Source organism: Cetorhinus maximus, chromosome 2 (assembly GCF_964194155.1).
Source record: "Cetorhinus maximus chromosome 2, sCetMax3.hap1.1, whole genome shotgun sequence".
Lineage (NCBI taxonomy): Eukaryota > Metazoa > Chordata > Chondrichthyes > Lamniformes > Cetorhinidae > Cetorhinus > Cetorhinus maximus.
In genome coordinates this window covers 137,081,924-137,226,102 of record NC_135880.1, presented here as the reverse complement: position 1 = coordinate 137,226,102, position 144,179 = coordinate 137,081,924, and the positions used below count along the sequence as shown (strand labels likewise).

Genomic DNA, 144,179 nt, shown 5'->3' with positions numbered 1-144,179 from the left:
CTGGCTAGGGGTCTTTCTCGATAAAAGAGAAGGTTGGGGGTTGACCTGAAAGAGGTATTTTTTAAAATTATAAAGAGGCTTGATAGGATAGACATGGAACAGATGTTTCCACTTGTGGCAGAATCCAAACTAGGGGCCACAAATGAAGTCACTAGTAAATTCAATAAAGAATTCAAAACTAGTCAGAATGTGGAACTTGCTACCACGGAGTAGTTGAAGTGAATAGTATTGATGTATTTAAGGGGAAGCTAAATAGGTACATGAGGGAGAAAGGAATAGAAGGAAATGCAGTTAGATGAAGTGGGGTAGGAGACAACTAGTATGGAGCATGAACCAGTGTAGAGCAGTTGGGCTGAATATCCTGTATCTGTGCTGCAAATTCTACGTTAAAAAAAATGCATATGCCACCATCTAGTGACAAAGCTCAGCAACTGCTGGATATTGCTATTCACCACACAGAACAATGGGTAGGGGCAATAGTAATGTTGTTTCAACTTTTGTGAACTATTTATACTGTAAGAGTTTTTTTTGATTTTGACTAGAACCTTTTTTAAAAAAAAGTAATGGAATGAAATGGCTTCCAAAAGTCACTTTGACCTTATAGGTTAGCACCATGGTTCTGTCAGAAACTGGCTTGTGACTGATGATCAGTCTTCAGTATTCAGCAAAGTAGTGAATGCTACAAGTATATCGGCGCATTGTTAATGGAGCTTTCTAATTTAACTAACAGAAATATCTGCACTGTTACCATCTAGACACTGTTCCATAAAGTGATGCATTACATATTTGAGACCTCAGTTTTTGAATACAACTTAATCATCATAAATCTTGAACAGAACAGCAAGTCTGTAAAATTTACTGAGCAAATTCATGCCTGGTCCATATTGCTCCCAAATCCAGTAACTCATGCTGCGTATGTCTCATGTTGTGGGAGAAAGGAAGTCAGTGAAAATTAGGAAAAGCCTGTTAAAGCCACGCCTTACATTTTGTAGCCTGTTGCTGTTCATCTTGTAGGACAGCTTTGAGAGCCACAGAAGAGCATGTCCGATGAATGCTCACAGCCAGCCAGAATGGCCATTCTTCACAACTGCTGACAGGCTATTCAGAAGTGAACAGACCTTCACAATTTCATGTGCACATTTTTCAGTCATTTCCACCAAAGACAATCAGAAGTAGGAACAGTGCCATATTCCCCACCCCTTTGCTTCCCCAACTCAATAGACCTCACTGTAGTGTTTTCCTCTCAGATTAGCTAAGCAGAGAAAAGGACTTTTCACTGTGCAGCTCAGTATCACACCAAGTACAGCATTTACTGAGTCATCAGCAAACTCTGGGATAGTTTTTAAATAATAAAACTTACTAAATGTCAGAATTGACGCAAACCTATCACATAATAACCTGTAGTTTGATAAAAATAGAGTGAATAATGCATCAGGTAAGAGAAATATTGACAAGCCAAGAATCTCACAAGTGTGCGAATCACAAGTGTAAAGAGACATTATTCTATTGTGTTAAGTCAGCTTTGTTAGAGCAATTAAAGAATCTCATTGACCCATGCCCTTCCTGTGGCTACTTGTTTAGAATGCTTATTCTTCATTTATATATGCAATGGTTTCTGTCTCAACTACGATCCTCAACTTCTCCAATGACTAAGCAATTTTAGTGCTCTTTTCTTTTGCTACAATGTCATGTCACTTGTGAAATATCTTGGTAGATAGAGATCTTAGAAGACTGCGAGCTGATCATGATGTACTCATCTGTTCCAGGAAGTAAACTGTGTTTCCTGCTAAAAATGGGAGCACAGACAAGTAATCACAACCAAATGAAATCTAATTGCATTGGACAGTATTGGTTAGTACAGCATTTGGGAGGTCGTCTTTCAAGGCTAAGAAAAACTCGGCACCTGATCTGACCCCAGGCATAAATACGCTAGCAGACTCACTTCACAGGTTTTCAAACTGGGGTCTGCAAGTTAAGCAATTCCTATCAAATAAGGTTAGCCATATAGCACGTCATGAGTATAGCATCTCAGAAGCTCTATAATCTTATCCCATACTTACTGACTTTACAAGAATAGTATTTCTACTGCTTATTCCAATAAAAATTGCAATGCTTTTCTTTTCCTAGGAGTGCATCAATTTTTGTAGAAAACTACTGACGCCTATCCTGTTTTAAGGAAACAACAGATAAGTCCAACTTATACACAATAAACCTGCATCTGAATATAGCTCCTCCAAGCAAGAATAGGTTAGCAAGGTATGGCCATAGAATCATAGAAATTTACAGCATAGAAAGAGGCCATTTGGCCTATAGCAGGTGTTGGCCAAAATAGCTGCCCAGCCAAATTCCACTTTCTAGGTGTTCCAAGTTTGAAGATTCCTGAGCCATTGCATACGCTCTGTTAAATCTGGAGACAGACAAAACCCAGCCACCTACTGGGGCACCATATACCAGCTCAGTGCTGGCAGAAGGGTACAGATCAGATAGAGATGGTGTGTTGAATCTAGCTGGGGACTGGAGATGACATTGACCCAACAAAGGCCCATCTCAAGCAGCTTTCAATGAAGTATCACAGCCAAAACACACAGAATTGGCAGCAAAGTACTTACCATTACAAGCATGAATTTGGCACACCAAAAATAAAGTTTAATAGCCAAGGGTAGGCAATAAGTTATGACAAATCTGCAAACTTCTGTTTACTGATTTTTGCCTACCTTTCAGGAAGGTTAAGTTATACAGGCAAATAAAAAGTGGAACACAGAATCCAAATGTCCCAACGGGGTCACTGGTGAGAAAGTGAACTGCGTAACTCCACAGCTGACAGCTTTCTCATTTAAATACAAACAAGCAAAAATGATGGGATGCACATACAAACTGCCATCCTCTTACAAGAGATTAGGTGGTATAGCTGCTATTTCCCTATAGACTTTCATATAAAAAACAGTTTGGCTTCTGTGCATTCCTCCTCCAGCATGACCTGCAAAGAACTAAAACTAATCAGCAAAGCTGATAAATTTGAGAGAAATTCCATTATTTCCTGGTGGTTTATTTTTGGGTCATTAAGGTCAGAGGTGGTCAGTGCCAGACAGGCAGCCTATCCCCATTAGGGGGCTATTTATGTGTATTTCAATTGGGCTTTTGCACACAGATGTTCTACAAAATAGCAGCTGACCCAAAAGATTAGACTGCCACAGAACAGGTGTGAAAACTAGAGCAGCATTACTGAGTGGTATTTTGCAGATGATCATAATCCCAAGCAATATCTTGATCCATGGGCATTGTAAGGAATGCTACAACATACACACAAAATTAATGGACAGGTGTCTGTGACACTCCATGCAGAACAAACACAATGTCAATCGCACCATCTGAAGAGGCCATATGTGGAATCAGTGACTTTTTGGAGAAATTGCCCTATTGTTTGCTGTGCATGGAACAGCTGTCATGTTTGACTATAACACACACTTCAGAACAGCATATCGTATGTGATACTGGGACATTTCTAACATTACAAGTATGCAAACTAAAATTGTAAGCTTTCTTTACGATTCAGTCTGGCAGACATTAGCACTTTTTCTTAAATATCTCTTATGCTCATGGAAGGTTGAAAAGTTTAAAAGATAGGGAGGGGCCAAGCCATAAAGGGATTTAAACAAAAGGATGATCATTTTAAATTTGAGGCATTGGGAGACCTGAAGTTTCTGAAGAAGGGTGGAAGGCACGGCAGAAGAGCATTTAGATAGCCAAGTACAGAGGTGAGAAAGCCATGAACAAGAGATTCAGCAGTTGATGGGCTAAGGGACTCAAAGACCTTATACAAACTATTAAGTTTGCTCCTCTTCAGCTTCTAAAAGACTTCCACCCAGGAACTGTTGTTTTTTTTTTACAGAGCAATAGATCAGTAGTCTATGGAAAAAAATACTTCATGCTGAAAAGCCAAAGTCATTCAGCATAGCTTCCTTAGCTGGCAGATCCATACTGGCTCCTCCTAAATGAGCGCGCCTTTATTAACATAAATGCCACAATTCTCAAAAAGTGATGTACTACATTTGAGGAGGTAATGCCAGTGGCACCAACAAAAAATGCTTCCTGTTGCGAATTTTCAGGAAATCTACATAATGTAAAGTGAATTGGTCAGAAGACAAATAAAAAACTGAAACTTTGCTACAGAGATTAGTCTGTGTCTAAGTTATGTAACTACTGACTTTGTATGCCAGAGGAACTGTGTTCCACTTTTTATTTGCCTGTATAACTTAACCTTCCTGAAAGATAGGCAAAAATCAGTAAACAGAAGTTTGCAGATTTGTCATAACTTAATGCCTACCCTGGGCTATTAAACTTACAGATGGACTGAAAGCAACTTTAAAAAACGCCACCACTTTGGGAGTCTCAGTACAGCTTTGACACTTTTCCTGCTAGCATATAGGCACATAAAATGTTCATAATCTATTTTGTTAAGTGTGCCAATATTACACGCCTCCATAATGAGCGGACTGATCGCACATCCACTTTTGTTTAGCTCAGTGTTCCCAGATGTTTCTGGATTGTGCTTTATTAAAAAAATTGTATGGGTCTGTAGCTCCTGATCAGTTTTTAAAAAGTGTTTCACTACAGCTTTAAAAATATCATTTACCTTACAGACAAGCACAGCCTAAAATGTGATGAATTAGTAGCTATTCATGAAATAATTAACAATTTCAATAATTTGCATTTAGACAGTGCCTTTAATGTACTAAAAACATCCTATGATACTTCACACAGACACACAAGGAAACATTAGGGCAATAAACAAAAGCTTACTCAAAGAGGTTGGTTTTAAGAGTGTCTGAGGGGGAGGGAGAGAGATAGAGAAGTGGAGAAGTTTATGGAGGGAATTCCAGAGCTTAGGCAGCCAAAGACATAAAGCCAATAATGGAACAATTAAAACTGGGGATGGTCAAGAGACCAGAATCGGAGGAAGGCAGAGATCCCGGAAGGTTGCAGAGGCAAAGAGGTACAGAGATAGGGAGGGATGAGGCCTGGGTGGGACATGAAAACAAAGATGATGATTTTAAAACCAAGTCTGGATCAGGAGCCAGTGTAGGCTGGCAAGCACCAAGGCGCAGAAGTTGGTGCAAGTTAGGATACAGACACCCACGTTTTGGATGATCACAAGTTTATGGAGGGTGGGAGACAGGAAATCAGGAAAGCATTGGAATGTCATATCTAGAGTGAATAAAGGCATAGATGAAGGATATAGCAGATGAGCTGAGGTAAGGGTGGAGACAGGTAACGTTACAGAAGCAGAACCAACTGTCCTGGCGAAGCAGCAAATATTGGGTAGTACCTCTTCAGAGGATCAGACAGAATACCAAGGTTATGAGGAGGCTACTGCAGCTCCATAAGGACGAGCAATGGAGCTAATTGTAGGAACCAACGACTTTGGCTTGGCTTTGGTTTTCTGTGTTTAGTTGGAGGAAATTTCTGCTCATCCAGTACTTGATTTCAGTTAAGCAAAGTGATAAATCAGAAGCTGAGCAGGGGTCAAGAGAGGTGGTGGGAAGGTAGAGTTTGGTGGCGTCAGTGTACACATGGAAGCTGACATGTTTTTGGATGATGTAAGTGGAGTACATAGATGAAAAATAGGAGGGGACCAAGGATAGACGCTTGAGCACTCCAGAGCTAATGGTGTGGGAGAAGGAAGCCTTTGCAGGTGCTTCTCTAGATATGACTGGACAGGCAGGAATGGAACCAGACAAAGGCAGTCACTCTCACCTGGACGACAGAGAACAGGCATTGGAGAGGATGGCATGACCAACCATTCAAAGGCTAGACAGGTAGAGAAGAATGAGGGGGAATAGATTACTAGAGTTACATAGAATACAATTTGCGATTTTGATTATAGGTTATTTCAGTGTTGTGGCAGACAGAAACCTGATTGGATGAATTCAAACATTCCATGGAGCATGGGAAAGGTGAGCATGTATTTGGGAGGCAGCAAAACGTGCAAGGAATTTGGAGCACAAAGGAATGTTGGAATTGGGGCAGTAGTTTGCAACAATTGAAAAGGGGTCAAAGATGGGTCCTTTTGATGTGGAATGACGACAGCAGATTTGAGGGAGATGATTGCGGGATTAAAGTGCCAGTTTTTCCAAAATACCCAAAATACAACATTCCTAACTTTACAGCCATCTGAAAGCAGTCCCAGACTACATTTTTAAATAATAGAATTTACAAACATGTAGGTCAAATTTCAAGAAGAGGTTTCCCTGCGTAAGCAATGTATCATTAATGAAAGGGAGGCCAAAGAATTTTCAGCACAACTGAGGAAGACTTTGTGGTACTGCAGAACAATTCTGCATTTCAGTGAATTAATGGAAAACAAAATTGGAATCAGGTTTACAACCAGAGGTTCAAAACATGGCCATTCCAGTTACGTCATCTTAGACTATATACTCAAATAATCTAAAATTAATCCCACTATTCCCCAGCAGAGCTGTATCAACCCCAAATTAATCCCTCTGAACCAATCTCTCCCAATAGGCCTGTATCAACCCCAAATTAATCCCTCTGAACCAATCTCTCCCAATAGGCCTGTATCAACCCCAAATTAATCCCTCTGAACCAATCTCTCCCAATAGGCCTGTATCAACCCCAAATTAATCCGAGTCACTCCCCCCCCCCCACAACAGACCTGTATCAACCCCAAATTAATCCCCCTGAACCAATCTCTCCCAACAGACCTGTATCAACCCCAAATTAATCCCCCTGAACCACTCCCCCCAACAGACCTGTATCAACCCCAAATTAATCCGAGCCACTCCCCCCAACAGACCTGTATCAACCCCAAATTAATCCCTCTGAACCACTCCCCCCAACAGACCTGTATCAACCCCAAATTAATCCCTCTGAACCACTCCCCCCAACAGACCTGTATCAACCCCAAATTAATCCCCCTGAACCACTCCCCCCAACAGACCTGTATCAACCCCAAATTAATCCGAGTCACTCCCCCCCCCACAACAGACCTGTATCAACCCCAAATTAATCCCTCTGAACCACTCTCGCCCCTATCCCTACCTTGTGCCCTTCTCCGCAGGGACTAAAGCCTGTGGGCAATGTGTGACCTGACCCCTCTCCCAGGAGGGTTCCCTGGAATGGCTCTCACCCGCTCGCCAGGCCCTGCCGCTCCACCGCACTGCGCTCTCGGCCAACCACACCCCTAACTGATAAGCCATCCTCTCCCCTGACCCATGAGGGCCTACCGACCATCCCCACTCCCTTCCCAGACTCTATCTCCATTGATTCCGAAGGAACCGCCACTCATTACCTCCGTCTCCTTGAACCACCGTTTCCACCACAACCTCTCCACCCACACGTCCCGCTGTGCCCCGCCCCTGTTTACGGCGATCGGTGACGTCATCGCGTCGACGCCTCGGGAGAGAGAGGCGTCGTGTAGTCACGTGAGCGGCCTTGTCACTCGACCCGGAAGTTGCTCTGTCGAGGGGGAGCAGTGCCAGTGTGTTTAGCGTTGCCAATCGTCCAGGAATTGAAGTTCAGTCTCTAGGACACTGCTGTGTGCAACTCTAGAGAAATTTCATCGGGACATTGAAAAAGATTTTTTGTGCCAGCAGGTCGGGAAACTTCTGATTGGACAACTTTTGGAGGTTTCATCACGTGACCTTATTCTACCTACTTCCTCCATTGTGTGTGGGTGTGTGTCAGTCAGTCAGTCAGTCAGTCCCTTTCCCCTCCAGGGGAGGACTAACACTGCAAGGGAATATATGATGAATGGTAGGACCCTAGGAAGTACAGAGGAACCTTAATGTACATGTCCATAGATCCCTGAAGGCAGCAGTGGAGGTGGTTAAGAAGTCATATTAGCCGAGGCATAGAATATAAGATCAGGGAGGTTATGTTGGAGCTGTATAAAACACTAGTTAGGCCACAGCTGGAGTACTGTGTGCAGTTCTGGTCGCCACATTATAGGAAGGATGTGATTGGAGAGGGTGCAGAGGAGATTCACCAGGATGCTTCCTGGTCTGTAGCGTTTCAGCTATGAAGAGAGACTAGGGTTGTTTTCCTTAGAGCAGAGAAGGCTGAGGGGGGATCTGATAGAGATATACAAAATTATGAGGGGCATAGATAAGGTAGATAGGAAGAAACTTTTCCTCTTAGTGGAAGTGTCAATAACCAAATCGATTCAAGATAAGGGGCAGGAGATTTAGAGGGGACTTGAGGAAAAGTCTTTTTCACCCAGAGGGTGGTTATAATCTGGAACACACTGCCTGAGAGGTTGTTAGAGGCAGGAATCCTCACAACATTTAAGAAGTATTTAGATGAGCACATAAAATGCCATAGTGTACAGGGCTACAGGCCAAGTGCTGGAAAATGGGATTAGAATAGATAGGTGCTTGATGGCCACGATGGGCCAAAGGAACCGTTTCTGTGCTGTATAACAATGACGACTCCTCCCTCCCCAAAAACCTATTCACAAAGCAGGCTGGGAGAGGAGGGAAAACCCCAACTCAGAATGAACAGGTGTGAATGCAAGATTAAGTCTTTGGTGGTTTTCTGATTTGGGTAGAGCGACGTAGCTCTACGACTTGAGATTCTTCCACTGGATCAACTTGACCAGGAACTGCAGCATCAGGGACATCCTTAGACAATGGCAGTTCAAAATTATTTTCTTCAACAGAGACATCAGGTTGGAATCCTGTTGTTAGAATTGAAGTGTCAGTTACATCAGAATTGAAGTCTTACTGTTTTTTGCTGATGCACGAGTATTACTACAACTAGCAGTAAGGTAAGGCATATGGCAACTGCCACAACACCTGTGTAAAGTGCAACATCAGCTGGTACTGCAGAAGCTAAACAATAAAATATATTTAAACCATCAGTAAATGCATATTACCTATCACAAAATAAGGAATGGTTATCTATTGAACAGACACTGTTTCAAAATCAAAGTTAATGTGAATAAATATTACTTAAGATAAAAAAAAAAAATCCCCTGAACCCTCTTGGTAAACAGGCCCTTCATTAGCCATGCATAAAACTACAGATACAAGCAAACTAAAACATAAGCAGAAAGTGCTGCCAATACTTTGTAGGCCTGACAGCATCTGTGCAGATAGAAACAGAGTTAATGGATGGTGTTAGGACTACTGCTGTTCTTGATCTATGTTAATGACCTAGATTTTGATGCACCACGTGCAATTTCAGAATTTGCAGATAATAGAAAATTTGGAAGTATTTGTGAGCTGTGAGGAGGATAGTGTTAAACTGCAAGAGGATACAGGTGGGTGGACATGTGGCAGATGAACCTTCATGCAGAGAAGTGTGAAGTGGTGCATTTTGTGGGAAGAATGAGAGAAGCATTATTAAATAATGAGTACAATTCTAAAGGGGATGTCGGGGCAGAGGGACCTGGCGATGTATGCGTAGAAATTATTGAAGATGGCACCTCAGGTTGAGAAAGGTAAATAAGGTATGCAGGATCCTGGGCTTTATAACTGGAGGCATAGAGTACAAAAGCAAGGAAATTATGATGGACCTTTGTAAAATACTGGTTTGACGTGAACTGGAGTATTGCATCCAATCCTGAGCATCACACTTTAGGAAGAATATGAAGGCATTAGAGAGGGTGCAGGAAACATTTTGAGGATACATCCAGGGATGAGAGACTTCAGTTACGTGGATAGATTGGAGAAGCTGGGCCTGTTTTCCTTAGAAAAGAGAAGGTTGAGAGTCGATTCAGTAGAGGTGTTCAAAGCCATGTAGGGTCGGCACAGAGCAGATAGGGAGAAACTGTTCCTTTTGACAGAAAGGTCAAGAACCAGACACTGATTTAAGGTGAATGGCAAAGGAACCAAAGGCAAGATGAGAAAAACTTTTTACGCAGCATGTGGTTACGATCTGGAATGCACTATCTGAGAGTGTGGTGAAGGCAGATTCATTTGTGGCTTTCACAAGAGAATTGAATAATTATTTGAAAAGAAAAAAAATGCAAGAAAGGGTGGGGGAGTGGGAGTAGTAAAGTGGCTCTTGTAGAGAGTTGGCATAGAAACGATGGACCGACTGCCCTCCCGTGTTGTAACCATTCTATTATACTATGGCCCGGATCTTCTGTGGAGTAGCAATCATCGTCAGATTGCTGCTCCGTTTGAACTTTTCTTCCGCCTTGTTACTCCACGTTTCTTGCCAGATCTCCCAAGCCCGGCTTTACCAGAAATGCGCAGTGCAGCGTCCATCTGAGAACCCTATCGCAGTGCTACAGAGTTGGGGGAAAACAGGACACAACCCCATTTTACAGCATTGGCTGCCATATGGTAAGTTTAGATGTCCAACCATTGTTAGTGAATTGATGAATGAGTGAATGAGGATGGTGGGTGAGGCAGGTGGGTGAGGCAAGTGGGTAGGGTGGGTGGGTTGGAAGGGTTAGTCAGGTTGGGTCAGGAAGATAGAGGCAGTCAGATCAGAGGATGCGGTCAAGGGTAGTTGGATCAGATGGGGGGTGCAGTTGGGTCAGATGGAAAGTCGGGGGTCGTTGGGAGGTTAGTGTGGGTGTTTGAGAAGTCGGTTGTGTAGTTACCTAGGTGTCAGACCAGGTTTTAATTTATGAGACATTTCTTGGGTAGCTATCTAGTTAGGTACCAGTTAGAAACAGGTTAGTTACTACTTAGTTAGGAACAGTCCCAGTCTCTAACTCAGAGTTCGAGACATTCACAGAGGCTTTTGGGCAGCAGGGGAATTGCCCATCAGAATTTGAAAATTCCCAGGCAATTCCCATGAAGGTCAGCATGTCAGGACTTCCGTGGGGTCCTGACATGCATCTTGAGTTGTACGTCCAGCCTTTGAAGATCCAGAGACCAGAGGATTTGGGTGATTGTTTTGAGGTCAATGATCTCTCAACAGAATTGGGAAATATTTGAGCTGTAACAGGTTTTAAGTAAGTGAAAGGGTGGTAGGGTAGAAGGAGGAATGTTTTACTGAACATCAATATCATTACCAGCAGCTACTGTCTGATAAAACTGGAGGAAAATGTTATGATCTGAAATAGTTGAACTCCGTGTTGAGTCCAGAAGGCTGTAAAGTCCCTAATGGAAAGATGAAATGCTGTTCCATGAGCTTCCATTGAGCTTCACTTGATCAGTGCAGGAAGCCAAGGACAGAAAGGCCAGAGTGGAAGTGGGGTGGCAAATTAAAGTGACGGGCGACTGGTAGTTCAGGGTCGTGCTTGTGGACTGAACGTAGATGTTCCTCGTAGCAATCATCCAATCTGCAATTGGTCATCCCAAGGTAGAGGTGAGCGCATTGTAATCAGTGAATACAGTATGCAAAATTGAAAGAGGCATGAGTAAATGACTCTTTCTCTTGGAAGATGTGTTTGTGACCTTGAACAGTAGGAATGGTGGAGGTTAAAAGGCAGGTGTTGCATCTCCTGTGTTTGCAAGGGAAAGTGCTATGGGAAGGGGGTGTTTTGGGGCGATTGAGGAATAGTCCTGGATGTCACAGAGGAAAGGTCTCCTAGGAATGTTGGGAGGGGAGAGGAAGATATCTTTGGTGATGGCATCATGCTGGAGGTGGCTGAATTGGTCAAGGATGATCCATTGAACATGAAGCCTGGTGGGGTAACAATGTCAGCTTCCTTTTTCGTCAACCGAGGATTCCTCTCCACCATAGTTGAGAGGACCCTCGAACAGATCCATTCCAGTTCCTGCACTTCTACTCTCACCACTTCCCCTCCTTCCTAAAACTGCAATAGGTTTCTCCTCATCTTCACTTTCTACACCAAGCAGCAAGTTACCATACACATCAGTGAAATAAATAACCAGATATTCTGCTTTCTTGTGGTGTCGGTTGAGGAATCAAAATTGGCCCTACTCTTCTTCACAAGAGTACCGTGGGGTCTTTTACGCTACTCTAGGAGCACAGGCAGGGCCTCAGTTTAACAACTCATCCAAAAGACAACACCTCTGACAATGTAGCATTTCCTCAGTGCTGTACGAAAGTGTTAAGTTTGGATTTGTTCTGAAGTCCCTGGAGTAAGCTCAAACCCATGACATTCATGACTCAAAGGTGCCCCTATTCATGAGCCACAGCTGTCAGAATGAAAAGTGAGACTTGGCAGTAAGCAAACTGCAACTTATGAGATAAGCCTAAACCAACTTTAAGAAGTTGATTGCAGTTAAAAAAAAAAGGCCGTAGAAAGTAATTGTTAGTGTCCGCACAACCTCGAGTGCTTCCTGATACTTTTGCTCCATTCTTATCTAACCAGCCATAATCAGGGAATCACCTGCAATGCTTTCCCTTCCTGCTTCTACACCATTCCCTCCAGAGTTCACCAAGAGCTTTTCTTTGCCCCCTTCTATCTCTCATTTATGTGCTGCCCTTCGACACTATCATCCAAAGACAAAAGCAAAATACTGCGGATGCTGGAAATCTTGAAACAAAAACGAAAATAGCTGGAGAAACTCAGCAGGTCTGACAGCATCTGTGGAGAGGAAGACAGTTAACGTTTCGAGTCCATATGACTCTTCATCAGAACTAAAGAAAAATAGAAATGAGGTGAAATATAAGCTGGTTTAAGGCGGGGTGGGACAGGTGGAGCTGGATAGGGGGCCAGTGATAGGTGGAGGCAAAGAAGAGATTGCCAAAGATGTCATAGACAAAAGGTCAAAGGGGTGTTGACGGTGGTGATATTAGCTAAAGGATGTGCTAATGGTGACATTAAGGGTAGAAAGCAGGATGAGCAAGTGGCAGATGGCCCTAGTAGGGGTGGGGTAGGGGGAAGGGATCGAAAATAGGCTAAAAGGTGGAGATAAAACAATGGATGGAAATAAATTTTAAAATAGTAATAGAAATAGGCAGGAAAAGAAAAATATATTTTAAAAATATATAAATTATTAGAAAAAAGGGGGATTGGAAAGAGGTTGGGGATGGAGGAGAGATTTCATGATCTGAAGTTGTTGAACTCAATGTTAAGTCCGGAAGGCTGTCAAGTGTCTAATTGGAAGATGAGGTGCTGTTCCTCCAGTTTGCGTTGAGCTTCACTGGAACATTGCAGCAGGCCAAGGACAGACATGTGTGCATGAGAGCAGGGTGGTGTGTTAAAATAGCAAGCAACAGGGAGGTCTGGGTCATGCTTGCGGACAGACCGAAGGTGTTCCGCAAAGCGGTCACCCAGTCTGCGTTTGGTCTCTCCAATGTAGAGGAGACCGCATTGGGAGCAGCGAATGCAGTAGTCTAAATTGAGGGAAGTGCAAGTGAAGTGCTGCTTCACTTGAAAGGAGTGTTTAGGCCCTTGGACGGTGAGGAGGGGGGAAGTAAAGGGGCGGGTGTTGCACCTTCATCTGTCACTTGCTTGTCCTGCTTTCTACCCTTAATGTCACCATTAGCACATCCTTTTAGCTAATATCACCACCGTCTACACCCCTTTGTCCTTTCGTCTATGGCATCTTTGGCAATCTCTTCTTTGCCTCCACCTATCACTGGCCCTCTTTCCAGCTCTACCTGTCCCACCCCCCTCAAACAGCTTATATTTCACCTTATTTCTATTTTTCTTTAGTTCTGATGAAGAGTCCTCTAAAGACATGTCAGTTTCCACATGTACTGTGATAACGCTCAGTTCTACCTCATTACCATCTCTTTTGACTTCCTCTGCTATCTCTGATTTGTCAGCCTGTTCATCCAACATCCAGTACTGGTTGAGCAGGAATTTTCTCCAATTAAATGTTGGGAAGACAGACTCCATTGTCTTCAGTCTCTGCTACAAACCCAGTTCCTGGTCACTGATTCCATCCCTTTCCCTGCCCACTAGCTGAGGCAAAATGTTGGTGACATACTTAACCCTGAGGTAAGCTTCTATCCTACTTCTACCCGCCTAACATTGTTCATCTCTACCCCTGACTTAGCTCACCTGCTGAACCCCTCATTGATACGTTGTTGCCGCTAGACTTACCAATGCATTCCGGGCCATTTTCCTATGTTCCACCTTCCATAAACTTGAGCTCTTTCAAAACTCTGCTGCCTGTATCCTAACTTGCACCAAGTCTCGTTCACCCCTATGCTCACAGGCCCACATTGGCCCCTGATCAGGAAACGCTTTGATTTTCAGATTCTCCTCCTTGTGTTCAAATCCCTCCATGTCCTCACCCTTCCCTATTTCTGTAACCTCTTCCTGACCTATGACCTTCTGAAATCTCTGCATGCCTCCAATTCTGACTTCCCCTGAATACCCCTGATATTAATCGCTTCACTACTGGTGGGCGGCCTTCAGCTACCTAGGCCCTAAGCTCTGAAATTCCCTCCTGAAACATGACCACTTCTCTACTTCTTTCTCCTCCTTTAAGACATTCTTTAAACCTACCTCGGACCAAATTTTTAATCATATGCCCTAATATCTACTTATGGGGCTTGGTGTCAAATTTAGTTTCTTAACTCTCCAGTGAAGTGCCTTGGGATGTTTTACTATGTTACAGGCATGATATAAATGCAATTTGTTGTTTACAGGAAGAATCCTCAGTTGGGCATCATAGTCAACTAGCACTTTTAGCAAGTGATATCCCTTCCTGGTGGTAAAAATGGCAGGTTCTTCAAACAGAGCCTTCAGAAGCACTTGAGTTTCATTGATAGCTCTTGCGCCCTGGGGAACCCAGCATTCCTGTGGAAGCCAGCATTCCTGTGGAAATTGATGAACCTGTCTCCTTACTGCACAGGGCAAATGTCATATGTAATGAAGTCAGATGCCCTGTGGAAGATAACATCAGTAACCTGTTTATTGAAGGTCCTCACATCTTGATTGATGTTAGAGATCTCCAGTCTCTGACTGGCAGGAACCGGTGCTGTAGCAAAGATTCAGACTCGGATCATGATGACTTAAGCAACACACCTGTGTACATAAAATATACAACAAAGAAACAGGCTATTCGGCCCAACCAGCTCATGCCAGTGTTAATACTCCACCCAAGACTCCACACATCCTTCCTCATCATAATCCTCTATTTCCTTCTCCCTCATATTCTTATGTAGCTGCCCCTTAAATACATTGAGACTATTCACCTCAACTAACCCTTGAGGTAGTGAATTCCACACTCTCACCACTCTTTGGGTAAAGAAGTTTGTTTTGAATTCCCTATTGGAATTCTTGGAGACTATCATATTGATTGGCAACTCGCCAAGATTCTTTCGACAGCATCTTCCAAACCTGCAACCTGTAAGGGCAGCAGGCACATGGAAATACCACCATCTGCAAGTCTCCCTCCCAATCACATACCATCCTGACTTAGAAATATATCGCCATTCCTTCACTGCCTCTGAGTCAAAAGCCTGGAACTCCCATTTCTAACAACACTATGGGTCTACCTACACCGCAAAGACTGCAGTGGTTCAAGAAGGCAGCTCACCACCACCCTCTCAATGGCAATTCAGAATGGTAAAGAAATGCTGGCCGTGCCAACAATGCCAACATCCCATGAATAAGTTTTTAAAAATTCTTATATTGGTGGCCTTCAGTTTTGTTCTTCTGGACAAGAGGAAACACATTGTAGGTCACCCCTCAGACGTCTATTTTCAACAGAAAAGAGGCCCAAGCTATTTACCTTTTCCTGATAAGTATAACCTCGCAGTTCTGGTACATTTAAATATTTTTTGCATTCTCTCTGGGACCTCTATATCCCTTTTATAATCTGGCAGCCAACACTGCATACAGTACTCCAAGTGTGGTCTAACCATGGTTCGATAAAAGTTTGGCATAATTTCACTACTTTTCAATTCTATTCCTCTAGCAATAAACCCTAGTGCTTTGTTTGCTTTTTGTTATTGCCTTGTTAAACTGCATGCTACATTTACATTTTGTATATTTGTAGTCCCAGATTTGATCTGCTCCTTTACCCCATTTAGATTCTTATTTTCTCAGTTGTATGTGACCTGCTTATTTTTCTTAGCATAATATATATCTCATTTATATGTGTTGAAATTTATTCGTCAATCATATACTCATTCTGCAAGTTTATTAATGTCTTCTTATAATTGGTTGCAGCCTTCAGCATTGACATGATTTGGAAATTATGCTTTGGATTTCAAAGCAGAAATCATTGATATAAATCGTGAACAACAGTGGTTACAGCACTGAAGCTTGAGCAATCCCACTTCCTATCTTCTGCCACTGTGAATAGCTACCCTTTATCCCTTCTTTCTGCCATGCAGCAATCCATTCTGCTACTTGTCCCCTGACTCCATGTGCTCTGACCTTATTCATTATTCATTAGTCTATTATGCAAAACCTTACCAAAGGCCTTTTGGAAATCTAGATATATTACATCTACTACATTACCCGTGCCTACTGCCTCTCTTACCATCTCAAAGAATTCAGAGAGGTTGATCTGGCAAAAGTTTCCTTTTTGAAATCTGTATTGGCTACTCATTACTATATTTTTGGTTTCTAGATTGTTTTATTTTTGCTTTTAGTAGGGATTCCTTTATTTTTCTCACTATTGATGTTAAGCTGAAGGTCTATAGCTCCCTGGACATGTTCTATCTTCTTAAATATATATAATGTTAGCTATCTGCCAGTGTTCTAGCACTACGCCTTTTCCCAATTAATTATTAAATATGTGTAATAATGATGCCACTATCCCTTCCTTAGATTCTTTTAAAATGCACAGATGTAATCCGTCTGGTCCCAGGGTTTTATTTTCTCTGAATTTGCTTACTTTATTTAATATGCCTCCTTTTATTTTGAAAACCATTATATCATTTCTAATCTCATTATCTAATATCATGTCCATTTGATCTGTATTCCTTGATAAATAGTGAAGCAAAATTATTATTTAATGTTTCTGCCATTTCGCTAACATTGCCTGTGATTTTTATCCTGACTATCCCTTAATGGCTCCATTCTGATCTTGACTTTCCTTTTATATTTATGTGCCTGTAGAATATTTTACTTTTTTATGATTTAATTTCATAGTTTCTCTTTGCTTTGCTAATTGTTTTTGACTTTTCTCTTAATCTCCTGATATTCTTCCTTGTCTTGCTCTCTTCTGCTGTCCATGTACTTAGTGCATGTCCCTTTCCTTACCCTCAATTTTTCCCTTATGTCTTGATTCATCCACGATGTCTCATTAGTGCTTTGTTCATTCTTGTCTTTTATTGACATACATTTCTTCTGGACTCTGTTGAACATCATTTTAAATGTTTCCATTGCTCTTCCACGCCATTGTTTGCCAATATTTTTGTCCATTTATTTTCCTAATTCTCAGCCTCCAAAAAACAGTTTTTCTCCAATCTGTTATCCTGGTATTTGTCATGCTTCTGTCCTCCTCAATTATTATACTGATCTGTAAGATATTATGGTCATTATTGCCTAGAGGTTACCCTACATTTACTTTTCTTAACTGCTCTGCTTCACTTCCCTTTACTGCATCCAGCAGGAAATTCTCCCTTGTCAGCCTTCTTACATACTGGGTTAGAAAGGAATCCTATACACATTGTAGGATCTCCATTTTCTTCTTCTATTTATCAACCTCTTCTGGCCAGTTAATGTTGAGGTAATTAAATTCCCTTATAATTATTATTTTATGTTTTCTACTTATTCCCCAAATGTTTGCATAATTCTTCCTTCACCTCCCTTCCACTATTAGGTGGCCTGTAGACTACCCCTCTCAGTGCAATTGAGCCCTTTTTATCTTTTTATATCTATCCATATCGATGCCACTTCTATCTTACTGAGGGCTGTCACTTTTTTTTCTACTATCATTATGCTACCTATAATAAGTGCAGTTACTCCACTTCCCCTTTCCCTTCCATATTTTCTAAATATGTTATACCCTGCAATGTTTAATTCCCAGTCCTGAGCTTTCTGTAGCCATTTCTCAGTAATCCCTAATATATCTGGTTCATCACAACATATTATTGTCTCTCGTTCCCTATTTAACTATGGATGCTGTGTGAACTTAGCTTGGTCTGTCCTGTTATCTCCTTTCCTGTTTCATTTATATTTAAACCTTTTGCATTTCTTGTAAATCCCTACCCCCCTGCCCACGTCTTACTCGTTCAAAGCCTTTGGCACCTCCCCATTTACCCTTTCCATGAGGACATTAAACCTGTCCCATTGGTACATATCCTTCTTGTCCCAGACTGGTGCCTGTGCCCCATGAAAAGAAACCACTCTTCCCTTGCTAGCCGTTTAGCCACATGTTAACTTGTCTAATCTTTCTGTATATAAGACAGAGATTATCACTCTCAAGGTTCTGCTTTTTAATTTAGAGGGAGAAATTTGTTTGCATCATGTCACTTCTAGCAGTGACTTACATTGATTCCCCGGGGGTGGGTGGAGGGGTGGTGGAGGGAGGCAGTGCCACAGCTGCTGTGGGTTTCTTCAGTGATAAAGGGTGAAGGCCATACAGTGATGCTACCTTCCACCAGGGAAGCAGTGCTACAGAAACAAATTTCTTCCTCTTAGATTCTAACTCCTGATACATCCTCTGTAGGACTTCATCCCTGTTCCTGCCTGTGTCGTTTGTTCCAATATGGAACAAAACTGGATTTATTTCCTCACTTTCCAAATTCCTCTTTAGCTACCTCAAAATATCCCTTACCCTGACGCTTTAGGACTCACACCCTTTAGGACTCTCACAAGTGGCCAAAGAGGACTCTATACCCCTAATTACAGAAATCCCTATCACTACCACATTTCTATTCTCATTTCTCCCCCTTGGACAGCCTCTTGAGCCTTGGTCTGTTTTGTGGCTGTTCTCCTCTCAGTCTTTCTCCTCATCCTCACAGGTAGTGAGAACATCTTTTCTGTTGGACAAGCCTAGTGTCTGCAGAATCTCCTTCTCAACTTCGCCTAAATTTCTTCTACCCGGCTCCCTGATAGTCACACTCCCCTTTCTGAACCTGTGCTTTCCTCTAGGGAGTGACTGTGTTTGGATACAACAATTTAGAAATTCCTCCCTTTCTCTGCTCCTTCTCCAGGTCGCTCACAATAATCAGGAATAGGGGAATACCCAGTGGATAGATCATTTCAATGCTTTCACCTTCCTTACATTGAGCGCTTGATGCGGGTCCGGAAGTAATTGCCTTCAGACAGTAACAGGACTCTGGATGGCAAACCTGGCAAGAATGCACTAGAATACATGAGAGATTTAGGGAAAAATGCTCTTAGAACACTTTACAAATTGTTGGTGGCGAGGCTTCACATGTTTAATGGTCCCTTCATTGACTTCTTTGATCGAGAGTCATGTTGGCTATAAATCACACCATTGCCATATCACCCATGTGATTTCTTCAGCCTAACAATGGCATAAATCCAGCAATTTGGTGACCACCGTTAACTACAATAGGAAATTGAGTGGTTTCTTATCAGCTTTGGTGAGGCTAACAGTGTAGTTTCTTTCAGTGGCCATGATAGTTGTCCACCCAGTCAACTGTATGTTAAACTCATAACCATAATAAGCACAAGCAAAAATGAATATTCCTCCCCCCAAAAAACTCATTAACTTACCCATTCAATTTGCTCTAACAACTTCTCCTCACTCCTCATACTATCCCAAACCTCAGACAATCAAAGGCTGTCTTTACCGAATGAACTCCAGTGTGCTGCTTCTTGCCCGTGACAATGGCAGCAGAGAAAGAAATGAAACAAAAGCTATACAGTCACTGCTAAAGGGATCCCTGGGAGGAGCCTGAGTGTGAAGGAACAAGCATTGAGAAGTATTGTATATTTCAAAGGTCAGGTTATTATTTAACATTGCTTACTAAGCAGTTAAATTTAAAAAGTACAGAGGGCAGTCATGTTACAGACACTGATGTTTCTTGATTGTGTAATATTTTTAAATTGCTGGCTGCATTGAGGCAGAACCTACCAGCAGATAAGAGCATGGAGAAAATATGCTGAGCATTCCAGGAGGTGGTTGAGGCGAGTAGCATAGATGTATTTATGGGGAAGTTAGATAAACACATGAGGGAGAAAGGAATAGAAGGTTATACGGATAAAGCCAGATGAGGACGTGTGGGGGGAGGCTTGTGTGGAACATAATCAGCAACATCAACTAGTTGAGCTGAATCGCCCATTTCTGCACTGTGCATTCTATGAAATTTTATGTAACGTAATCTGCAGACACGGTGTCAGTATCCATTTTAAGCTGATGACAACCAGCTCTAGCTGTCCACCATTTCCCTTCACCCAAAGACAACCCTGGTTCTGTTAGTCAGCCTGTCCATCATGAAGTTATGAATGTCAAAGCTTCTCCAAATATATATCAGGAGACCAAAGCCATCATCTCTAACCCTCACTCTAAACTCCGCTCCCTCATTGCTGACTCCGTTCCCTTCCCCAATCACAGGCTTAGGCTGAACTAGGCCATACAAAAGCTTGATACCTTGAACGTCCCAGGGCTGGCCTTCGACAAGCTCCCCCAAACCGGCAGCCCACCCTATCCATCATGAAGATTACTTACTTTCACCTCTTTAACTCTGCTAGCCTCTATTCCCACCTCACTCTTGCTGCCACTGAGACACTTTCGTCACTTGTAGATTTAATTTCTCCCAAGTCCTCCTTGCCAGATTCCCATCCTCTGTTCCAGCTGCTGCTTGTTCAAAACTCGGCATCCCATCCCCCAGTACCCAAATCCTGACTGTTCATCAGTTCTATTATTGCTGGCCTACATTAGCTCCCTGTCCCACAACATGTTGATTTAGAATCCTATGGAGGTAGAAATTAGCCAATTTTTGTGTCCATAACCAGTGGCTTACCAGAAGTGCACACCCCAAGCAGAGACTTGACATTGGTCATCAGTCCTCATTTACATTAGTTGGACAAACTGCCATCATCTGTCACACTTCCACAAACACTTTCCCCTTTTCTAAAGATGTATGCAAGGCTGCTTGTCTCTCTGACAGTGACCCAAAGATCCTGGGAGAGGGGGAGTGAATTGATGAAGCAGCAATGGGATGGGGGAGCGATTATGAGTGCTGTGAATTTCAGGAAGCAGTCTTCCTCCTGGCACCAGAGCTGTGATTTCTGAACCTTTTCACTGAAAAATAACCTTATCTTCTGCTGTCAGCCACAGGGGTCGCTGAAGAATCCCAAGTGGAGCTGGGCTCAGCTCCTGCTCCACTTGTTGACAGCCAATTTTACCAAGGCTGCCAATGCCTTGCATGCGCGATTGTATGCTGCTGATAGTGTGAGGAACCTGTTTTTGGAAAAATTGAAGGACATTCAATTTTGAACATTCTTCCTCCTGAGTTATTTTTAAAAGTTTGCAATATTAATTTGGGGCTGTGAATGCCATTCTTCAAGAAACCATGGGTCAAGATAGATGTCCAACAGGGAACACCTGAAAAGGGAAGAGATACTTTGGATACCTAAGTTAACAAAGAATTGCTGTTGCCAGGCTAAAAACTCTTGCTGATTGGTTAAAAACACCTGGCCCAAGAGAAGTATTCTTTGAACATCTTAGTCTTTAAAACTCTTAGGCAGAGTGAATGTTGGTGTGCCTTAGAAGCAAGCTATAAGAAAAAGTCTCTCCCTCTCTCTGCCCCACCTTTGTGTTAAACTTTCCTCAGAAACATCTCATCGGAATAACTCATCTGTTTTATTTTGAAAGTTTGCAAAGTTGTGATAAGTAAGAGTCACCAAGGACAGCTTCACCAAAAACTCTGTCTGCAAGAGCTTCCAGATCTATTGTGACCAGAATTCTGTTAGATCAACAGTGTCAAGATCTCTTCGAATTTTATCCTTTTAAAAGAAACATTCCCATCCTCCAGCCTGTGCAGAGGAAGGTTTGTTTCATCCTGTTTTGTATTTGTGTGTAAGTATATGAGGGTTCAAATATCTGTTTTTTAAAAAGGGGAAAATTGTTACACTTCTAAACTACAGCTTGTATGTTAACCAGTTAATTAACTTGTTTTTAAAAAGTAGTTGGTTTTGTAATGATTTTTTTTTGCATTTACTCAAAGAAGCCTGGTTAGAGTCTTTTTTATGCTGGGAATAACAGTATCAAAGATAAACAGTTGGCCAGTTTTGTGGGTGAATTAAACAATTAAACTATTGTTGCAACCTGTGGAGAAGTGGGGCTAGAATTAACTGCACACTCCTCCCATCCTGGTCCATAACAGTAGGCCCAGGTTAACGGCCAATGTGCGATATGAACCCAGCTTATTTACTTTCAAGAACTATGTACCATGCATCAAAATAAAGTGGCTGTCTGTACTTTGCAAAATCATATTTAGTTCTGCACTGTAATTAATTCATTGATCCTTCTTAAACTGAAGAGATTTGAGAACGTGACAGAATATGCAGATGTTCTAAGGCAGGATTCTGCCTCTTTACTAGGCCGCTAGAACTAGTGAGCTCAGTGCAACATTAACAGTTTTCTTTTCTGTCTTGACCGAATCTTTCAGTCCACTGATTATGTAGCAACACATGTTCACAGTGCTTATAAATTGCAAGACATCAGAAAACATTGAACTGAGTTGAAGCATCGGCGTCCAGTAACGATTCTGGATTGTCCCTATCACTCCTTGTAAAATACTGTAACACTTCATCCAAGTGGCAATAAAGTGCTTGTGAGCCAGATATCCGGAGCAACTTGCCAACTAAATGATGTGTGGGATCCGTGGAATACAAAAACTAAGAGCATATTGCAATAACCGAGTTAGTGGGATCCATGGAAATAAAATGAGTTGGCAGTGTGCTGGGTAAACTGATGTGTGCCCCACATAATTAGATTTCTGCATTTGTGCGGACCAGTGCACATGCACAGATGGGTATCAGTGGCCATCTTTCATGGCTATATTGAGTTGGCAGGAGACACAGTGGCCGGAACTTTCCAGCGCCTCATGCCAGTGGGAACGTCCGGTCCCGCCGATGTGGATGGAGATTTCAGTTGCTCGCCAGCCTTGCCACAGGGGAACCCACCACGGGAGGGCTAGAAAATTCCGGCCAGTGTTTCTACCAATGGACCTTAAACAGGTGTAAGGGGTCCAATGACTGTTTTAGGTCTGAAAAACGGCCCTGGTCTATTTAGCAATGGCCCAAGCGCACGCACAGATTGGAAGCAGTCCATTGCTTAATTAGTCATGATTGTGCCCGTTTTAGGCCCAGAAAACAAACTAAGATGTTAAATGTCTTCAAGCTGCTCCATAGAGTCGCTTCACTTTATCCCTGCAACTACCTTAGGATACTTATCTCCTCTCCCATGGTTTCTGATGCTGGCCACAACTCCCTGCCACTTCCTTCATCAAACTGGTGCCAAAGCTTTTAGTGACCTCAGCACCTTTGTCTGAAACACCCTTATTAATCCCTTCTTCCCACTTCTCCACCTTTATAGACCTTCTCAATTAAATCTCATCTGTTTGAGCCCACTCCTCCTAACCTTTCCCACCACAGCAGTTTGCCTGATCCTTTGAAGCCCCTGCAGATGTTTTTGCAAATTAACGGCACTATATTAATGTAACTTATAATGGATCAGACAAATTTGGTGGTGATCTATTGCATTAAATGTTCACACGCTTTGGCCCTCTTCCAGTATTCGAGCCTGGGTTTAGTATTAGCACCAGAAGTCAGTTTGTCTTTATTTTAAAATTAGGACCTCATTTCATCACTTAGATGTCTATGTCATTTCCTGGCAATTAGCGCCAGTATAACACTCAGCTATCTACCTCCCTGCACATAGAACAGGGCACAGATCTACCAGGTTGTGCTGTACATTTACAAACATTCACCTCAACATTTTCTGGCTATATCTGAACTCTCTCTCTTTCATTTCTTTCCTTGTTCTAGAGGCTTTATTGTGTCAAGTGTTCTCTATTGCCATTTTTGTTTGGTACGTTAGTGGTTTTGGGATAATGAATTACCAGCAGGAATTCCCCCTTTACTTAATTTATGGGGGAAGAAGAGGAGGAGTATTGGAAGGGTCCCAGGCAGATTAGACTCTACCTGGGGCAGACTGGGCCCACCTGTTGCCCTCCCACTCAGATTTACAAACAAACCTACCTATCTGGCCATAATCATACTGAGCTGCCTACACAAGCTCCAGGTCAGCAGACAGCTAGAGACAGAGCTGTTCTATTATCAGTGGCAGTAACAGTCAGCTATGCCCTGGAGATCCCTTTCTCTGCCTCCTGCAGGCAGATCACAATTCTGTTCCATGCAGAGGAAACCCTCAAGTGGGAAGCAATGGTCATCCTCCTCACTACTGTCTCATTCTGCTGAGAGGCAACAGAAAGTGGACTGGCAGAGTGGCAGTAGATGGAGCATTAATGCTGTCATCCTGAGAGAGGGCTGCAAGTTGGAGTCAATGCCACTTTCCCAGGGTGGCACCTCAGCAATCCTAGTAATCTGTTGGATCACAGATTGCTAAACTGTTGTGAGTTCCTGCAAGCCCCATTGAGCACTGGTATCCATAGTCATGATGGTAAACATCTGAGTAGCCTGAATGGCAACAAGCATGAATATTGTGACCTCAATCTGAGCTTCCACTGCAGCTCTGAGGTGTTGGTGGCTTCTGCCTCTGCTGCAGTGGAAGCTGAGACATCAGTCATTAGGCATTGCATTATGACTGTACGCAAATGCTGGCATGGAGTTGCTCGGCAACTTAAGCTATAAAGGATGGGCTCCCAAGCTCAACACAAAGCCCTGTGCTCAATGGGAGCTGGACTCCTCCATGCTCCTTGACAATGACAACGAGCTCTATGGCAGGCCCGCCAATGCTCCAAGCATTTCTGCATGCATGGCCATCAACTTTCCCCTCTACACAACCCAACAAAATCCAGTTTATTACAGCAGAACTTGTGTGCAATCTCGCACTCCAGCAGAGTTGGCATGCACACTATCCTTTTCCTCCGGCTTGGCTGCAGCCCACTCGTGCCTGGTGACTCACCATGTGCAGATTCTGTCTCTATGCTACCCTCTAAAGTATGCGCAGTACCAGTATCTGAGTTGGCAGCAGATCAAGTGATTGTGCTTCTTCATCAGATGTCTGCTCTTGCTCGAGCCCTTCATGGTGAGGCTACCGTGCCTGGTCAGATGGTAGGTCTTGGATATGTGAAAGCAAACATACAGTAGGGGAGTGAGGGAAATGGGAGGGGTGGGGTGGAAAGCATGAGATCCATGGTCACAGCATCTGTAGCTTGCTCTTCCTGCCATTCAGCAGGATGTGGGCAAAGTGGGATTTGAGAATGTTCATAACGCAGAAACATGCCATCATCCTGGATATTCTTGGTAACACCTGATGCGATGGCCTCAGTCATTTATGTGGCAATTATGCTGGCACATAAATATGCACCGTCTCCTCCAAGGGGACCAGGAAATGCAGGCGTGCCTGTCCCCCACTGGTTCTTTGCTGCTCCTTCTTGTTATGTACAACTTTGCCCTGCAAGATAAAGGGAAGTATGTCAGTGAGTGTGTTGCATTGTGTTTGGGTGATGTGCCTGTCATAACTGAACAGCTGGAAGTATGTGAAAGCTGTGAAATTTTGGTGTGAGGGAGTATTGATAAGTGTGTGAGGGTGTAGTGGAGCATATTAATGTTTGGTATGAGTCTGATTGGTGGAGTTTGCAGTTGGGTGAGTGATGGGGTGTGTTGCATTGAGTACTGTGTGAGGTTGGTGTAGTGGTTAGGATTTGAAGGTGCGTTCACTGACCTTGACCATCCATGTGAGATCATTGCACATTTTCCAGCACTGCAGCCAAACTTCTTGGGCAGGATTTTCAGTTTGGAGTGCTGGCGCGCAACCGACACACACGAGCATGAAATAGCGCACAATATTGTGATCGGCGGGTGCATGTAAGAGTTGGCAGCGGCCCCGCCAACAATTAAGCAGGCTATTAAGCCCATTAATCAATTAATTAAATATAACTTTTCGCTACCTGTCCAACCTTACAGTTGGCAGGCAGGCAAATAGGCCAGGCGGCCTTTGCAATTTTTGGGAAACTTCATCCATGGGCGGGATGAGGTTTCCAACAATGACTGAAAAATCAATAAAAATTTTTAAAATTAATTTTTCACATGCCCCTGTTCATGTGACAGAGTCACATGTGAGGACGTTTCCTTATTTTTAAAATCTTTATTTTTCATTTTAAAAATCTTCAGCTCCATGAGGTAGCTCCGTGCCTTCAGATGGCTTTCAATGAGCACATCCCCGTGCATGCACACACTTCAGTGCTTGCCCTCCTCCCCCCAATCCCCACCCCGGTAGCGCTGAGGCTCCCAGTGCACTTCACAAAAATTGCAAAGGCTGCCTGGCCTATTCGCCCGCCTGCCAACCGTAAGGTTGGCCAGCCAGCATGAAATCGTGGTCGGGACCCAATCGTGGGCAGCAGGCCATTTTGCGGCTGCTCCCAGGCCCACCTGCGTGACGAGGGGAAAATCCCCCCCTCCTTGAATTGACCTCCATGGCTACCTGTACCCATTCTCTCCTGACCTGCTCTCTGCCTCTCAACTCTCTAACCTAAGGCCTCTAGCATTGCATCAGATAATCTGAAAGCCCTCTCTCTGGCCAACTGCTCCATTGGTAATCTTATTCTTTCTCCAAAAGATTTCTACTACATATAATGTTTTGGATGTTTCCCACCTGGCAACCACCCAAATTCACAGTCTGTTAGTAGGCAGAGAGGGAAAGCCAGCAGCAAGAGACTGTTCTGGGGACTGTTAGAGAGGATCTCCAGTTATCAAGAGGAGGGGGATTGCAGGTTATAGCAGGCAACAGAGAGGGGCCACAATTGGGTTGAAGCCAAATGAAGCACTCCTGCTTCTCAGTGTTAATAAAGACACTGCCTATGTGGAGCTGGCAACTCCCACCTCCCTTTCACTGCCTGATTTCCTGATCCCTGGGAAACCGATGCAGGAGTGAGTTTACATTTGACTCCCAATTAACTTGAGAGGTACTTAAATATGGCAACGAAGGGTCGCCAGCTTTCCACAGCACCAAACACTCAGGAGGCACAAAACCTACTTCCTTATAGGCAATGGGTGGGATAGGGTAGTATTTTTCACATTTGACATTAGCTACCCCCACCCACTTCCATCCTCTCCCCCATTAAGGGAGCCATTAATATTGAGGCTTCTATCTATGAAGGTAATGACAGCACTCAGTTTTGGTGGAACAGGGTAACTTCAGGTAACAACAGACGATTTCCATAACATCAACCAGGCTGCAGCATGGACCTGAATTCATCATTGAACAGCAAAGCTCGAGAATGCCTCACAGCAAAGCACCAGTGGTAAGCCCATGAAAGTTCAGGGCTTGCTGACTTTCATAAAGTCCATGAGTGGCACCCAATATTGAGCTGAAATAGTGAGCTAAGCCTCCCACTTGATAAAGCATTGTTACGACCACGCTTATACTGTCCATAGTTCTTGATCGCCACAGTACAGAAAGGATATTTCGGCTATTGAAAGGATGCAGAAGCGAGGAACCAGAATGGTTGAGATAAAGGGACTGGATTATGAGAAGTGATTATGAAAATTGACCGTGCTATCATCGGAAAAGAGACAGCTGAAACATGATATGATTGCTGTTTATTGGGATTTTAATGGGGCTAGATAATAAAGACCAAAACAAGTTGTTTCACCTTATCCACAAAGGTAGAACCAGAGGACAGAGCCCACACTTAAAGTGGCGGTGGGGGGGGTGGGGGCGCAGAAGCAGGGGATACACTCAAAATGAATGTGCTGAAACAATGGGCTTAATATTAATCCCTGCCCTATGACAAGCGGGAGGCCAGGGGACAGGCATGAAAGAGATAAATACTTGGATAGGATTGCCAACCCTCCGGGAATCGCCTGTAGTCTCCAGGAATTGAAGGTCAATCTCCAGGAGGCTGCTGTGTGCAACCCTGGAAAATCATAGAGCCATTAAAAAAGATTGTTTTTTTAATTTTCTTTGAATATTTCTCTTTACCAGATATAAAAATATTGAAAATAGAGGAAAAAAAAGGCTGTTTGGCTGACAGTCAAGCATCATACAATGAGGTCATTTTTAAAAAAATTGTTCATGGGATTTGGGTGTTGCTGGCTAGGCCAACATTTGTTGCCCATCCCTAAATGCCCTCTGAACAAGGGCAATTAAGAATTAACCACATTGCTGTGGGTCTGGAGTCACATGTAGGCCAGACCAGGTAAGGATGGCCGATTTCCTTCCCGAAAGGACATTAGTGAACCAGATGGGTTTTTACAACAATCAGCAATGGTTTCACGGTCATCATCAGACTTTTAATTCCAGAATTGTTTTATTGTATTCAAATTTCATCACCTGCCATGGTGGGATTCAAACCCGGGTCCCTAGAGCAGTACCCTGGGTCTCTGGAATACTAGTCCAATAACAATATCACTTTGCATATTGTTTTCTAATTGGCATAGGTAGGCAGTGCGTCACAAGGATGGATGTGTTGGTCGACGAATGGCTGAAGTGTGGGGCAATTCATGTGATGAAACCTCCAGGAATATATTTAATTGCATTTGGCAACACTAACAAGGAAACGTGCCCTCTGTCTTTTTTACAGCAGTGGATACTGGGCCATCTGAGTGTCCCACTGCTGGGAGATGGGAAACTTCATTAACATATTTAAACCTCACAGTGTAATTGGGAGCTCGATTTGCTGCATGGGTTCCCCAGGGATTGGGAACTCAGCAGGGAAAGAGAAGTGGGAGCTGTTGGCTCCGCAAGATATGCGCTTTTTCTCAGCACTCTTTGCGGTCCAGGAGTTCAGGATGAGCAGGAGTACTTCCCACCCCATCACCCCAACATGCAGCCCTCAAAAATAGTTTCAGGCCACTTTCTCCAGCCTCAATTCCGGCCTCTTTCTACCCCCTCTCCCCATCCCTAGTCTCTCCGACCTCCCGACTGCTGCTGAGTTGTGGCCTCCTTCCACTGGTGTGCCATTTCACTGAGCAGCCAAACTGTCCAATTGGCAGACTGTTGGGCAGAAAATTGAGTAAAACATGTTAGAAAGGTCCTACCATTAAGATCAGCAGGAATTCCGTGTCCCCAGTCTTTCCAGGTTCTTTGACCTTTTTTGGCCTCACCCACACCCTCCCTACCTCCTTGTAAATATTGGGTGCAATATTTCAGTGAGTGAATGTTCAACCTGTGAAACAGATTTCATTAGGAGATGATGGAATAATAATATTTATTAATTTAAGTGAAAATTAGATAGATTTATTTCAGAAAATGACATTTTAGGATACAGCCGATGACTAATTGAGACATGACATATAATAAGTGGATGATGGTTGGGAGCAGCAGGTAACTTTAAACCTATGCTTTCCAAAGCTCCACCACTGGGGACTTCCTCACCTCATGTCTGGGTCTGTTGTACACTAATTGCTAGAAATTAATTGCCAAGATTCGTCAATAACTCCATTATTTGGATCATTTGACAGCAGGATGGTAATAGACAAACTTAATGGACCTTGATATTTACTCATCTAGCAATTCTTATGTTTCTAAGATCCTACAGCTCAATGCTAGATATGCTGGAATCATAAGTCGGACTTAAGCCCACACATCATCTGACTGACCATCTGTTTTACACTTGCCAGATGTCATTTTCCACTAAAAGCTCATCCAATCCCATCAGTTTTCTGCAGGGCGAGTTATTTTAAATTTAGTGCCATGGATGCTGCAATGCTGGGATTATACGGTCCCTTTGGAGGGATGAACTAGGATGAGCCGAATGTCCTTCCTTATTCATCATTGTCTTGTGGTCTACAAGTAGCTTCTATGATCACTAATCTCCAATTTACCTTCACTCCTTCCTAATAATGTACGATAAACATAATTCATATCCAACTGAAGCACAAGTGCAAAATGTGACTATTTTAATTTATGTTTCACCTTCAGCCTGTGATGTGCAGGATTCATTCATTCATATGGATATCTGACCATCCCACAAGAAGAAGAGTACATGAGCATATAGACATATAAATTAGGAGTGCGAGTGGGCCATTTGGCCCATCAAACCTGCTCCACCATTTGATAAGACCATGGCTGATCTGATTGTGGCCTCAACTTCACTTTCTTGCCTACCTATACCTTTTGACTCCTTTGTTAGTCAAGACTCTATTTACTCCTGCCTTAAAAATATTCAGTGACCCTGCCTCCACCACCCTCTGGGGAAGAAAATTCCGCAGACTCATGACCCTCTGAGAGAAAAAATTTCTCCTCATCTAGTGATACCCGTATATAGCACAGTAGCTTAGCTTTCTATCATGCTGTTCAGGTGAAGAGATGTGTCAGGCACTCAATAGCATTCATGCACACACACATTGCCTTGATTCCCAGTAAGAGAAAATAAAAGTTTATTGAGGTTTTCCGTGCCAAATTGTAGGTTGTCTCAATTCCCTTGGTGCCTCGATTGAATCAATCATTCCACAATAGTTTCAGCAGCTTAAATTTGTACATTTTGAAACAAATCGCTCACGAATTTAAGCAAGACATTCGCATTGCATCAAAATATCATTTCATTGCATCAGGGAAACAGGCAAATACAAATACACCTTATATGTTTTAATTGGATCTAAGCATATAGAGCAATGTTTTACTGTTCATTTTTGCCATACAGCTTAATACAGTAAATGAAGCCTTTGATTATCACATTGCAAATATAAAGCCATAGCAAGTACATTTCCCATTACCAACTCACCATTTCTCAGAGCTTTATACCGGATTATACATCTTGTAGAAAGAGTGACAATGCTGACACTTGGACCAGCTCAATAGGAAAAGGTGAAAAGTGCATTGTACATACATTGGGAAATTCAAGTGTCTAAAAACTTTGCATCACAATTTGCCAGTCCAACAAAAACACTCTCTCATTTCAATGCTATATAAAAGACTTCTGTGGTATAAATTCCACAGCAGCATGGTAGACTGAGTTACTACTGGGAATAAGCGTTTTAAGAACGGCCATGCTTTACTTGTTAGTGAGCATAGGGCCTGATTTTATATTACCTTTTTTAAACCAGTACTTACTTGGTGCCATTGGCATAGTTTTGCACTGATTTTGCATCTTATATGCATTTGTAGAGTCCTTGAATGTGTTGTTACCCCCCAAATTCATGCCCATCTTTCCCAAAACTGCTTGGGGGAGAAGGTTGAGAGGAGATTTGATAAATGTGCTCAAAACCATGAGAGGTTTGGACAGAGTAGATAGGGAGAAACTGATCCTGGTGGGAGGATTGAGAACCAGAGGGTACAGGGTTAAGGTAATTGGCAGAAGAAACAATGGTGACATGAGGAAAAGCTTTTTCACACAGTGAGTCATTGGGATATGGAATGCACTTTCTGATAGTGTGGTGAAGGCAGGGTCATTTGAGGCTTTGAAGAAGGAATTGAATCATTAACTAAAAAGGAAAAAATGTGCTGGGCTATGTGGAAAAGGCAGGGAAATGGCACTAGGTGGATTACTCCTTCAGAGAGTTAGCACAGACATGACAGGCCGAATGGCCTCCTTCTATACTGTAAACATTCTATGATTCTATAACTGCATGTTTGAATCCGCCCTGCCCACAATACCAAAAAAGGCTCGTATCAAAGTCACAAATGACATCCTATGTGATCCCACTACAAACCCTGCTCCCTAGCCCCCACACTCCATCCCTCTCTCTGGCCACTGCCAAGGCTGTGCCAGACTGTCCCAACCTTGATGTCATATTTAATTCCAAGACGAGCTTCCAGCCACACATCCATGCCATCACCAGGACCCGCAGCTAATTCCACCTCCGTAACTTTGCCCAAAACTGCCGCAGCCTCAGCTCATCTGCTTCTGAAACCCTAATTTTTAGCCTCTGTTACCCCCAGACTTGACTATTCTAGCACACTACTGTACTGGACCACCTCCCATATTCTACCCTCTATAAACTTGAAGTTATCCGTGTCTCAACTCTTATCAAATCCCTTTCACTGATCACCACTGTGCCCACTGACCCACCTTAGCTCCTGGTTAAGCAACACCTCGATTTTAAAATTCCCATCCTTGTTTTCAAATTCCACCTTGGTTTCACCCCTCCCTATCCCTGTAATCGCCTCCGGCTCCACAACCTTCCGAAATATCTGCACTCTTCTAATTCCAGCCCATTGACCATCTCTGGTTTTTAGCACTCCACCATTGGTGGCTGTGTCTTTAGCTGGCTGGGCCCTATGCTTTGGAATTCTCTCCCTAAACTTCTCCACCTCTCCACCTTACTTTTCTTCTTTTAGATGCTCTTAAAAACCTACTTCATCTGACTCACACTCTCCTCATGTGGCTCTGTGTCATATTTTGTTTCACAATGCCCCTTTGAAGCACCTTGGGATGTTTTATTACATTATGCAAATACAACTTGTTCTTGTTCCAATGCCTTAACCCCAGCCTTGGAAGATCATTCTGTACTGTACTAGTGGGAATGTTCCCATTTCTCATACTGATCATAGCAACAACAACAACTTACTGTTATGTAGCATCTTTAACATAGTAGAAATGTCCCAAGGTAGTTCACAGGAGTATAATCAGACAAAAGTTGACATTGAACCAAAGAAGGAAAGTTTAGGACAGGTGCAGGTGACCAAAGGCTTGTCAAGGGGATCAGCTTTATGAAGCTTCATAAAGGACAAGAGAGAAGTGGACAGGCAGAGAGGTTTAGGGAGGGAATTACAGACCTTAGGACTTAGACTGCTCAAGGTGCAGTCATCAAGGGCGGAGTAAATGAAGTGGAAAATGCGCAAGAGACCAGAGTTGGGCTGGGGGAGGTTACAGAGATAGGGAGGGTCAAGGCAAGTTGAACATGAAGATGAGAACTAAAATAATATTAATGAATGCTATGTGATATTGTAATTTAGTGTCAGCCTAAGCTGAATATTGTGTAATGTACTTGAACCCGCTATGGACTGCATCTGAATTGGCCGAACTCTTGGGACTACTGGATTTGAATTCTCGCTGACAAAGCTGAGATCCTAGTCCCACTCCTCTGGGCTGGACAAAAGCATAGGCCCCAGAGATGAGAGTACTGTGCCCAACAAGTGCTGATAATTCCAATTTTAAAAAAATATAAGAAAGGATAGGGGTTCTTTCTATTTTACCTATACATTGTTAATTGAGTGCCACAGTGCCATGGCTATGAAAAACTATCATAGACATCCATGGCTCAGCACAAAGAAAAACTTTTGACATGAAGCAATTATTTTGCTGGCCTAGTGTAAAATACTGAGACAATTGGATTAGTAAGGTCCCTGTTCTGTATTGGTTACCGGATCTCAATCAAGTCAGCAAGGGGAGGCTCTTAATTTATAGTTGGCCTTAAACCCCTGAGCTAAGGAATAGAGAATGGCTGGGGTTCCTTGCTAGTCAGTGACCTGTCCCCCAACCGCACAGCCCAAACTGTGCAACATCAGATGTAGAAAATATGATGGAGATGGCCCCATGGCCAGGATAGCCTCCTGCCACTCATTCTCCCCACACGCAAAAACTGCTCATTAGTCAATGGAACTCCGTCTCAATATGAACCAGTACTTTCTGGAGAGGAAAAAATAGCTGAAAAATGGAAAGCAATTCCACAAAAATACATTGTACAAATACAGATTTCTGACATCACAAAAATATAAAATTATTTTCTCATAAAATTTGTGTTTTTTTTCCCCTCTGTCCTTTTTAATTAAAGAAGCAGAAAATACTTTTTCAATCTAGGCTGTTCTGGCTCGCTGGTTGAATCCACCAATTGGCTGCATCAATGTAAAGAGCAAGTCCTTCCTGTAATTTGAATGAACTAATTGTGTGTCCATTGTCATTGCCCAGCTGTATTTTTGCTAACAGTCCCAGTTGTCTGGAAGCCTGTGAATGAGATGATCAAACCTGTTGACTTCATGCTTATCAATAAAGAGAATTAAAAGGATGATTTTATTCCTTACCCTTATAAATATTAAACTGATTATGCTTCACATCTCTTTGTGGAGGTCGGTTAACTGAGTTTGCTAGAGTGTGGTGCAGAATGATACCAGTGGTGTGGGTTCAATCCTTGTACCAGCTATGGTAGTACATGGAGGCCTGCCTCCTTGCCTTGCCCCAGGCTTGATGCAGAGTGGTGCCCCTCAAGCTATATAACCACTTGTCTCTCTCTAATGGAGAGAGATGCTTACGTTCCCTCATGGATTATGGCTAATTACATGCTTTATATCTCTGTTTAATAATTGTAAATAAATGTTCATTTGCTAGTAAATAAATCTTAATTTGAGTTTAAAATTTTGTCGTGAAATTTTTGCCATCACAATTGCCCAAGCCAGCGGAGTGACTTTTTGCAGGTGACTGCTGCAAGATTGGTGGATCCTTGATGAAATAGCAGAAACGGTACTTTCAGTGATTTTCTGGGCTGTTTGTTGTTCCCTGACCACAGATGTGGGCTCTTCCCACCTCCCCAGCTGCACTGCCCATGGAAATTGACCTTCAATGTTCAGTGAGAAAATGACTATGAGCAGAATAATATTAATTCTTGGATTGTGCAACTTTGCAATGGCAGATCACGGAAAGGCTGCAGCTTTCAAGTTGTAGGGGCAAAAATCAATTTATGTGATTGAGAATGTTGAAAGAGAAAATAATTGAACAAAGTACCTGAAATGATCACTTTCTCTCTCTGCACCTACAACAATGTGCTTCTGCAAAAGTATGTACTTATCGATAGAAATATTTATTTCATACTCTGTTAAAAGAATTTATGTTCCTTTTATTTTATCCCAAAACCTCAAGATTGTATGAATATTGAATGAAAAAAGAGAATTCTTTGATGCTGATTAAAAGTAGTCTTGCCATCCATTATACAAAGGTGATTCCCTAATCAGTCCCAGACACTCAAATCATATGGGGAACTACAGAACAATCTAGAATGACTTGTACATGACAAATAATGGCTTCTATCAAGAGGTAAGTGACAGCCTGAGCACTGGTATGTCAGAAGATTGATGAGGTGGTAGCCAAGTTTTTATGTTTTTATAAATCAGTGAGAGAGAAAATGGTCTTTCTTAGCATGGCTCATTTAATCCCTATGCCCTAAACCAAACAAAGTCTTTGGCCTCCTTCTATGGAGATAGAAATTACACAAGTATTAGATCAACTGGCTGGAGAAAGCTTTCAAGTAAACCCAAGCCAATTACTGAAAATGCAGCCTTTATCCAGCCATCATGAGGAAATCCAATGTTTGCCACTTAATGGTACAACATGGAAATAGGAGCAGTGTTTTTTCATATCATGTTTTTCTCCATTGAGATGAACAACATCAAATTCAAAGAATGGAATATTCTACAGCTTAATGCACCTAGTGCTAATATCAAACAGTCCCAAAACAGACAGAGCCTGAGATGGATGCTAAGCAATAATTCCTATATTTTCACTCCTCTGCCTACTTTTACAACAGCCCCAAAACAACACCCTCCCCCTCACCTCAGCACGTGATCATACATACCATCCACATACATACAAACATGCACACATGTGCACACGGCATTTTCATTTATACAGGAGCCATCAGCCTGTCCCTATGAATGAGATGGCTAATTTGGTGTCAACTTATACCAAATGATAAAGAATTTTGTGGCATGACCTTGTTCCCTCTAGGAACTCAATGGAAGACCCCTGAAACATGTTAATCTTACAACCAATGGTGAGAAGAAACATATGGGATGAATTCAAAACTCAGTTCTAGGGTGAAAGTTCAGCTCCATTCTAATGCTCTGACCAGTATCACTATATGATACATATGGAAGTTCTGAATGACCAATCAGCTGCCAAGAATTCTACCTTAACATCCAAGTAAGAAGTTGTCTTACATCGGCTCTGATTGGCTGGCACTGGCCACATTGTCATATTGTACTACACACTTGTTCTACAAGGGGTGAACTCAGTGCACTATAATGTACTTGCTGCACAATTCCATGTCTTTTGAGATTTTACAATTGTATTCTCACATGCTTAACAAACTTTACACTGCTTTCTATGGCGAAAGTGAATCATTTGAATAGCTGGGTCAGACAGAAAACCCCGGCAGTCAGTGCAGTACACTGTTGAGCCAGTACTTTCATGCTTAAATCATCAGACCTTCTGCTGCATGCATCCTCAGAGGCTTGCACAAAGGTTTTATATGTATTAACAACCTCTGTCAAGTTACTGACCACTTCTGCATGACGCTCTGCACAATGCATGCAGGCTGTGAACTGGAGACATGTTGCTGTTAGCTGTATGAGGGTCTGGAAACTTTCTGAAACTCCCAGGAGCATCTCCACAGGAGTCTGACCTACTTTGATGCCCTTCTGGCAGGCGGACATCAGCTTTCTGCTTTCGGTGTAGAGTTTCTGCTTGGTTGATGAAATAAGTATTGCGCATTCTTCCTCTACATGACTTTCTCTGGAGAATTCTTTCAACACACTGAGTAGCTCCATGATATCATTCTGTATCAGCCTGAATCCATTTGGCATGTTGTATCTTTTATCCTTGAATTGTGATAGAATGGGCTCTTCATGCTTTGGTATAGCATCAGTTTTAGGAACATCAAAGTAAGAGCTGGTAAGCATGGTTTCATCACTTTGCCGAGTAAATATGGTGAGGTATTGAGATAAGGGGCTTCCTGAATCAGGTGGAGTGGTCTTTGGTGAAGATTGCTGTGTGGAATTTTTTAGATCTTTGTTTTCATCGTCAACATCAGTGCCCAATGTTCTAAAACAGTTCCCATATACTATCTGGCAGCTACAGGCTTCCTTTCCACCCATTGAGAACTGTTTATCTGTTTCCTTATCCGTGTCAGTTATAACTGCAGCTGAGATGCTGGAATCAACATTCAGATAGAGTTTATCTTTTGTTTGTTGGAGACTGCTCAGTTTGGTAGATGGATGTTCAGTTTGTCGAATTGGAGTTGCAGATTGCTCAGTCACTGTGTTGTCTACTTCATAAAGCAGCTGTGGTGTATTTTCCAGTGACGATACTTCCTGAGGAGGGTTTTTATCTTGTGGGCAAAGTGTCGTTGCACTGAGTTCATTTATATTTGTTTGTGTGGGAGGCACAGGTGGCTCAGCCTGGTTCTGTCCTGTTCTTGATAAATTATCTCTTGAACTGTCTTTCGCAGGTTCCATGTGAAATTCAGAAATGTTAGGGGACCTCACTGAACAAACTTCCATCTTTGGTTCTAAGGTTGGTGATGCCAAATGTTTAACCATGCCAAATGTCGTAAAGGACACTCGGTTTAAATTCAAGAGCAGCCTGGACATGTTGAGAGAGTAAGCATCTTTACTTTCTTTGTCTCCCACAGATGAGTTCCTCCTGCTGGAGACTTCCTCCTCCAGTACTGAGTTTTCTGGGGACATTGCTTGATCCCCACTGGACATCACCGAATATATTTGTGAAGTTATACTGCCATTGTCATCTTGATTACATGATCCTCCTCTGTCACAGTTTTCAACCTCTTCTTCGAAGGTGAATGTATTCTCTTTGGAGTCTATTTGGCATAAGGTTTGTCTGAGTGGAGTTCCATTTTGATGTATGTCCACCCTCTGAGCACACTCATCTCCCTTTTCTAGGACTGTACTGTTTTTGGCAATTGCTTCATCATGCTCTTTGACTTTCGCATTAATGGTGCCCTGTTCATCAGTGCATGACACAGTGGTAACATTGTACATCTTATTTTCTATTAGATTCTGAGAGCAAGCATGTCCAAGCTCCAGAATTACTCCTGAAGGAGTTGGACATGCCTCCATATTGGAACAATCTGTTCCAGACAACTCTGCATTAAGGAGGGGTTGGTTTGTGTTCTCTCCTCCTTCAGAACAGTCTGCTTTAGGGGCACAGCCCTCTATAGTGTCTGAATCACATGGGTAACGTCTAGCTGAAACCGGAGTAATGACTGTCATTGCTTCTGTGACTGATTTAGTTTCCATGGTATCAGGCTCCATCTCCATTAAATCTGATGTGACCTTTTTATGGGCACAAATGGAGATGGGCTTTAATGGACCAATTGGCTTAGTTTCCAACAAAGCAGGTTCACTCTCAGTGCTTGTCAAAGAAGAGAGAGTTAGCGATTGCTGCATTCTTGACACAAGATTTTCCCTTTCATAACAACACATGTGATCTTCACCTTTGCTTGAATAACACTGGGATCGAACAGCTTTTACACCATAAAGGTCCTTGGGTGTGAAATGCTTTTTTTCTGCATTTGTTGCATATTTTACTTCTTCAATTTTACCTTTGATGCTTTCAGCAGATTTGATTTCTATTCCAGTGCCATAAAGACTTAGACTTGTCTGCGCATTCCATTTGTCTTCAATCCCCTTAACATAGGCAGACTCCCAATCTGCCGAGAAAATGAAAAACATTTAAATTGTTGATGTAGTGCTAATGCTTTCGACGAATGTCAAACAACACATTGATTGTTCTTCTAGTTAACATAGAGCAGTTCGATATTTTTCTCCACAACTCTCACTATGCCCTTAGATACACGCAATCATTGGCCCCCATTGCTAATTGATTTTCATGCTATATTTAAAATACACTTTTGAACATACCAATCGAACTGTATAAAGAGGAACTGTCTTATCCTAAGTGAAATTTATCAGAATATTGGATAAGGAGCAAAACATCAAGTTTCTATATTCCTTTATACTTTATAGTGAATGTGATAAATGCCTTTAGTATCTTTGTTCACATTGCTCCTATCAATGAGTTATTACTATGATTCTTTAACACCTTAAGGTGGATTTTATAACTCCCATAGGGCTGGGAGCCATCAACTGCACACTTGTGGCTTTGTGGACACTGCATCTCAATGGGGTGATATACTAAAACCACAAGGGGTACCACACACTTAACACAAAGATAAAAGCAAAATACTGCAGATGCTGGAAATCTAGAACAAAAACAAAAATACCTGGAAAAACTCAGCAGGTCTGACAGCATCCGTGGAGAGGGATACAGTTGACGTTTCGAGTCCGTATGACCCTTCATCAGAACTAAGACATATAGAAATGAGATGAAATATAAGCTGGTAGAAGGGGGTGGGACAGGAGAGCTCGATAGGGGGCCAGTGATAGGTGGAGGAATCTATCACCCCCTTCTACCAGCTTATATTTCATCTCATTTCTATGTGTCTTAGTTCTGATGAAGGGTCATATGGTCTCAAAACATCAACTGTATCCCTCTTTGCAGATGCTGTCAGACCTGCTGAGTTTTTCCAGGTATTTTTGCTTTTGTACCACACCCTTAACATTCAGTTGACGTGCAACCATTCCTGGAACATCATGCTGGGGATTGTCTGCTTTCCAGGCTGTAGTCATGATGCTTTCATCCTGCATCAGTCCACAGTGAGGCACCATGCTGAACTAGGGGTAGCTGCTCAGCAACAAGAGCCATCCACTGTACGCACAGCTAATGACCACTCTCAGTCACCCAACAACACATGGCTTTCTGTTCACAGACCAATCTATCATCCATGTTAATATATTACCCCAACTCCATGAGCCCCTATATTGCATTTTACCTTTTGTGCGGGTCTTGTCGAATGCCTTTTGGAAATACAAATACCTACTGGCTCCCTTTTATCTACCCTATTAGTTACATCTTCAAAAAATTCTAATAATTTTGTCAAATATGATTTCCCTTTTGTAACACTATGTTGATGTTGCCTGATTGTGCTAACTTGTTCTAAGTGCATTGTTAAGACTTCCTTAATAATAGATTCCAACATTTGCCTGACAACTGGTGTCAAGCTAACTGGCCTGTAGTTCCCTGTTTTCTCTCTCCCACCTTTCTTGAAGAACGATGTTACATTTGCTAACTTCTAACTGCTAAGACCATTCTAGAATTTATGGAATTATGGAAAATATTAACCAGTACATCCATTTTCTCTACAGCTAACTCTTTTAGAACCCTAGGATATAAGGCATCAAAGCTTGGGGATTTCTCAAATTTTAGTCCTTAAGTTTTTCTCTAATACTTTTCCTCTGCTGATATTAATTATTTTATATTCCTCACCCTTATCACCCCCTTGGTTATGCTCTAATTCTAATTTGTAATATGTGTATTCTACTGTGAAGATGGACACAAAATATTTGTTCAACTTCTTATTCCTGATGATAATTTCTCCTGTCTCCTCCTCTAAGAGACATTTGCTTTAGCTACTCTCCTCTTTTTTGTATAATGGTAAAACCTCTTATAAATTGTTTTTATACTCTTGGCTAGTTTACTGTCATATTTTATTTTTTCCCTTTCTATCAACTTTTTGGTCACCCTTTGTTGGTTTCTAAAACTTCTAATTCTCAGGCTTACTGCTGTTCTTTGCAACTTTAAAAGCCTCTTCTTTTAATTGAATACAATCCTTAACTTTACTAGTAAGTAATGGATGGATATTTCTTTTGTTTTTCAATATAAAGTATTATTGTTGAACATTTTGAATTGTTACTTTAAATGTTTCCCATTGTTTATTTACCACCACACCCTTCAGTCTGTTCATCCAATTGGCCTTAGAGAGCTATCCTTTCATACCTATATAACTGGTTTTGTTTAAGCTACAAACAGCAAAGGTCCCAGCACTGATCCCTGCGGAACTCCACTAGTCACAGCTCTCCATTCAGGAAAGCACCCTTCCACTGCTACCCTCTGTCTTCTATGACCAAACCAATTCTGTATCCATCTTGCCAGCTCACCTCTGATCCCGTGCGACTTTACCTTCTGTACCAGTCTGCCATGAGGGACCTTGTCAAAGGCCTTACTGAAATCCATGTATATAACATCCACTGCCCTTCCATTGTCGATCATCTTTGTCACTTCCTCGAAAAACTCGATCAAGTTAGTGAGACATGACCTCCCCTTCACAAAACCACGCTGTCTCTCACTAATACGCCCATTTGCTTCCAAATGGTAGTAAATCCTGTCACGAAAAATCTTCTCCAATAATTTCCCTACCACTGACGTAAGGCTCACCGGCCTGTAATTTCCTGGATTATCCCTGCTACCCTTCTCAATACTGTCCTTTACTATCCCTGCTCCTCCTCCTTTTCCATTCTGGCTGTCTTTTTGAAATCTTCTGTATTCTGAAATGCTTATTTCCCAACCCTGGTCACTTGTAACCACGTCCCTGTAATGGCAATTAAATCAAACTCATTTATCTCTATCTGTGCCACCAGTTCATCTACCTCACCATGACTGCTTCATGCATTGTGGTAAAGAGCCTTTGATTTTATTTTCTTGCCAATATTCTCTGCCTGGAACTTATTCACTGATGCTAAGAGTTTCTCCCTATCTGCACTGTCTAGACCCCTCTTGAGTTTGAATACCTCTATCAAATCCTTTCAACCTCTCTTCTCAAAGGAGAACTATCCAAACTTCTCCAATCTATCAATGTAACTTAAATCCCTCATCCCTGGAACCATCCTTGTAATTTTTTTTCTGCACCCTCCACCTTTTGAAAGTCATGATTAAATCTGTCTTCACCACATCCACAGGCAGTACATTCCAGATCGAAGCTGCATCAAAAAGCTTTCCTCCATGTGCCCTTTTGATTCAGTTTTAATCCTCCTCACCGAGCAATAATGATACATGAGAGGGGTGGGCTGGGTTGACTAATTAAGACTTCCTTGCCAATTTCCCGCTCCTGCCTGCTGGACTTAACATAAGTCTTGCCTATTTTGGGAAGCAGATTGTATACATTATTTGCTGAGGCCTGGGAGTTAAAATTTCCTGAGATCCCGATGGGATGTTCCAAACACACTCGAAATAAAAATCAAGGCCAATATGTGGATTCACAGAATCACACAGTGCAGAAGAGGCCCTTCGGCCCATCGAGTCTGCACCGACACGTGAGAAACACCTCACCTACCTACCTAATCCCATTTACCAACACTTGATCCATAACCTTGAATGTTATGACATTCCAAGTGCTCATCCAGGTACTTTTTAAAGGATGTTAGGCAACCCGCCTCCACCACCCTCCCAGGGTAAAATAGTTTTTCCTCACATCCCCCCTAAAGCTCCTGCCCTTCACCTTGAACTTATGTCTCCTTGTGACTGATCCTTCAACTAAGGGGAACAGCTGTTCCCTATCCCCCCCCTGTCCATGCCCCTCATAATCTTGTACACCTCGATCAGGTCACCCCTCAGTCTTCTCTGCTCCAACAAAAACAACCCAAGTCTATCCAACCTCTCTTCATAACTTAAATGTTTCATCCCAGGCAACATCCTGGTGAATCTCCTCTGCACCCCCTCCAATGCAATCACATCCTTCCTATAATGTGACCACCAGAACTGCACACAGTACTCCAGCTGTGGCTTCACCAAGGTTTGATACAACTCCAACATGACCTCCCTACTTTTGTAATCTATGCCTTGATTGATAAAAGCAAGTATCCCATATGCCTTTTTCACCATCCCACTAACATGCCCCTCCACCTTCAGAGATCTATGGACACACATGCCAAGGTCCTTTGTTCCTCAGAACTTCCTGGTGTCATGCCGTTCATTGAATACTTCCTTGTCAAATTACTCCTTCCAAAGCATATCACCTCACACTTGAGGTCCGTTATCCAACATCATGACTTGCAATAGTGGGTTTTGAACTCACAAACCTCTGGGGTGCAAGTCCAGGATCAAAGATTAATCTTGGCTCAGTAGTTGTATCACTGCTGCTGTGTTAGAAGGTTATAGGTTCAAGTCCCACTTCAGAGAATTGAACACATAACTGACTTTATAGGTTCACAATAAACAGTCTTTTAATTTAAAAGATTTCTGTTAGCAGTTAGGAATTTTGATTTTTTTTTTCAATTGAATACAATTTTCTTGTTTTACATTGTCTGTTTATTCCTTTTGCAATTGAACAACTTTACCAGGGACTAATTGTCACTAGATTAGAAGGTTAATAATTCTCAGATAAGATTCAGGTTTTGAGTTTGATTCTTTTTTCAAATGAGCTCAGCAGTGTGAGTAAATTGATTTCACATTCAAAGATGCAATTTTAACTAGGAGGGCTTCAATAATTTCAGTTTTGACCCTTGAATTCAGATCCTTCACATTTCCCAAACTCAGTGCATGTCCCTAAATAGTGTCATCACAAGTCACTACTTAAAGGAGAATTAGTAACCTATAAAGTGAATAAAAATGGACATAAAAATATTCTAGTTAACCATAACTCTTAATTTTTTAAATAAAAGTTTTTAAATATACTTCCTGTTCCAAATCAATTTGCTATGTGGAGTAAGTGAAGGTGAACAGATAACTGATTGACAACATCAGTCAGACCTACCTGTTCCAGTTCCATTGAATTTGACGTCAACTGGACATTCAATCTCAGTAAATTTTTCTGCTGCATCAAAAAATTCATCTTCAGAACTATTGTCCTGAAAGCCAGGGGGTGGGTCTAGAATAAGCATATTTAGAACCTGACTGGATGGATCTCCGTCAGCAGCTGCTTCCTCTGGAAAAGGAATTGGTGGTAACTCGGTGAGCAGGCCATAACTTGTCAAACTCCAAGACATATTCCCTTGTGCATGGCTCCCAGTGACATCTCCGGGACACTGGCTGCAACCCTCTGTGGTATAAAAGTTCTCACTTCGGCTAAAGTCAGGTGAAGAGCAAGTCACCAGTTCATTTATATTACTAGTACAGAATTCAGAGAGGGTCCGGGTGGAGGTCGGAGAGTCTGCTGAACGCTGATGAAAGCTGACATTAAATTCCACCATATCGTGCTTCTTTGTGAGTGACTCACTTTCACTCTCTCCAGTGACAGAATCTTTGTCATCTTCCTCAGAAATCTCACTGTGTGATTGGGGGCACGATGTGCTGCTCGCTGAATTCTCCGTTTGCAGTTCTTCCATTGAGTCGGCAGAACAGCTTCTTTCACAAGTGATCCCTTCCTGACTTATTGTTTCATCGTTCAGGTCAGACACATCCCCTGTGCTACAACTGGTCTCTTCCTGAACATCCTCCCTTAAGCAGTCACTGTCTGTAGCCTCACTTTCCAAGTTCTCAATATCTTCGTCTTCTTCAGTCAGAGGCTGTATTAATCCATTTCTCAGTTTGTGGACCTCTATGGACATGTCCAATGATGAGTCAATGTCTGATGATGACTCAGAATCACTTAATCCTCGGGCCTCATCACCTGCACAGTGAAAAAGTTACATTTAATGTCAGAGGAGGGAACCAGCTAAGTTCTTTAAAGACTGTGTCCTGCCATCTTGAATACTTTATATGTACATTAAAAAAATTGTGATTAACTTTTGAACATTTTTGTTTGTATGAGTGGGAATTTCTTCCGAAGTGGGAGGGGTTAGTCAATAAGGAATTATCCTAGCGTGCAGCCTTTAACTGAGAAACCTTCAATTGTTATGTCATTTCCATTGAGTTAATTCAGCTCCTTCACACCACTCAAATTCATTGCCTGTCCCAGCTAGGTCCATTGCTTCCTATTTAAAAGAAAATTAGTAACTTTTAATAAGTAAAAACTGACACAAAAAGAAATTAGAAGCTAATCCTAATTCTTGATAAATGTTTGAATTTTGAAAGGTACCCTGATTGAGAGATCCCTTCCATAAGCTTTCTAGATTGCTCCTATATTTCCTGGGGACACATATCATAAAACATATGTTCCTACAATCTGGAACATTGATAAATCTTATCAGTAATTAGCATTCACTTCATTGGCACTAAGTTCAGGGTGAGCAATGCCATTGGAAAATATTAGCCATGTCAGAACAATGATAGTGGCCTGTCTCCTTCAGACTTGCTTCAGCTTGCTGCTACTGGTATTGTGAGGTGGCAACATATTGAAACTGACATGAGTTTATTTTCCATCATAAAGAGTCACTTTCTGAAAATGATACCAAGGAAACACAACATCGCAAATGTTCTACAGAATTGATCTGTCTAATGAAGGGATTGCCATTTGAATGAAAGATGTCCATATTGGTTTTGTGTTCTGGGTGATTTAGATCACTGCTGTACTTTGGCTACGATACTCACAGGTTAACTCTGATTTCTAATAATGCGGTAAGCAGTCTCCAAGAGTCTGACAGAAGTTTGCCCTAACACTCCTCCTGTCTTTTACTCTGTGTCTCTACTGAATACACGAATGGCTCACAACATCAGGAAATGTACATTTAAATTGAAGACTTAAGTATTGAGTTGAAAAATTTATAAGCTGATCCTTTCCACCCAGGAAGTAGACTGATTCTAAAGCAAATAGAAGGAATACAACCGTGAATGATGGAAATCTATATTAAAAATGGAAAATGCTGGAAATGTACAATAGATCTATCAGCATCTGAATGTAGGTGAAGATGAGGTTCTGATGAAGCTAATTCACCAGCTGTATATTCTTAGCATTTTCTGATTCTAAAATAACAGGTCTTCGTTTAGTATTTTAACAACTTGAACTGGAAATTTTCAGTCTTGATGTGTTTAGAACTAAAATAATCCACCAGTTACATGAGGATGTTTGGTTCATGTGTTTCATAAACCCATGTAGAATTAATATTTGAATAATAAATTGTGACAGGATTGTGTAGGGCCACTTTATCTTGTGAGCGTGCAGCTCAAATGATATCCAAATGTTGGATTTAGCTCAGTAGTCATACTCTCACTTCTAGTTCAAAGAGTCTCATGGGTTCAAGTCCCACTTCAGCAACTTGAGTCTGGGCTGGCAATTCAGTGCTATCCTGTTGGAGGTGTTCTCTTCTGGATGTGATAGTAGACTGACTGCCCCATCTGCCCCCTCAGGTGGACATAAATGATCTCCTCACTCAATGTTGTCTAATGGAAATCATTGACTTGCCCACAGGTGTGGCTAAGGTACCCCTGGTTGAGCCACATGCACTAACTTTAATAGAAAACATCTTTCATGCAATACAGGTAAAAGTACTTCACTTACATGTATTTATTTAAGAAACATCTACTACCATTCAGTGACCAAGTTAGTAAAGCACTCGCAAGCATCAAAAAATCTTAGTTTGGATTTTCATCATAACATCTTACCAACAAATGTGCTGAAATTCACATACATATGCTATGCAAATGAGTACTGAAATCACATACCAATGACAGCATTTATTAGTATCTTTTTATTAATCAGAAATGCAATTCATCACATCTGGATTCACAATTAGCCACGTGTGGCTGGTGGCTACCAAAGTGGGTAACACTGGTCTGGAATTATCTGAAGAAATGGAAGGAAAAGTCCTGGGCATTATTTATCCCTCAACTAACAAAGTTTAAAAAAAAGAGATTGGGCGGAATCGTCCCAGATTTGCCTTAAGTGCGGTAGCAGGTGGAGAAAAGGATGTTTTATCCGCCAGCTGCAATGATGGGTTTTCGTGCCGTATCATCTCATTCCTGGTGCATCCTGCCTCATTAATAATACATTCCCAGGAAACATGCCGGATCGCAGGTGGAGCGGCCTCTGATTTGCCCACCCTACTGTCACATCAGGGCTTCAGTAATCCAGGCGCCATATTTAAAAGGCGCCCCTGCACAGAGCTAGCTCTCTCTAAGGGATCAGAAGTTGCTGGAAAGTCATGGCTGCCAAAGGAAGGAAGTGTGCTGCCCCCAAATTTAGCGATGCCTCCCACAGGCACCTACTGGATGCAGTGGAGGCCTGCTGTGAAGTCCTCTAACCCCCCCAGGCAAAGATCAGCAAGCAAGGTCACCAATCCAGCAAGGGAGGCGGTGGTCAGCGCCAACACCTTGCAAAAGAGGACAACCACCCAGTGCCAAAAGAGGATGAATAATCTCCTCCATTCCGCCAGGGTAAGTCACTCTTCACATCACTCTCAACTCACACACTCACAAACCCATCACACATCCACAGGGACCTCACTCACTGCCTGTTCAAGGGACATCACCATTCACTCTCTCACATACACATTCATCTGCCCTGCGGATCATGTCCTCATCCTGTCCATGGCACCACTCTCCACCCACACATGCCAGGCATCCTTCTCATCTGGGCTAGCAGGTGTTCTGCTTACACTCTCTCCATCTGTCTTCACGCAGGACAAGCTGGCACACAACAAGAGGAAGAGGTTGCAGACAGGTGCAGGAATGCCTGAAATCAAGGTCCTCACAGACTTTGAAAATAGGGCCATCCAGTTGGCCGGCGATGACCTGGACCGTTTCTGTGCTGACGGTGAGGTTGGCGCTGTTAAACCAAGTGAAGATCTAGCAATGCAACATCCATCAGACAACCATGCTGTGAGTCAGTTCCCCTGTTCTGCAGTCCCCCGCCATACACTATCTCTCCTTGCTTTTGTAGGCACATCTGGGAAGCAGCCGAGGAGGTCCACGAGCCAGGTCCTCCACTCAAGCCCCGAAGAAGAATCTGCTGACACCATAATTGTAGACCCGTCACAGCGCTCACCCACACCCTCCACCAATGCAGAGAAACACACCTCAGTGGAATCCAGTTCTAGAGTAGCCTCAGGGTCACAATCTGATGAGCACATCGCATTTTCTGATCCACAGCAGGCGGCAGCAGGGACTTCCCAGGTTTCTGGCACTCGGAGGACTACTGGAGGCCAGAAATCTGTTGAGTCCGAGTCAGAAAGAGGAGCCTCTGGACTCAGTCATACCTCAGTTGCTAGAGCTACAAAGGCTAGCTCGGGAACACCAGGAAAGGATGTCCGGTGCACTCCTCAGATTGCAAAGCACAATGGAGGAGTCCGTCCGTCTTCAGCCTGAGGTGATAACGTCGGCATGCTAACACACCGAGGTCAACGCTGGTAGGATGGCAGCCACCATGGAGACCTTGGTCCAGGACATCAGTCCTACAATGCTGCATGGGCTGAATTTCATCGCTGATGCTATAATTGGCCTCCAACAGTGTCAATGTGAGAGGGGTGTGGGGCAGCTCGATCTCACTCCAGCTTCCCCTTCTCCTCAAGGAGTCAGCCAGGGGCACACAGACACCCATAAGGAGGAGGATCAGCAGATGCACAACCTGGGGCCATCCAACCAGGTGACTCCGGGAGTGTCCGGCCCATCTGAATCCCCTCTTCCTGTGACCCCAGCAGCACCAGCTCAACAGGCCAAGGAGGGTGCCACTGCCGTACAGCAGGACACTGAAAGCAGGCCAGGGCCCTCCAGATCTTGGCCCTCCAGGGGACGCCCGCCAAGGTCAGCAGACTGGATCCACCTCCGCTGTGCATGTCCGGGAAGCACCAAGACATAGCGGCAGGGTTAGGAAGGTTAAGAAGATGTAACTCTTTTGAGTCAAAATAATAAACTAAATTAACAAAAACAAGGGAGAAATCAAGCACAGCCCCTAAGTCAGGTCAGCTGTAAAATCAAGGAAAAAACTTTAAAGGAACCTTACAAACATCAAACTAAGATGTGATTAAAGGGGTCAACAAAACACCCCGGTCCCCGAGGTGCCCACCGGGCACGGAAGGCCTCGATGGTGCCGGCAGACACCGCGTGCTCCCTTTCCAGGGACATCCGGCCGCAAATGTAGCCGCGGAAGAGGGACAAACAATCGGGCGGGACTCCCCCGTCGATCGCCCGCTGCCTGGACCTGTTGATGGCCAACTTGGCCAGGCCCAGGAGCAGGTTCACGAGGAGGTCCTCCTCCTTCCCGACCCCCTTCCGCACCGGGTGTCCGTAGATCAGGAGCGTGGGACTGAAGTGCAAACAAAATAGTAGCAAAAGATTTTTTAAATAACTAAAAAGGGAGTGCAGCCTAAGACATCCTATATATGCATGGTCCACGGACTCCACAAGACCGCAAAAAGGGCAAGTGTCCTGGGAGTCCGTGAACCTAAACATTCTCCTATTGTAGGGGACTGCTGCATGCAACACCCTCCAGCCCAGGTCCCCGATAGAAAGAGGGAGAACACCTCCGTAGAGGGCCTCCCATCGGGGGCCTCCGCCGCCGGACGGCAACAAGGCACGCCAGGGCGTGTCCGGGCGGCGGACCAGGGCGAGAAAATGGAAGGTGTGCAGCAGCAGTCCGTACAGAAAACCCCTCCGCACCGTGCCAAATGGCACGGAGGGCATGTCCCCGAGGTGGCTCATATTATTTACAGTCACAGATTGTAACTCTTTCGAGTACATTCACGGTTCTTGGTTTCCGGGAGTGGGACATGAACCCACAACCCTCTGATTCAAAGGCGAGGGTGCTATGGACTGAGCCTTGGCTGACACCTCTCCTCAGGTGATGAAACTCTTTCGAGTTACCAACAGTCACAGATTGCAACTTCTTTCGAGTACAATCACAGTTCTTGGTTTTCCAGGAGTGGGACATGAACCCACAACCCTCTGATTCAAAGGCGAGGGTGCTATGAACTGAGCCACAGCTGACACCTCAAAAATTCTTTCGAGTTATCAACAGTCACAGATTGCAACTCTATCGAGTACAATCACAGTTCTTGGTTTCCGGGAGTGGGACATGAACCCACAACCCTCTGATTCAAAGGCGAGGGTGCTATGAACTAAGCCACAGCTGAAGCGGACAAAGGATCAGGTGCACTTAAAGTTTCACAGCTGTGTCTCAATGATATGACCCTGATCACAGAGCACAAGTGAGCTGCCCTCAGCCAGACAGGAGTCAGACATTCACAGAGGCAATGTGAAGATCTATGGAGTGCCCTCACTGCATGTCATCATCATCCTCCTGCAATCAAGCAATGATTAGGGCCTCTGCTGCATTTCCATGACATGAGCCTGAGCACTGAGGGTATGTGCACTGTCATCAGCCACACAGGAGCCAAACATTCACAGATGCAAGGTGAGGATGTCAGGACTGTCCTCACTACATCTCGTCATCATCCTCCATGAATCTTGCAGCTATGAAGGCCTCCCGAGTGCGCCCACCTCAAATGGCCAATGCGTTGGCCTCATCATCAGCATCCTTGCCATCGAGGACCTCATCGAGCTCATCATCATCATCCTCTTCAATGTCCTTCTCATCGGAGGAGACATGGAGCTCCTCCATCTCCTCCTCAGCCAGGTCCTATCCCATTGCAGGTTGTGGAGCGTGCAGCAAGCGACGATGATGCGCGACACCCTCTGGGGAATGTATTGCAGTGCTCCACCAGACCTGTCGAGGCACCGGAACCTCATTTTCAAAATGCCTATCGTTTGCTCCACCAAAATCCAGGTCACGGCATGAATCTCGCCAAACCGTCATTCTGCTGCAGTCTGAGGCCGCCACACGGGTGTCACCAGCCATGTCCTCTGCAGGTAGCCCTTGTCCCCGAGGAGCCAACCCTGCAGCCTCTGTGGATCCTGGAAGATGTCCGGAATCTGAGACCTGCTAAGGATGTACGAGTCATGGACACTCCCTGGGAATAGTGCGCAGAGCTGCAGGATGTGTTTGTGGTGGTCATACATCAGCTGACATTAAGTGAGTGGAAGCCCTTGTGGTTGATGTAGTTGACTGCACCTGTGGAAAACCAGAGATCTGTGCAAATCCCAGCGCACTTGCTTCCTGGCTTTCCTGATTCCGGGCGAAATGCACAAAGTTCTGTACCTTCGCGAAGATGGGTGTGATGCCCTCCTGGATACACTTGCGCATGGAGGCTTGCAAGGTTATTCACAGGTCACCTGTGGAGCCCTGGAAGGAACCATTGGCATAGAAATTGAGCGCCGCGGTCACTTTCACAGCCACTGGCAGTGGATGCCCTCCATGTCCCCATGGCACCAAATCCTGCAGTAGCTGGCATATGTGACCGGCCAGTTCTCTAAACATGCACAGTTTTCGACAGCACTGGTTCTCGGTCATCTGCAGGAATGATGGGCGGCATCTATAGACCCTGGTCTAGCGAGGTGTCTATGAGCGACAGTTCGCTGTGGATCTTCAGCTGCATATGCAGTAGGCCCTGCCGCCCCTTCATTTTGAGGGAGGCACCTCCGAGCCAGGCACCTCCACTGCTCTTTTCTTCTTCTTCTCTGCTCCCTGTAAGCCATAAGGCATACCGCTAAATCACCAGGCTCCATGATCCTGATGTTTTCCTCCTGCACGATCAAAGAGGGAGACATGTGGATTAGCATATGTGCCCTAAGAACCTCTCTTAGTTAAGCCTGAAGGTCCCTTCACGCATGCAGGAGAGTCCTGACCACCACTTGGATGGCCAGTGTGTAGTGCACTCATTGGCTATCCGAAACCCCGCCCACCTCCACCCCACTCCACTTGACCAATTGGCAGCAGCTTCGGCCACTGGACTGCATACTGTGCTCTCAGCTCAGGTGCAGGCATTCTCCTAACCTGCACTGCAAGGCTGTGCCTTGGATTATGAGGGAGACTGGTCCAAACCTTAGTAAAGACATTGCAAGGGGCTGTGAGCGCCTCCACCAGTGACTGCACCAAGGCCACCTTTCACAAGGGGATTGTACAGCTTGCGCAGTCGGCCAACTGCTCTGCTCCTCCTAAAACACACATTAATTTGCAGCCTGCGCCTGAGGGGTGAAAAGTTCTGGAGTGTTTTGTGGCTCTTTCATGCTTTTGCGTCGCTTGAGTGGGCAGAAAAGCTTCAGAGGCCCGACTCCAGACATGTCAATGGAGCTGCTGCTGAACGGTCTCAACTGCGGAACAATGCTCACTTTTGACAAGCTTTTCCAAGTGTATGGCCACTTCCCTCACCCCCCTCCTCCCACCACCCCAGCATGTGCATGAGTACTTCCTTCAGTCTGTGCTGCCTTGCCTCTCACCCCCTTCCCCTGCCTGGCCCACACTGGAGCACATGCCCTGACACCGCACTGGAAGCCAGCAGGGAAAATGTGACATGCCTGTGCCCCCGGCGAATTTGCGGCACCTCTTCCTTGATGTCCTACGGGTGATGTTTGTGAGCGTTGCGCAAGGTTGTGTGCACTCACGTCCTGGTTCTCCCCGAGGTTTAGGTTGCTAGGTGCACACCTTTTAAAGGCAGTCATGAAGCCCACCGTTCTGAAGTCACGCTGACGTGGGCAGTAATTTTGATGTGGGGATATGATTCCGGCCAGCAGGGCTTATAATTAGATGCAAATGTGTTCAAGTGACGTTCTCGAAGTTCAGCGGCAGGAAATGCGGCCCACCATGACGCCTAACGCCAATGGGGCCAGAAAATTCCAGCCATTTTCTGCTCATTATCTCATTGCTGGGAGCTTGCTGTGTGCAAATTGGCTGTCACATTTCCTGTATTACAGTGACTGCACTTCAAAAATACTTCACTGGCTGTAAAGCAATTAAGGATTCCTTTGGTTGTGCAAAACTCTATACAAATGCAAGTTTATGTACATTAGGTGGTGTTCATCGACAGTCTGTTATGGTTCCTCTCCTACTCTCCCCTCTCTCGAAAGACAGTGACCTACCTAAGTAACCGTGCTATGTGCATAAGGCCAAGTAGTGATTATTGGAACACTATTGGAAGACATCGTAGCAAAGCCTAATTTTTGTCCTCAGCCAATGTTGATACCTGCATACATTCCACTGGGGCAGTGGGGAACGATCATACAAATTAGGAGCAGGAGTGGGCCATTCAGCCCCTTGAGCCTGCTCCACCATTCAATAAGAACCTTGACAAATTATCTTCCACACCCTAATGGAAAATTATTAGACCTTATTGCAATGCCACTGCTGCTGCATCAGCTAGAATGAGCAATGACATACATTCCAGGGTCACTCCCAAGACATTCCTCCTGTATTCCAGGAGGTGATATGTGCATTCTAAGTGTATTCTAAGAGGTGACTTGTGCATTCTAAGTGTATTCTAAGAGGTGACTTGTGCATTCAAGTGCCTCTGACCAGCCGGGGGCAGGATTCTTGGTTTCCTCCAATATTCATCCCTTGGCTGCTGAATGGTATAAGGTGTCCTTCAGTACCCAGCCCCTTCCAGTAACAAGGCCAGAGAGTGATTGGTGGCAGGTTGTTCCACCACAGGTGGTGAAGAATCCTGCTTTGGACACCATGAAGTAGGCCTTGTAGTCTTGAGTATATTAACATCAAGTCTTTATTAACAACCCATAACCATATACATGTATAAAGTTGAGGGTACAGGTATGGAGTTTACCCCATCTTAGGTCTTTACGCATCTCTGCCCATCTCTAGATTGACCCTGGCTTTCAGTCATGCGCCTTCTTACATCACTGTGTGGGCAGCACTGTACTCAGTCCCACAATAACCCTGTATGTATCGAACCCTATTACAACACCTCCCCCCAAGTCTATGTCCCATGGATATAGTTTACTTCAAATCTTACATTGTTATAAGTCTTATGCACATACCTTATTGTTACAGCCTTAATACTATTCAAGCATTATTGCTATTACAGTATTAACATTAACTACATTCTCACTACCCCATTTCGCCCCATCAAGTCCTGGAAGTTAGAGGTTCAGGCAGTCTGAAGGCCATATAACCTTCCCATGTCTCCTTTGCCTTTCTGTCGGAAGGATGGCAGGCTCTGGTGGTTGTGATTTTTGTTGTTGGCTTGGAGGTTGGACTGACATTTGAGTATGCTTTCATTCTTTTCTTCCATTGCTTGAGGTTTAACCACACCTGGTTGGTATTGGCAGTGAATGGTTGTTGTTACTCTTGATTGTTTCTTGTGGGGTGGACGAAAATGGGATTTGTCTGCTTGGTCGTGCCTTTTCTTCTTTTTCTGTTTGGGCCATTGGGAAGCTCTCTGAGGCTGAGGAAGGTCATTCCTGTGGCAAGAAGAAGATCAAGTAGCATGCTCACCTGTGATTTTATTATTGATGGGACAAGACTGCTACAAGGTTCCAGTATCCCTTGTAGTCTGGCACACTGGCTGGAAGTTGCTGTGTGTGCATTGTGATTGGTTTGTCTACCAACCGTAACATCATCATAGTTGGAGGTAGAGGCTGCTCAGGCTGTTGATCCTTCTCTGGTACCACTTCCACCAGAGTTGCAATGGTAATCTTGTGTGTGGTAGGTTGGCCTGATCATTGGAGACTTTCCCAGACCTGGAATGATAATGGACAAACTGCTCCGCAAAAAAAGGACAGACCACAGGTGGAATCAGAGTTAGTGTTTGAGGACACAGAATTGTGCTGTTCTGGCTGACTAACAATGTGGTAGACACAACATCTTCTGTCATCTGGAGGAGGTCTAGGGCTACATAGTCATCCCTGCTCAGAAGAGAGAAAGGCCGATTCAGGACAATGTACATCAGCTCAAAGATCTGTTTGTCACCATACCTCAGTGGTTTAAGGATCATGCCAAGGACCAGGAGTTGAATTCCCCCTACTCCATAAAGTGGAGTGTCCACCTTTCAAATCAAAAGTCTTGGAGCCGTGATTCCTTGTCTGACAGGACTGTCAGGTTGACCCCTGAATCTATTTTAAAATTTGTTAGATGACCATTTACCAGGATGTCACATTCCAAATGAAGAGCCGCGTTCTCTGATGTCCCCCAAGGAGTATGGCTGCGTGTCTTCAGGGTTTGTGGTCTCTACCTCACGGATGACCTTAGGGATGTCTATGTGGTGCTGGGGTTTTGATTTGCACAGTTTACCAAAGTGTCCCTATCTATTGCAGTGGGAGCATTGGGCAGTGTCCGCAGGACACTGATCTTCCCTGTGAGAGCGCTTCGCACCACAGCGCTAGCAAGGCCGTTCTGCTGGGTGGTTCAGGAATTGCTTTCCTTGACTTGGGTGATCCATGTGTTTCTGTGTCCTGTTAAGGTGGACAGAGGGTTGGTTTCTGTCCCACAAAGTGTTCTTTCCCCATAGGATGGTCCTGTGTTGTTCATGTAGCTCAGACAGTCTAACTAGCTGGATTTCCTTGTCTAGGGTACAATCATCTTTAGGTTGTAGGAGGTCAGAGAGTGAATTGTCTGCAACACCCACCATGATTCTGTCTCAGGTGAGCTCAGTCTTTAAATGGCCATAGTCACATCCTTCTGCCAGCTTGTAGAGATCATTTATGAAGGAATTGACAGGCTTCCCGGGGAATTGGACTCTCTTATTAAATTTGGCTCTCTCCAATATTTTACTGGATCTCAGGTTGAAATAAACGTCGAAGGATTTTAAAATGTTATCAAATTTTGCAGATGACTCATCGATAGCTTGTTGTGCAATGATGTCATCTGCAATTGGCCCAATGGAATAAAGAAACGTATTGACTTGTTCTGCTTCTGATCCCCTATTTAGGCCTGCAGCAATGCTGTATCTTAAAAATCCTTTCCTCCAAAAACTCTAATTCCTTGACTGGTCTGGCATGGGTGAATACCAGTGGAACTGTAAGTGTGGAATTGTGATCCATTTTGAGGATTTTCAAAAGTGTGGGTACAGCTTTAAGAGATTACAGGCTTCCAAGATGACGATGGCATTCACTGCCAAACAGTGGATCTTCACACACTTGCCAGTTTTTGGCGGGCTTTCCAAAATGGCAATGGTATGCTTCTGCCTGAAGAAGAAGGGTCTGCAATGAGTGCAAAGATTGGCTGGCTGCCAACTTAATTTAATCAGTGGTATAGCTTTGAAAATCGGGACGTGTAGAAAAGAACTGTAGGCTTGCTGTTTAAGAAATTGGACAGTTGTGAGGTACCCGGAGTAGATGAAATTAATTATTAATTATTCATTGTTTCTCTTTGCCGAACTTGGGAGCCATGTGTTGAGACTCAGAGTCGGGAATCAGAATTACCGACGGGTTTCTTTCAAACGTCGCCACTTCTGACTGAATGAATGAAAAGGGGCTTCTCAGGACTGGCTGGCCTGCAATTTCAAAAATAATGATCTCACCTTTGCAGGCTGTGAGCTCCGAAGCTGGACTTCCAAGGGAGATTCAATGGAGTCTTATGCTGGAGTAAAACTAAGATACCTTTCCAGCTACCTGGAAGCTCGAATCTCTGCCCTGACTGAGGACAACTAACTCAGCACAGATCCAGGATGAAACAATGAAGCCTTGTCCTCTTTTTTTCTCTCTCTCTCTCAATGTAATCTTTTTATCCCTCTCTTTATTTCTCTTTCTGCTCCTAATGTGCCTAATTTACCCACTCTGTTTCTTTCTCAATCTTTAAATTTCATCGGTCAAGGAAGTAGATTGTTTGTCCCGTGTTCACGCAGATCCCAGATTCCCTGTTGCCCTTGGGCTGTGCTGTAATTAATACATTAGGCTACTATGGGAGCGGAGGACAGCAGCCCTGATGCAATCTGCCTTTTACTTTCTTTGCCCTCTTGTAACAATTATTTTTTGGGATGTCAACCATATCACTCCACTAATGCAATTGAAGAAAGAAAGAACTTGCAGTTATGTAGCGACCTTCACATCCTCAGGACTTCACAGCCAATTCATTGTTTTGAACTGTAGTCATATTATGAAAACACATCCAACCAAAATTATGCACTGCAAGTTCCCACAAACAGCAATGAAATAAATAACCAGTTAATCTGTTTTAGTTGAAGGATAAATCTTGGACAAGATATCAGGAGAAACCCCTGCCATTCTTCAAATCATGCCATGGGATTTTCTAAAGCTGCAGAAATGGGACTTCAGCTTAACGTCACATCCGAAAGATGGCACCTCTGATAGTACATCACTCCCTCAGTACTGCACTAGAGTGCCAGTTTAGACTTGTGCTCAAGTGGTTCTTGAAACCGCAACTTTCACAAAGTGAAAAGCTGCCACTCATCCAAGGTTGACATTAACCAAGATTGCTCAGGAATATAATCAGCCTCCATATACATTGAAAACATCCCTGTCAAATTTTCAGTGCCAACAAAGAGCATAAGAAAAACAGTTCTGTCAGAGGACAGTGGCAATGGAAACAAAATTCACATTTGGAAATGTATTTACTAGGGCAAAAAGAATGCCAAGAATAAAACTGGAATTCCTGTTTAAAAATAAACAATAACCAAAGTATTACCTTCTTCATTTGTAAGTGTCTGACTTTGATAATTGCCAGGCCAGGTGAATATAGAGTCCGAGGAGTTCACATACAGTCTGTGATATCCAGCAATGAAACACACAAGGTCTTTGGCATGGTGAGATTCCAGTAACAATGTCAGGGACTGTAAATAGAAGCATACAGTCAGTAATTGAACTCTTCCACTAACATGGCTCTAGACTTCAATCGGTACCAATTCTTTCACTTAAAGCAGTACTTGTCCAACATTATTGGCTTAGAATTTGCTGGAGTAGGATATATCATAGTGTCTTCCCTTGGCTAGATGTTTTCCTTCACTCTTCAGCTGGAAAATGTTTTTGCATTGCAAGTTGCTGGAAATGCAAGTTGATAAGCAAGGGCAACAGGGAATCTGGGATCTGAGTGAACACGGGACAAACAATCTATTTCCTTGACCGATGAAATTTAAAGATTGAGAAAGAAACAGAGGAACAACAGAGAAGGTGGGTAAATTAGGCAAATTAGGAGCAGAAAGAGAAATAAAGAGAGGGATAAAAATATTGCATTGAGAGAGAGAAAAAAAGAGAAATGAAAAATAAAAAGAATTAAAATGGTGCAAATCTTCTACAACAATTTAGTACATGTTGAAAGGAGACTTGAGGTTTGAATTGTTGTTCTGGGCAGGGAGAGATGGATTGGAATTGCAGAAACAGAAATTTCAACATTAAAAATGTCCTTAGGCTGTTAAGTACTCTTCCTATCTTTCGAAAAGGAAGACTTGCATTTATATAACGCCTTTCACAGCCACTGGACACCCCAAAATGTTTTACAACCATGGAGTACTTTTGAAGTGTAAGTCACTGTTCTAATGTAAGAATTTGGGTGAGTTTAATTGGCAATTAATGCTCAAATGCAACTATTCCTTGGAACTCGGGGGCATTGTGGGTGAGTTTTGCTTACGCAAGGCTAACAATGGGGCAGTGCAAATCATTCAGCAACTTGTGGAAATTCGCAGTTTACCGAGTGTCTTTTCCTCACCAGGAGTTGCTGAACAATTTGCACAATAATAAAGACAAGCGCTGTGAAATTCACTGTTATTTTGGCAGCAAATTCTGGTCCATTATTTAATTTACATGAAATAGGTGCAATGATACTCAAAGATATAGTGCAAGTGAGAGGACCACATTACAACACATGACCAATCACAGCATTCACAGATATCTTCTTACCAGCTCAATGTTCCCCAAAGAACATTTTTAAAGGGAGATTTACCCTACATTTATCAAGAAGAAAATTTCCTCACGATAGGGAATCTGTAATCCCTCATTCTAAGATTTTATTTATCTCCTGCCCTACTCTGGAAGAGGCAGATGTTGAAGTTAGCAATCATTTTTGTGCAATCGTGAGGTGATTCTGGTGGGTTGGGAGTGGGAGAGGATGGAATTTGTGACTGGACCTGAATTTGATTTTTGTGCTTCTTTATGAAATTATTGAGTAAATTATCCCTCAAAGAAGGGTGGGTATTTCTGTACAGGCTTCCCAGAATGCCAGCAGAAGTACCATGCTAAGCCTGGTGGGACCTACATCTGCTGATACTGGAGCCACCAAGGGTTATTTTCAAAGGCTGGAACAGCAGCAACATGGAATCCATCACCCAGAGGCAGGCGGCCAATTAGTTCAATTAATCAGCTTATTGATAGTCACTTTAACATGACGTCGGATTTGATTGGCATTGGAACAACCCCCTGTTGTGTGGGGAGATTGGTGCATACGGAGGTAGCCTCTCAGCAGCTTCCTGGAGGCTTCTTCCTTCTCAGAGGCACCATTTCGTAAGGAGGGACACCCCTCGTGACAATGGCCGCTCCTGCGGCTCCAATGCCACCACTAGGTGGATTCACCCCTTCCTATCGTGGAGGCCTGCTAACCTGGCCCTGGGGCAGCCTTTTGAAAGCCTCAACAAGGAAGCGCTCTATCTTTCTCCTTGCAGCCTCAGCATTAGCCACCTCTATCAGTGGTGCTGCCAAGGCTGCAGAGTTGCCAGCCCTCTGATTGGGTTGGCAGCTCGTAGAGGCAAGTTGCCATCCTGAATGGAACAGTGGTCCTAGCAGCAGCCTCTTAACTGGCCATCGCTGGCAAAATCCCCTCCATGATCCCACTGTTCACCCAGGACCTGTATTTCGTGCCAGCAGTGGGTCCCACAGTGTGCCAGTAAAATTCCAGCCTGCATTTCCAAAGTTTCCAGGCCTCTGCTCCAATTGTTTAAATGACTCTGTCCCTGGGATTCGGAATGGGATGACGGTGACGCTTTAGCAGTGCCTGGAAGATCCAGCAGCATCCCCGTTACCTCTCCCCTCCCCCCAAACCACTAAACTTCCTGCAGAGCAATAGTGCTGTGCCATCCGTGAGCTTTGAACCCCTTCTGGTTACTATATCAACAACGCAGCTGGTGCACTTTGAACTCAGGCAAGCTGCCAGTTCCTACCTGTTGCAGTCCAAATGCTAATGGCTGGCATTAACCCAGCACATGCTTCCAGAATATGATCATTAACAATAACAACTTGTATTTAGATAGCACCTTTGATGTAACAAAATATCGCAACACGCTTCGCAGATATTATAAAGCTAAATATGGCAGCAAGCCAAACAGGGAGAAATGAAGGCACTCGGCCAAAAGCTTGGTCAAGAGGTAGGTTTCAAGGAATGTCTAAAGAATGAAAAAGAGATAGTGAGGGAAAGAGAGTAGAGAGGAACTCCAGGACTTAGGACCGAGGCGGCTGAAGGTACGGCCACCAATGGTGGAGCCATTAAAATCGGGATGCTCAAGAGGCCAGAATTAGAGGAGTGCAGATATCTCGGTGCACCTCAACTGTAACTTGTTGCAAAGCTTTTTAAATAACACCAGAACAGGGGCCATCTTGCTTGCCAAGGCTTGCTGTTTCAGGAGTGAATAAAAAGGTATTCCCTGCACCTTATTGGCCAATTTTAGTATTCATGGTTTGCCTGTTGACAACGATCTTGCCATTTTAAACTCTTCGGGCGCATACAGGCAACGCAGCCCGCAGCTCTTCCCGCATTTCAGTGATGGACATATGATTGCGAGTGCCACTAGAAGCGGTGCTACATAATTGAATTTTACACCCATAAAGTATAGAAGGAAGTTATGCTGGACGTTTATAAATCAAAACTGGAACATTGTGGGCAATTCTGGGTAACATTCTTTAGGAAAGATGTTAAGTCCTTAGAGAGGATGTAGAGGAGATTGAATCTAATGGCACCAGAGATGAAGGACTTCAGTTACGTGAAACCTGGAGAAGCTGGGGTTGCTCTCCTTAGAGCAGGGAAAATTCAGGGGAGATTTAATATCAAAATCATGAAGAGTAAATAAGGATAAATTGTCTCCAGTGGTGGAAGGGCCAGGGCACAAATTTAAAGTAATTGGCTAAAGAACCAGAGGCAAGATGAGGAGAATTTATTTTTTATACAGCGTGTTGTTATGGTCTGGAATGCACTACCTGAAAGGATGGTGGAAGCAGATTCAATCATATCTTTCAAAAGGAAATTGGATAAATATTTGAAGGGGAAAAATCTACAAGGGTATGAGGAAAGGGCAGGGGAGTGTGATTAATTGGACAGCTCTTTCAAAGAACCAGCATACGTAGGCTAAATGGACTCCTTCTGTGCTGTATCATTCTATGATTCTATATCAGCCCACACCACCCCATAAAATCCCACATTGCTCCACAAAAGTCCACACTGTCCCATACCAGTCTGTACTGCCCCATATCAGCCCACATTACCTCAAATATGCCTGTACTGCACCTTATCAACCATTATTTCCCCATGTCAGTCCATGCCACCCTGTATCAGCCCGCACTGTCCCATATTGACCCACACTGCAGCATATCAGCCTACATTGTGCCATATAACCCACATTGCTGCACAACAGATCACACATCCCCAAACCAGCAGGTGTGCAGTTTGTGTTCTGGGCTGTCTCATGTCCAGGAAGAGTGGGCTGGAAAGTCTGGGACAGGGGAGGCCAAAGCTTTCCCTGTGGAGACCAGAGAAGCACTTCTGCTGCTCCTCGCCGCACAAGAACAAATAACACTTACTTTTACTGAGGCCAATCCATGTCACCCCCAGTATTGGCCTGGCAGGAAAAATGCAATGGCTTCCCCAGCTCAGGCCTGAGTTAAAATTGTAGTCAGATCTCATGGCATTGGGATCCTGGTGCTGCCAGAGTGTGTAAGTTACTTGAGGCCATTTCATCTGCCAGCCACCTAGTTCCTGGCAATGGGCAAGGGTAAGAATCACCCTTGAGTAGCCTAAATTCAACATGTTGGAGAATTGAGGACAGGAGTAATACACAAACAAGTATTACTGCACACAGGGCACAACAACTGAGTTTTGACTGAGTAATATCTTACGCGAGATAAAGTACAGCATCCTTGTTCAGGCAAGGAGTTACCACACTCATCTCTTACCTTCACATCCACGAGGTAGATGTTCACCATGCTGACCTTGTCACATTCGCAAGTCAACTCCAACTTCCTGATGTTGTTGAATTTCGTTAGCTGGTTTATAATATTGAGCTTGCTGTTAATAACCTGGCTGATACCATACTTGGCTCCTACCAGTAATGTAACAAATGATTCTCTGTCCTGCAGCTAGAGAAAGCACATTTCATTAGAAATGTATTTAAGAACGCAAAAAATAAGTCTAAAAGGAACCTTTTCCCTTCTCTTTACGTACCAGAAGGGTTGCGTTAAAGGTTTTCCCTCCGTATGTTCGAAGATCACCCAGTATGTTTAGGTAATTCAGCCGGATCTGTGCTGTTGATATCAGTTGCTTCAAACAGAGTGAAGAACATCTTTTAGAAATTTTAATGCAAATATATCAAGCGGTAAATTTTAATGAAAGGGGCACACCCAGCACGGGGTCACACATATGGGAGCATTTATCAAGAGATGGCCAAAGCATTTTGGATGGAAAATAACGGGAAACATGCCTGCAATTTTCTGATTTGTGATCCCAGCACAGAGTCATGTCTGCAGGAAATGCCTATCAGGAAATCGTGACATGCATTCCCAGCAGTATGGCTCGGTGATTGCATGTTCATAAAATACACTCTTACAGGTTAATTAAGATCACTCAAGAACAGCTATCTTCTTCAACGCATAAAACATGATTTCCAGCATCTCCCTTCCAGACATAATTAGTTCTAAATTTGTTGATGTCTTGTTAATTTGCAGTTTTCACATATTTGATTCCATAACTTCATTATTTGGCAAATTAATCCAAATGAATTTATTAACATAAGGCACGCTTCTTCTGATTTGAAACAAAACTAAATGGAAATTCCACTCGATGAATACACATTATTTTTTATCTTTATTGAATGAATTTAAATAACTGCTTTACAAAAAGGTAATGAGTGAGTTTTAATATAACATAACTGATGCATGTTCTTGAAGTTCATTTTCTCGAAGATAGACTTTATTTTGTGAAGAATTGTTTGTCTGGGTTAGAACGTAACATCCTAGATCCTGTAGTATTGTTAATGGAGTCCAAGCCGATTGGTGAAGCCAAAACCAAGACACAGAGCTTTTCTTTACTGAGAGAGCTTATTGACTTGTTCAGACTCACAGGTCTCCTCCCACTCCATCCAGTGTCCCAGTTATCCCCTATTTATACATGCTGAAAGACAATTAATACCCATCATCTGTTTCTCTTGGCTTTAACAATGCAACTGACATGAACAAACCTGAATAATGTAATTGACATGACATTAACATGTATAGAAGAATGCTGGGGAACCCATATAGTGGCCAATAGATAATGATTAGCAACTTCAGGTACTAATAAACTTTAGTCTTACATGCACAAAAATATAGAAATGCATAACTGGGACAATTGTCTGAGAACAATGTCCTTTTTAAATTAAAACTTATGACTTAATAATAAAATTTGGGAAATCTGCAGCTTTGAAACAGCAATTCCCAAGAATACAATTTTGTTTACAACAGAAAGCAGCACCTGACACAGCTTCAACTTACATTGTGCATTAACAGGAGAATTCCTGAGTAGGAGGGGGACTGGAGAGGGACAGCAGCTGCTTGAGAAGTAGGGGAAGGTGATTTTGGGGAAACTTCTGGGTAGGTAGTGGGGAGGGAACACAAGAACTCCAGCCTCTCATTGGGTAGTAGAGTGGAAGGGGGGGTACATGACTGGGCCAAGAGGGTGTGGGTTGGGAGGTCAAGCTGAATGAGGTTCCTTGAAGGGATGAGGCGGTAAGGGGATTGAAAGGGGAAAGTAGGGATTTGAAATCGATGTACAAGGACCTGGGTTGCTGATGAAGGCCGCCACAGATTATGGTGAAATGGGAGCGGGACTTTTAACAGGATAGGGTGCAGGCAGGCGGAGGCAAGAACAATTCAGAGTGTGTGGAGGGTAGAGCACAGGGGTCTGATAAAGAAGAAAAACCAGGTCTGAAGGTGACAAATTGAGTTTCAGCAGATGAGGCATTGTATCATAGGTAGACCTAAAACTCAGCTGAGAGCGCACTGAGGTTGCTCATGCGTGATTTGAACTTGAATGGATGTCGGGTGGTGAGGTGTGGGATTAGGGCTATGCCAGAGATCAGAATAGTGGCCATTACAGGTTCGTTTTGGTCTTGTCAATGTGGAGCTGCAAATTAATCAGGCCATCCACAAATGAACAGGCAGTAGCTCAGCGTAAATGCATTGCTGGAACTGAAGATTGTAATGCAGAGTAAAATTGTCTTTTGCCAGAATTATTAAAAGGCAATACAGAGATCAGAAATGGGAGCTTCAGGAGGTGACTCTTTGGATACAGGAGAATGCTACACTACTACTAATGTTGGGACAAGATAAACTGGACTATGAAAAGGCAGTGCCTTTTGGATGGACCACTGTAAAGAAGTGGAGGAAGAGGCTGGTGTGGTCAATTGCATCAAATGAGAAGGAGGGATAATGCACCACGGTCCTATTGACAGTGTAGACAACTATCAGTGTCAGCCTTCATGGGCTAGGTGTCTGGGAACACTGCCTCTCTGGAAAAGTCAGATCTCTCCATTCCCTGGCCCTCTACCATGGTCTGGCAGATGAAGACTTTCATAGAAGACCTGTTGCCTCAGATACTACCCATTTACATCCCTGGCACACCCAACTGCTTTCTCCTCTTCCTCCTCCATTGCAATATATGCACATGCTCTCTGACACTTTCCTTTCTTATTCATTCACAACATGTGAGTGTCAGGCCAACATTTTTTGCCCATCCCTAATTGCTTTTGAGAAGGTGGGGACGCATTCTTCAAGACAACTGGATGGTGTGCTAGGGCATTTCGGAGGGCAGTTATAGTCAACCATATTGCTGTAGGGCTGGAGTCAAACCGGGTAAGGATGGCAGGTTTCCTTCCTTCAAGAACATTAGTGAACCAGATGGGTTTTTATGACAATCCGGTAGCTTCATGATCACCATTACTACTGTTAGCTTTTTAATTCCAGATTTATTTAATTAACTGAATTTAAATTCCCCAGCTGTCATGGTGGGATCAAAACTCATGTCTCTGGATCATTAGTTGTGGCCTCTGTATTACTCATCCAGTAGCATCACCACAATGCTACTGAAGCCCCACAATAAAATAAATCTCTGCATACGGTTCACTTCTACCAATGTTGTGACAACTCACTTTAGGATTCGCTCCTGTGCTTCACCAAAGGCTCAGTCGGCTCATCCAGTGAATAGCTAAACCTTGCAAACCAGGTCTATTCTGGTCTGCACCAAGCTACCTGATCACAGCATAGTGGCAACAGATGGGCTACACAGTAGTTGCTCAGTAGTAGAACTCTTGTCTCTGTATTAGAAGGTCATGGATTTAAGTCCCACTCTAAAGACTTAAGCATATAATCCAGGCTCACACATACTGCAGTACTGAAAAAGTGCTGCACTGTCGGAGATGCCATCTTTCAGATGAGATGTTAAATCAAGGCCCCATCTACCACTGAGGAGAACATAAAAGATCCATCCCATGGTACTATTTAAAGAAGAGCAGTGGAGGTCTCCTGGTGTCCTGGCCAATATTTACTACTCAGCCAACATCTAAAAGAGATACTCTGGTCATTTATCTCATTGCTGTCTATGGGAGCTTGCAGTGTGAAAATTAGTTGTTGCGATCCCTACTTTATAACACTGACTACATTTCAAAACAACTTTCTTCAAAGCATTCGGACTGCCCGAGTGAAAGGCAATATGCAAATGTAAGTCTTTCTTTCTTTGCAACAGACCTCGGTGACCTTGGGTTAAGGGGGTAGAAAATCGGATCCTGATCTTGATCACTGCCCACTAACTCTGGCTGGATTCCAGATGAGGGTTGGATAGGACCTGGCTGTGATGCACCTGCAGTTGAATGACCAGCAGCCACTCACTGCTAGGGTTCACACATGAGTAATGGCCACTTGGACAAGGTACCATGGAATGATCAACATATTCTAGAAATGAGTGAACACATTCAGGAGATGGAAGGGCAGAAAACTGAGAAAAGAAAGATTTTTAAGTTATCTCCCCCTTTAATAATTCACCAACTCAGGTCTGGTCTGAAGTGAAATCCTGACTTTTCAACTGTGCAGCTGTGGAATCCGACTCAGTTTCATCATTAATTAAGCTAATGAGGCTTTAATAAGCAATAAATGAACGTTTCACTGATGCTTGGTTACCCTTTCTTGGAGGGCAAGGAATACACAAGCAAAGATGGATAAACAGTCTTCTCACACTTTACACTGACATTGCACACTCCTGCTTTATCAATAACATTAAGGTATGGAGGGAAATATCTTCCCTTCTGCATAAAACTAGATACTTGTACTAATTACCCCTTCACTATATTGTAGGCATACAATGTAGTTCAACAGTCCTGGCTTTTCACAGAATGGAAGAAGTGGTTATTTGGAGCATATTCCAGGGTGAAGTGAAAGTCACTGTAGTCCTATAGGCTGCTCTTTCATTAGAGAGAAACAACTGGCAGTTAGTTTAGCCTGAGGGTCACCACACCTCAGGCAAGGGGTGAGGTTGAGAAGGCAGGGCCTTCATGGATGACCTCAGCTGGTATAGAAATTGAACCTGTGCTATTAGTGTTACTCTACATCACAAACCAGCCATCCAGCCAACTGAGCTAACCAGCCCCCATACTCTGACCCCAAGGTAAGTAACCATTTCTTCTACTTATTCAAGTCATCAGCTGACCCAACCTACCTTGTACTCGGTTGGATTCCAGTTCAGACACCAACTGCAGTCTGTTTCTCATTAAAATTGGCCCTAAAGTCCCAGTACACATGGATCGGGGTTAACGGAGGTTCGGGTAGATTTGAGCGACTCCTCAGAGCTGACACAAAAAATTAGTTCAAGAGGCAGACACCAGGCTAATCATGTCTTGTCCTGTAGAAGGAGCTGGTGAACTGAGATTTTGCACATTCTAAAGATAGAGACCAAAATCTCTGTTCACATTTTGCAGATGTAGGTCTAAGGACAGAAACAATGCCCTTACCACATACAACACAAATGGGCCAATTTTAATTCTGTTCAGCTTAGCAGGTCTATCAGTGGAAGGTTCTTTTATGACTGGCATGATATGATGTATGTATGTATGACGGTATTATAAATCTTTAAAGACATGTTTTTTAAAGACTACATTTTAAAATAAATAAAACTGGAATTTAAGATGGCTCCTCAGAGCTACCATACAGATTTTGTGGATTAAACCATCTTAACTCTCAAGAGGACGAAGATACCTTTTCTGATATTGACTCACTGTGGTTTTGGACACGAGGTAGATGAAACTCCGTCGAGGTAGATTTGCCTCATCAAAAACAAAAGATTTCATACACCTAAAAATCAATAGGTGGGATATGGATAACAGACTGCGGTTTGAATTGCCATACTACCTTCCTTGGGACCATGAGTCGACACTAATGTGAAGTCACATGATACAGTGGCCATCTTGGCTCCCTACTAAAGATATAGCAGAAAATTCAAACTTTTTTTCAGAGACAGCTTCAGAGTCACAGAGAGAATTCCATCAGAGAAAGTGAGAGAGGGTCTGACAGGCAAAGCCAATGACCACTGCAGCCAATTAAGCAGCAAAGTATTACCTACACTATCTTGAAGGAGAAACTAAGCCTCTCTCTCTCCTCTAATCTGTTCCATATTTAATCCTACCTGTGAAAACAACCTCCAGGCAGATCAACTTTAGGAACCATCACAACTACTGAGAAACCTCTGCATTTTCGAGGTCTTCACTTCAGCTAAAGTAACAACTCAACTAGGAAACATCAGACTAGCACTGAAATAAAGACTGAAATAAATTCCATTTATATAATTACTGTTTCACCTTCAACTCTATCTAGTTGTGTGTGATAGTGTGGGTGAGTCATATGAGTGAGGTGTCACATTTTTGTTAGTCTCTAGAATGTGTGTGAGAAATAAACGAAGCTTCTTCATTTTACACAATACGAAAGCTTGCTGCTAAGTTATTTAAACTGATTCAGTCACTCCGAGGGTGAGAAAATAGACATATCCACATACAAATATATTTGATCACGGGCAATAAAAGTTAACATCTCAAAATTGTCCGTGACATTAGAAAAAGGATGGCTCAAATCTATATGATACCTTATCACACTCCCAGTAGAGTCTAAGGCCTGGATCTTTCCTTTGGCGGGCGTGCGTGAATGGCGAGCCAGGGAGCAGGCAGGAAACAGGCCCCCGACCGCGATCAGCCTATGGCCACAATTTCACACTGGCTGGCCAATTAAGGCACGCCCTGTGTGAAACGTGTCTTCCCAATGGTCAGGAAGGGCTGGGTGAGGATGGGGGCCTGTCGGGTGCCAGGTCCAATGGCGACCCAGCAGGCAGTTTAAAATCGGCAGAGGCAGCTCCCTGAAGGCTGCCTGGGGAGAATCTTTCTGTGGCCTGGAGACTGGAGCAATGGCTTCAACAGTGGCTGGAGACATCAGGCGGGAGGTTAGGTCGGGAGGGCAGGTCAGGTGGGCACTCGGTCCCCTGTTTTACGGACGAGTGCCTCGCGGTCTTCGTGGAGGAGGTGGGTGCCAGGCGGGACACCCTTGTTCCCAGGCATTGCAGGAGGAGGCCACCACATCTGATCAAAAAAGCTTGGGAGGAGGTGGCAGCCGAGGTCAACGGCCACGACATCATGAGGCGCACATGGGTGCAGTGCCGCAAAAGGTTCAATGACCGGCTGTGCCCAGCAAGGGTGAGTACTGTGTTGGCATGGATCAGAGTGGAGAAGTGTTAAGGGCTGGCTGTGCCCCTGTGGAGCTCAGGGGCGTTAGAGTCTGAGTGCCAACTGTCAGTGACGCTGGAGCTAGCCAAGAGGAGGAGCCCTGGCTGCTGGGCCTGAGTGCCTTGCGGCTCGAGGGCATGACTCACATATGACCTGCGAGGTGTTCCTCAGGTGGGGTTGGCCAGGCTGCAATGGTGCTGCAGGTAGACAGTTGACTAATCAAGGTTCCTCTGTCCTTTCAGGAGAAGAGGAGCCATAACAACATAGAGAGGTCAAGGACAGGCAGAGGCCCCCCAAACAGCCTAATACTGACGAGCTTTGAACTGGACATTTTGGAGATGGAGAACCACTGCCTACTCGTTCAGCCGGTCGTGGAGATGCAGGGGCGTCTGACGAAGATAAGAGCGCAGCGCACTGAGGTGAGAGTTTCGGATTGTGCAAACATTCTTGTGTAGTCTCATCATTGATGGGAGCCTCAAAACTGGAGTCCCCATTGATTATTGAAAGACGATGGCACCATGATGCAGATCTCCATTGTCGCACCAGGGTGCCTGGTATGCACGGTGACAGTGGGATGACTTAAACTAATGACATGTCCTTGTTCTCCCTTAGATTCGCCAGCATGCACTCATTTGCAGGACCCCAAAGAGCCACCCCCTAGGCCAGAGGACTGCCAGGCTTCAGATGCACCTGCATGACACCCGCTCTCTGAACCAGGCACCAGTGCAGATACCAGCACCTCAGTGGGCATTAGATTAGCAGCTAGAATGTCAGTGCACAGCAGTGAGGACACTTCACACTCGCTTGAGGAACAGGTGGAGGCAGAGAGTGCCCAGGGCACCGGTAATCGGAGGACTGCTGGAGACTAGAACGATTGCTGGGTAGAAGGCAGATGAAGTTCTCCATTAGGTGGCAGATGCTGAATGGCCAACGGGATGTGCCGGAGGATCTGGCGGATATCCATGAGGGTATGCGTGCCATGGTCTCTGTTGTGGAGGAGTCCATGCGGACTATAAGCACTGGGTTGACCCTCATGGCTGACTGCGCTGCCTCCTCCATTGAGAGAGTGGCAACTCTCATGGAGAGTCAGCTCCAGAGACAGAATCAGGGGTTCCTGGGGTTGCGCTCAGACCTGCAAGCCCTCACACAGGCACTGACCTCAGGTGGTCAGTGTCTGTGTGGGAAGTGGATGAGGCGCCCAGTATCCCAGCTCAGTGCCTGTCCATCAATGGAGATCAGGGAGGCCCAGAGCGACCTCACATTGGTGCATGACCTGCTTGTCGTCTCTGCGGGCTCCTCTCAGGGCAGCTCTGGATGACAGCAGCAGCTCCTCACCCCTCCGCCAGTGATTGTGGTATCTGATGAGGCTGCGATGACTGGGGAGATGCCAACCATAGCACTGGCTGCTCCCTCCCAGGTGGGGCCAGCACAGGCTCCACTGACCAGAGGACGACCGCCAAGGTCATCAAGGTCAACAAGACAACAGAGTCAGCAGGCTGTCCCCAATGCCAGTGTCAGAAGGGGGGCACCAAGATGCAGCACTCATAAACATAAGTTTAAGGCACCATGAGCACAAGACAGACTGTTCACGGGTGATATTCTGTTCTGCCATTTTGTATATATTAACAAAAATATAAACATTTGTTTATATGTTCATTGGTGTGGGCATTAACACCAGATACGATAACGTTCATTTGTTTTGAGTGTCAAAATTATATACATTTTGTTTTTGTCGTAATGGCCTGAGTATGCTTCACCTTTTTTATTTTTTTGGGGCAGTGTATGCCAGAATCTAATGTTGGACATGAGTAGCTCTAAACTTTATTGCGCAGGCACTGAGTGGACTTTGGCTTCAAATGAAAGGGTCATTTCAGACATTCAGGATGGAGGCGACAGCCCTGGCATGAGGTCGAAGCAGATCTTTGGCAGCCTAGCTGAAGAAGCGTTGGATCAAGGTGCCTCTGGTGTCCCTGCCTCCCTGGAGGTTACCGAGGTCTACCTCCATGCCCTCAGTGTTCTCCTCACCGTGCTCCTCTTCTGACTCACCACTGAATTCATCCTCTGTGGCCTGTGGAGCTGCGTCAAGGTCCTCTTCCTCCAGTGGGACTCCCCTTGCCAGTGCCTGATTTTGCAGAGCGCAGCATGCAACTACTATCAGTGCCACCCACTCTGGGGGGTATTGTAATGCTCCCCCTGAATGGACCAGGCATCAGAAGTGCATCTTCAGGAGTCCTATGGTCCTCTCTCCACTAAGATCCCCCATTGACCCCTGAAAAGAGCCGGAGGCATAGAAGTTGAGGGTCACTGTGACCTTCAGAGTCACTGGCATGGGACGTCCACCCACACAGTCAGAGCTGATCTCAGGCCCAATCATATGACAAATGGAGGTCAATGTCTCCCTGGAGAGGCGGAGCCTCCTTTGACATTGCACCTCAGACATATTGAGGTAGCTGCATCGCTGCCTGTGAACCCTGGCAGCAGGATAGTGGCATTTTCTGCAGCCCCTTCCACCCTGGGCTGCCAGCTGGCCCTGCGCCCCTTGTGCCTGCACCTCTCCTCCCACAGGTAACTCCCCTGAAAGCTGCATTGGGACACCTGGCCTCCTCTCCCTTCTGCCCCTCTCATCCTCCTCAGAAGAGGTGCCTCCAGCGGAGAGCATGATCCCCACTACCAGGGTTACAGAAGGCTGTCTGGTACCTGAAAGGATTCACACAGTCAAAAATCTACCGGGGCCTTAGAGACACCAATGAGTCTGAAATGAAGCCTGGAAATGCTAAGACTGAAACTCAGAACAGAGTTGAAGCTGTCAAGTTCAAATAAGCAACCAGCAGCAAACTATCTCCTAAACTCCTCGCTACTCACACCGGCAATGCTGCTAACCCTTTTTATCCCGCCCTTGGATGAGATTTTGCAAAAAGTGGGCTGCCCGCCTGTCCATTTTGCCTGTGCAACGAGCGCGAAATCGCACGGGCAAAGTAAAGTCGGGATCAATTGTCTTTTTAATGGCCTTAAGTGGCCTTTTAATTGATGGCAGGCGTGGCTCCGACACCCGCCTATGCCCACCATCCTGAAGACTGCGCACGTGCAGGATGACGTCTGGACGCTCACTCGATGTGCGCCCGCCCGTGAGGCGTAAGATTCTGTCATAAGAGTGCTTCTTGTACAACCAATTATTTATATCCTCGAGATGTGGGTATCACTGGCAAGGCCAACATTTATTGCCCATCCCTAACTGCCCTTAAGAAGGTGGCAATGAGCATGTTTCCTGGACTGCTGCAGTCTGTCTGGTGGAGGTACACTCACAGTGCTGTTAAGGATGGAGTTCTAGGATTTTGACCCAGCGACAGTAAAGGAACAGCAATATAGTTCCAATTCAGGATGGTGCGTGACTTGAAAGGTAACCTGCAGGTGATGTTCCCATGCACTCTGCTGCTTTTGTCTTTCTGGGTTGTAGAGGTCACAGGTTTGGGAGATGTTGCCAAAGAATCTTGGCGAGTCGCTGCAGTGCATTTTGCAGCAATGGTGCACTGATAGTGGAGGGAGTGGATGTTTAAGTTGGTGGATGGGATGCAAATCAAATGGACTTTTTCATGTCCTGGATGGTGTTGATGTTCTTGACTATTGTTGCAGCTGCTTATCCAGGCAACTGGGGAGTATTCCATCATATGCCTGACTTATTTTGAACTGCAGCAACAATTGCAATATATGTATTACCTAAGGAAGGATATACTGTCTCCTTACCTAAGGAAGGATATACTTGCCATAGAGGGAGTGCAATGAAATTTCATCAGGCTGATTCCTGGGATGGCGGGATTGTCCTATGAGGAGAGATTGAGGAGACTGGGCCTGTATTCTCTAGAGTTTAGAAGAATGAGAGGTGATCTCATTGAAACATACAAAGTTCTTACAGGGCTCAACAAGGTAGGTGCAGGAAGGATGTTTCCCCTGCTTGGCTTGGGGGTCTAGAAACAGGGGACACAGTCTCAGCATGAGAGGTAGACCATTTAGAACTGAGATGGGAAGGAATTTCTTCACCCAGAGGGTAGCAAATCTTTGGAATTCTCTACCCTAGAGGGCTTTGGAGGCTCAGTCATTGAATATGTTCAAAACAGAGATCAGTAGATTTCTCTATCATAAAGACATCAAGGAGATAGTGTGAGTAAATGATGTTGAGGTAGAAGATCATCCATGATCTAATTGAATGATGGAGCAGGCTCAAGGGGCCGAATTGCCTACTCCTGCTCCAATTTCCTATGTAAACAGGCCACAAACTCCAACGGAGAACTCCTGCACTGGCTAACTTTCTATAGCACTCTGCCATTGTGATGACAATTGCCATGGGCAAATGTTAAACAAAACTTCAGGGGTTGAGAATATGAAAGGTGAGAACTTAATGGGAAGGGAATTATTTTCCCTCATTTTCTAATGTTTTAAATTCATACTGAATTATTATTCAGCTACATTAGCAAAAAGGACTGACTTCCATTTACGTGGTGCTTTCCATGACCACAGGATATCCCTATGGACTTTACAGCTAACGAGGTACTTTTGAACTGTAGTCACTGTTGTAATGTAGCAGCCAGTCCGCACACAGCAAGAGACCACAAACGGTAATGGGATAGGTGACCAGTAATTTTTATACGCATTGGGATTCCTGCAGCTCCATGTGTTATAAGACTGGCCTTATTGGCAATCTCATAAATAAGGCCCAAACCATTTGTTCACCGTGCAAACTTGACTCCAAAAAAGGGTGCATCAAAGCTACCCTGTGGGACAATGGCTACCCAATCAGATCATTGCTCACTGTGTATCACACAAACTCACAAATGGGCTTAAGGCCCCCACCTCAAAACGTGAAAAGTGCCCAGTCTACCTCAACTGACCCTGGAAGAGTAACATATCTCTAAAAAAAAATGAGCAACAAGTAAAGCTCGAAACAGGATGCTGCTGTCAAGCCAAAAAGATGTTCCGTCTACCACACAAATGAGCAATGTGATATATGAATTTCAGTGCCGGTGTGATGCCAGGTATGTAGGCTGTATCAAACAGCACATCCCTTCAGATAAAAGCAAAATACTGCAGATGCTGGAAATATGAAATAAAAACAGAAAATGCTGGAAAAAGCACAACAGACCTGACAGCATCTGTGGAGAAAAAAACAGAGTTAACGTTTCGAGTCTACACGACTCTCAGAATCATGCAGACTTGAAACATTAACTTTGTTTCGCTCTCCACAGATGCTGTCAGACCTGCTGAGTTTTTCCAGCATTTTCTGTTTTTATAGCACGTCCCTTCAGCTGTTCGCAATAGGCAGAGTAATGACCATACTCAACCAGCCCATGCTTGCAAAAATCAGAACATAATGTCTAACATTAGATGTGATTCAATGATTGGGCAGCACTTGCTGAACAATCCCAAGTGTGCTAAGAAATACGCTAAAATTGATTTAAAATTATCAGTTGGGCTCACAATGTGGCTTACTTAAGTTTGCTAGAAGTACATATATTCATACTCAGGGACCTGTCCTCTGCAGGCAAAAGGGACATGTCCAGGCATTGCATCTTTTTTGAATTAACCAAAAGTGTGGAAGGCAATAGTTCCTTGGTGCATTCACCATGGCAAACAGAGCCGACTTGCCAACCAATAAGCACCCTTTTCTCATGCAGTATAAATTGTTGCTCCCTTTGAAATTTGGCATTCTTGCACCTGTCCTGATGAGTGCGATATGAAAAGCTTCAACCACGTGTCACTTTTTCAGCAATACTTAAGTTCTGTACCAAGCAACTAAAGAGCTAAAGGAAGACCTGAGAAAAGGTGGAAGGCAGGGAGAGGTTAATAACAAGAATAATTTTTACCTCTGGATATTTGGTTATAAAGAATTACCTTTTGTCCTGGTGCAATCAAGCTATGGTTGTTCTTAAGATGATAATTAATGGCCTTTCTGATATCTTTTTCCTTCATGTTATGAAGCAGAGTTGGTGAGACAAAGTTCTCAATTCCCCAATCCTTCCTGCAAATAATAATAATATTGCTTAAGTGTAAATTTAACAAAACTCACAAATATCCCACAGTCAATTAATAGTAATTTCCTCATATGCACAATTGTGGTAGAGTTGGAACAGAGAAACTTACCTTAGAGTCACATGGTGATATGAGTGTGCAACTACACTGTGACACATGACATAGCAATTTAAAATATACAATTCACAACCTCAGGATGTCCCAAAGAGCCTGACAACTAATTAAGCATTTTTAAAGTATAATCACTGTTGTGATGTAAGAAAAGCCGCAGCTAATTTGTGCACAACAATGTCCTACAAATAGCAATGTGACCTGATAGTCTGTTTCAGTGATTTTGGATGAGTGATAAATATGGGCCAGAACTCCCCCGCTTTTCTTCAAAATAGTGCCATGGGATATTTTACATCCACCTGAGAGAATCGACGGGGCCTCAGCTCAATATCTCACCTGAAAGTCACCACCTCCAACAGTGCAACGCTCTCTCTCTACTGCACTGAGAGTGGTGGCGAATGAGGGAAAGGGAGGGTCACAGGGATTGCTGACAACAAATTAAGCTTTACTAAAATGGTTAATTTCATTATCCTGTGATCCTAACAGGTGCTGTGCTTGCAGAGAGCACAGTTCAGCGAACCAGGGCTACAATATTGTAGTTCTACATTTTATTTAGGTTACAGCCTCTTGCTCAGGATGTCAGGTGATGGAATTGGCAATGTGGGTCCTTATTTTTAAACAGGACACCAAGGTGTAAATCATTTTCCTAGCTCATTCTCATTCATTGAAGAACATTCAGCTAAAACCACAGATGTTTTGAGTTTTTTCTGCCTGCCTCATTGTGTCCTAAATGCCCTCTGCTCACCTGAGAGAGAAGTGAAGAACCTGTCCCTCTATTAGTTAGCTGCTCCAAGCATGTAAAATAGACATGAGACTTTCCAAACAACTAGACGATAAATCACCCCAATAATGTCATGGCTGTTTGTTAAGAAGTGGATTGTGAATCTCTTCTGTCCAGCATCTGGACCTGAACAGATGACTTTGGACCTATGGTTCCCAAAGACCTCCAGCGATGGGGTTTCCTCACCTCATATCTGGTCTGTAGTAGACTAACTGATAAAGATTGATTGTTATAATATTCAACAACTCCATTATTCAAACAGTCACTTGTACAGAACTTGAATATTGCTGAAAAGAGAGACATGTTGCCAAAGCTTTTCATCTTGCACTTATCGGGACAAATGCAAGAAATCCAAATTTCAAACAATCACAACAATTTATACTACAGGAGAAAAGAGTGATTGGTTGGCAAGTCAACTCTAATTAGTTGAGGCATTGCCATGGAAAAGCAATAGGGAACTAAAGGCTTCCCAAGTTTTGAGTATTCAAAAAAGATGCAAGGCTTGAATATATCCCTTTGTTTGCAGAAAACGGATCCCTGTGTATGAAAGTATGTCACTTCTAGCAAGTGTAAGTGAGCCACATTATGAGCTTGACTGGTTATCCAGAATTGGTTGTTAGTGTAGTTATTAGCGCATTCAGGATAGTTCAGCAAATGCTTCCCAGTTGCAGAATCACATCTAACAGTAGACGTTTTGGTTTGGACTTTGCAAGCGTGGGCTGGTTGAGTATGGTCTGTATTCTGCCTACTACAAACAACCAAAAGAACATGCAGTTCTGTTGAAGAGTCATACGGACTCAAAACGTTAACTGTGTTCCCCTCCGCAGATGCTGCCAGACCTGCTGAGTTTTTCCAGGTATTTTTATTTTTGTTTTGGATTTCCAGCATCCGCAGTTTTTTGCTTTTACAAAAGAACATGCTGTTTGATTCAATCAGACAATCACTGGGATGCAACGCCTACGAACCTGGCATTGCACTGGCACTGAAATTCATACACAATGTTGTTCACTTGTGAGGTAGGCAGAACATCTTTTTGGACTGACAGTGGCTTACTGTTAGTGGAAACTATCACTCAAGTCAACATTGCATAGTAGCAGCATGAAAGCAATTGGCCAAAAGTTGCACTAGGGGGAATACAGTAAGAATTTGTTGAAAGGGAATTACTTAGAATCTCCAGGCAGCCAGTGCCATCAAGTACTTTAACAGTTAAGGGTTACCAGATGAGCTTTGCACACCCTTAGGGCCTGCAATCACCAGAAAGGCCCTGGGAGCTGGACTGGAGATGGAGGATGAAAACAAGATAGATTAAGTGTGCTCGTCAACAGATAAAGAAAGGACAGATGATCCCATCTTAGATAGGGGCAGAAGGCTTTGCCTGGGTGAAAGCTGAACAATGTTCTTGTCAGTGATGTATAAATAAGCTGGATGCTTGTAATTTGGTAGAATACTACCTCAAGCTGCCTTGAGGTGGTTATCTCCTTGCAATTGCTCAAATAAACAATCGTAACCTGTACCTGAGCCTCCTGTGGTTCGTTTGTCAAAGATACCACAACAGGTTGCCACTTTCAGACCTGAAATTATCCTGGAAAGACAAAGTATCTCAAATATTTGAACAAATGATTAAGCCAGCAGTTTCATGCTACTACTATGCAGTGGCGACGCAAGTGGTATTTTCCACCAACAAGATGCAGACGTCAGTCCAAAAAGACGTTCTGCCTACTGCACAAGTGAGCAATGCCATGTAAGAATTTCATTGCCAGTGTGATGCCAGGTGCGTAGGCCGCAAGTCGCAGTGACTGACTGACTGAATCAAGCAGTATGTTCCTTCGGTTATTCATAATAGGCAGAGTACAGACCGTATTCAACTAGCCAGCGCTTGCAAAACCCAAAACAAAATGTGAGATATGATTCTGCTGTTGGACAGCACTTGCTGAACAATCCTGAATACACTAATAGCTACACCAACAACCAATTTAAGATAGTCAGTCTAGCTCGAAACGTGGCTCATTTACGCTTGCTAGAAGTGATATACATTCTTCTGCAGGAACATGTTCTCTGCAAACAAAAGGAATATGTTCAAGCCTTGCACCTTTTTTTGAGTTAGCTGGGAGCTTGGGGAATCTACAGTTCCCCATTGCTTTCTCCATGGCAACACCTTAGCCTATTAGGGTCAACTTGCCAACCAATCAGTGCCCTTTACTTCAGTAGTATAAATTGTTGTGATCATTTGAAATTTGGCATTCTTTTGCGTTGTCCTAATGAGTGCAAGATGAAAAACTCCGGCAATGTCTCTTTTTTGGCAATAACTCCAAAGCTTGGCAGATGGAGTATAAAGTGGGAAAATGTGAGGTTATGCACTTTGGCAGGAAAAATAGAGGAGCTGAATGTTATTTAAGTGGAGAAAGACTGCAGAAGACACAGAGAGATTTGGGAGCCCTTATGCATGAATCCCAAAAAGCTAACATACAAGTTCAGCAGGTAATAGGGAAGGCAAATGGAATGTTGGTCTTTATTTCAAAGGCAATGGAGTATAAAAATAGGGAAGTTTTGCTAAAACTATACAAGGCACTAGTCAGATCACACCTAGAATACTGTGAATAATTTTGGTCCCCTTATCTTATATTGGCATTGGATGCATTCCAGAGAAGGTTCACTCGGTTGATCCCGGGTATAGAAGGATTTTCTTATGAGGAGTGGTTGAGTAGGTGGGCCTGTACTCACTGGAGTTTAGAAGAATGAGAAGCGACCTTATTGAAACATAGAAGATTCTTAGGGGGGTTGACAGGGTAGATGCTGAGATTTTGTTTCCCCTTGCGAGAGAGTCTAGGACCAGAGGGCATAATCTCGGAGTAAGGGGTCGCCCATTTATGATAGAGATGAGGAGGAATTTCTCCTCTCAGAGGGTAGTGAATCTGTGGAATTCTATACCACCGAGGGCTGCAAACGCTGGGTCATTAAGTATATTTAAGGCTGAGATAGACAGATTTTTAATCAGTAAGGGAATCAAGGGTTATGGGGAAAAGGCAGGAAAGTAGAGTTGAAGATTATCAGATCAGCCATGATCTCATTGAGTGGCGGAGCAGACTCGATGGGCTGAATGGCCTACTTCTGCACCTACGTCCTATGGTCTTATGGTCCATTATTGTTGTATCATGTGGCTACGAATATGAAGGAGACAGATGGTACTTGATCTTTTACTTGTCCAGCAATTTTTTTGTTCCAATTGGACACCGAGAAATCATAAACATTTAATATTCCTCTTTACATTGCACCATATCTTGCAGTATGGATATTTTGCCTAGTGGGATGCTTCTTCGAATATGAAGTTCGGACCCCAGTGATGTCATCAGAGCCAGTTTGCCACTGTAACCTGCAGCCTGTGCGGTAAAACTATTGCGGCCTTCTTGCTCAAGTGAGGACAAGAGAAGCTTGTGCCAAAAGAGACCCGAAACAGGTAGGCCTTTTAATTTTTTTTTGACTTTCCTTGTCTAAGAGGGCAATGCCCAGGAGGCATGTTGCCAAAAATTGCATTCCTGCTCACCAGCTGGCTACTGTTTCAGGTACCAAGGTCATGCCGGCAAGTCTGGGGGCAAAAACTGTCTGAGCCTCAGTCTGTTTGGGTCAGAGGATTTTGGTGCTTGTCTTGGCTTCCTGCCTGCTCGATACCTACCCAATTTGCAATTAGGACTTGATGAAATCTGAAAAACTATGGAGTGCCAGGGAGGAGACCCTCAGTGCAGATGATTAAATATGAAAATCCAAGGTTGATCTCGCTTAAAGGAGATGACTGGGGTAATTCTGTAACATCCTTGTGAAGTGATTCATGATTATGATGTCCCTCTGACCAGGAATCTCACAAATGATGAGTGCTGATAACAAGGAATGTCTTTAATGAGGGATCTGGCTGCTGTGGTCTTGCAAAGAATGTCTTGTTAACAATGAGTTCCCCCAACCAGGAGTCTCACTAGCAAGGCACCTTATTAATTGTTAGCTGGGAGCCTTGCTAACAAGAAATCTCATTAATGAGGAGTTTCACTAACTAGGGGACTACTAATGAGAGATCCCACTAACAAAACTTGCTAACCAGGCATCTCACTAATGAAGTGTCTTGGTAATGAGACGTCTCAAAAATCAGGTGCCTTGCTATCAAAAAGTCAATGTAGTGCAATGTGGACAAAGTTTGGTGTGAGGTGCAGCTTTTAAGCTGAATCAATGCACAGCTCAACCCTGTGAGATATGTTGACTCACTCAATGTACTTCATGGAGACTTTCTGTGACTGCTTGGAGGTGAGGATGCATTCCTGAATCTGCAGTGCTGAAAGACGGATAGCAGTGTTGCATTTCATCTCCATAGCAAACTTTTCCTGCAGCACATCATTGCAACTCTGTAAAAGAGAAGACCGTGAAAGTCACTACACACAACTGTCTAGAAAAATGTTCAAAGCAATTTTTTTTCACTCATTCATGGGATGTGTGTGTCACTGCCTCAGCCAGCATTTATTGCCATCCATAACTGCCCTTGTTTAGAGGGCATTTAAGAGTCAACCACATTGCTGTTGGTCTGGTGCCACATGAAGGCCTCACCAGGTGAGGACAGCAGATTTCCTTCCCTAAAGGACATTAGTGAACCAGGTGGGTTTTTGCAACAATCGGCAATGGTTTCAAGGTCATCATCAGACTTTCAATTCTGGAGTTTTATTGTGGTGGGATTCAAACCCGGGTCCCTGGGGCATTACTCTGGGTCACTGGAATACAGTCCGACAATAATACCACTAGGCCACCACCTCCCCTATTCACCATCATTTATAAATCCTTTCATAAAATCATTGAACTTTATGGCACAGAAGAAACCCATTTGGCCCATCTCACTAATGAAGTCTGCCCTGGTTCTTTGAAAGAGCTATCAATTATTCCAACTCCTCTGTTTTTTCCCTATAGTGGTGTAATGTTTCCCTTAAAGTAAATATCCAAATACCTTTTGAAAGTTATTATCAGACCTGCTTCCACCACCCCTTCAGGCAGTGAATTTTAGATCATAACATGTGTAAAGATTTTTTGCCTCATCTGCCCCCAGTTCCTTTGCCATAAATCCATGTCCTCTGGATCTGAGTGAAAACAGTGAAAACAATTTCTTCTTATTTATTCTATCAAAACCCCTCATAATTTTGGACACATCCCTTAAATCGCCCCTTAATCTTCTCCACTCTGCAGAGAACAATCCCATCTTCTCCAGTGTCTACACATAACTGAAGTCACTCATCCCTATAGGCCAACTATAACTTTTCCATGAATATAGGACATCCTTGAATATAGGAATTGCCAGACACAAGAAGATCATGCCCATCTAGTTCACCATCTACAATCCTGATAGACCAATGATGCAATGATATTGGAATTATTGACTAATCAGAGCAATCAATCTCTAACAATTAATCTACAACAGAACCAGGCATGAAGTGAGGAAAAACCCCCAGCGGTGGAAAGCTTCGGGAGGTCCAAATTCACCTTTTTCCTCCCAAATCTGCTACACTTACCAAATGTCATGTCTCAAATTATTCATATAGCGTATCCCAAAATGCTATTTCCTGAAAGGAATCTATCTAATTTTTATTTGAATCACCCAACACTAGATGCTTCCCTTGACTCCTGCAGGAGTATTTTCCACAGATTGGCCATTCACTCACTGAAATATTACTTTTACATATTATTTTTAAAACTATCCCAATTTAAACGCAGACTGGGTCCTCTGGCTCTATTGTTCTGGACAAGCTGAAGTATTTGGTCATGGTCGTGATATTCATAAAGGAGTTTTTTTTTAATTCATTCACGGGATGTGGGCTTCACTGGCTGGGCCAGCATTTATTGCCCATCCCTAGTTGCCTTTGAGAAGGTGGTGGTGAGCTGCCTTCTTGAACCGCTGCAGTCCATGTGGTATAGGTACACCCAGTGCTGTTAGGGAGGGAGTTCCAGGATTTGGACCCAATAACAGTGAAGGAACGGCGATATATTTCCAAGTCAGGATGGTGAGTGACTTGGAGGGGAACTTCCAGGTGGTGGTGTTCCCATCTATCTGTTGCCCTTGTCCTTCTGGATGGTAGTGGTCATGTGTTTGGAAGGTGTTGTCTAAGGAGCCTTGGTGCATTCCTGCAGTGCATCTTGTAGATGCTACAGATTGCTGCTACTATGCATCAGTGGTGAAGGAAGTGAATGTTTGTGGATGGGTTCCAATCGAGCGGGCTGCTTTGTCCTGGATGGTGTCAAGATTCTTGAATGCTGTGGGAGCTGCACTCATCCAGGCAAGTGGGGAGTATTCCATCACATTTCTGACTTGTGCCTTGTAGATGGTGGACAGGCTTTGGGGAGTCAGGAGGTGAGTTACTCACCACAGGATTCCTAGCCTCTGACCAGCTGTTGTAGCCACAGTATTTATATGGCTAATCCAGTTCAGTTTCTGGTCAATGGTAACCCCCAGGATGTTATTAGTGTGGGATTCAGTGATGGTAATGCCATTGAATGTTAAGGGGCGATGGTTAGATTCTCTCTTGTTGAAGATGGTCATTTCCTGACACTTGTGTGGCATGAATGTTACTTGCCACTTCTCAGCCCAAGCCTGGGTATTGTCCAGGTCTTGCTGTATTTGGACATGGATTGCTTCATTATCTGAGGAGTCACGAATGGTGCTGAACATTGTGCAATCTTCAGCGAACATCCCCACTTCTGACCTTATGATAGAAGGATGGTCATTGATGAAGCAGCTGAAGATGGTTGGGCTGAGGACACTACCCTGAGGAACTCCTGCAGTGATGTCCTGGAGCTGAGGTGACTGACCTCCAACAACCACAACCATCTTCCTTTGTGCTAGGTATGACTCCAACCAGCGGAGAGTTTTCCCCCTGATTCCCATTTACTCCAGTTTTGCCAGGGTTCCTTGGTGCCACACTCAGTCAAATGCAGCCATGAGGTCAAGGGCAGTCACTCTCACCTCATCTCAGGAGTTCAGCTCTTCTGTTCATGTTTGAACCAAGGCTGTAATGAGGTTAGGAGCTGAGTGGCCCTGGCAGAACCCAAACTGGGCATCAGTGAGCAGGTTATTGCTAAGCAAGTGCTGCTTGATAGCACTGTTGATGACCCCTTCCATCACTTTACTGATGATCGAGAGTAGACTGATGGAGCAGTAATTGGCCAGGTTGGATTTGTCCTGCTTTTTGTGTACAGGACATACCTGGGCAATTTGCAACATAGCAGGGTAGATGCCAGTGTTGTAGCTTGGCTAGGAGCGCGGCAAGTTCTAGAGCACAAGTCTTCAGTACTATTGCCGGAATGTTGTCAGGGCCCATAGCCTTTGCAATATCCAGTGCCTTCTGCCTTTTCTTGATATCATGTGGAGTGAGTTGAATTGGCTGAAGACTGGCATCTGTGATGCTGGGGATCTCCGGAGGAGGCCGAGATGGATCATCCACTCACACTTCTGGCTGAAGATTGTAGCAAATGCTTCAGCCTTATCTTTTGCAATGATGTGCTGGTCTCCCCCATCATTGAGGATGGGGATATTTGTGGAGCCTCCTCCTCCAGTGAGTTGTTTAATTATCCACCACCATTCGCGGCTGGATGTGGCAGGACTGCAGAGCTTAGATCTGATCCGTTGGTTGTGGGATCATTTAGCTCTGTCTATCACTTGCTGCTTATGTTGTTTGACATGCAAGTAGCCCTATCTTATAGCTTCATCAGGTTGACACCTTATTTTTAGGTATGCCTGGTGCTGCTCCTGGCATGCCCTCTGCACTCTTCATTGAACCAAGACTGATCCCCTGTCTTGATGGTAATGGTAGAGTGGGGGATATGCCGGGCCATGAGGTTACAGATTGTGGTTGAGTACAATTCTGCTGCTGCTGATGGCCCACAGTGCCTCATGTACGCCCAATCTTGAGTTGCTAAATTTGTTCGAAGCCTATCCCATTTAGCACGGTTGTAGCGCCACACAACACGATGGAGGGTATCCTCAATGTGAAAGCGGCATGCCGTCTCTACAATGACTGGGTGGTGGTCACTCCTGCTAATATTGTCATGGACAGATGCATCTGCGGCAGGCAGATTGGATGAGGTCAAGTATGTTTTTCTCTCTTGTTGGATCCCTCACCACCTGCCGCAGACCCAGTCTAGCAGCTATGTCCTTTAGGACTTGGCCAGCCCAGTCAGTAGTGGTACTACCAAGCCACTCTTAGTGATAGACATTGAGGTCCCCCACCCAGAATACATTCTGCACCCTTGCCACCCTCAGTGTGCAACGTGGAGGACTTGGAAGGGCACTGATTCATCAGCTGAGGGAGGTACGTGGTAATCAGCAGGAGGTTTCCTTGCCCATGTTTGACCTAATGCCACGAGACTCCACGAGATCCAAAGTTGATGTTGAGGACTCCCAGGGCAGCTCCCTCCCGACTGTATACCACTGTGCTGCCTCCTCTGCTGGGTCTGTCCTGTTGGTGGGACAGGGATGGTGATGGTGGTGTCTGGGACATTATCTGTAAGATATGATTCATGAGGATGACTATGTCAGGCTGTTGTTTGACTAGTCTGTGAGACAGTTCTCCCACTTTTGGCACTAGCCCCCAAATGTTAGTAAGGAGGACTTTGCAGGGTCAACAGGGCTGAGTTTGCCGTTGTTGTTTCCAGTGCTTAGGTCAATGATGGGTGGTCTGTCCGGTTTCATTCTTTTTTTGAGGCTTTGTAGTGGTTTGATACAACTGAGTGGCTTGCTAGGCCATTTCAGAGGGCAATTAAGAGTAAACCACCTTGCTGTGGGTCTGGAGTCACTTGTAGGTCAGAAGATCTCCTTCCCTAAAGGGCATTAGTGAGCCAGATGGGTTTTTACAACAATCGACACGGTTATCATTAGACTTTTAATTCCAGGTTTTTATTGAATTCAAATTCCATCATCTGTGGGTAGATGGAACCCCGGGTCCATCCCGGGGGGTGGTGAGATTCAAACCTGGGTCCCCAGAGCATTACCCTGGGTCTCTAGGTTACTAGTCCAGTGACAATACCACTACGCCATCGCCTCCCGATCCTTCAAGTGAAACAGATACCTGTAAGTAGAGGTATTCAAAGGCAACTGGATCATCTTGTAAAAGCACAAGTGGATCTCTTGGCAGGAAACACACCCTGAAGAGACACCTATAGTCACGGGGTTCTCGCTTCTGAACTACCTGTGGCAAGAATAGAAAACATTTAGATCGGTAATTAATTTATTATTGTCGCATCTTGGAAATAATTAATAAATCATTTTCTTTCAACTTATGTTTTAACAAGAAGTATTCTTTCATTGGATGATGTTGAGGTCAGGAGGAGGGCCTCATTCCTGGGTAAATTTGTTGATATCAGCCTAGCAGGCTTCCCTTTTTCATTGGAGGCCCAGATCCCCTTGATATTGAGTGTTTTTTAATTATTTTAGATTCAACACCATTTTTAGTAGACTTCCAAAAAACACTGTACTTTCAAATTTGAATCAGTCTGCACGCACATTTTGCAGTTGAACAGATTAAACATAAGAACATTAGAAATAGGAATTAGAGAAGGCCATTTGGTTCTTAGAGCCCCCTCTGCCATTCAACAGGGATCCTGACTGATCTCCTACCTTAACTCCACCTTCCCACACCATCCCCATGTCCCTTAATTCTCTTAGTATCCAGAATCTATCAACCTCTGTTTTGAAAGGAACTCAACGACTCAGCATCCACAGTTCCAGAGTAGAGAATTCCAAAGATTGACAACTCATTGCGTGAAGAAATTTCTCTTCTCTCAGTCCGAGTTGGGCAATCCCTTATTCTGAGACTGTGACTGTGTTCTTGATTCACCAGCCAGGGGAATCATTTTATCAGCATCTACCTTTTCAACTCCTTAAAAATGTCATAGTTTTAATCAGATCACCTCTCATTCTTCTAAACTCCAGGGAACATAGGTCTAATCTATTCAATCTCTCCTCATAGGACAATCTTCTCATTCCAGAAGCCGATCTAATGACTGATTGCACTCCCAAGTATATCCTTCTTTAGGCAAGGACACCAAAGCTGCACACAGTTCCCCAGGTGTGGCCTCACCAATGCCCTGTATAATTATTGTAAGACTTGTTTACTCTTATACTCTAATCCTTTTGTAACAAAAGCTAACGTACCATTTGTCTTCCTAATTGCTTGTGATACCTGCAGGTCAACTTTCTGTGATTTATGTACAAGGAGACCGAGATCCCTTTGAATGTAAACATTTCCAGTTTCAAGAAATATTCTGCTTCTTTTATTTTTCCTACCAAAGTGGATAACTTCATCAGATTGGATCCAATGTTCTTGTCCACTCACCCTATCTTATTTCTCTGCAGCCTCTTTCAGTCCTCCACATCATGAACTTTCCCATCTAATTTTGTATCATCAGCAAACTTGTATTTGTTACACTCAATTGCCTCATCCAAGTCATTAATATTGATTGGAAATAGATGAGGCCCAAGATTTTATCCTTGTTGTACTCCACTAGTTACGGCCTGTCAACCGAAAAATATTATGTTTATTCCTACTCACTGTTTTCTGCCCATTAACCCATCCTCAGTCCAGATTAATATATTATCCCCCAATCACATGAGTCCTAATTTTATGTAATAACCTCATGTGTGGCAACTTAGTGATGCTTTCTGAAAATCCAAAAACCCTTAGGACAGAATCTTCTGTTCGGCATGCGGGGGTGGGCCCTGCATGCCGACTGGTAAAATTACGTGCGGTGACGTCAGGCATATGTCCTGATGTCACTGTACGTCATTCTGATTTTCCGTTCGGCAGGCACACACCGGAGTCGGCTGAGTACCCGCTGAACTGTCAAAGGCCTGTTAAGGCCATTAGTCAAACAATTAAGCTAATTGAGAAAGCTGCCTGTCCAACCTTAAGGTTGGTGGACAGGTGAAGAGCCCAGGCGGTCTTTGCATTTTTCATGAAACCTCATCCACGGGTGGGATGAGGGTTCTTGAAGGGTTTATAACATTAATAAATATTTTTGGAATGTTTGAAAAACATGTCCCAGCTCATGTGACAGCGTCACATTAGGGGACATGTGTAAATGATTTTTTAGCTTCTTTATTTGAAATTTGCATTATGAAATTAATATCCCTGAGGCAACTCTGTGCCTCAGGGAGATTTCTGCGCTCTTTCACACGCATGCGCAGAACCTGACTCTCCCTCCACCCCCCCACCCACACAGATAGCGCTGAGCACTTCGGGGCGTGCGTCATGTTGGGTGGGCCTTAATTGGCCTGCCCACGCAAAATGGTGGCATACAGCTGATCGTGGGCAGTGATCAGCTCCGCGCCCACCCCTGCCCATGCCCGCTCCCGACCGGCCTGCCCGACGGGGACAAAATTCTCCCCTTAATCCACTGGTTCTCCCTTATTTATCCTACATGTTAGATCCTCAAAAATCCCTAATAGATTAGGCAAACATGATTTTCCTTTTATAAATCCGCGATGACTCTGCTTGATCATATTATGATTTTCTAAATGCCCTGTTATCATGTCCCTAATAATAAATTCTACCATTTAACCTTTTACTGATGTTAGGCTGACTAGCCTACAGTTCTCTGTTTTCTCTCTTCCTCCCTTCTTAAATAACAGGGTTATCTTTGCTACCTTCCAATCCTTGGGAACTGTTCTAGAATCTAAGGAATTCTGGAAGATCAAAACCAATCCATCCACTATCTCTGCAGCTACCCTTTTAAAACCCAAGGATGCAAGTTTGTCCATTCCATGAAATCTGTCACCACTTAGTTTCATTAATTTCTCCAGTGCTATTTCTTTACTCAGGCTGATTACCTTAAGTTCCTCATTCCTGCTGGACCCTTGGTTCCCCATTATTTCCGGAATGTTTTTTCTGTTTTCTATTGTGAATGTTTATGTTTAACGTCTCTGCCAGTTCGTTATTCCCTCTTCTAATTTCAGCTGTCTCTTCCCACACCTACTTTCACTAATCTCTTCCTGTTTACATACCTATAGAAATGATTGCAACACACAGTAAATGGCATCTTGTTAAATGTGCTGATGAATTAAGTTACTCTAATGCAAGTTGATAATTGGGGAAAAGTTGATTGAGGAACTGAGAACTGAACTTGTGAAAATAAAATGGGCAACTATATTGGCAGACAACAATATAGAACAACAATGGGAAACATTTGAAATGGTGTTCAACAGAGAACAGGAAAAATATATTCCGCTAAAAGGGAAAAACAAACATAACACTAGTGGGTCTCACCGAATGAATAAAGATATAAGGGGACAATTAAGGGTAAAGAAAGGAGGCACCCATTAAGTACATTGGCAGCAGAGGTGTACAGGGTAAGAGAGAATACAAGGAGTTTAGGAGAGGAGTCAAAAAACAATTAGGAAGGCAAAAGGGAACAATGAATTTAAATTGCCAAAGTACATAAAACAAAGTGTTAAAATATTTCATAGGCACATCAATAAAAAAAGGATTAGGACCATTAAGGGATAGACAAAATAATACAGATAAGGATAGAGAGATTACAAAAATATTAAATAATCATTTTGCTTTGCTATTTACAAGGGAGATATATCGGGTAGATATGATTTTGGATAATGAGATAACCAATAAAATAAGTGCACTTAAAATTTAAAAAAAGGGGGATGTATCAAATAAACTGACTCGAAGAGGGTAAAAGTCCTGGCGCTAGATGGATTGCATCCATATATTTTAAAAGAATCTAGTAAAGAGACAGCAGAGGTACTACTACTCATATTTAATAATTCTTTAGAAAAAGGTATAGTTGTGGAGGATGATGGATAGCGAATGTAATCCCTAGATTTAAGAAGGGGAGCAGAACATGTCTGGGACTTATAAACCAATCAGTTTAACATCAGTAGGAGGGTAAATAATGGAATCCCTTACGAAAGGAGAGAATAGAAGAACATCTAAAAAATATAATATTGTCAGCACAGATTTCAACGGGGAAAATCTTGCATGACCAACCTTACTGAACTTTTTGAGGCCAGAGAATGTGGAGTCGGGACAAGTGGCAGAATGGATCGCTATCTGGCTTCAGGACAGAAAGCAGAGAGTGGGAGTAAAGGGTAATTATTTGGCAGAAGGTGGGGAGTGGTGTTCCACGAGGATCAGTGCTGGGGTCACTGCTATTCACAATTTAACGATTTGGAATTTGGAATCAAAAACATAATTTCTAAATTCACTGATAATGCCAAATTTTGGGGGGCAGGGTGGGTGGGGGGGTGGAATAGTTAATACTGAGGAGAGAAGAAAGACTGCAGCAAATTACAGGGGGACATTAATAAACTTCCAGAATGGGCAAATAATTGGCAAATGAAGTTCAACACAGATAAATGTGAGGTAGTACATTTAGGTGAGAAGAATGGGGAAATCACTTATTACTTGGAAGATGCAAGTCTAAGTGGGGTAGAGGAACAGAGGGATTTCAGAGTACAAATACACCAATCACTAAAAGTTGGGCCACAGGTTAGCAAGGCCATGAAAAAAAATCTAAGCACTAGGCTTTATTTCTAGAGAAATAGAATTGAAAAGTACGGATGTTATGTTAAACCTTTATCAAACCTAGGTTCGACCATACTTAAAGAGTGCAGTTCTGGTCGCCATATTATAAAAAAGGTATAGAGGCACGGGAGAGGGTGCAGAGAAGATTTACAAGGATACCAGAAATGTGTGGGTATACAGATCAGGAAAGGATTGACAGGCTGGGTCTCTTTTCTCTTGAAAAAAGGCTGAGGGGTGTCCTGCTAGAGGTCTTTAAAATTATGAAAGGTTTTGAAAGAGTGGATACAGAGAAAATGTTTCCTCTCCCATCAATACAAGGAATCAAATAGGAAATTCAGAAGAACCTTCTTCAGCCAAAGAATGTGGAATGTGGGTATTCAGCATTGCAAGCATTAATGTGGGACTGGAGAACAGTACCACCCACAATGTGATGTAGGTATGATAATAGACTGTGTGTAGAAGTAAACATGAAGATAGCACCTTGTTAGGGTTATACCTTGGAGCTATGTATATAGTTGTGTGTTAACAGTCAACAGTTTACATTAAACCACACAAGCCCCCAGATCTCTGAGTGAGACACAAAACAATCTGACAACTGAACGCACTACCACAGGGAAATTGAAGTGAATAGAATAGGTGCATTTAGGGCAAGCTATAAGTGAGGAGGTAATGGAGGGTTAAGATGATACATTTAGATGAGAAAAGATTGGAGGTGCCTCAAGTGGAACATAAACAACAGCATGCATTGGTTGGGCCAACTGGCCGGTTTCTGTGCTGTATATCCTATGTAGTCTGAAATTGATCAGGAACATGAGATTTCAATACCGCACCTGATTTCGATAAAGACAAGAGATGCTGCTTTTATACAGTCTTCACTTACAATGCCTCCATCTCTGGAACCTTTCCCCAGGCTGCTGCAGGAGAAATGACATTTCAAATATGCCAGACTTGATGAAATCATCAGCAGACCAATGTTAAGTAATACCAAAGACAGATATACTGAGTGGCTAAGAGTTTCACTCAGTAGAAGTGGATAACTTCAATTCTCCACTTGTGAGTTTGCAAACTCTCGTGACTATCATCCCCTAACATCTTCAATGCACAGAATCCTCATCATACCTGCTCAATGATCTCATCGTCATGTAAGAGGTAGATCTTGGTGAAACTGTATCGTTCCTTCAAAGCAAGGGCAAAATGCTCTATACAGCGGATGGATAGCTTTGACTTCAGGGTTAGGATGATATCCTGTCAATTAAAGAAGGAAAGGGTGAAATTCATTTCTTATTGCCTTTGTAATTTTCCATGGGACCCACTTGAGGACTCATGCCACAGTTATCCATCAGTAGTTGGCATTCACACAGCACTGCTCCTTTATAAGACGACTCCCAGGCCAATGTAAACTTTGCAGAAATAAAAAGACAGAAATAGGGTCCTAAAATATCCTTAACATCCTACTCTACCCACTGTCTGACCCACTGCAATATCCACAGCCTGCAGCTCCTGTTCTATCTACAGTCTACACTATTTACTGTGCCAGCTATCTGAGCCCCCTGCTATCCACTGCCCAAACCCCCTGCTCTATCGACTGCCCGAACCACCTGCTCCACCCACTGTCCAAACCTCTTGCTCCACCCATTGTCCAAACCCCCTGCTTCATACACTGTCTGAATCCCCTGCTCTACCCACAGTCCAAACCCCCTGCTTCATACACTGTCTGAATCCCCTGCTCTACCCACAGTCCAAACCCCCTGCTTCATACATTGTCTGAATCCCCTGCTCTACCCACAGTCCAAACCCCCTGCTCTAACCACTGACCAAACCACCCACTCCATCCACTGTCCAAACCCCCTGCTCCACCCACTGTCCAATCCCCCTGCACCACCCACTGTCCAAACCCCCTGCTCCACCCACTGTCCAAACCCCCTGCTCCACCCGCTGTCCAAACCCCCTGCTCCACCCACTGTCCAATCCCCCTGCTCCACCCACTGTCCAAACCCCCTGCTCCACCCACTATCCAAACCCCCTGCTCCACCCACTGTCCAAACCCCCTGCTCCACCCACTGTCCAAACCCCCTGCACCACCCACTGTCCAAACCCCCTGCTCCACCCACTGTCCAAACCCCCTGCTCCACCCACTGTCCAAACCCCCTGCACCACCCACTGTCCAAACCCCCTGCACCACCCACTGTCCAAACCCCCTGCTCCACCCACTGTCCAAACCCCCTGCTCCACCCACTGTCCAAACCCCCTGCTCCACCCACTGTCCAAACCCCCTGCTCCACCCACTATCCAAACCCCCTGCTCCACCCACTGTCCAATCCCCCTGCTCCACCCACTGTCCAATCCCCCTGCTCCACCCACTGTCCAATCCCCCTGCTCCACCCACTGTCTGAACCCCCTGCTCCACCCAGTGTCCAAACCCCCTGCTCCACCCAGTGTCCGAACCCACTGCTCCACCAACTGTCTGAACCCCCTGCTCCACCCAGTGTCCGAACCCCCTGCTCCACCCAGTGTCTGAACCCCTTGCTCTACCCAGTGTCTGAACCCCCTGCTCCACACAGTGTCTGAACGCCCTGTTCCACCCAGTGTCCGAACCCCCTGCTCCACCCAGTGTCTGAACCCCCTGCTCTACCCAGTGTCTGAACCCCCTGCTCCACCCAGTGTCCGAACCCCCTGCTCCACCCAGTGTCTGAACCCCTTGCTCCACCCAGTGTCTGAACCCCCTGCTCCACCCACTGTCTGAACCCCCTGCTCCACCCACTGTCCGAGCCCCCTGCTCTATCCACTGTCCAAACCGCCTGATCTATCCACTGTCCAAAATATCCACTTCATCCATTGTCCAATCACCCTGCTCTAACCCCTGAATGAAACCCTGCCCCACCCACCATCCAAACCCACTGTCTAAACGCTTTGCCCTATCCACTGTCTGAACCTCCTACTCTATCCACTGTCTGAACACCCTGCTTTATCCACTGTCTGAACGCCCTGCTCTATCCACTGTCTGAACACCCTGCTCTATCCACTGTCTGAACGCCCTGCTCTATCCACTGTCTGAACACCCTGCTCTATCCACTGTCTGAAAACCCTGCTTATCCACTGTCTGAAAACCCTGCTTATCCACTGTCTGAACACCCTGCTCTATCCACTGTCTGAACTCCCTGCTCTATCCACTGTCTGAACACCCTTATCTATCCACTGTCTGAACAACCTGCTCTATCCACTGTCTGAACTCCCTGATCTGTCCACTGTCCAAACCCCTCCGTTCTCTCCACTGTCTGCACCCTTTTCTCTATCCACTGTCCAATGCAGCACCCACAGTCCTGGCCTTTAATGGATCTACACATTTGTCTCTCTCATCTGTCAGTAAAAAGTATATTGTGATTAATAGACACTAATTCTTGCTTTCCTTTCCTGATATCCATCATCTATCCTTTTCTGTCAGTGCCTAAAAGCTCTTGAAAGCTTTTCTTAATCGCTGGATGCGTTATCTTGCAAAATTGGAAGAGCATTTTTGGAATTGGTTTATGTCAGTTATTATATGTGAATCTTGACAGGATTGAGTTCACTGCAGAATTTTGCCACTCAAAAGCTTTATCTTAGTAGATAAATGCTTTCATCCACTTATGCAGTGAATTAACAAGACATTGGACATTACCTTCAAAGTCACATTAAAAATCAAATGTTGACCAACAAGCCTCCCTCCACACAGATAACCTTTGTTATGTTTTTTGTTTGCTATTCGGCTGATTTGGCTGCACTTGTGTATTGTTCATGTGCATTAAAGAAAGATACATTATTTATATGGCACCTTACATGACCAAAGGATGTTCCAAAGCACTTTAATGCCAAAGATATACTTTTGATGTGTAGGCACCGTTGTTGCCTCAATGTTAGCTCATTTCACAGTTCAACAGATGGCTATAGTTTAAATCAATCTTTGCTCTTGCAGTTTATGGCTTAATTAAATTCTCCAAAAGTTACTGAGCTGCAATTCCCTTCTAACTCTCTTGACCATTTCACTGTCCCTAAATTGCGAGACGACTGGTCTGGTACTGGGTGAGCAGAAATTTTCTCTAACTAAATACACTGTGTCGCCTCTCAATGCAATTTGGCTGTGCAAGGTGGCTGCCAATACCTGTCTGCACATGGGAAGAAATCCAATGACTTCACTGCTGGAGCCTGCAGCCTGGAACTGAGTAGCAGAAAGGGGAAGAATCAGGAAAGGCAACGTGGGGTGGAATTTTCCATGCCCGTTGGTGCCAGTGATCATGGCGGGTGTGAACGGACCATATTGCAGGAAGGTCAAAGATCGGTTTTACGCCGTCGTGAAACCAGTTTGCAACCATCCGCTCTACCAATGGCATTAATCCCGTCAATGGCGGGCCACATTTCCCGCTGCTGCACATTGGGAACTTCATTGTAATAAACCTGTATAACATTATGAGCCCAGCTCGCCAGAATCAGCCCCCACGCTGAATCATCCGAGCACTTTGGCGTGTGTTTCACAACAGCATTTATAAGGCGTGCACCTGGCGAGGGGAACTCGGAGATGAGTGCACAGTAACGTTGCGGAGTACTTGTGAGGGTCGCCAAATGTTCCTCAAGTTTGAGGCACCACATATTCACGCAAGGGCACAGGCAAGTCACTTTTTCCCGGCTGGCTGACAGTGTGGTGCAGGGGCAAGGGCTGCACTGCAGTTGGGGCAAGTCTGGGGAGTTGGGGGCAAGGGCTACACTGCGGTTGGAGTGAGTTGGTGGGGGGGCAAGGGCTGCACTCCAGCGATGGTAATGCACAAAGCATGTGCGGAGGGGAGGCTGGTGGTGGGGCATGGAGGGAAGCAGCCACGCATTAGAAAAACCTTGTATAAAGTGACCATTCTTCTGCAGCTGAGACAGTTCAGGCACAGTTACATTGACATGCTTGGAGTCAGGCCTCTAGCTTATCTGCCCACTCAAGCAATGCAGATGCATGAAAGTGCCACCAAGTGCTCCAAAGCTTTTCACCTCTCGGGCACAGACTGCAAACTAATGAGCATTTTAGTGGACTGCAGAACAATTGAATGACTGGGCAAGTTGTACAATCTTCTTGCTAAAGCTGGCCATGGAGCAGTCATGCCCCTTGCAATGTCACCATTCAGGTTTGGACCAGTCTCCCCCATGGTTCAAGCTAACAGTGCAGCCTTGCATTGCGGGTTAGTAGGATGCCTGCACCTGAGCTGAGAGCACAGCATGCAGTCCAATGGGCAAAGCTGCCACCAATTGGTCAGGTGGAGTGGGGCAGAAGTGGGTGGAGTTTCGGATAGCCATGCAGCGCATTAAACTTTAGCCATCGAACTGGTGGCCAGCACTCTCTGGGATGCATTAAGGTGCCTTCAGAGAGGTTCTTTGAATATCTTCCTTCACCTTGCAGGAGGAGTACATCAGAAGCATGGAGCCTGGTGACCTAGCTGTATGCCTGACGGCTTACAGAGCACAGAGACAAAGGGGAAGAAAATGACGGAGGTGCCTGGCTGGGCAGAGGGAGCAGCACCACCCTTAGGAAGAAGCTGCAGCTGGGGCTCTCGCGCACACTGCTGAAGAGACACAATGAGCCATCGTTGGTTGGTGTCTAGCTAGACCCAGGATCTATAGAGGGCGCTTGGCATTCCTGCAGGTAACTGAGAACCAGTGTCGCCGAAGACAGCACAGGTATAGGGAATTGGTCAGTCACATCTGCCACCTGCTGCAGGAGTTGGCGCCAGGGGGACATAGAGGGCATCCACTGCTAGTGACCTTGAAAGTGACTACGGCGCTCAATTTTTATGCCAGTGGCTCCTTCCAGGGCTCCACAGGTGACCTCTGTGGGATCTCTCACAAATGCATCCATGAGGTCACGGACGCCATCTTCACGAAGGGACACAACTTTGTGCACTTCACCCGGGATCAGGAAAACCAGGATGCAAGATTGCTGGGATTTGCCCAGATCTCAGGTTTTCCACAGGTGCAGGGTGCCATCGACTACACTCACGCGATGCTTAGATCCCTGTGGCAACATGGGGTCAACTACATCAACCGCAAGGGCTTCCATTCGCTGAATGTACGGCTGGTGTGCGACCACCACAAACACATCCTGCAGGTCTGCGCACAATTTCCAGGGAGTGTCCATGACTCCTACGTTCTCAGTAGGTCTCAGGTCCCTGACATCTTCCAGGGTCCACAGAGGCTGCAGGGTTGGCTCCTCGAGGATAAGGGCTACCTGTAGAGGCCGTGGCTGATGACACCCGTGCAGCAGCCTCAGACTGCAGCACAGAGAAGGTATAATGAGGCTCAGGCTGCAACTCACACTTTGATGGAACAAACTATTGGAACATTGAAAATGAGGTTCCGGTGCCTGGACTGGTCTGGTGGAGCCCTGCAATATAGTCCACAGAGGGTGTCGTGCATCGTCATCACCTGCTGTGCCCTTTACAACTCGGCGCTGCAACAGGGGGAGGAGCTGGCTGAGGAGGACATGGAGGAGCTAGACGTCTCCTCTGATGTGGAGGATGCCATCGGGTATGAGGGTGAGGAGGTCCTTGAAGGCGAAGATGACAACGATGAGGCCATCGTGTTGTCCAGGCGAGGCAGGCGCACTCGGGAGGCTCCCATAGCTGCTAGGTTCGTGGAGGATGATGACGACATCCAGTGAGGAGGCACCATAGATCCTCACATTGCAACTGTGAACTCCTATCTCCTGTGAATTCCTGTGAACCTGACTCCTGTCAGGCTGATGGCAGCACACATACTCTCTGTGATAAGGCTCCTGTCATGGAGATGCAGCGGATTCCCATAGTCCCTACATTCCAAGAGGATGATGATGACATGCAGTGGGGACACTCCATAGATCCTCACATAGCTTATGTGAATGTCTGACTCCTGTCTGGCTAACGCACCTTGCTTGCACTCTGTGAACAGGGTCATATCATGCAGTGGGGAAACTTTAACCTCTCCTGATCCTATGACATCCTTCATGAGCTAAACCCTTCAGGACCACACTGTCACCGGACACAGATGCTGAAGAGATGGGGGTCCAGCCACACCTCAAAGGTGCTGAGAGCACACAGAGGGAGAATGATGGAACTCTGTATCGCCGGCCCAGGACATTCTGGCAGCAATGATAAGTCCCATCAAGGTTCAGGCATCACTGATGTGTCCAGTGACAGTGAAGGCACACCATCAGTGTGCTGGGAAGTTTGCACAAAGCACAGGGAAGAGACCCTGGACTGAGACACCTGTCCTTATATTGTGCAGGTACCAAGGTTTTGCCTCTGAGTGACACAAACACTACTCATCAGAACAAGGAGCCATAGATAAGGAGACATTCTTGGGAGTTTATTCACAATAATGAACATTATGTATAAGTGATTAACAACCATGCCCAGGCTGTGCAACTACATTTTCTTAACCTTCCTAACCCTGCCGCTACGTCTTGGGGATTCCCCCGACATCCACCAGAAGGTGAGGGCAGCCTGCTGACTGCTACACCCTGTCTCTGACAGTTGTCCTCTGGAAGGCCGAGACCTGGAGGTCCCCGGCCTGCTTTCAGGGTCCTGCTGTGTGGAGTGGCACCCTCCTCAGCCTATGGAGCTGGAGTTGCTGGAGTCACAGGAATAGGGGATTCAGATGGGCCGGACACTCCCGGAGTCATCTGAATGGAGGGCCCCGGGGTGTGCACCTGCTGGTGCTCCTCCCTATGTTGCCTGAGGGCCCCTGGCCGATTCAATGAGGAGAAAGGGAAACTGGAGTGAGATCGAGCTGCCCCGCACCCCTCTCGCGTTGACATTGTTGGAGGCCAACTACAGCATCAGTGGTGGAGTTCAGCCTGCGCAGCAGTGCAGGACTGATGTCCTGGACCAAGATCTCCATGGTGGCTGCCATCCTACCAGTGTTGACCTCGGTGTGTTGGCATGCCAGCGCTATCACCTCAGACTGAATGCGGAAGGACTCCTCCATCGTGCCTTGCAATCTGAGGAGTGCAGCGGACACCCCTTCCTGATGTTCCTGAGTTTGCCTTTGCAGCTCCAGCAACTGTGACATGACCGAGTCCAGAGGCTCATCATCTGACTCATACTCAACAGGTTTCTGACCCCCATCAGTCCTCCGAGTGCCAGGCACCTGGGAAGTCCCTGCCGCCGCCTGCTATGGATCAGACAGTGCGATGTGTTCACCAGATTGTGACCCCAAGGCTACTCTAAAGCTAGGTCACACTGAGGTGTGTGTCTCTGCATTGGTGGAGGGTGTGGGTGAGTGCTGTGACGGGTCTTCAATGAGAGTTTCAGCAGATTCCTCTTCTGAGGTGTCTTCGGGGTTTGAGTTGAGAGCCTGGGTTGTGGACCCCCTCGGCTGTTTCCCAGAGTGCCTGTGGAAGCAAGGGGAGATAATTAGTGCATGGCAGTGGTCTGTGAAACAGCACGCATCACTCACAGCATGGCAGTCTGATGGAAGTAGCACTGCTGGATCCTCACTTGGTTGAGCAGCGCCGACCTCACCGTCAGCACAGGACCAGTCCGGACCTTTGCTGGCCAGCTGGATGGCTCTATTTTCAAAGTCTGTGAGGACCTTGATGTCGGACATTCCTCCACCAGTCTGCGATTTTCCCCTGTTGTTTGTGCCAGTTTGTCCTGCATGGATAGAGATGGAGATAGTGTATCAGGCCAGATGAGAAGGATGCCTGGCATGTGTGGGTGGTGAGCGGTCCCATGGATGGGATGAGGACAATGAAGGTGTGTGTGTGAGAGAGTGAATGGTGATGACCCTTGAACTGGCAGTGAGTGTGGGCCCTGTGGGTGTATGATGGGCTTTTGAGTGTGTGAGTTGAGAGTAATGAGAAGAGTGACTTATGCTGACTGGGTGGCTATCCTCTTTTGCAGGGCATAGGCACTGACCACTGCTGCCACTACCTCCCAAGCCAGATTAGTGATGTAGCTGCCCATCCTATGGCCTGAGCAGGGGTAGAGGACAACGTGGGGGGCCTCCACGGCGTTCAAAAGGTGTACAAGGGACGCGTCACTGAATCGGGAGTGGGCTGCAGTTTTCTTGCCTTTCCGGGCCATGTCTTCAGTGCAGCAGTCGTGGGCTGGAAGCACTGAGAGGTGTGCACACAGCTACACTTTAAATATGCAAGATGCCAGCATGAGGAAGCAGCGAGGTGATGGCGAGGCAGGCAGATGAGAGGCCGCCCGCCAGTGACCCGGCGTGTTTCCCGGGAATGCATGATTAATGAGCCAGGATTGGGATAATACGGCGTGAAAAGCTGCCATTGTGGCCGGCGGGTAAAACATTCTTTTTCCTGCCCACTACCGCACTTGGTGCAAATCTGGGACAATTCCGCCCATGGTCTAACACTCACAGCAACCTACAATTCACTTACATTACTGGGATAGTGAGGTAGAGTTTAGAAACACAGACCAACACAACTGCAGCATGGAAAAGATTTTAGTTTCCCATCTGCAAATCCTTCCCTTCTCACCTCCTGTAAAAGGAGTTTCCAAAATCCATCCCTGTCAGTCCAGGATAGAAATTCACAACATTCTCTCCTCCTGCTGCACATTACCCCCTATAAAAATGGCGGGCAATAACCCAGGCCTGTCATCAGCATGCAACTGCGCATGCACAGCAGTGGCAGCAAATGCAGCTAACTAAATATTGGATAAAATAAAGCCATTATCTTCAGGTCCCTGCTATTAACTCTGCTCTTTAACCACCAACTCCATCTCTCCCCCTCGCGATCATCCAAATGTTTGCAGATTGGTACCAGATTTAACCCAGGGATAAACTTCTGACCACATATCTGCGTCATCACTGAGACTGCCTATACCCACCTCGGTAATCTTGCCTGACTCTGCCCCTTCCACAGCTCATCTGCTGCTGAAACCCTTGTCCATGCCTTTGTTACCCCTAGGCTTGACTATTCCAATGCACTTCTGGCCAGCCTCCCATCTTCTACCCTCCATTAACACAGGCCAGGATTTTTAGAATGGAGGGGTTTCCCATCTCGTCATCCAAAGGGTTGGCAGGGAACACATCCCCACCGGTACCAGCCTCGTAGCCGTTTCACGCTTCAACAAATGTTAATTGGCTGCAGGCGGGACTTCCACCCCTCACTCAGGAGGAAGTCCCGCCTTAGAGAGCAGCCAGCCAATCAGATTGGCTGGCAGCTCTCTAGCCCTTGCAGTACCAGAAGCTGCAGTGGACGGGGTTGGGACTGCTTGCAGTCCCCAAAGTCTAAGTCCAGGGATTCTAGGAAAAGGTAAGTTTTGGAGGTCTCAGGGCGGGGAGGGTAGAGGAGGACTGGGGAGGCGGACAGTGGGGGATTGGGGTGTAGGGGGAGAGGCTGGTTAGGGGGGGAATTCCAGTGGCTACCGGACCTTAAAGTTGGCGGGGGGGGGTGTCCCTCCATCAAAAGCCCCCTTTTAACTTCGGGCACCAACCCCCCCACCCGGCCCTTCCCACCCGAGGCCTAAACCCAGTTATTTTCAGGCTTCCCCCATACCCAGGAACTCCTCCCGCCAGCCTAAAAATTGGGGCTGGGTGGGAAACGGCCCTTAAGTGGTCAATAATTGGCCACTTAAAGGTCTCAATTGGGGCCTCGCCCTTCCCAGCATAAAATTGCAGAGGTTGGGGTGGGAGGGAACCCAGCAGGAAGCCCATCCGTGTTATTTCACGCTAACCCCCCACCTACAAACCTGCCGGCAGGCGGGTATACAATTTAGGCCATAAACTCACCTTAACCTCTGCTGCCGATATCCTAACTCACCAGTTTCTGTTCACCTCTTACCCCTCTGCTTTCTAGCCTACATTTGCTCGATTTTAAAATTCTCTTGCTTGATTTCAAATCCCCCCATGGCTTCGCCCCTCCATATTTCTGTAACCTCCTTCAGCCCTACAGTCCTCCAAGAAATCCGCATTCTTCCAATTCTGGCCTCTTTTACCTCCTTGATGTTCCCTTCCTAAACCTCTCCGCCTCTCTACTTCTTTTTCCTCCTTTAAGACACGACTTAAAAATTACATTTTTGACCATACTTTTGTCACTCGCCCTAATATCTCCTTTTGTGGTTCGTTGTCAAATTTTGTTTGATAATTTTCCTGTGAAGTATCTTGGGATGTTCTAGTACAATAAAGACACTATATAAATGTAAATTGTTGTCATTGATGTCATTAGGAAATCATATTAATTTACCAAAGAAAATCAATTTAAATATAAGGGGCAGGTCAGAATATTAACACTGTGGATGCTGGAAATCTGAAATAAAAATAGGACATGCTGGAAATGCTCAGCAGTTCAGGCAACATTTGTGGAGAGAAAAATAGAGTCAATGCCAGGATTTTACAGCCCCGCCATGGTGTGTCTTCCCCCGAAGGACGCGGTGAGCCATTTAAATCTCCATTCAGTTCGGTGGGACTATAATATCCTGCCGGGCAGGAGGGGCTGCAAATACCTGGTCAATGTTTCAGCTCCATGACCTTGCATCGTAACTGAAGGGAGTTAGAGATGTAACAGGCTTTAAGTGAGTACTGTGGTAGGAAAAGCAGAGGTGGGAGGAAAGAACAAAAATGGTCTGTGATGGGCTGGAGGGCATGAGAGACTAAAAAGATGATGGCACAAGGCAAAGCAGGATGGTAATGGGACAAGTAAAGAAACAAAAGATGGTTCTAACTAATTTCAATCACACTGCCAGTTCCTTGATTTTGAAACCACTCATGCACTAGATGCATAGATATCATTCATACTCCCAAAGGAGAGCTGTGCTCCAAGGGATGATAGAATTGGTGAATCTAGCCTTACCAGCATGATAAATCCAATTCACACTCAGTATTATTGATATTTATGTATATAAAATTGCCCGTGGCAATTTCCAAGGTCAGTTAAGGAATCTGAGTCTTTAATTTCCATTTTTTTGGGAGAAATATATCCATTGAACCACTTAATGGCCACAACCTGTAAAAGTATTGTGGTTGTTGAATAGAAGTGTTGACATAGCAATTTACAATGTTAAATGTTAACAGAAAAGCATGACCAAAAATTCTGACAACTGGAAGTAAGGTTTGTGGACAAGAATGCACGGCCCTCATTAGATTTTCAGTTATGTTTACATGTAAATAAGGAGCAGAGAGCATAGAAGTAAAAACCACTACCACCATGTCTTTCTTACTTCTGTGTCAGTGATGCTACTTGAACAGCAACAGAATAAATGATACAGGTGAGACACTTTATCACCCGCTAGACTCATTGACAACTGCACTGAGAATTTTTGTTCTGTTTTTCCATGGGTAGATCCAAAAAATCAATCAATAGAGGTTTCATTGGGCAAAATCAACAAAGGGGAAAACTCACAGCAAGTTTTCATTACCTTCACTGTTGTATTTTTCTCATACCGAAAGGCTTTGGTCTGTCCATTTTCCAAATACACCTTGAGAACATTGGGCATGAAAAGAAGTGAGTTACCCTGTGGGGAGGAACAAAGCATAAATTTTTAGGATTATTTCTGGCAACAAAGAAACAAAATCACAACACAATAGTCTCCACCTCATCTTTGGTGCAAACGCTGGATGGGGGTGGGGGTTGGGGTTGGGGAAGATGGGGGAGAACAGGGAATAAGATGGGACGATGGGACCCAATGCTGCCACAATTCCACCCTGTTCCGAGGAGAGGGGGAAATTCAAGTTGAGGGTGGGGGGGGCTGCAGACAGATCACTAGCCCACCTACACCTCTCCCATGGCAAGGTTCTGGAAATTCTACACGGTTTGCCTCCAATAGCACCATGCCGGCTGAGAGCTGAGAACAGTGTACTGGTATACTGGACCTCCTGGAGTTTCAGGCTCCCCCTCACCCAGGTGTTCATGAAGCTGTCATGTTTTTCCGAAGTTCACTTGTGCATATACGCCCCCAAAAATGCTCAACCATTCCGTCGAGAGTCTGACAGGACAGCCAAAAAAAATCTCCACCGGATACAGAGGTACCATAGAACCATAGAAAAGTTGCAGCACAGAAGGAAGCCTTTCAGCCCGTCTTGTCCATGCCAGCCCGAGGATACCCAGGTGCCCTTTCTAATCCCACCCCTTCCTGCACCCGCCCATAGCCCTGCAGCTTACAGCACTTAAGGTGCAGATCCAGGTACTTTTTAAAAGAGTTTAGAGTTTCTGCCTCTACCACCAACTTAGGCAGCGAATTCCAGACACCCACTACCCTCTGCGTATCCTCATGTCCCCCCTACACCTTCTGCCACTTATCTTGAATCTATGTCCCCTGGTTCTAGAATTCTCCACCAAGGGAAATAATTTTATCCTGTCCACTCTATCTATTCCCCTCATAATTTTGTACACCTCAATCAAGTCACCTCTCAGCCTTCTTTGTTCTAAGGAAAATAACCCCTACCTATCCAGTGTCTCCTCGTAGCTACACTTTTCTAACCCTGGCAACATTCTTGTAAACCTCCTCTGCACTTTCTCCAGAGCTATTACGTCCTTCCTGTAATGTGGTGACCAGAACTGCACACAATACTCCAGTTGTGGCCTCATCAGTGTTTTATACAATTCCAACATTATATCCTTACTTTTGTATCCTATACCTCTCCCAAGGAAGGAGAGCATTCCATATGCCTTCTTTACAACCTTGTCTACTTGAACTGCTGCCTTCAGGGACCTGTGTACTTGTACACCAAGATCTCTCACTTCATCTACCCCTCTTAGTATATTCCCATTTATTTTGTAATCCCTATAACTGTTTGTCCTCCCTAAATGTATGACCTCACACTTCTCTATGTTAAAATCCATCTGCCACTTTACCACCCACTCCACCAACCCATCTATATCGTTTTGGAGATTATGGCTATCCTCTAAACTATCCACTACTCGGCCAATCTTTGTGTCATCTGCAAATTTCCCAATCGTGTCCCCCACATTCACGTCCAAATTGTTAATATATAACACAAACAGCAAGGGTCCCAACACCGAGCCCTGTGGAGCATCACTTGAGACAACTTTCCATTCGCAAGGGCATCCATCGACCATTACCCTTTGTTTCCTGTTACAAAGCCAACCTTTTATCCAGTTTGCCACATTACCCTGAATCCCATGGGCTTTTACTTTCCTGACCAATCTGCCATGTGGGACCTTGTCAAATGCCTTGCTAAAATCCATGTACACAACATCCACTATACTTTCTTCATCAACCCTTCTTGTCACTTCCTCAAAGAATTCAATCAAATTTGTGAGGCAAGACCTTCCTTTAACAAATCCATGCTGACCATCCCTGACTAGTCCATGCCTTTCCACATGACAGTTAATCCTATCTCTCAGGATTGATTCTACTAATTTGCTCACCACCGATGTAAGACTAACTGGCCTATAATTGTTTGGCATTTCCTTTGATCCCTTTTTAAACAATGGAACTACGTTTGCATTTCTCCAATCCTCCGGTACCTCCCCTGTATCTAGTGTAGATTGGAAAATCATCCTCAGAGCATCTGCTATCTCCTCCCTGACTTCCTTCAGCAGCCTCGGAAACAATCCATCTGGCCCTGGTGACTTATCACCTTTCAAGGATTTCAACCCTTCGAGCACTTCCTCTCTCTTTATGACTATCCCATCCAATATCTCACAGTGTTCCTCCTGGACTACTATGTCTACATCCTCCCTTTCCTTTGTAAACATGGAGACAAAATATTCATTCAAAACCCTTCCCACAGCCTCTGCATCTACACACAAGTTTCCATCTTCATCTCTGATAGGTCCCCCTTTTTCCTTAACTAACCTTTTAGCATTAATGTATTGGTAAAACATCTTTGGGTTATCTTTAACTTTACTTGCTAATCTTTTTTCATGCCCTCTCTTTGATTTCCTTATTTCCTTTTTTACTTTGTCCCTGCACTTCCTATATTCATCTAGGCTATCTGCAGTCCTTAGTTCTTTGTGCCTATCGTATGCTTTCTTTTCCTGTTTGATCTTCCCCTGTATTCCTCTAGACAACCAGGGGGGTCTAAATTTGGCAGTACCACTCTTATTTTTGTAGGGGACATGTCTACTTTGTACAATTATGATCTCGCTTTTTAGTGCTTCCCACTGGTTTTCCACTGTTTTATCCTCCAGCATTTTATCATGTCCAGTCCACCTCAGTCAAGTCCCTTCTCATTTCTGCAAAATTTGCCTTCCCCCAGTTCAAGACTTTTACTCCTGCCTTATCTCTGTCCGTTTCCATGGTAATGCTAAATCTAACTGAATTGTGATCAACTGTCCCCGATATGGTCGCCAACTGTCACTTCACCCACTTGCCCTTCTTCGTTCCCCAAGACTAGGTCTAGAATTGCATCTCCTCTCGTTGGGTTTGTCACTAATTGGTTGAAAAAATTTTCCTGGACACACTGCATGAGTCTTTCTTCCTCAGTGCCCCTTATATTGTTTAAATCCCAGCTGATATTAGGATAGTTGAAGTCTCCTACTATTATTACCCTCTTGTTCTTACAAGCAGAAATTTGCCTACATATTTGTTCTTCTAACTCCCTTTCACTATTTGGGGGTCTGTAGTATACTCCCAGTAGTGTGACTGCCCCTTTTTTATTTCTAAGCTCAATCCATAAAGCCTCGTTTGTTGACCCATTTAGTATATCATCCCTTCTCATAACTGGAATTGATTCTTTATCCACTAGTGCTACCCCCCCTCCTTTTTTATCTCCTACTCTATCGTGTCTGAAGACTCTATAACCAGGGATATTAAGCTGCCAGTTTTATCCCTCTTTTAGCCAGGTCTCCGTTATAGCAATGACATCCTGCTGCCATGTGTCTACCTGTGCCCTTAACTCACTTTGGGGTTTCCTGTGGCCTTGTCTGGAGACCATCCCAAACAAGGCCACTAGCTCAGAGGGGACAATGCTAAAGACAAGGAGTCAGGGGTGGGGGGTGCTCCACCTGAAGCTCCAGCATTTCCAGCCTCAGAGGTGCCTGAAATTAGGTCTGGAGCTTGGTAGATCCAATGGAAGATATGCACTTGCAACTTGATAAGTGAAAGTGGGCTCCACATGTCGGCTAGGTGGGGTGGCAAGGGTGGGGAAGGTAGGGGTTGGGGGAGCGTGCTGAGTCATAGGCTGAACATCCAAAGAAAAAGTAATAACATAAACGAGAGCAGCCACCTTGGCATGAGGCAGCAGGGAGCCCAACATCCACCCCATGTCTGGTGCATGCTGAGCTTTGTAACCTCAAGAAGAAGAGGCACGGGTCCCTGGCAGTGTCACGCAAATAAGTGACCATCCACTGACCCCACAGATTCCAGTGGTACCAAAGAAGATCGCTGGAAGGTACAGCCTTGGTTCCAAGGTCATTTCCTCCAGCAATTTCTGATCAATTTAATCTTATCAGAGATATAGAATCACGCTTCCTTATTCTAACCAAATCTTATATCTTTGAAGTCAACAGATTTGCTGCCCTGCAGTGACTGGAACTTTGCAGCAACAACGTTAAACTGGGGCTCACTCCTCACTGGGGACTTTGGGAGAGTCTTAAAAGTAAAATTCCCATCTGCACTGGCCCTTGTTGGGGGTGGGAAGGGAAAGAAATTAAACAGAGGCCCTTCCAGGCAGATCCCTGCTCATTTATACAGCTATTCTGATCCCCTGAAATCAACTTGTGCCAAAGTTTGGAACTTCCCACCCAGGAAGAGATGGGCATATTGTTACAAATACAAAGTTTATAACATTGTTTTGTTTTGGACTGTCTCTTTAATTTAAGGTAAAATTGAGGAATGAGGGGGTCATATGACCTGCTCTGAATTCTGCCCAACAACAAGCCTTGGTGACTTGGTTGTTATAGGTTAGGGGGCTCAGATTATCTTACTGGGAAGAAAGTGCTCGATGTTCACATCTGTAAAAATAGTAAGAGCAGTTGTGCTGACAGTGGGTAGATTATTAGTCTCCAAGTCTCACAGTTAGGACTGTCAGGTTTTATAAATGGTTCTACTATGAATTGTCGGTGTAATTCCAAGATAAAATGTAGCTGGATGTCTAGAGGATGGCTAATTAGCATTTCTGTCTGGATATAAGGCTCATGTGATTCACACTGCCACGGAGATGAATTTTGAAAGGGGAAAGGTCCATACAAATTCATTGTGGTATTGGGTTACAGTTTTACTAAGATATCCCTGAAGACACGAGTCCGTCAGCTGATATTTGAGAGAGAGCAGGAGATGGAGGCAGCTAGTCCTGCACCTGAAGCAGAGAAACTGCTGACCCTATTGTTCACCACGCAGAACATGGGTAGGAGCTCATGTTCAGATTAAAGAGATCAAGCTTGTGAGGATTTAAAGGAGACTGGAAGATTTACCTAGCTTGGACTAGAGGGAAGGAATCTCCAGTGTAACCCACACAATAAAAGTCAATTATGGAATTAGAAGTTACCAGGCGGGGAAAGGATAAAAGGAAACAGGCCATCAGGAGTGGAAAGTAGCTTTGGCCTTGGTTCTGGGAAAATCAAGAGTTCTACTGAAGGGAGAGTGTAAGGTGTAACTGTAGCAGTAGATCTTCAGTCATGCTAAAAGTTAAATAGGGAGTTTCTTTTCTGTATCTTAGAGTATATGTTGCCTACAAAGTAGTGTTTATTTAATGTTGTTTTTTGTTTGTTTGTTACAGTAAAAGTCTTAAAACTTGAAACCTTGTGTGATCCTACCATTTAGTCACTGGAATTTACATATCTTTTTAAAAGTTATTAGCCTCTGCAGACATTGTAACAATATGCAAATTGGACCATAATTACAATGTGGCATCATCTGGCTGTCACCCTGGCCAAGGCCATTGGACTTGTTTAGTTTTATATAATTAGCAAGCAGAAAATAATTAGTTGCCTTTTTAACTTCAGCCAAATTGGTGCATCCATTCATCTCCATGTCCAAGCAGGACACAAACACCAGCCCAGGTGTCCTGAAATCGGCCCCTAGCTGAGCTTATATGTCACGTACTGGAGCCAACCAGACTTGTTAAAACAACATGGGGCTCAAGGCTGGTGGAAAAATGCTTTCATATGTCAAAGCAGAAGAAGTTACTGAATGTTCAGTATATATTATCATATAAAACACAAACCAAGATTATTGGATAATTCTTGGCATTCTGGATAATCATAGAGCTCTTCTTCATAAACAGACTTATGACTACACCACACTATACAGTCAAAATTACCCACTCCTTTAACCCTTCTTGGTAAGACTGTAGATAGAAAAGGGTATCTGTATTGGAGGGGTGACCAATAGTCCCTCTAATTTCTGTTTGCTGTGTACGGCCGACTTGTTGCAGTCCCTTTAAGATGGCGAGCAGCCGCAAATGAGCACATCTTATAGGGAACGTTGCTTGTGCATGGCCTCTTTGTTCCCTGCTTGGCACATTCCTGATTGTTGCTTGACTGTCCACCAATCTCTGATGCTCACCCCTGACAGCCTTGGTTCTAGTCCGGCAGGGCCCATCTAGACAACCAGGCATCCAATATTTTATAGAAAAACAAAACGTGCCCAATCCAAAACAGAGACTAAACCAGAATAATTATGGTCAGCCTGAACCCATCAGTGGGATAAATGCCTGCGGGAGGCACAAACCTGTGTGCAGCCATTGACGATCACTTCCTCAGCAAAGCGCACTTTGACTGGGTTGCTTTTCAATCTGGCTCGTTTTTCTTCAGTAATGAATGATGACTTGGGCCCCTGAATACAAACAGAAAACATTACATTTAAACCACAGCACTGACATTCATTGCTGGCAATGTGTTGTATTAAGGGATTCCCTGCATTGATGTTCTGAGGCCTAGAAGTTTGATTACAACCTAAAATGGAAGTGCAAAGGGTGGAGTGCATGCTGCAGATTCCTTTTCGTATGGTCCCAGATAGCATGTTAAATTACTGCTGACAGCCCATTAAAATTATTCAGAAGGTCAGCGCTAGAAGTTTAGCTTCCCGAACATGGCTGCAATGCCAAAAGAAGTTCAATGTCCTCACCACAGTTGTTAAGGTATGGACACCACCCTCATAGTCTCTGCTCACGCCTTCGCCACCTCCAGCCTCACTACTCACAATACTTCCGTCCCCTGTTTCCCTTCACTCTCTGATAATCACTGCACCTCACTTCAATCTATATCCTTCTCCTCATACTCACACACTCACCACTATTTCAACCCTCACTTCCCTACAGCTCACATCTTACAGACAGCATATCAGCCCATTTTCTAAACATCGCGCAAGACTGTCACTAATGTACTCCCTTCTTTCTTGTAGGAGAAGACTGGCCACAACTCAAGACAGGAGGCTCCCAGTAAAGGAGGCCAACGCTGCCTACATATTCTCCCCTGTGGAAAAAAATCATGCTGATCACCACAGGCAGGGAGCAGAGTCATAGCCATGGCAAGAGACAAAGCTGAAGGAGGCCTGGTACAGGCTCCCTCACGCCTTGTCCTCTTTATTCCTTCTTCTATCTGACCATACACACTTTGCATGACAAACTAAAACTGCAGTTCAAAAGTATATGTGATGCATCATGGGATGGTCCCAAGGATGTGACTAATGCTACATAAATGCAAGGTCTTTTCTCCTATATTCCTTAACATGCTTCTGATTCATTAGTAAGATTCCAAGGGTTAATCCTGTGATGTCATGCTGCCAGTGGGGAGGCACCCTGGTGGACAGCACATGCTGGAGACAGAGTTACAATACAGTGGTCCTGATACTCTGGCCTGCTCCACCTTCCACTGGGAGGATGGGATGGCGGAATTAACCCTCCCATCTGTACAGCTGAAGCTGGCATTGATTCTTACATATGATATTTTAGCCAATGAGATGCAAATATGACATAGACTTTGCAGCATGACATGTCCCAAGATTTTTATCTGGACACTAGTTAATCTCCCTTAGCATTGCGCAAAGTCAAGATCAAGAGTAACTTTCAAATGAGGCAAGAAGAGAGGGTGGAGGATAATGGAACCAGGATATGCATACATAACCCATTACAAAGTCATACGTTTTGTCTTTATTTTAACATTTCCATTATGAGTCCCTCTGTACAGATCTCCAGTGGCAGCACAGTGTAATTGTAGTTTGCATTGGCCATTATAAACAAGGACACACAAATTTATAATGAAAAATATTAACAGGAAATGTGCACAGATGTATGGGTCATAACTTTTGAGCTTCCCAGCATCATATTGGGGACGTTCCCCAAAGGTATGCTGGGGAAACTCCTTCCAAACTTCCCAGGTAAGGTTTGCACAGCAATTGCCTGGAAGTGCAAACTTCCACTGGACAATTGCCCTGCACTGGGAGGCATCCGAAAAATGCGATTTAAATCGCAAACTTCGAATGGTTCAACTGGGTTACACCAATAGTTACCCAGAGAAAGATACAAAATTAAAACCTCTTCTAACTTCTGGGTAACTATTGCACAGACCCACACCAAACCCCCCGAAGGATACCCCACAGCCCCTGACCTCCCCAGAGAGTCCCCCCAAGTCCCTCCCACAGGACTCGCACAACCTCCTGACCCCCCCCCCCACTCCCCGCCACAGGATCTCCCCCAACCTTCCAGCGGTCTCACCCCACCCACGGGATGCCCTGTCCCCTGGATAACCCAAGGGTCTCCCTCCACCCCATGACTACACACCAACTGGACTCCCCCCAAACCCATGGGGACTCTTCTCCACCAACCGGCCCAACTCTCATCCCGTTCTCGATCCGTTTACGAGCGGAAATGGTTTCTGCCTATCTACTCTGTCCGGCCCCTCATGATTTTGGAAACTTCTATCAAGTCTCCTATTAGCCTTCTCCTCTCCAAGGAAAACAGTCCCAACTTCTCCAATCTTTCCTCATAACTGAAGTGTCTCATCCCTGGAACCATTCTCGTAAACCTCCTCTGCAGTCTCTCCAATGCCTTCACATCTTTCCTATAGTGTGGCGCCAGGAACTGTACACAGTACTCCAGCTGAGATCTAACCAGTGTCTTATATAACTTCATCAAAACCTCTCTGCTCTTATACTCTATGCCCCTATTAATGAAGCCTAGAATACTGTATGCTTTAGAAACAGCTCTCTCTACCTGTCCTGCCACCTTTAATGACTTATGTACATATACACCCAGGACTCTCTGCTCCTGCACGCCCTTTAGAATAGTATCCTTTGTTGTGTTGATTCGGGCCTGAGGTGGGGGTTTGAGTTGGGTTAGTCTTAGGGGGGGCATCAGTTTGGACCCACTACAAACCTTCTTCCAGCCTGAACAATACCCATTAACCATTACTCTCTATTTTCTATCCCTCAACCAATTTTGTATCCACATTGCTACCGTCCCTTTTATTCCATGACCTATAACTTTCCTCACAAGCCTGTTGTGTGGCATTGTATCAAACGCCTTTTGGAAGTCCATATACACCACATCAATGGCCTTGCCCTCATCAACCATCTCTGTTACCTCTTCAAAAAACTCCAGCAAGTTAGTTAGACATGATTTTCCTTTAACAAATCCATGCTGACTCTTCCGAATCAATCCACATTTTTCCATGTGACTATTAATTCTATCCCGAATAATTGTTTCTAGAAGATTCCCCACCGCCAAAGTTAAACTGACTGGTCTGTCATTGCAGGACAGATCTTTACAGCCTTTTTTGAACAAGAGCGTAATGTTTGTAATTCTCCAGTCCTCCGGCACTTCCCCCAAATCCAGGGAACATTGAAAGATTATTGGCAGTGCCTCTGCAATTTCCACTCTCGCTTCCTTCAATATTTAGGATGCACCTTATCCAGTCCTGGTGCCTTATCAACTTTAAGTACCGACAACCTATCCGATACCTCCTACTCATCAATTTTAAACCCTCCTAGTGACTGAGTTTCCTCCTCTGTCACACAACCCCCCACCCTAGGTCCCGACCCAAACCAACCCCCCGCCAAGACCAACCCAACCCAAAACCCCACCCCAGGCCTGACCCAACCCGACCCCCCCACCCCAAAGCCTGACACCACCCCAGAGGACCCACGCCCCCCCACCCCCTCGAGGCCTGACCACCCCCACCCCCCCAAGGCTCAACATCCCCCCCTACTCCCCAGGGCCTGACTCCCCCACTCAGGCCTGAAATCCCTACCTGAGGCCTGACCCTCACCACCGAGGCCCAACCTCCAAGTTCCTACTCCCCACCCTCCGAGGCCCGATCCTCCTGAGGCCCAACTCCCCCATCACCACCCTGAGGCTTGAGGCCCGACCCCTTCCCCACAAGGCCCGAGAGCCCCCACCCCATAATACCTGACAGCCCCCATCCTCCTGAGGCCCAACTGCCCCCTTGTGGCCCGGCTCCCTGCCATGAGGCCCGCCTATCCCCCCCACACCGAGGCCCTACTCCCTGACCACCTCCCCACCAACCGTGACTCACCCCTTCCCCCAAGGCCCGACTACCCCCCACCACACCAAATCCTACACACTTATTTTATACACTTGCCTTTTCCCTGGCCTGTCATGGACCTTTAAACTTACCTGCTTTACTGCAGTTAATACCGTAAAAACTGGGGTGTGGCTTCTTTCCCTTCCACAGAGCTGGACTTAATGCTATGCATTAGCCAGATCTCACCCAGCCTGAGTTGGAAGGTCGGGCGAGACAGGATTTCGGGTAAGTAACTGGGATCGGAGTGGCAATCTGACGCTGATTGCCACTCTGAGGAAGTTCAAACATAGTACATCTACAGCACGTTGAAATCGAGATCCATTGAACTGGTTCAAGTATTTTAAATCATATGGCAAATAATTTTACCACTGAAAATGTAGAGACAAAAATTTCAAGGAGATTGAGATGCAACTAGTTTTAATAAAGAACGGAAAGGACTTGCATTTCTGTAGCACCTTTCAGAAGCTCAGCAAGCCTCAAACTGCATCTGGGCCAATGAATTACTTATGTATTGTAGCCACTAGTATAATGTAGAAAATGCAACAGCCATTTTAAAAACAGCACTACTTCCAGGTTCCCCTTCAAGTCACACATCCTGACTTGGATTTATATTATCATTTCTTCATCATCACTGGGTCAAAGTCCTGGAATCTCTCCCATACAGCACTGTGGGAATACTTTCACCACATGGACTGCAGCATTCCAAGAAAGCGGCTCACTACCACCTTCTCAAGGGCAATTAAAGATAGGCAATAAACGCTAGGTTTGCTAGCGATGCCCATATCCCACAAATGAATTAAAAGAAAGCAATGAAATAATGATGATAATCTGCTTTATTGATATTGGTTGAGAGATAAATATTGGCAAGGACACCAGGGAGAACATTTCTTCGAATTGTATCATGCTATCTTTTACGTATATCTTGAGACGGTACATAGCGTCTCAGTTTAACCAACAGTGCAGTGCTCCCACTACGACACTGAAACTCATCCAATGTCCACTCATCGCATGGACATCTAGCCAACAATAGAAAGCAGAAGCATTAGTTGACTGTTTTGGCTCCGCCTTAGGAAATGCTGAGATTAATTATTCACATCTCCACTTGCACCCTGTATATAGCCTGGAATCTCCTTTGATTGTGTGGCTTAACACCACGTCATCCATGGAACCATCAGTTGACCCTTTCAACATGAACTGGTCGAATTTGGGTCACTCTTGGACCAGAGTTCAGCCTCATCAAGCCTCATCAAGTGCTCACTGAAAATAAAGCATCCAGCTCTAACACAGGTAGCTTGCTGCAAGCTTACTTCAGGAAATCTGGAATCCTCTCTCCAAGTGCCATGGATGATGGGTCAATTAAAATTTTCAAGACTGAGCTTGATAGATTTTTGTTGGGTAAGGGTATTAAGGGATAGTAAGCAAAAGCGAGTAAATGGAGATGAGGAACAAATCAGCCATGATCTCATTGACAGGTGGAACAGGTTAAAGGACCTACTCCTGTTCCTATGCCCTGGTACAAGTGTCAATTATAGATATGGATGACACCTGCCTACATACCAGTTATTGGTCCATTACACCTACAGCTGAGAGGAGTGTCATGTCATTCAAAGCTGCCAGTGCAGATGCATGTCCAATGAAAGTATTTAGTTACTGACTATACACAGTCTGAAACACGGCAGGCAAGTCTCTTCTGGACTGGCTCTGCTGTGCCAGAATAATTTTGGCAGGAGTTCAGCACAAACCCAGTTTACAGCAGCACAAGAAGAAAAGCCCAAAGGAAATTCACCCTGATGACCACTAATAGCATTGGGTAACTCTGCTAAGTAAAAAAGTTGTACTTACTGAGGTATTTCGAAGCACAGTGACTGTAATTGTGTTACCACATTCCCTGCAACAAGCAATTCAAAAATCATTAAAGCCATACAAGTACAGAGCAAAGAAAATGATGCCTGGCTCAATCTTGCAAAATTGAGCTTCTGGTATTAAATCTTACTTACTGGGAGAACACATCAAAAGGTCACAGTCTTATACTTAACAGCAGCACGTACCAGCATGATTCATCCTACTTGGCCTACCTCACTCAGCCTGTCCTTCAATCATGCACTTACACTTTGACTTCAGCATCAGAAGAGTTTCTGGTTCACAAAGGCACTAAAGCTGCAATATAAATCCAGGGATCAAACTCAAATGGTGTGAGACTTTAAACTGTCTCCCTCAAGTCCAGACAGATGTTGCGTGAACTTGCATGAAGACATCAGTCTCACACCATTTGGGTTTGAGCCTGAAGGCAGTATAAATCAGAGTTTAAAACACATCTAAGGGGGGACTTCATAACTCTAACAATAATTATGCTTACATATTTTGCTCATGCGAGCCCTGCCTCCCATATGTTTTGCATTTATATTTAAATTTGGATTGCAGTGAGGACTTCTACACAAATGGGAGCCCAGTCACACACACTCTGTCTGGCAGAACTGGAATCCCAACCAGACAACGTGAATGACACACAGGCTGACTCAGCCAACACTGTTTGCCAGTCTGACCCTGGATTAGACCTTTAACAGAAAGCAAACCAGCATTATTTTATGGTAAGGTTTACTGAAAGATTCTTCAGTAATGCTGCCCACCCATGCACTAAGTCCTGGAGCTGCAAGGATTGGAATATTTATCTGTATGTGCATTGGAGTACTCGATTGTGTGTGTAATGGGGTATTCAACTGTGTATGTAATGGGGTATTCAACTGTGTGTGTAATGGGGTATTCAATTGTGTGTGTATAATGGAGTGCTTGACTGTGGCCAAAATTTTCCATTTAGCGGCGAGCAGAGCAGGAGTGGATGCGGGCGGGCGTGGACCCGATTGGCGCCCGCGATTGGATCCGTGCCGCCATTTTACGTGAGTGGGCCAATTAAGACCCGCCCAGCGCATTTCTGACTCCCGTGGATAGCGGGAGTGTGCAGGCTGCGACGGGCATGCACAGACCGCCAGGTTCAATGGCGACCCAGCAGTCTGTTTAAATGAATTGCCTGGTTGCTTCCTGTAGGCTGTTCGCAATGGCCACCTCGAGATCAAACCGCAGGGGGTCTGCTGAGCAGGGCAGGCTGGAAGGAAGGGCAGAGGAGCAGGGCAGGCTGCAGGGTCATCCACAAAAGCAGGGCAGGCTGCAGGGTCTACCACAGGAGCAGGGCAGGCTGCAGGGTCTGCCACAGGAGCAGGGCAGGCTGCAGGGTAGGCCAGCGGGCGGGGGGGGGCAATGTGCCCCTCGCTTTTCTGATGATTACCTTGCTGCCCTCCTTGAGGAGGTGGCAACACGGCAGGAGGTGTTGGATACTCAGGATAGGAGGAGGAGGCCCTCCCACATGACCAAACATGCCTGGGAGGAGGTTGCGGAGGTGGTGAGTTCCCGCGACTTGGTACGGCGCACCTGGATCCAGTGCCGTAAGCGCTTCAACAATTTGTTGCCCTCTGGAAGGGTGAGTACCATGTTGGCATTGGGCATTTAACCCAGCAGGTGGCCTTAGCCTTTGAGGGCCCCCCCCCACCAAGTGTTACTGTTGTGACTGCATTGAATCATGTTGGGCATTTCTCATACACTGGGTGGGCAAGCAGATAGTGCCCATGCTTACATCAGCCTGAGTGGTTCATGAGGAGATGAGTTCTCCCCCGCACCATGTGTTGCTCTTAGTCGCACATGACTAGTCTGGGGGCAACCAGCAGGAGATGCAGCTAGGCACATACTCAGAACTCCAACACATGTCCTATTCACGGTGATGAGATTGTGGAAGGGGAACCTCAAGGTGTCGTGGCCAAGAACCATCTGCTGCCCTCGACGCTGCATGTAGTTGTGTCTCCTTGCTAAGGGAGCTGAGACCGTGTGTTTCCTAAAGTGATGGATGCAGAATGTGTCCAAGGTGGCCGTTGGGAGGGGTTTGGGAGCAGGCGTACTATCTTTGTGTGACTGATCAGCAGTAGCGGGGAGAGGAAGCACTGGAGGCCTGATATGGGTCACTGTGGTTGGGGTGCGACGTGCGCATGCACAGTCCATGTGTGATTAGCCCCAATGAATGGTCTTCTCTGTATTTCAGGAGAAGAATGCTCACAATGACTGTGAGCGTTTGCAAACTGGAGGCGGCCAGGCCCAGCTGATGATTTTAAGCCGCTTCGAGCAGGAGGCCCTGGAGCTTGGGAGGCGCCATGCGCCCAGGTCCACTGGTGTCGATGAGGCTGGGGTGGAACGGCCAGGAATTTGAGGACAACAGTGAGATCCGCTCTGTCTTCCCACCATCCATAGCACTGATGATTATTTGATTTGTTATTGTAGCAACATTGCTCGGTCACAGACTGATAGAGTCAGACGTGTGGGTCATAGACAAAGGTCCCTCAGCCCTTCGAGAATGCACGTGTCAAGCACCTTCCAAAGTTGCCTTATCCCATTTCCCAGGACTATCCCCACGGCCTTGTATGCCATGGCATTGCAACTGCGCATCCAAATACTTATTACATGTTAGGAGGGTTTCTGCATCCGCCACCTTTTCAGGCAGTGTGTCCCACATTACTGTGTCCAAAAGTTGCTCATCACCTCACCTGTCAACCTCATGCCCCTTACCTTAAATCAATGCCAATAGGTTACTCATCCCTCTGCCAAGGGGAAAAATTCCTTTCTGTCGCCCCTATCTATGCCCCTCACAATGCTATAATGCTCAGTAATGTCACCCCTCACTCTCCTCTGCTCCAGGGGAAATATCCCCAGTCTATGCTGTCTCTCCTCATAAGTCAAACTCTCCAGCCCAGCCAGCATCCTGGTCAGCAACCTCTGCACTCTCTCCACTCCAATCACATCCCTCCCATGAAGCGCATTTCACAACTGCACGCAGAACTATAGCTGTGGCCTGGGCAGCGTTTTCTGCACTTGCAACATGACCTCCCTGTTCCTATATTCTATTCCTCAGCTAATAAAGGCAAGTATGGCATTTACCTTCTTAAACGCCTTATGTACCTGTCCCAGTACCTTAACAGGCCTGTCAACATGCACAGCAAGGTCCCTCTGATCCTCCTTACTTTCCACAGTCCTACCATTCCTCATGTATTCCTGTACCTTGTTTCTCCTGCCCAAGTGTGTCACCTCACACTTATCCACATAATATTCCATTTGGCATTCCTTAGGCCATCTGACCAGCCAGTTTGTATCCACCTGTAATGTTAGGGTCTCCTCCTGACTATTTGCCACCCCACCAATATTCGCCTCCATAGGTTCTGGAAGGTTGAGCACATAATGAGCCAGGGGGAAAGGGATGAAGTGTGTCACTGTGTGGACGCTAACTGATCCACAGTCCTTGTTGTTCATTTCAGCATCTTCAGAGCCTGTCCACCAGGAGCAATTCCAGATGCCCCCTCTCACACCTGAGGGCCCTCAACTGTCAGCTGTGTCACACCATTTCTGCCAGGCAGACACCAGCGCAGATACTAGCACCTCGGTGGGCATTGCAACATCGGCTAGTGTCCCGGGGCACAGTGGAGAGGGCACTTCACAATCGCTGGAGGGGCTGGCAGAGACAGAGAGTGCCAATGGAGCCAGCAGCCGGAGGACTGCAGGGGACCAGACACATGCTGAGTCGGGGCCTGATGATGTGCCTCTGGAGTCGTCTGCGATGCAGCAGCTGCAGGAAATGCGGCCGGGTGTGCGGGAGCATCTGGGAGTGTTACATGAGGCTGTACTTTGCTTGGTATCCGTGGTGGAGGAGTCCACGTGGAGCATCACTGATGCAATGAGCCTCATGGCAGAGCATCATGCTTCCTCCATGGAGAGAGTGGCGACTCTCATGGAGAGGGGCTTCCAGGAGAACAAGCAGCTTCTCCTGGGGTTACGCTCGGACCTGCAAAGCCCTCACAGCACCAGTGGCCACAGCTGGTCATTGCCAATGTGGAAGATGGTGTGGGCTTCAAGCTTCCCAGCTCATTGCCCATCTATCGACGGTGATCAGGGAGGTCCAATGTGACCTCACATCGGCGGAGCAGCTGCCTGTCGTCTCTGCAGGCTCCTCTCAGGGCGCTCTGGACTGCCCCTCTCCCAGTGCCTGCTTCGTCCAGTGAGGTTGCGATGACTGGGGAGATGCCAGCTGTGGACCTGGCAGATCCCTCCCAGGTGGGGCCAGCACAGGCTCCACGGGCCAGAGGACGGCCGCCAAGGTTATCGAGGCCAACAGGACAGCAGAGTCAGCAGGCTGTCTCAGATGCCGCTCCGAGCAATGGGGCAGCACCAAGACATGGCACCCGTAAAATGTAAGCATAAGGCACCTTAGGCACACCACGGGTTTCTCACTAGTGCTTTTGTGTTGGCCCTAGATTAGGGAATTATTATTTGTTTCTGCTGGAAAAACGTTTTGGTTTGATTTTGTGCGACCTTATGATGGTGAAAATTAAAACCAGATGTGTTACCATGGCTGAGGGTGGCTCCTTTGTTCTGCATTTGTATGTTTTACATACATTGTCATGAGTGTTTGAGTGGACATTGAGGTTTATGTCCAAAGCCCTCAGTTGAAGCTGATGAAGTGGCAGATTTAGCACTTAAGTGCTGAGTATGGAAGCTCCAGGCAAGGCTGGTCCTCCTGATCCATTTGTGTGGAGCTAGCTGAAGGTTCATTGGATTAAAGTCTTCTGGGTGTCCCTGCCTCCTTGGTGTAGTCCCGGGTCAGCATTTAGCCCCTCATCATTCCCCTGTGCTTCCTCATCCTCAGGATCAGTGCTGGACTCATCGTGTGCAGCCGCATCCACTGCGTCAACTTCTTCATCGTCCACTGCGTCCCTCCTTTCCAGCGCAAGATTGTGGAGAGCGCAGCATGCTACCACTATCACAGAGACACGATCTGGCGGGTACTGGAGTGCGCCACCTGAGCGGTCCAGGCATTGGAAGCACATTTTAAGAAGACCAATGGCTCTCTCCACCACAGCCCTTGTGGAGGCGTGGCTCCTATTGTACCGCTGCTCAGCTTCTGTTCTTGGATGGCAGAGAGGGGTCATGAGCCACCTTCTGAGGGGATAGCCCTTGTCGCCCAGCAGCCATCCATCCAGCCGGGTTGGAGCACTGAAGCGCGCCGGCTCCTGGGAGTGTCTGAGGATGTAGGCGTCGTGGGAGCTGCTTGGGCATCTTGCACAAACTTGTAGAACCTGCATCCTGTGATCACAAACTATCTGCACATTCATGGAGTGGAAGCCCTTCCTGTTGACGAAGGCACCGGGCTCACCTGCTGGTGCCTTGATGGCCACATGTGTACAGTCTATTGCACCCTGGATGCGGGGGAAGCCAGCAATGGCCGTGAAGCCTCTGGCTCGCTCTGTCTGACTTGCCTGGTTGCAGCGGAAGTGGATGAAAGTCAATGCACGCCTGAACAGAGCGTCTGTAACCTGCTTGACACAAGTGTGGACAGCTGATTGGGAGACACGGCAAAGATCCCCCACCGAGCCCTGGAAGGAACCAGAGGCATAGAAGTTGAGGGCAACTGTGACCTTCAGAGCCGCTGGCATGGGGTGTCCATCCACATAGTTAGGAGAGATCTCAGGGCCAATCATCTGACAGATATAGTTGACTGTCTCCCTTGACAGTCGGAGCCTCCTTTGGCACTGCACCTCAGTCATATTGTGGTAGCTGCTTCGCCGCCTGTATACCCTGGCAGCAGGATAGTGGCGTCTTCTGCAGCCCCTTCCACCTTGGACTACCTCTTGGCCCTGTGCCCCTTGTGCCTGCGCCCGTACTCCTAAAGATGGCTCCCCTGGAGACTGATTGTGCACTCCTGGCCTCCTCCTTATTCTAGCCCTCCCTTCCTCCTCAGAGGAGCTGCCTCCAGTGGACATGTCAGAACCCATACCCAGGCTAAAGGGAGGCCTCCGGAAAGCTGTAGGCCCAATAAAGATTACTGACTGCAGAGTGCTGACTTGAAGGTTCAAAGTACACAGAAAGCTGCTGGAATTCGTTCTGAACTGCTACAGATCACACAGGCAAGTTTAAAAAACTTTCTGCAATAAATACTTCACAGACCAGATTGACAACCCCACTGAGCCCTCTTCTCCTGCCCGTGGGTGAGTTTTATTAAAAAGTCTCTTGCCCGTTGCACCCGTGCGCCGACCCGAAGATCGCACAGGCACCTGAAAATTGGCATTGCTTGCCAATTTACAGGCCTTAACTAGCCCGTTAGTTAATGGTGGGCACGTGTCGAACTTCATCGCTGCGCCCACCCAGCGAAATATCGCAATGGCGCGCGATGATGTGAGGACGCTCGCCCGACGTCACCATGTGTCATTTTACACACTGACGTGCAGGGTCCGCCCCCACGCGTCAAGCAGAAAATTCTGCGCTGTGTCTATAATGGAGTATTTGGCTATGTGTTAATTCAGCTGTGTGTATAATGGAGAATTCGACTGTGTGTGTAATGGACAACTTGACTGTTTGTGAAATGGAGAACTCAGTGTATATTATAGAACACTGGTTATACAGCAAGTTCTAGATGAATTGTTGTGCAACTAAGGAGACACATGGCACTCTATACAATCCTGTTGATGACCTTCCTTTAGAGCACAGAACAGTGAGTTTTGCACACCTCCTCGATCAAAATTATTTTGAGTTTGCTGCTAACAACAACAACTTGCCTTTAACATGGTAAAACTTTTCAAGTCACTTCACAGGAACATTATCAAAGAAAATTTAACACTGAGCTACTAAAAGACCTAAAGATCCTTCATGTTTCTCCTATGGTCCTTGAATGGAGGACATCAAAGATTTTAGATTTAGCTGGTAATCATTAAAGCTTTCTACCCACTGAATATGCGAAAACGACCCTCACCTGATAATATTATCGATGTGTTCCGGAGAAATAGCATCCAGGGGTATATTGTTAATCTTTATAATTTGATCTCCTGGGAACAGCTTCCCCTCTCCTGGACCACCTAAGGAGAAAAAGAAGTCATCATATTTTTGGAGATCCAATTAGTTATCCCTCATAAAAGGAGAAAAAAAATACACTGGAAATACACAGCAGGCTTATCAGCATGTGTAAAGAGCAAAAAGCAGATAATGTTTCATACATTCCTTACATATGGATATCTTCTTCTCTGAAGTTTGTCTCATCAAAATGTCCAGGAAGTCAAAAGGGACTTGTGACTTTCCCAGATCATGGACAGAAGTGGATCATACTTGCTTGTGATTTTCTTGTGAAGAAATTTTGAACAGTGATATTGTCAATGAAAATAAGGATCCCTGGGCATGTTGAATAATTGCATCAGCATTTGCAGTAGAACCACAGGCCAGCATGAGGGAAATCTCAAGGAAGCTAATATTGAATCAGGGTCAGGAACTCACCAAAATTAATCCAAGCAAAATGACAATAGTGAAGAAAACAAAGGCACTACAGAGCGACAAATACCCAGGACCAGAAGTTTTCCTTCCCAGGGTTTCAAAGGAAGTAGGTGTGAATACTGCAGATACCCTAACTATGATTTTTCAAAGTTGAGGAACCTGTCCTTTAGATTGGAAAACCGCCCATGCCATTCCACTACTTAAGAAAGTTGGGAGAAGAAAACCAGGGAATTATAGACCAGTTAGCCTAGCGCCTGTTTTTGGGAAATAGAGCCTACAAATAAGGCTAAAGCGACTGAACACTTAGAAAATTTTCAGCTGATCAGAGTGAGCCAGGATAGATTTGTAAAGGGTAGGTCATGCCTGACAAACCTGATTAAATTTTTTGAAGAGGTGACTAAAATAGTGGATAGGGGAAGGTATACAGATGTTATTTATAATGGACTTCTGGGTGGCATTTGATAAAGTCTCTCATAAGAGTGTTATGATCCTGTTAGGGACCATTAAGGTTTAAGGAAAAAATCTGAACACCCAGCAATTAACAAACAGGAATGCGTCACAAGATTTCACATTTTTAAACAAAAACAAACTTTATTATATATCAAAAAGAATTAAACAAAGTAAGCACTATTAACTATTAACACTATTAATACTACAGTTTCGAAAGACTTATCCTATAAACTCAGTACTACTCTTTCCTTCCCCCTCCCCATAGAGTTCCCTTATCATTTGAAATCTTGAAGCTCATTCACTTTTCCTGGGACCAACCCAAAGTTATGCCACAATCCTCCAGAATTTACTTTAATTCTCCTTAGTATTTCAGCTATTCCTCAAGGAACAGATTCCAGGGGTCCTTCCATTAGCTTTTGGTTAAGCAATCCCCCAATTTTCTTTACAGAGCTCACGACTGTGAACTCTTCAGCTCCTTGTCCTGGCTTAGGACATACATAGGCTCATTTTTCCCAGTCTGCTCCCCCAGCTTCTGTGCAGCTCTTTCCAAGCTAACTATTCATGCAGACTGCTTTCTGCCACAAGGCTTTGTGAGGATCACTGTAGGTTTCTCCCACTAGCTGCAAGCTACAGAAAATCTTCCAGCTGCTTTTCCCTTACAAAATCCAAACTGAACTGCCTGCTTCTGTCAGCAAACACACAAAGATAGATTAAACAAAAGAACCTTCCAACCAAGGGTCCACCCTGAATCATTATATCTATGACAACATGGCATGCTTTGAGATGATTCAACCAGAAATGCAAATAAACAAACGCCTTTGATTCTGCAATCCATATGAATAATTTATATTTCTAATAGGTGTAATTTTCCTTTCTCCAGACTGCCTGGCTCCATTACAAGCTTAGAAATGGATCATTAATTGTTCAAGTTTTTCACTATCAACCCTGACCATATAAAACAAATACAAGTTAGATTTTAATTGTATTTAACTCCAAGCTTGTTTGAATTACATTTACTTCAGGGTTCCTTATCCATTTCTCAATCAGTTGCTCCCATTCATCTACAGTTAAAACTTTAATGCCTAAAGCTAAACGTTATATTCTAAAACATATGAATTAGATACTGACAACAAGGGACTGTTAGTGAAAATTGGAGCTCATGGAATTGAAGGTAGACCATTAACCTGGCGAGGAAATTGACTGAGCCACAGGAGACCTTGTAGGAATAATGAGCAGGAACTCCAATTGGTGAAATGTGACTAGTGGTGTCACACAAGGATTTGTGGTTTCATTGTATTTATGAATGACTTAGATGATGGGATAGAAAGCCACATATTCAAATTTACTAACAACACAAAGTTAGGCAGCATTGTAAGCAGTGTAGATGGAAGCATAAAATTGCAATGAGGTATTGATAAAGTCCACCATCCTTGCAAACTACCACCCCATCTCCAACCTCCCTTTCCAATCCAAAATCTCTGAATGTGTCATTGCCTCCTGAATCTGTGTCCATCTTTCCCTGAACTCCATGTTTGTTACCCTCCAATCAGGTTTCCGCCGCTGCCAAAAAAGGCTCTTATCAAAGTCACAAATGATATCTTATGTGACTGTGGCTGTGCTAAAATACCCTTTCTCATCCTTCTCAGCCTGCTCGCAGCTTATGGGGAGAATTTTCCCCATGTCGGGCAGGCCGGTCGGGAATGGGCGTGGACGGACGCGGAGCCAATTGCCGTCCGCGATTGGGTCTGTGCCGCCAGTTTACACGGGCGGGCCAATTAAGGCCCGCCCAGTGTAATGTGCGAATCCCCAGGATAGTGGGAGTGGGCAGGCAGCGGCGGGACTGCAATGACCACCAGGTCCAATGGTGACCCGGAGGCCTGTTTAAATGAAGCACTGACAGCCTTGGAAAGGCTGAACACAATGGCCAGTAGAAGGGCTCAGCAGAGCGCTGCTGGAGAGCAGGCCAGGCCAAAGGGTAGGGCAGTGGAGCAGGCCAGGCCGGAGGGTAGGCCAGCGGGGCAGTGTGCCCCTTGGTTTTCTGATGAGTGCCTAGCTGCCCTCCTGGAGGAGGTAGCAGAACGGCGGGAGGTCCTTGTTCCGAGGGACAGGAGGCAGAGGCCACCCCACTTGACCAAACGTGCCTGGGAGGGGGCGGCAGAGATAGTCAGCTCCCATGACGTGGTGCGACGCACATGTATCCAGTGCCGCAAGCGTTTCAACGACCTCTTGTGCTCGGGAAGGGTGAGCACCATGTTGGCAGAGGTCACTTAATACAGCTGGCAGCCTTCCCCTGCCAAGGCGCCCCCCGCCAACCCATCACCCCCCACCCCCACACCCACCCCCGCTCAGACAACTCTGGATGCAGTTACAGCATTGAGTCCTTCACGGCATGTTTCCCTCGCTGGGTGGGCCAGCAGATATTGCCCATGCCTAGTTCACCCTGAGAGGGTAGTGCTGAGATGGGGTCTACACCCGCAGCATGTCCGACACTGACACCCAGAGTACTGTTTTGGGGGCAACCTCAAGGATCTGCACCTAGGCACAGTGCCGGAACTGCGAAGCATGTCAAAGTCAGGGTGCTAACATGCTGGGAGGGGAGCTTCCAGGTGGTGGGGTCCCAATCCATCTACTGCCCTTTGCATTCCACGTGCTTGTGCCTCCTTGCTTTACAAGGTTAGACCGTGTGGTGCCAAATGTGATGGAGGCAGAATGTGGGCAAGAGGGGGTCAGCCCTGGCTTCTTGGTGTGAGTGTGCGGCAGCTGCGGGGTAACGATTCACTGGAGTCTTGCAATGTCCCACTCTGGTTTGGGTGGCAGGGATGCGATGGGAATCCAGGTACAGGGTGGACTAATCAATGCTCCTCTCTCCTTTTCAGGAGAAGACTGCACACAATGCCACTGAGTGGATGCAGACTGGCGGAGGCCAGGCCCAGTGGCCATCTTGACCAGATTCAAGCAGGAGGCCATTGATCTGGAGAGGTGCCATGTCCCCAGGTCCAGCGGTGGCAGTGAGGCTGGGGTGCCACGGGGAGGTATGTTTGCCAAGCGCTGAGATGACCATTTGCAAGGGGGAGGGGAACCAGAGTGTTAGAGCAGATAGTGAGGTGGAGGAGGATAAAGGTCAAGCGAGGAATGCATGTATAGACAGAAATCAAGGGTCCGTACATGATAGAAATGTTCTCAGGTGCATCTATTTCAATGCAAGGAGTATTGTCGGAAAGGCAGATGAGTTTAGGGCGTGGATTGGCACGTGGGATTATGACATTATTGCTATTAGTGAGACTTGGTTGCAGGAGGGGCAGGACTGGCAGCTCAATGTTCCGGGGTTCCGTTGTTTCAGACGTGATAGAGGGGGAGGGATGAAAGGGGGAGGAGTGGCATTACTAGTCAGGGAAAATATACAGCTGTGCATAAGCAGGACAGCCCGGAGGGCTCGTCTAAAGAGGCCATATGTGTGGAGCTGAGGAATGGGAAAGGTGTGACCACACTAATAGGGTTGTATTATAGACCGCCCAATAGTCAGAGAGAATTGGAGGAGCATATCTGTAGAGAGATAGCAGACCGATGTAAGAAACAGAAAGTTGTGATAGTAGGAGATTTTAACTTTCCACATATTGACTGGGACTCCCATACTGTAAAAGGGCTGGATGGCTTGGAGTTTGACAAATGTGTTCAGGAAAGTTTTCTAAATCAATATATAGAGGTACCAACGAGAGAGGATGCAATACTTGATCTCCTATTAGGGAACCAGACAGGTCAGGTGACAGAAGTATGTGTAGGCGAACATTTTGGATCCAGTGACCACAATGTCATTAGTTTTAAGCTAATTATGGATAAGGATAGGTCTGGTCCTCGAGTTGAGATTCTAAATTGGAGAAAGGCCAATTTTGTGGAAATGAGAAAGAATCTAGGAAGAGTGGATTGGCATAAGTTGTTGTCTGGCAAGGATGTGTTCAGTAAGTGGAAGGCATTCAAAGGCGAAATTTTGAGAGTGCAGAGTTTGCATGTTCCTGTCAGGATTAAAGGCAAAGTTAACAGGCATAGGGAACCTTGGTTTTCAAGGGATATTGGCGATCTGGTTAAGAAGAAGAGAGAGGTGTATAGCAGGTATAGGCAACAAGAAGCAAATGAGGTACTTGTAGAGTATAGAAAATGTAAGAAAATACTAAAAAAAGGAAATCAGGAAGGCAAAAAGAAGACATGAGGTTGCTTTGGCAGATAATGTGAAGGTAAACCCGAAGAGTTTCTACAAGTATATTAAGAGTAAAAGGATAGTAAGGGACACAATTGGTCCCCTTGAAGATCAGAGTGGTCGTCTATGTGTGGAGCCTCACGAGATGGGGGAGATCTTAAACAGTTTTTTTGCATCAGTATTTACTCAGGAAACTGGCATAGTGTATAAGGGAGGAAGGGAAACAAGCAGTAGTGTCATGGAACATATAGAGATTAAAGAGGAGGTGCTTGCTGCCTTACAGCGAATAAAGGTAGATAAATCCCCCAGGCCTGACATGATATTCCCTCGGACCTTGAGGGAGACTAGTGTAGAAATTGCAGGGGCCCTGGCAGAAATATTTAAAATGTCCTTAGCCACGGGTGAGGTGCCGGAGGATTGGAGGGTAGCTCATGTTGTTCCGTTGTTTAAAAAAGGCTCCAAAAGTAAACCAGGCAATTACAGGCCAGTGAGCCTGACGTCAGTAGTAGATAAATTATTGGAAGGTGTTCTGAGAGATCGGATATATAATTATTTGGACAGCCAAGGGCTGATTAAGGATAGTCAGCATGGCTTTGTGCATGGTAGGTCATGTTTAACGAACCTTGTAGAGTTTTTCGAGGAGGTTACCAAGAAAGTAGATGAAGGAAAGGCTGTGGATGTTGTCTACATGGACTTTAGTAAGGCCTTTGACAAGGTCCCACATAGGAGGTTAGTTCAGGAGGTTCAGACACTTGGTATCCATGGAGAGGTTGTAAACTGGATTCGAAATTGGCTGTGTGGGAGAAGACAGAGAGTGGTAGTGGATGATTGCTTCTCAGACTGGAGGTCTGTGTCTAGTGGTGTGCCTCAGGGATCTGTACTGGGACCATTGTTGTTTGTTGTCTATATCAATGATTTGGATGATAATGTGGTGAATTGGATCAGCAAGTTTGCTGATGACACTAAGATTGGAGGCGTTGTAGACAGCGAGGAAGGCTTTCAAAGCTTGCAGAGAGATCTGGACCAACTGGAAAAATGGGCCAGAAAATGGCAGATGGAATTTAATGCGGAAAAGTGTGAGGTGTTACATTTTGGAAGGTCAAACACAGTAAATGGTAGGGCACTGAGGAGTGCGGAGGAACAAAGGGATCTGGGAGTTCAGATACATAGTTCCCTGAAAGTGGCGTCACAGGTAGACAAGGTTGTAAAGAAAGCTTTTGGCATACTGGCCTTCATAAATCAAAGTATTGAGTATAGGAGTTGGGATGTTATGGTGAGGTTGTATAAGACATTGGTGAGGCCAACTTTGGAGTATTGTGTACAGTTCTGGTCGCCTAACTACAGGAAGGATATCAGTAAGATTAAGAGAATGCAGAGAAGATTTACTAGGATGTTGCCGGGTCTTAAGGAGTTGAGTTACAGGGAAAGATTAAACAGGTTAGGACTTTATTCCTTGGAGAGTAGAAGAATGAGGGGAGATTTGATAGCAGTTTACAAAATTGTGGGGGGTATAGACAGGGTAAATGCGAGTAGGCTCTTCTCACTTAGATTAGGAGAAATAAACACGAGAGGACACGGCTTTAGGGTGAAAGGGGAAAGGTTTGGGGGAACATTAGGGGGAACTTCTTCACTCAGAGAGTGGTGAGAATGTGGAACGAGCTACCGTCTGACATGGTAAATGCGGGCTCACTCTTAAGTTTTAAGAATAAATTAGATAGATACATGGATGGGAGAGGTCTGGAGAGTTATGGACTAGGTGCAGGTCAATGGGACTAGTGGAATAATATTTCGGCACAGACTAGAAGGGCCAAATGGCCTGTTTTCTGTGCTGTAGTGTTCTATGGTTCTATGGTTCTATGTGTGTCCCAGCAGCCATGGCAGTGCTGAAGGCTCAGTGATTGAAGTTTGCAACATTGATTGACCATTGATTATGGAAGGATGGGTGCATAATGATCCAGGGGACAGGGATGCACATTGACATTGTCTCCACATTAACTGATTCAATGTCCTTGTTCTTCCTTTCAGCATCAGCGGAGCAGGGCCGGGAAGCGGAGGCAAAGGGGCCACCTCTCACACCTGAGGGCTCTGAACAATTGGACTCACCAGCGTCACACCATCTCTGCCAGGCAGGCACCAACGCAGATACTAGCACCTCAGTGGGAATTAGATCGTCAGCTAGTGTCCTGGGGCACAGCAGTGAGGGCACTTCACACTCACTTGAGGTGCGGGCAGAGACAGAGCGTGCCCAGGACGCCGGCAGTCGGAGGACTGCTGGGGACCAGGCACATGCTCGGTTGGTGGCTGATGATGTGCCTCTAAAGTCATCCGTGAGGCAGCAAACGCTGAAAGTGCAGCAGGGTATGTGGGAGGATCTAGCGGACATACATGAGGCTATGCGTACCATGGTCTCCATGCTGGAGGAGTCCATGTGGAGCATGGCTGAGCACCATGCTTCCTCCATGGAGAGAGTGGCAACTCTCATGGAGAGGCTCCTCCAGGAGACCAATCAGGGCTCCCTGGGGCTGCACTCAGACCTACAAGCCCTCACAGGGGCATTGACCTCAGCTGGTCAGTGCCAATGTGGGAGATGGTTTGGGCACCAAGCAACCCAGCTTGATGCCCATCCATCTATGGTGAGCAAGGAGGTCCAAAGTGACCTCACGTCAGCACAGCAGCTGCCTGTCGTCTCTGAGGGCTCCTCTCAGGGCGCTCCAGATGAGGGCAGCAGCTCCTCCGCCCCTCTGCCAGTGACCATGGCATCCAATGAAGCTGCAGCGACTGGGGAGATGCCAGCTGTGGAACTGGCCACTCCCTCCCAGGCGGGGCTATCAAAGACTCCACGGGCCAGAGGACAGCCGCCAAGGTCATCCAGGCCAACAGGACAGCACAGTGAGCAGGCTGTCTCAGATGCCTGTGCTAGCAAGGGGGGAGCACCTAGACATAGCACCTGCAAACATAAACTTAAGGCACCTTAGGCACACCACAGGTTTCTCACTGGTGGTTTTATGTTGCCCGCTATTAGTTCATGACCACTTTTGTATGATGCGTAACACCTTTGTAATTATTTTTTTCTGAACTTCATTTTGTTAAATCATTAAACTTTGATATGTAAGCATGGCTCAGGGTGACTCCTTACTTCTGCAGGTGGACAGGAAGCCGTGATGTTATGAGTGAGTTGTTTGACATTGAGCTTTATTGACAAGGCTCTTAGTTAATGTTCCAACCCAGGAAGATCAGGTATCAAGAATGGAGCCTACAACCCTGGTGTGTGTTGGAGGTCCATCTGTGGTGTCCTAGCTGTAGGTTCATTGGACTAAAGCCTCCCGGGTGTCCCTGCCTCCCTGGAGTATGCCCGGGTCAGTGTCTACCCCCTCAGCATTTCCCTGTGCGTGCACATCCTCGGACTCACTGCTAGACTCATCGTGTGCATCCGGAGCGACTGCATCTACACCTTCCTCGTCCACTGCGTCGCCCCTTTCCAGCGCAAGATTGTGGAGAGTGCAGCATGCAACCACTATCAGTGACACACGATCTGGGGGGTATTGTAGTGCACCCCTGAACGGTCCAGGCGTCGGAAGCGCATCTTGAGAACACTGATGGTTCTCTCCACCATAGCCCTTGTGGAGGCGTGGCTCCTATTGTACCGCTGCTCAGCTTCTGTTCTTGGATGGCGGAGAGGCGTCATGAGCCACCTTCTGAGGGGATAGCCCTTGTCACCCAGCAGCCACCCATCAAGCCGGGCTGGAGCACTGAAGAGCCTCGGCACCTGGCAGTGTCTGAGGATGTAGGCATCGTGGGAGCTGCCTGGGTACCTTGCACAGACTTGCAGAATCAGCATCCTGTGATCACACACTATCTGCACGTTCATGGAGTGGAAGCCCTTCCTGTTGACAAAGGCATTGGGCTCACCTGCTGGCGCCTTGATGGCCATATGTGTACAGTTTATTGCACCCTGGATGTGGGGGAAGCCAGCAATGGCCGCGAAGCCTCTGGCTCACTCTGTCTGGCTGGCCCCGTCCCAACGGTAGTGGATGAAGGTCAATGCACGCTTGAACAGAGCATCTGTCACCTGCTTGACACAAGTGTGGACAGCTGACTGGGAGACTCTGCAAAGATCACCCACCAACCCCTGGAAAGAGCCAGAGGCATAAAAGTTGAGGGCAGCCATGACCTTCAGCGCCACTGGCATGGGGTGCCCACCCACACAGTTTGCGCAGATCTCAGGGCCTATCATCTGACAAATGGAGGTGACTGTCTCCCTTGAGAGACGGAGCCTCCTTCGGCACTGCACCTCAGACATATTGAGGTAGCTGCTTCACCGCCTGTATACCCTGGCAGCAGGATAGTGGCGTCTTCTGTGGCCCCTTCCGCCTTGGACTGCCTGTTGGCCCTGCGCCCCTTGTGCCTGCGCCTCTCCTCCCAAAGGTGGCTCCCCTGGAGGCTGAATATGGACTCCTGGCCTCCTCCCCCTTCTGGCCCTCCCTTCCTCCTCAAAGAATGTGCCTCCAGTGGATAGCACAACTCCCATTCCCAGGCTAAGGGAAGGCTTCCTGAACCCTGCAAGGCCCCAGAAATGATGTTTACTCAGAGTCCTGACCTGAAGGCTGTTACTCCTGTCCAAGCAGCTGTGAAGAGTTTTGAAGTATTTCTGCTGACACAGGCAAGTATCAGTAACTTTAACAATTAAATGTCTGACAAATAACACTCGCGACCCCACTCACCCCTCTTATCCTGCCCGTGGATGAGGTTTATACAAATGTCTCCTACCCGCCTGCCCGTTGCGCCCGTGCGATGCCCTGAAGATCGCACGGGCTCCGAAAAATATCAGATAATTGCTGCCTCAAGGGCCTTAAGTGGATGATTAATTAATGGGGGCCGCGCATTGGAGATCATCACGCACCTGCCTACCTAAATATCGCAATGGCGAGCGGTGACGTCAGGACGCTTGCCCAACGTCACCGCATGTCACTTAACGCGACAAACTCCATTCCCATCGCTACCAATTCCTTCCCGCCCTGGGCATCTGTCTGAGAGTAAACCAGACTGTTCGCAACCCTGGTGTCAACTTTGCCCCAAGTTGAATTTCCGACCACGCATCCATGCCACCATTAGACCATTTCCACCTCCATAACATCACCCAACTCCACTCCTACCTCAGCTCATCTGCTGCTGAAACTCTTTGTTACCTCTTTAACTTAATTATTCCAACACACTCCTGGTTGGTCTCCCACATTCTACCCTTTGTTAATTTGGGGTCATCCAAAACTCTACAACCCATGTCCTTACTCGCACCAAATCCTGCTCATCTATCACTCCTGCGTTTACTGATTTACACTGGCACCCAGTTAAGCAATGTCACGATTCTAAAATTCTCACCCTTGTTTTCAAATCCCTCCACCTCCCCATCTCCGTAATGTCCTGCACCTGTACAACCTTCCAAGATATCGGCGCTCAATTAAATCTGGCCTATTGAGCATTCCAAATTTTACTCGCTCACCTTTGGTGGTCATGACTTCAGCTGCCCAAGTTCCAAGTTCTGGAATTCCCTCCCTAATCCTCTCCACCTCTCCGTCTCTCTCTACCTCTCCTTAAAACCTACCTCTTTGACCAAGCTTTGGGCCATCTGCCCTAATATCGTGTTATGTGGTTTGGTGTCCAATTTGGCTTCATTAACGGTGCAAGCATCTTGGGACGTTTTATTGTGTGAAAGGCACTATATAAATGCAAGTTGTTGTCAAGTAAGTGGTCAAAACTGCAGTGAATGGATTTCAATGCAGGCAAATGTGGGGTCATCTGCTTTGAACCTAAAAAGGATAGAACAAGGTACTTCCTAAATAGTGAAAAGCTCGAAACAGTGGAGGTGCAAAGAGCCTTGGGGGACCAGGTACACAGTTCATTAAAATGTCATGAACATTTAGAGAAAAATAATGGAATGTTGGCCTTTTTATCGTGGGGTGGGTGGGGGTAGAAGTCATACTTCAGCCATACAAATCTTTGATTAGACCATAACTGGAATACTATGAGCAACTCTTGACACCACACCTTAGGAAGCATACGTTGGCCTTGGAGGGAGTGAAGTGTTGGTTTGGCTGAATGATACCTGGACTTCAAAGGTTAAATTATGAGAGATTCCCGGGCATTAAGAAAATTAAGGGATGATTTATCAAAGTTTTCAAGATATTAAGGGGAATAGATAGTGGAAGTACAAAGAAACTATTTTGCTGGTTGGGAATCTATGACTTGGAGGCATAAAAATTAGAGCCAGAAGTGAAGTTAGGAAACACTTCTGCACGTAAAATGTCACAGATCAAATCGTGGCCCTTGGGGAAGTTTGGGAGGCACAGAGTGAACTTAACAGGACCCTCACCTCCCCATCGTGGTAGTGGGGGATGTTTGGAACTCTCTTCCAGAACCAATAATTGATGTTAGAGCAATTGTTAATTTTAAAACTAAGATTGATAGATTTTTGTTAGCCAAAGTTATTAAGGAATATGGAGCAGGCAGGCATATGGAGTTAGGTAACAGCAAAGATCCATTGAATGGCTGAACAGACTTGAGAAACAAAATGGTCGACTCCTGTTCTCATGTTCCTATGCTCGCTATGCAGCTGTATAAGTCCCTGTGCTAACTATGACATGCCTTGTACTGAATGTGTGAGTTCCTCGGCTGGAGGTGCAGTGCCTTGTGCTTGATATGTTTTTTAATCCGTTCATGGGACGTCAGCATTGCTGGAAAGGCCTAGATCTATTAGTCATCCCTAATTTCCCTTGAGAACTGCTCTTCTTGAACTGCTGCAGTCCTTGTGGCATTGGTACATCCACAGTGCTACAAGGGAGGGAAATTATCATGCCGTGGGCTGGGTGTGTGAGTCCCTGCATTGAGTGTGGGACTTGTGCCGGGTGTATGATGAAATTTGCTGGATGTGTCTCAGGTGTAAATCTACCAACCTCCCCCCACATAACCTGCCCCCACCACCAACTCCCCAATTCATTCCAATCTTCTGTAATGTTGCATTGTTATCCATTTTCGAGAATAGCAAGACTCTGTTGATGGGAAGACACACTGACAGTATTATGTACTGAAAAGCAATTTAACACAAACATTAACTGGGGAAATCAATGAACCTTTGGCAGATAAATATTCTAGTTGGTGCCAGTTGATATGAGCCCTGAGACAGTGGCAGTAAAATGTTGCCCATTTCTGCCTGGGAATTGGCAAGTGACGAAGAAGCTGGCAATCCGAAGCACAGTGTCTGCCATGGAGAGTGTGAGAAGGACAGTAAGTCAGAATCAGCAGAACAAAGAAACCGTAGGTTACAACAGGCCCTTTATAGCTTATGTGTGAACAAGGGGCTTGGATATTCCGCACCCCACATCCTTCTCTGAGGCCGAAAACCTTTTGGGCCCATTGTTGCAGGATGGAGGATGCAAATTAGAATCCAGAAGTTCAAGTTTCACATGAAATTGGGCTTTCATTTATTAGTTGAGCTGACTCAATGGTGCTTGTTGCCTCTCCAAGGACAGCTCACCCAATGTTGCAGATCAAATCATGGCCCTTGGGGAAGTTTGAGTTTGGGAGGTAGAGTGTGAACCTAACTTCCGCTGACAAGACCCCCACCTCCCCACCACATGAAGGATGAATAATCCTGCTCCTCCCAGCTTCACTGGAGGAGATGTAAGAAAATATTTTCCCTACAAAAGGGAACAGGTGGGGCTAGTGGAACTAGGAGAGTTGCTCTTGCAGAGAGTCGGCACAGACACAACAGGACAAATGGCCTCCTTTTGTGCTGTGGGCATTCTACGATTCAATTGCTTCAGCAATGGCCAGCAATCCTTAAAGAAACTGAGGTCTTGCTGGCCCGGCTGCTGTAGAACTGGAAAAGCTCAGTGGAGTTAATGTGGTGAAATTATGCCTTGTTTTACATGAACGCTGTAGAAAAGTCCTGAAACAGAGGTGGGATCCCACACTGTATATTTAAAAAGATCCATCGCTGCTTTGGGAGCACCTGAAAACAGCATGCACCAAAATAGCAGTAGACATGCTGTCAACGGGTTTCGCCACACAGAAGTTGGTATCCATGCTACACCTGAAAAGCTGGTGCAATGGATACCAGTTTGTATTCCTTTACGTTCAGTATACATGGGAAAAGAGCAAAGCTTGCGGTAGTAGCTGAGGGGAAGGCAATAGGTCCCACAGCAAGACCAAGCCTTCAGTTTAAGTATGGAGAATGACATCATAGCTATAGCAATCATAAAATCGTTGAAAATAAAGTTCAGAAGGAGGCCATTCAGCCCTGAGTCTGCTCCAGTGCTCAACAATTGTTTTCTTTCAGTAAATCCCGAGCAACAATGGAGTGTGTACTCAAAGTGGTCCTTCTTCTAGGGTTGTTCACCATCAACTACATCACAGACATTCTGCTTCTTGTCGCCTGTTCAAATGAAACCACGGATGAGGCCAGCATTTTTATTGCCCATTCCTAATTGCCCTTAGAAGGTGATAATGAGCTGCCTTCTTGAACTGCTGCAGTCCATGTGGTGTAGGTACACCAAAAGTGCCGTTAGTGTGATTTTGACCCAGTAACAGTGAAGGAACGGCGATGTATTTCCAAGTCAGGATGGTGTGTGGCTTGGAGAGGAACTTCCAGGTGGTGGCGTTCCCATGCATTTGCTGCCCTTGTCCTTCTGTGTGGTAGAAGTCATGGGTTTGGAAGGTGCTGTCAAAGGATCCTTGGTGAGTTTCTGCAGTGCATCTTGTAGATGCTGCCACTGTGCGTCATTGGTGGAGAGAATGGATGTTGAAAGTGGTGGATGGGGTGCCAATCAAGCGGGCTGCTTTGTCCTGAATGGTGTTGAGCTTCTTCAGTGTTGTTGGAGCTGCACTTATCCAGGCAAGTGGGAGTATTCCCTCTCCTGGCTTGTGCCTTGTAGATGGTGGACAGGCTTTGGGTAGTCAAGAATTCTCAGCCTCTGAGTCGCTCTTGTAGCCACAGTATTCATATGGCTAGCCCAGTTCAGTTTCTAGACAATGGAAACCCCCAGGATGTTGATAATGGGGGAATTCAGCGATGGTAATGCAATTGAACATCAAAGGGAGATGGTTAGATTCTCTTTTGTTGGAGATGGTCTTTACCTGCCACTTGTGTGGCATGAATGTTACTTGCCACATATCAGCCCAAGTTGAATGTTGCCCAGGACCTGCTGCATATGGGCAGGGACTGCTTCAGCCCAGGAGGGATTGACGATGGAATAATGATGCAGCCATAACAAACTCCAGAGCTCATGAGCATTCCCACAAAGTTTGGGTAAGAAATTCCTCATTGCAGGTCCAATGTCCTGGAATTCCCTACCTAACATTTTTGTTGGATAAGGATACGAAGGGATTATGGTTCAAAGGTGGGTAAATGAAGTTGAAGTACAGATCTCACTGAGTGACAGAACAAGCTCGAGGAGCTGAATGGCCTATTCTTGTTCTGATGCAAGACCATTGTAGGAGGACTCTCTGAACTTGTACAGCAGGAGTTCAAGGAGATGGCCCACCATCACCATTTCAGGGCAATGAGAGATAAGCAATGAATATGGCCTTGTAGCATAGCTTATGGCCAGACAACAAATATAAAAAGTTCGTACTGTGAAGGGAAAGCGATGTGGACAACCAGTTATATCCCGAACAAGAAAAAAATAGGAGCGAAATTGATCTTGTGCAGTAGCGACAGTGAATCAGTTGCCTGATTTAAATCCAACAGCGAATCAGCCGACTGTTTTACATCCCAACAGCGAATCAGCCGACTGTTTTACATCCCGACAGCGAATCAGCCGACTGTTTTACATCCCGACAGCGAATCAGCCGACTGTTTTACATCCCGACAGCGAATCAGCCGACTGTTTTACATCCCGACAGCGAATCAGCCGACTGTTTTACATCCCGACAGCGAATCAGCCGACTGTTTTACATCCCCACAGCGAATCAGCCGACTGTTTTACATCCCGACAGCGAATCAGCCGACTGTTTTACATCCCGACAGCGAATCAGCCGACTGTTTTACATCCTGACAGTGAATCAGCCGACTGTTTTACATCCCAACAGTGAATCAGCCACCTGATTTACATCCCAACAGTGAATCAGCCGACTGTTTTACATCCCGACAGTGAATCAGCCGACTGTTTTACATCTCGACAGCGAATCAGCCGACTGTTTTACATCCCGACAGTGAATCAGCCGACTGTTTTACATCCCAACAGTGAATCAGCCACCTGATTTACATCCCAACAGTGAATCAGCCGCCTGATTTACATCCCAACAGTGAATCAGCCGACTGTTTTACATCCCGACAGTGAATCAGCCGACTGTTTTACATCCCAACAGTGAATCAGCCACCTGATTTACATCCCATCCAATTTTTCTTGCCATCGACTAAAATGGAATAGAAAAGTGGGCACTGAGTGAAATGAGCTGCTGATTTGCTATCACCCATTTTGCAATACCACCCAATACTAAATGTTGGCATAGCGGCAAAGCTGATGAAGTGTTGTCAGAGGACTATGTGGGTGAGGGAGGAATTGTGACACAAGATCAGGGTTAATGCTGGAGGTGTTGCAATAGGCAAGAAACCCATAAAGTATCAGCTAATAAGGCCCCTCCCCATTAATACAACCCTAACAGAATCTCAGAATCATAAAATTGTTACGGTATAGAAGGATTGTGTCTGCACTGGCTCTCTGAGCATTTTAATTTAGTGCCAATCTCCTGCCTTTTCCCTGGAGCACTACACATTGTTTCTATTTAAATAATCATCCAATGCCCTCTTCAATGCCTCAATCAAACTTGCCTCCACCACATTTCCAGGCAGTGCATTTCAAACCCTAACTACTCGCTGAGTGAAAAAGTGAAAAAGTCTTTTCTCACCTCGCATTTGCTCCTTTTGCAAAACACTTTAAAACTGTGCCCTCTGGTTCTCAATCCATTTGCAAGTGGAAACAGTTTCTCCCGATCTACTCTGTCCAGACCACTCATGATTTTGAAACTTCTATCAAGCCTCCTCTTAGCCTTTTCCTCTCCAAGGAAAACAGTCCCAACTTCTCCAATCTTTCCTCATAACTAAAGTATCTCATCCCTGGAACCATTCTCGTAAACCTCTCCTCACTCTCTCCAATGCATTCACATCCTTCCTATAGTGTGGCACCCAGAACTGTACATGATACGCCAGCTGAGGTCAAACTAGTGTCTTATATAAGATCATCATTATCTCCCTGCTCTTGTACTCTATGCCCCTATTAATGAAGCTAAGAATACTGTATGCTTTAGAAACAGCTCTCTCTACCTGTCCTGCCACCTTTAATGACTTATGTACATATACACCCAGGTCTCTCTGCTCCTGCACACCCTTTAGAATAGTATCCTTTATTTTATACTATCTCTCCATGTTCTTTGTACAAAAGTGCATCACCTCACACTTCTCCACATTGAACTTCATCTGCTGCCAATGTGTCAATGTCCTTTTGAAGTTCTACACTGTCCTCACAGTTTATAATTCTCCCAAGTTTTGTGTCATCCGCAAATGTTGAAGTTGTCCCCTGCACACCAAGATCTAGGTCATTTATATATATATATCAGGAAAAGCAAGAGTCCCAATACTGACCCCTGGGGAACTCCACTACAAACCTTCTTCCAGCCTGAAAAATGCCCATTAACCATTACTCTCTGTTTTCTACCCCTCAGCCAATTTTGTATCCATGTTGCTACCATGCCTTTTATTCCTCACATAACTTTCCTCACATGTCTGTTGTGTGGCACTGTATCGAACGCCTTTTGAAAGTCTATATACACCACATTACGGCCTTGCCCTCATCAACCATCTCTGTTATCTCTTCAAAAAACTCCAGCAAGTTAGTTAGACATGATTTTCCTTTAACAAATCCATGCTGGCTCTTCCGAATCAATCCACATTTTTCCATGTGACTATTAATCCCATACCGAATAATTGTTTCTAGAAGTTTCCCCACCACCAAAGTTAAACTGACTGGTCTGTCATTGCAGGACAGATCTCTACAACCTCTTTTGAACAAGGGGGTAATGTTTGCAATTCTCCAGTCCTCCGGCACCTCCCCTGAATCCAGGGAACATTGAAAGATTATTGCCAGTTCCTCTGCAATTTCCATTCTCACTTCCTTCAATATTCTTGGATGCATCTCATCCAGTCCTGGTGCCTTATCAACTTTAAATACCAACAGCTTATCCAATATCTCCTCCTTATCAATTTTAAACACTTCTAGTGACTGAGTTTGCTCCTCTGTCACCATGTCCTGGGCAACATCTGCCTCTTAGGTAAAGACAGATGCAAAGTATTCATTTAACACCTCAGCCATGCCTCTTGCCTCTATGTGTAAATCCTCTTTTTTGGCCCTAATCGGCCCTACTCCTCCTTTTACCACCATTTTACTATTGATGTGCTTATAAAATACCTTTTACATTAGCTGCCAATCTTTTTTCATAATCCCTCTTTGCTTCTCGTATTTGCTTTTTCACATCCCTTCTGAACCTTCTGTATTCAGCTTGGTTCTCAATTATATTTGCTGCCTGGCATCTGTCGTAAGCACACTTTTTCTTCTGTAACTTAATTTCTATCTCCTTTGTCATCCAGGGAGCTCTGAATTTGTTTGTCCTACCCCTCCCTTTTGAGGGAACATGACTGTGACTGTGGCCAAACCATCTCCTCTTTGAAGGTAGCCCATTATTCAGCTACTGTTTTTTCCCACCAGGTCCAGTCAATCCGCCCCAGCTCCGTTCTTGCCCCATTGAAGTCTGCTCTGTGCCAGTTGATTATTCTGACTCTGGATTGACCAATGTCATTTTCCACCGTCATCCTAAATCTTATGATACAATGATCACTGACCCCTAAATGTTCCCCCACTGTCACTTGATCTACTTGGCCCACCTCATTCCCAAGAATCAGGTCTAGCAGTGCCTCCTTTCTTGTTGGACCGGACACATACTACTGTAGAAAATTCTCCTGAACACAATCTAGGAACACTTGTCCCTCACTGCCCCTTACACTACCACTATCCCAGTCTACACACGGGTAACTAAAGTCCCCCATTATAACTATTCTATGATGTTTACACCTCTCTGTAATTTCCTTGCAGATTTGTTCCTCTATATCCTTCCCACTAGCTGCTGGTCTATATATTACACTGAGCAATGTAATTGCACCCTTCTTATTCCTTAGCTCTAGCCAAATTGATTCTGTCCTTGAATCCTCTCTCTCCAGTACTGCAATACGCTCCTTAACCAAAAATGTCACCCCTCCTCCTTTTTTCCCTTTTCCCTTTTCTGAACACCGTGTAACCAGGTATATTTAACACCCAGATCTGCCCTTCCTTAAGCCAGGTCTCCGTTATCGCCACAAACTCATAATCCCAGAAGGCAATCTGTACTTGTAACTCCCCAATTTTATTAACTATACTCCGTGCATTCACATACATGGAGTGTAACCCTGATTTAGACTTCATAACTTGCTCCCTTACTCCAATTCCATCTATTAACTTACTATTCTCTATTTTAGTGCTATCTGCCTCTCCCAGCATTCTGTGCACCCTGCTATTACTTTCTAATATTCCCTCCTGGTTCCCACATCCCTACTGAGTTAGTTTAAACCCTCCCCAACAGAACTAACAAAATGACCTGCAAGGTACTCCGTCCCAGCTCTGTTCAGATGCAACCCATCCAGCTTATATAGGTGCCATCTCCCCCAGAGCCAGTCCCAGTGTCCCAGGAATCTAAAGCCCTCCCTCCTGCACCATCTTTCCAGCCATGCATTCATCTGCCTTATGTTCCTATTTCTGTACTCACTGGCACGTGGCACTGGGAGCAATCCAGAGATTACTACATTAGAGGTCCTGCTTGCTAATTTTCTACCTAGCTCCCTAAATCCCAATTGCAGGACCACATTCCCCTTCCTATCTATGTCGTTAGTACCAATGTGGACCATGACCTCTGGCTGTTTGCCCTCCCCCACAAGAATGTCCTGCAGCCGCTCTGTGACATCCTAACTCCCTCCCCAACCCCATGCTTCCCTCCCCTCCTCTCCAACCTCCTACCCCCCAGGTATTTACCTGCAGTGACAGACTTCACACACACCGGTGTTTCCTCTGATATCATAAATCCATGATCCAGGAGCGGATCTTTGTTAATCCTTACTGTCACCTTTAATGGGCTGCTCTGCTGGTTCGTGTTACCGGTTGCTCCATCAGCTGGGCCTCGATTCCTTCAATCAGAAAAAAATGATTTATCAATCATCTTCAGTGTCCTCTAAAATGTAATCCATCTCCCACTTTCTTCCTTCACTAGAACTGCAAACTGCTCACTGGAGGCCTCTCTCCACCATTTTCCCTGAGAGATGGATCATTGTGAAAGGGCAGGGGAATGACCCTGCTCCTTCCCAACATCGACTAATCCATTTGTTAGGTCAAGAGGAGCCCGCTGGAGCCAGGGTGAACAATTCCAGCAAGACATTTTGAGAACGTCAAAGGGACAGAAGATTTTGGGGAGACAATGGGATCAAAGGCAAAAAACCAGAAATCACAGAACAACACCTGCCCTGTGCTCTGTCCAGGTTTTGGACTTGGCAAAATGTGAGGCTGCAGTCAGGATACAACATCCTGAAAACAACCGGAAAATGCCTGGAAATACTCAGCAAGCCTGGCAGCATCTGTGGAGAGAGATACAGAGGTTGGTGACCCTCCTGGTTGGTGATCCAGGTTAGATGCTTAAAGGGTGTTTCCCCTTATGGGAGAGATTAGAACGATGGGCCACAGTTTAAAAATAGGGGGCCTCCCATTTAAGGCAGAGTTAAAGAGAAGTAGAAAAGTGATGGATTTTATACAGACTGGGTGATCGCTTTTCAGAATATGTTCACTCAGTCCGCAAGCATGAACCAGACCTCCCTGTCACTGGCCATTTCAACACACCATCCTGCTCTCATGTCTGTCCTTGGCCTGCTGCATTGTTCCAGTGAAGCTCAACGCAAACTGGAGGAACAGCATCTCATCTTCCAATTAGGCACTTTACAGCCTTCCGGACTTAACATTGAGTTCAGCAACCTCTCTCCTCTACCTTCACCCATTTTTTTAATCCAATTGATTTTTTTGTTCTTTTTAATTTTAATTTCTATTTTTATTTATTTATTTTTTAATCCTTTGTCCCCAACACCCCCACCACCCACCCCTTGATAGGGCCACCTATCATTTATTTCTATGTTGTGCTTTCACAGAGCGCTGACCCTTGTTCTGCTATTAACACATTCTTCTATCTTACCTTTATGCCACTATAGCACCTTCTTTAGTTCTTATCACTACTATTAACATACCCTTTGTCTTGTGCCATGATATCTTTGTCAATTTCTCCTTAGCTCCCACCTATCGCTGACCCTCTATCCAGCTTCACCACCCCGTTAAACAGCATAAAATCCATCACATTTCTACTTCTCTTTAGCTCTGAAGAAGAGTCATATGGACTCGAACCATTAACTCTGTTTCTCTTTCCACAGATACTGCCAGACCTGCTGAGTTTTTCCAGCATTTTTTGTTTTCAGATCAGCCATGGTCTTATCAAATGGTGGAGCAGGCTTGATGTGTCGAATGGGCCGGTCCTGTTCCTAATTTGTATGTACAATGTGTTCATCAGAACTGGAAAAAATTAGAGATGTGAGAGGTTTTGAGCTAATACCAGGGCAGAGAAAGGAGTGTGGAATGAGGAACAAAAAAATGGTCTGCGATTGGATGGAAGGCGGGAGAGAGTAAATGACAAAAGAGGTGATGGCTCAAGGAAAAGGGAGTCGGAACAGGATAAATAAAGATAAATAACATGAGCCTGGCTGCAGGTAGGGTTTGAAAATTGCAGCCCTAGAAGTTGCCACGGGATCCTGATGCCTCTAGGACAGTTTTGCTGGGGGTGCGGAAGGGAGTGGGAATCGCAATCACTGCCAATTAACAGCCCCTTAAGCTCATTAAGGAGCTGGTTAAGTGGTCTGTCAGTTTGAGGTTGGAATTTTTAAATGTTTTCCCAGTGAGCCCAAACAGTCTTGTGCACAGCTACCAGGTTCACTCCGGGGCCCTGTTAAATTGCTTTAGTTTTCAAATTTACTCTGTAGTTCCAACGAGCCCTGGCACAAGTGCTGCTTCTACCTTTCTCGTCTCTGGCCGCATTCCACCATGTTCCACCTCTAGGAAGCTGCCTGCTCTCTTTGGCAAGTCAGTGGCTGCCTCCACCATGGCTGCTGCCACTGGCACCAGGTAGGCAGCTGCCAGCTCCTGGAGGTGCTCAGCGCCACTAACTGGACGCCAAACTTGCTTCCTGGCCAATTAGTCCACCCGCATTTAAAAATCAAATTGCAAAAGCAAAGCAGCTCGTGTACGGGGTCAGGGCTGGGAATTCATTCAAGTGTCAGGTTCCCAGCCCCGCTTTGAAAATCCAGCAAATCAGCTCTGCTTCTCTCTCCACAGATGCTGCCTGACCTGATGGATACTTTCAGCATTTTCTGTTTTTATTTCAGATTTTAAGGATCGGCAGTATTTTGTCTTTGTGCACCATACAGAAGCTCATCTATGCACTGTTCTCCATAGTTCCCAAAAAGCAATGCACTTGAGATAAACTTTAAACTTAAAAGCATAAAATGATGGATGTCTCGGATCATATGAATAGTGAAAAGAAATGGTTTCAAAGCCTGTATTTTTTGAGACTGCCCCTAACTGAAATAGAAACCAGGTCCAGATTTCTGGGGTAGGGGGTTTGTTAATGGGATTTCCTGGCTCTGACATCAGACTTCAGAAAAATCAGCCTCTGGTAGGTTGCTAGGGAAATGGAAGATAATTGGGAAGAATAAACAAGGCTAGGAAATCGGATTTCAGCCGGTGGTCAGAGTAGGTTAGAGGCTCTGAAAATCTGTGTGAGCAGTCCAGGCTCACTGAGGAGTTGGGTGGTTTTAGCAGAGCTAACCAGGTCATGTATCAGGGTGTTATTGGATGAAGGTGACTGTGGTAAAGCTACGCCATCAGGACTCCTGTGACCAGAGTGAAGGAGATTCTGCAGAAGGGCAGTTTGTTGGTAATAATTGTATCTCTGGAACTCGGATAGATTTAAGCGATTGTCGGAGGCTACTGGATGATCAGCTTCTACGTGATGAAGAATTGTTGAACTCTACCAGAGGAAGATAGAGTTGTGCCACACGTTGGGACTGCATGACAATGCTAAGAATGCTGCTAAAGAAATCTGTAAGCCTTACTTTTGTTGTATCAGCTATTGAAGGCCAGCCAACGTGAAAGACACACTGAGAAGCACAGCGCTGCTGGGGTGGGGGTGGGAAGAGGGCGAACACAAAAGTCTGTGCATGCGCAGGGCAGCACGCATTGAAAGCTCCCTGAAGGCAGGGAGCTGCCTCAGGGAGCTGAAGAATTGTAAAAACAAAAATAAAGGCCAGGATTTTTCAGTCGGCGTGTGGGGGCAGGCCCAACATACCGGCGCATAAAATGACACGTGATGACGTCGGGCGTGCATCCCAACGTCGTCGCGCTGTCACGCAATGTTTCGTTCGGCGGGTGCAAGCTGGAGTCAGCTGCGCATCCGCCAATAATTGATAGGCCTATCAAGGCCATTAACCAAGTAATTAATGTGAAGTTTACACTGCCCGTCCAACCTTACAGTTGGCGGGCAGGCAAAAAGGCCAAGCGGCCTTTACGTTTTTTAGGAAACCTCATCCACGAGCGGGATGAGGTTTCTTAAAGCTTTTACTACTTAAATAAAAAGTTTAAATGAAAAATAACATGTCACATCTCATGTCACATGAGGGGATATGTTTCATTAAATTTTTAACGTCCGTAAAAAAAATTTTTAAAAACCACTTCAATCTCCCTGAGGCAGCTCCATGCCTCAGGGAAATTGAAACGCTTTTTCACAAGCATGCACGAAAGAGCGCTGGACCCAACTCTCCCTCCTCCCCCCACCTGCACAGGTAGTGCTGAGTATGACCACTCGCGTATTACGCTGGGCGGGCCTTATTTGGTCTGCCCACATTAAATGGCGGTGCGGAGCTGATCAGGGGCGGCAGTCGGCTCCATGACCACCCCTGCCTGCTCTCGCCAAGCCCGCCCGACGCAGGAAACATTGAAACATTCAGGCCAAAGGTTTTGAAAATGTGAAAAAAAATGTCCCACATGAACATAAACGTAATAAAAATTATGCCAAAACATTTTTTTAAATTAATATTGGAAACCTTATCCCACCCGTGGATGAGGTTTCCTAAAAAACCCAAAGACCGCCTGGCCAACTCTCCCGCCCGCCAACCATTAGTTGGGACAGGCAGCGAAAAGTAGCTTTTAATTAATTGATTAATGGTCTTAATAGGCTTCTTAATTGTCGGCGAGCATGCTGCCGACTCACGCGTGCCTGCCGACCGAAATATCACGCACTATTTTACACCCAATTGGGTCGGCCCGTGGGACGTAAAATCCTGCCCATGATTTTAATTGATTACAATTTACCTGTTAGCTCATGTTTAATTTATGTCAGTTTTGGTTTCATTCTTACAGTAAAAATGTTTAAAAAGTGAAATCTTGCCCATCAGGTTTTTCCATCGCAGTCATTTGGAAGGTTCAGTTCTTTCATGTTATTGGTCTCCACGGGTTTCACAACAATAGGAGTAGGCCATTCAGCCCCTCAGGCCTGTGGTGCCATTTAATTAGAGCATGGCTGATCTGTACTACAGCTCGATTTACCCACCTCAACACCAAACCCCTTGATATTCTAACAAAAAAAGATGTATTAATATCTGCCTTGAAAGCTCCAATCAACATCCAGCATTCAAAGCATTTTGGGGAAAGAATATCAGATTTCTGCTATCCTTCATGTGAAAAAGTGCTTTCAGATTTCCCTCCTAAATGGCCCAGCTTTAATTTTAAGGTTATGTCCTGTTTTATCTCTGTACCAACCCACCATGTATAATGTGATGACCAGTATAATGTGGTAGCGTTCCTTAATAGAAAAAGATTTGAATAAAGTGAAAAATCAGTTCAATTCACTAGGAACTTTTAAAAAAGCACAAAAGAAATCTTTATCTTCTGTCTCTCCACTTACTGCTCTGTCTGAAAGGGTTAGAATGAAGATTTTCACATGGGTGAGCTCTTAGCTGGCATGGAGATATGTTCCCTGTCCAATGAAGGGCTAGGCAGGCCTTCCAAGCTGGAGGGCCAACTAGAGGCCTTCCAACTTC

At 45.1% G+C, this 144,179-nt stretch overlaps 2 protein-coding genes across 5 annotated transcripts in view; both read right to left on the bottom strand.

Moving 5' to 3' along the window:
* LOC144698010 (mitochondrial nicotinamide adenine dinucleotide transporter SLC25A51-like) overlaps positions 1-7,412 on the bottom strand; it is a 21,206-nt gene extending 13,794 nt beyond the window's left edge. For 2 of the 4 annotated variants that reach the window (XM_078569962.1, XM_078569971.1), the window contains exons 1-2: positions 7,310-7,391; positions 5,755-5,808 (exon numbers count right to left, since the gene is read on the bottom strand). The gene's annotated coding sequence lies outside the window, so the exon portion shown is untranslated. Of the gene's footprint in view, positions 1-5,754; positions 5,809-7,309 lie in introns of all 4 variants that reach the window. The other 2 variants (XM_078569957.1, XM_078569965.1) reach the window with 2 other exon arrangements.
* Positions 7,413-35,445: 28,033 nt separating this feature from the next.
* Positions 35,446-141,128, bottom strand: frmpd1a (FERM and PDZ domain containing 1a). The gene is made up of 15 exons (XM_078559477.1): positions 141,100-141,128; positions 139,030-139,181; positions 119,768-119,870; positions 112,777-112,822; positions 107,123-107,227; positions 100,904-100,999; positions 89,655-89,780; positions 84,069-84,188; positions 79,234-79,370; positions 73,956-74,082; positions 61,508-61,603; positions 61,240-61,422; positions 56,777-56,921; positions 43,229-44,083; positions 35,446-38,290 (listed from the first exon to the last, which is right to left on the bottom strand). The coding sequence occupies exons 1-15, from the start codon at positions 141,126-141,128 to the stop codon at positions 35,961-35,963; spliced, it is 4,650 nt and encodes a 1,549-aa protein (XP_078415603.1). The 3' UTR covers positions 35,446-35,960.
* Between the last annotated feature and the right edge of the window lie 3,051 nt (positions 141,129-144,179).

Bases quoted from the DNA above. Each gene is read 5' to 3' on its own strand.
- frmpd1a (XM_078559477.1), bottom strand. From the start codon at position 141,128: ATGGTGGAATGCGGCCAGAGACGAGAAAG. The intron at 89,781-100,903 runs GTAATGAAAACT...TTTAATTGACAG, and splicing joins AGAAAAATACAACAGTGAAG to GATATCATCCTAACCCTGAA. The intron at 61,604-73,955 runs GTAATTCTTTAT...CTCTGTTTGAAG, and splicing joins TGATTGCACCAGGACAAAAG to CAACTGATATCAACAGCACA.